The sequence below is a fragment of the Schistocerca serialis genome, chromosome 4 (assembly GCF_023864345.2).
Source record: "Schistocerca serialis cubense isolate TAMUIC-IGC-003099 chromosome 4, iqSchSeri2.2, whole genome shotgun sequence".
In the NCBI taxonomy this organism is placed as follows: Eukaryota; Metazoa; Arthropoda; class Insecta; order Orthoptera; family Acrididae; genus Schistocerca; species Schistocerca serialis.
In genome coordinates, this window is record NC_064641.1 from 848,624,240 (window position 1) to 848,768,418 (window position 144,179).

Consider the following 144,179-nt stretch of genomic DNA (forward strand, 5'->3'; position numbering starts at 1 on the left):
ACAAGATACATTGTTATCCACAATCAGCATGCCAATCAAAGTTTTTAGTGATCTCCCTTCACAAATTAAGTGTTTATCAGATGATGAGCTGTTGTCAAAAAAAGTTCTTACTGCAAGGGTAATTTTAAGCTATAGAGGAGTTCCTGAACCACAATGAATAGTACCCATGTACCTGCAACTCTCAGATATGTTCCCAGCTCTTTATTTCTGATCCATCTGTTTATTAGCATAAATTTATTTATTTTTCTATAATTTGTTCTCTGTGACATTTATGTTTTCTGCAATATATAAAAATTCTTCTTCTGTAATAGAACCTAGGCTGCCAATACTTTAATATGTAACTGATTAGCACTATTTACATAACACCATAAAAATTTGTAAAGCTGACAGTTTCCATATCCTATGATATATTCACAACATAGATCACTGGAAACAGTGCCATTTTTCAGTATTTTGCAGATGTTAATGTGCAAGAAAGACACTTTTTAGAGGTATGTGTAGCATCGCCAGTTCAAAGATGGGACATCAGTCAAGAGAGAAACGACAGTAAGAGTTACACTGAGGGCAGACATTCTACTCTTTGTGCCATTCGCTAAACCAACAGTGTTTGGGGAGTGAGAAGGATTTTTTAGCTGTTAGACTGATAAGGAATAGGAAACTGTTAGATTTCGATATCTTTCCATGGAGTGAAAAAAGGCACTTCAGCAGTTTGGAAGTAGAAGAAGCTACTGGAAGACAAACGGTTGGCAATTTTTCTTCTTGTGCTGCTTATTCGTTGCACCTTTGTGGCATTCATGCTGCGAAGAGCTACATGAATGTAACACTTTTTTCGGAAATATAATTTCTTTTATTCAAGTCACAAATGGAGAGTATTTTAAAAAAAATGATGGATGGTCCCTTCAGGGTCTATAGGAAACGAAACTGTCTGCGTGGAGTGATGGCATGTGTACTTTTGATAAGTATTTGCCATTATTACAAAGGTTAGTTCAACTTGATTTTAACTTTGACTGCGGAGGCACATACTGAACTAAAGGGCATTCAGAAGTATTTTAAATCATTTCAATGTGTCTTGATGTCTTCAGTGTGGTTCAAAGTATTAGCTGCAATAAACATACAAAACGTTTTGCTTTAAGCAAGGAAAGCAACATTAGATGTTGAAAGTGCCAATTTTAGCAGGCTGATGGAAGATTTCTGTAAGTGGAAAATATTTGGGATATTATCAACACAGAAAGTTGAAAGGAGGTAGAAAATATTGGAATATCACCTGATTGAATACACTGAACTGTGGCACAGAGAAACAGAAAGCAAAAGAAAACGCTTTGAAACCTGCGACCAGAAGTAGTTTGAAACCAAATGATTTCAGTGTTACTCTATATACAGTAGTAGGAGACTTTAACTATAATGGATGTTGCAGTAAACAATATTATGGGTGCATTTGGTTTCTTATGGAACTACACAAGCCTAGACGATGTTACATTAACATGGCGTCTTTGCACAGTATAGACGTTAATAAGCAGGATTTGAAAGAAGTTTTGCACTTAAAATAGATTCGTGTAATTAATTTTGGGTCTGAGATACTTGCTCCTCTTGCCTCCTTAATGCTCTTCGTAAGTGCATTTAAAAATGTCTTTGTAATATAAAGTAACAGATGTTGTGATTTTCTGCATTTTACCCATCATTGTTGTCCAAACAGAGGGTCATACAGCTTTTCACAGAAGTTAAGAAAGGTCTGACAGCTACAGTGAGGTAAGAACGGCTTGTTGGATTAATATGATCGCAGTAGTCAGAGTTAGTTCGCTGTTTAGGTTACACTGAGATTATGAGAGTCGCTTCTAAAAAAGCTGGAAAGACAGTATCATTTTGTCACGTATCAAATTAATACAAATTGGGAGCATTAAAAAATTTTCTTAAAAACGGCGTTGTTTAAAAATTTGTTGCATAAAAGTTTTGCGATTTTATAAAAAAAAACGAAGTTTAAAATGAAAATTTGGTGGAGGAGCCTAAGAAAACTTACCGGGCGCCCGAAAATCCTAACGCCAGCTCTGCGTAGAGCCAACAAGCAGCCTGAGCAGCTAAATTTCTGCCATGATAAATCTAAGAACAAATTGCAAAACTTTTGTTAGAAATAACAGCACTGACTGTGAAAAACTTAAAATTACACCGGTGTTCAGCTCTTAACGGATTAATGTGGGATGAAGAAAGCTGTGGCTCTATCATGCAACCTTAAGGAATGATTGACGTAGTCCGCGTCGTAGTGAAAATTATATCCTCGACAACTGGCTGATTCGAGTCTGTAGAGAAGTAGCATTGTGACTGTGCATCTCTGTAGCCTGCTATGTCGGAATATTTTTCATACACACTTATAATTCATACGTCAAAGTATCCAGATCCTACGACCTTCTCCCTCACACTACACGCTTAAAATTCATAGGACGAAATATTCGAATTCTATGACCTCCTTAGTGCACTAGACACATCAAATCAATTATCGCTGACCTTAATTGTATGGAAAATACAAAAATAGCTGCAGGCACACAGCATTTATTCAACGTAACTCTTTTGTTCCCATCTGTGAAAACAGAAAAAAAGCTGGAGTTGTGCTATTATGTTTCGTCATAGGAGCTAAATAATTTTATTTACTCAAACACAGCAGAAACATTCGTACATTAATAAAATGTTGTAGTACTGGTTTACTGAAAAGTAATACCGATGTCGTAGGCCAAAAGTTAGCGCATTCTTTGAATCTAAAGATAGGGCCGCGAGCTTCATAATCGTACAGCATGCACTCTTATTCTAAATAGTAAATAATGATAGGTTTAAAAAGTAACCTGTGTCCCAACTCCTTATCGAAGCGTAAACTCGTCTTGTGTACTCTTACTTACTTACGGCCACAAACAGCAACTTGCATATTAACAGAATAAAAACATATTGCAGCAGGAAATGCACTTTCCCGTACCCTTGTGAAATATGGCTAAACTCTTTTAGGATATAGTACAAACTGTAAAGACACATTGCAAAATTTTCTCATACATTTCATCCATTTCCGAAATTTCTGAACTGCCGACTTCTGAATTACCGACATGTTCTGCTTCATAGCACACGCGGAAGTCTTAAGTTTATTCTGTGATTTTATTTCAGTGGTGTTCGTACTAGTATTGTGCAGGGCAGGATATGGCACATTGCCAGAAAGGTTATCAAGTGCGGACTTTGACATGTCCGGATGTGTCCTCAGACATAAATTTGGGAATTTGGTTCTCGCACTGTTTTTACGGGTGTAAGATCAATTACCTGTAATATGGGTGAAGTGACATCTCGGAAAAGTATACCCGCGCATTAATGGTGATGACGATAGATTGCAGTGCTTGCTTATCTGTATTTTGTATTTAAGTGATCCAACAGTAATCAGTAAATTTCCCAATATTTCAGACTGATTTATCTGTTGAATGACGTGATCCGCTATACGCGCTATACATCCGTTGAGGTTAGGCACGACTTCATTTCTGCCACATATAGTTATAATTCTTAACCTTGGAGATTGAAATTAGTGACATTGCGTTAAAATTATAAGCACAACCATGGCTGGAAGCAATCTGCTACTTTCTGTGCGGTACCTTATCGCGCGCAACGTTATCCCACTAAATGAATGTGCAAACAGACCGATCGTACTATTTCGAGATACCGGAGCAATTTCACCTCATTTTCCTCGCACCATGGCGACAGTCAACAGCTTGGGCGGCGACGATTCCAACAAGTGCGCGAAATCTAAACGATGTGTGACGCTAGAAACATTAAATCCACGCATAAAAGAAATGCAATATGCTGTTAGAGGGCCACTTGTTATTCGTGCATCGGAAATCGAAAAGGAATTGGAAAAGGTAAGTTGACAGCTCACATTTAGCTCCTTGGAGTATACATGTATGCTGCCTGTGTTCTGTTATTCTCTGTAATCGTCACGGATTTGTAGTATAGGCTGACATAACTTCAGTGTGACGTAAATGACATATAAATGGGAAGGAAGTTACATAGGAATTATATAAATCATTGCTCACACTGATGTGGGCGTGCCGAAAATGTTACTCCATGTTTAAAGCTATGAGAGGAAATTTTGCGTAGATACTTACATGAGATACGAAGTTCTATTGTAACTTGAAAGTCGTAGTTTTCTGTAATCATGGAGTATCGTGAAATGATAGGGACACCATCGAGGATTGTTTATGTACACAGATGGAATAAGGCAGGTTAAACGTCACCACCGCGTTAATACAAATGTGATGAAGAGAAGGGAAAAAATCGCGTAGATTTATAGTGGAGTTTTTTTTGGGGGGGGGGGGGGGGGTTGCGTAAAATATACTTTTGTTGATAGATTGTGACAAGCTGTGAGCTTCGTGTTACGGGATTTCTTGTGCTGTAGTTGATGTAAATTTTTGTTTTGAAACTAACATATTAAAGAAGAAAACCGCGTACACACATTTCGTCCTTGTTATGAAGTAGCTGTAGGCTGCTAACAGAAGAAACTTTCGTAACAATTAGCTTGAAATTTAAGATTTTTTGCTTTTAATTCAGCTCTGCTGTACTGAAACATCTTAGCGCATCTTTTTTATACTACACAGTTTAAGTTATAAGTAATGTTTAATGTACAGAGCTCATCTATATCTGACTGTAATCCCCCCTCGCTCCTATCCTCTCCTCACTCCAGGGAACAATATTGCATACCTTCACTTTAAGGAGATATGAAGCCTTTAGAAATGAAAAGTAACCATAATATGTTATGTCAGTGACTGCCAATATCATTTATTCTGTGTTACACAATTTTTCCATACACAGATTCATTGATATGTTTTAAGAAATAATCATAGAGAGATGGCCTATATATGAACATAAATTACTGCGAGGTGTAGCAATCTGTGCCATTGTTGTCATGAGACACAGTGAGAATTAATGTTTAGGATTGATCTGTGCAATTAAAAAAAATCTGTGTAGCCATTTAGTGAACTGATGTTAGTCTGTGTCCAATGCCTCCTTGCTAATCACCTCAGAATATTTTGTTGTCTACTGCATTTACTCTGAAAGCAAGAAATACTGAGTGCCACACCTTGCATTTATCATAGTTGCCGAGCTGATAATGAACTGTTACGTGAAAGTGGTTTTAAAAAATATAATTCACAATTCATATAATAAAATTAAAACTCTACATGGAACAGTTAATAACCAGAATATTACTTATGGAATGTGACATTTACTTTTTAAAAAGAATGGCAACATAATAATAAATTGGAATTCAGTAATGAACAGATGTATTTATCAACCCTGGCAATAGCTAAGAAATGAATAGACAGTTACAGGGATAAACCAATATGCTACATAAAAGAAGCAGTGAGCACATATCTGCAGATCACAACTGTGTGTTCTCAGTGCTCTGCCCAAGACATTCTTAATGTAGTAAATCTCTCAAAAACGAAAACTGACATATAGTTGTTTATAACTGAAATTACTAAAATCTTTATCACATATGCGATTCATCATCATGATGGCATGTATCTCTAGGCAAGAGAGATAATAAGGCAGATATTAATTATTTCAAAGTCTCACAACTGATTTCATCCTTGAGGTCAATAACAAAGATTGTGCCTGCAAGAACAATAATATACCTACCCTGAAATAAGGTACTTAATAGTAAGTCTCAATATGGATTTCAAAAGTGACTCTCAGAATGCTATTTTTCAATTCACAAATCAAATTGTGCAAAATTTAAATGCCAAAACATCAACTGACTTTTTCAGTGATTTGACAAAAGCATTCAGTTTGGCAGTTCAGTATTTTCTTAGAGTAGCTCAGATGACTTTTCGTTAGGTAGAATATACACCTACGGTGTATTACAGGGTGTGATATTGCCCATAATCTTGTTTACAGGGTCGTTTTGGCATTCTTATGATTAAATAGCTAAGTAATAAAAAAAATGGCAAGGTGGAGACATTGAACTACAATCCTACTTCATCACCTAAAAGAATGAGGAAGGGGATTGTCAGTTCCTGATTCAAAGAAACGTTCCAGAATTTGCTTGAAATGGTCAGTGGAACTAATCAAAGCTTAGATTGAGAAGGGCAGGTGGGGAATTAAACACCACTACTGATAAACATAGCTACTCAGGATGTAGCACAATTAGTTTGCACTATTTTACATAAAAATAACTTAAGGTTGTTATGCTTGAAATGGTTAAGTCAAGATTTCTGTTTTCTATAGCCTGCAACATTTGATTTGAGTCACAGCTAAGGCTGCTCACCAATGCATGACTAGAGCTATTAGTAAGAGGACTGATAATGCAGACTCTGCTTTGATCAGGATGCTCTGCTACACCAAAACATCACTATGAACCTAAGTATACCAGCTACAGTGTGATATTGGATCTATGAAATCTTGGTTCTGGTGACACAGATTTATAGCATAGCCCGTGGTCAAGGTTAGATTGAATAGTCATAATTGGAGTTGATAAAGCCAATGAATGAATGAATGAATGAATGTGAGTGCCAAATACAGTTTCTGGTAATGAATTGACCAGTAAACATTACCTATTGCCCCACCCTCCCTGCCCCTCCCCCCGCCCTTGCATTTGTCAGTGTGGCACAGATGTAAGCATTAGACTCTGCTATCAATCAGTTTGTTACCAAAACCAGATTGTCACATTCCAAGCTAACCTAGACCTCAGGCCATGCTACAGATAAGTCTGGCACCACAACCAAAATTTTGGGAGGGGACAGGGAATGGGGAAGGGGAAATCCAATATGTAACAATGTAGTTATGATATGGGTTATATAGTCCATTGACCTGATATCTACATGAACATCATATGTAAATGTTAGCATATGTAATGGACTTTTAAATCATAAAACACAAATTGTAAAGTGAATTCAAAAAAAGTATGTTAGATGATGGACAAATCTCTCGAGTATTTTTGAATATACTATGTACATATATCGTTAATTTATGATAAAAAATGCGAGAGGGATCCACTAGATAACGTTTATCCAAATTCATGAAAGGGTAGATTGCTACTCATCATATAGTGGAGATGTTGAGTTACAGATAGATACAACAAAAAGACTGTAAACTAAGTAAGCACTTGGCCAAAAAGCCATTTTGGCTGAAAGCTTACCTGTTTGACAGTCTTTCTGTTGTGCCTATCTCCAACTCAATATTTGTGCTATAAGGTAAATAACAATCTATCCTTTGACATTATTCCATCCTGGATTTTCCATAGCTTGATTTTTATCCAAATTTCTTAAAAATTTTTGTCGTGATACTGGTACGCTACCTCTTGTTTTGTACTTTCCATCTACATAATTTACAAATTTCATCTGTAATATTGTGTAACATCTTAAATGAAAATTTTTATTCTAAATCTTAACATTGCCATTAGATTTCTCCTTTCATTCTCTCACGCCTAGTGTTCCATAAATCCTAATATGAAGTTTGTGTGTTTCATGCTGAGCTTATGAGCATAACTGATTTTTTGGGAAGAACCATAAAAGATTTATATAAGAGTAATATTACTTGAAAACTGAAATATCTTACTTGTTCATCCAATCTTCAATAGTCGTTATGACCGACAATTTCATTTTTGTGCCTAAAACAAACTGTGAATGATTTGAGTCTCCATTTCTCCAGCACATTATAGTCTTTGACAACAGGAGATTTCAAGTAAAAATTAGAATTTCTTGTTGTCTCTGTTAAAATTGTTGTCTTATCCTGCAAAGACGTCATTCATGTGTCTCGTTCGTCTGCAGCTTTGATAGTAGTGTTTGTCATTGAAATCTTGATTTATACTGTGGCATTTATTTACTTTTATTTAGGTTTGTATATTTATTCTTTTGTGTATTTATTCATTCATTCATAGATAACATGAACTGTATGAATGATGTCAAGCCAAATGCATGTAATGTAGAAAGTTAGATACATAGCAACATACATTGTTGGTTTTACTTGTGCAGCATGTTTCCCTATTTTGTTAAAGGTATCGTAGAACACTGTGTAATTATAGCAGCTAATCATTAGCATTTTTAGCAGTGTAATTTATATTTTGTTTCAGGTAATACATGATAGTATCAAAAAGCTTTTCTGATGGACAAGTTTTTAGGATATGCCTGAAGGCATGTATTTTAAAAATAGTCTTTCATCCCTTGTGGAACTTTGTTCTGTAATTTTATACAGCACTTTTTTCCATTGATATGTATGGTAAGTGGTGGCTGGATCAGTTTGGTTCCATGTCCATGTAGAGATCTCTCTGTTGGGTATTCATAAATGTCTTTCTGTATGTAAACCAGTACTAGTAAAATCTATTCATGGAGAAACTGTCAGTATTACCATAGACTCGATCAATCGGAGCAGGCAGTTCTCCTGCCACTACATGTTATAATCAGTATACGCCTTTTTTCCTTTAAAGATTGTTTGTATATTATATTTACTTGTTCCCTAGACAGATGTGCCATAACTAATTATGGACGGACATAAACAAACTATGTTGTTGTATTCCATGAGCTGCTACACACTGAAGTCATTATTTGAAGTGCATAGCATGGTAAAATTATTCACTATCAAAGACAGTAAGGTGCTTAGTCCTCATCATCTGTAAATCACCATTTATCCCTGGAAGTTTCATTCTAGATAAACATTCTGCAATTTCATCTTTATCTTGCAGAATGTGGTTACTGAGTGACTGCATGCCTATATGAAAACTAATACTGTCGTTTTTTCTTCTTTTTTTCCGGGAAGACTTAATTTTGTTCTTTTCTATACACCTGCAAACAACTAAAAGTTTTTCTTCAGCTTTATCTCTCATTATACTTGGTGATCTGTAATTGACTAGATTGCTGTTGTCAGCGACAGACAGAACCATTCCATCGTGTTTGATTCTGCGGGCAAAATCATAAATATATTTTAAGAACACTGTTGGGCCCAGCACGTTTCCTTGAGGGATTCTGCCCCATCATTCGCAAACCAGCTTTGGAATGGTTTACATTCAAAATCTGACACGCCCAGTGCTCGTGCTGGAATCGTTGACTCTCAGAAAGGTAGCTACAAATCTGTACCAATTGACGTTTTCAGTCATTTGTTCATCATTATCTATTTATGCTTTAAGGTATTATACACTTCATTTTTTAGGCCTTAGATTTTTTGTCTGCATCTTGAACAAAATTGTTTACTATTTGTGTTTGTCAGTGAACTAATTTTCCCATCAAGAAACTGTTCAGTACCCTCATACTAAGAAAAACTTTGGCATATGGTCTGACTTATCTAATGTCTTTCTTAGTGACAGCCTCTCCTAGGTAATGTAGGTTTCATTTGCTTTGTGTAGATTATCTTACATGGGATTTGTTGTTAATTTATTTATTCATTCCTCCAAGTTACATTTAGCTGTGACACAGGATTTGTTATATAAAACAACAAAAATAAAAGGCTGCCCACTGGTGACTGTGTGAACATATGTCTCCTTCTCCTCCCTTTACACAGTGCTTGCAAAAGCATTAAATTGTGCTCACACATTGTAATGTGACAAATTGTTGTTGCTGCACTTTTGTTACTAAATAAGCTTTAATTTTGTAGTACATATTACTTATGAAATACGTTTAAACTGCATTTTAAATAGATATATTTTAGTAATCTTTTTCCTCTCCTTGGACAAATTATTATGCACTTCAGTTTGTTTATGTTTTATTTTTTCCCCTTGGTAAATGTTAATCCAGACTGGCTTTTGTTCTATAATTAGCTATAGAACTATCAGTAAAATACTGACTAATGGCTGCCTTCCATAAGCACGGAGCACAAACTCTACTCAATGATAATAAATAACTGAATAAATAACCACTTGACAAATATTACTGAAGCTGTAATTTGTGAACAACAAAATGGATTCACCTCAGGTTGTTCGTGCACTTTGTATTTTTTTTACTGGGAACATTATAGAAAAACAGAGAATTTAATATATAGAGACCCGTATGACCTTTTTCAACCTTGAGCAGGGTTTTGACCATGTGAGCTGTGATAGCCCTGCAAGATTGTCTGAATGTTGATATTCTTATCTCCTAATAGAGATAATGAAAAGTCTTTACAAAACTACACACATTGTAATAAATACAAGTGGGAATCAAGTGGAAGAAATAATTATTAACAAAGTTATATGACAAAGATTTAGACGGTAGTATTGGCTGAATAGGAAGAGAGATGTTGGAAGACTTCAGAAAAGATGGAAATGCTTTTGTTTGCAACTTGGGAACAGGTAGTAGCCTGATCCTTGAAACAAAAGTCGTGCTGACTTAACTAATAGTTTTTCATGGTACGCACAACAGATCGACAGATGTACTCACTTCGCACAGGAAGGATACCCAGAATATTAAAGAGATCCTTGCATGAACCCTGTCTATTTTTAGCTGTCATTCTTGTGCCTCTTTTCAGTATCCTTATTTTGTGCCTTTGATCCCCAGAAAAGAATCCCATAGTTAAGAAAGAAGCGAACGTAGCAATAATATGTACACACACACACACACACACACACAACCAGGGAGCTCACTGCTCTTCGGTGAGTAAATGCTTGGCGACCACAGGGCCCCAGATCTTCACAGCACTGCTTCTCTTTCAGTGGTGCTTGTCTCCACATCTTCTGTTCTTTTCCACTCTCTTGGGGAGATGTCTCCAGCCTCCATGGGCTCTTGAAGTTCATTTGCGTAGGTTTACTTGTATGTCTCTTCTCTGTTGTACTGCTCTTTCCTTATACTCTCCTTTCCCTGTATCGCTTGTTCCCTGCACTGCTCTTTTCCCGTGTCGCTCGTTCCCCCCTGCACTGCTCTTTTCCCGTGTCGCTCGTTCCCCCCTGCACTGCCCTCTTTCCTTGTTCAGGTTTCCTTGTTCTGCTCTCTTTTGCTTCTGCTTTGGTGTTTGAGACTATCCTTTATTGCTTCCTTTCCCTCTTATCTTTTCTTCTCCTCCCTGTGTGTGCCTGACAGCCACTCATGCATTTAACACGACTTGGCATGTTGGGCCTGCATGTACCCCCTGATACAAGCCAGGCCCAAGGACGGGTGATTGTCTGAGCTGTTACCTTTCTCCTCTGCCTATTGGTCCCTCCGTCTGTCATTAGGAATGTGTGACCTAAGGTGTGACCTTTGGAGGGCCCCTGCTGGAAGGAGCGCAATCACGGGGGACTTCTTCCCAATGACTGATTTTCCTTCTCTTTCTCAGAGTGTTTCCCATTAAAGTGGAATGAGGCTCCTGCCTCAATGTCTCTAACTGTTGCACCTCGATATCTTGTAGTCTCACGTTTAGACAAAAACCAGACTTTTGCTTCTGTAAACTCCTTTGTTATACAAAAAGGCGTAGATGTCATCGCCTGCCCTGTCTCCGCAATGGAACACTTCTTTCTGAAATTGATAGTGCTCTCCAGACCCAGAACCTACTCAAGACCCGAACCCTCCACGAATATCCTATTAAAGTGTAGGCTCACAGGACACTTAACTCGTCCTGCAATGTTGTCTACACCCAGCTGTTGGATAGCTTGATGGAGGATAAAATAACTAATTATGTATTGGATCAGGGCATTACTGCTGTTCATCGAGCTGTGAAGAAGGAAGCTGCCGATTTGGTGCCCACTCTCACATTATTCCTGAATTTCGATCGGTTAACACTTCATACCAAGATAAAGGCAGGCTATGAAGTCATCTCTGTGCGCCCTTACATTCCCAATCAGTTGAGGTGTTATAAATGCCACCAGTTCAGTCATACCAGCATGTCATGTAAAAACGCGGCCAAATGTGTCACTTGTAGCAGGGATGCACATGAGGTTGCCCATCAAGATGAGTGGGCTGTTAAAGAGATATGGGTGAAAGAGAAGGTATCTTTTCCTTTTGCCCAGCCATAAACCGAATGTCCCTTCGTCTGCAAGCTACAGCGCTGTGTTAGCCTCTCCCTGTCCCAAGAAAAACATGGCTACACAAACTTGTGACTTAGTTCAGTTCGATGGTGGCAAAGTCTCCTCGTCTTCAAGCTGACACTCACCCGTCTGCAAGACCAATTTGGGGTGGCCTGCACCAGCTTTCTGGGACTACCGCCCACTCCCCAATCCCTGGTCTGACTGTGGCAGGAAAAGCCGTAGTCGACCCTGTCGATGTTTCCAATGCTTTGGGCCAGTACTTTAGAGGTTTCAAGCTCCACCCACTACCCTCCTTCCTGGGAAACAGGCGGACGAGGCTTGTGCAATCTCTTTTCTCTCTTTGAATTGAGAATGCTACAATACTCCTTTTACTATGAGGGAGCTCGAACGTGCTCTCTCCTCATCCAGGTCTTCTGCTCCTGGGCCTGACAATCCACGTCCTCATGCTGCAGAATCTTCCTCCTGTGGGAAAACGCTTTTTCCTCTATACCTACAACCGTATTTGGACTGACTGTGTATTTGCCATGCTTTGGCGTGAAGCTATTATTGTTCCCCTACCTAAGCCTGGTAAAGATAAATCTCTTTCTTCCAGCTATCGTCCAATTTCCCTTACCAGCAGCATTTGTAAGGTGATGGAACGCATGATCAATGGTCAATTTGTGTGATGGCTGAAGTCACACCATCTTCTCACTAATGCTCAGTGTGGGTTCCGAAAGCACCACTCAGCGGTTGATCATCTCGTCACCCTGTTGACATTCATCATGGATAATTTTCTGCAGAAGCGACAAACAGTGCCCGTTTCCTTTGATTTGGAGAAAGCCTATGATACCTGTTGGCAGACAGGCATTCTACGTACTATGTGTACATGGATCCTTCGCAGTCATCTTCCCACTTTCATCTGGGAATTTTTCACAGACTGAGTTTTCCGGGTATGTGTGGGTTCCTCCTTATCCCACACCTTTTCACAGGAGAATGGGGTGCCTCAGGGCTCCGTACTGTGTTGTCCTGTTCGTCATAGCCATCAACCCCATTATGGACTGCCTTCCAGCTGGCATTTCTGGTTCTCATTTCGTTGACGACTTTGCTATTTATTGCAGCTCCCAGCGGACTTGTCTCTTGCAATACTGTCTTCAGTGTTGTCTGGACCATCTCTATTCGTGGAGTGTCACAAATGGTTTCCACTTTCCTGCTGCCAAATCCATTTGCGTCAACTTCTGGAGGTACGAGGCGTTTATTCCACCGTCCTTGCGACTGGGCCAAAATGCTCTTCCGTTTGTGGATGCAACAAATTTCTTAGTGCTTACGTTTGATAGGAAACTCAGTTGGTCTCCCCATGTGTCCTACCTGGCTGCATGCTGCACCTGGTCCCTGGGGAGCTGACCGGACTGACCTCTGCTCTATCGATTTCTTGTTCACTCCAAGTTGGATTATGGATGCCTTGTCTACTCGTCTGCACGGCCATCTATCTTACGCCGTTGGGGATCCGTCTCGCCTCTGGTGCCTTACTAGCCCAGTTGAGAGTTTCTACGCAGAAGCCGGTGAACTACCACCGTCATACTGGCACGATGTCCTACTCAGTAGGTACGCGTGTCGGCTTTCTTCCATGCCAGGCCACCCAACCTTTGACCCTTTTTTTTTTATGAAATTCGTGACTGCCAGTATGAGATGTACTTTTCTTCTCTGCGGCCTCCTGGCATCCACTTTCGTCACCTGCTTCAGCAGCTGCAGTTCACACTTCCTGCCACTTTCCAAATGGGGGAGAGCCCTTCACCACCTTGGCTTCAGACACAAGTTGATGTTTGTTTTGACATCAGCTCATCCCCGAAGGATTAGACTCCCAAGCCGACCTATCGCTGCAGATTTCTCGAACTTCGCTCACAACTTGCCGATCACATATTTTTTGTACACTGATGGTTCCATGTACACCCAAGGTGTTGGCTGTGCTTTTGTTGTCGGGTATGATAAGTTTCAATACTGGCTTCTCAACCAGTGCACAGTTTGTACAGCAGAGCTTTTTGCCCTCTATCGGGCTGTTCACTATGTCCGGAGGCACCAGCTCACTCGCTGTGTGATCTGCTCTGACTACCTAAGTGCCCTTTTAGAGTCTAGATGATCCCGATCAAGTCCACCCAATCGTTCGATGGCTCCAGGACTGCCTCCATTTGTTCCTGGATGGTGGAGCTCAAGTGATATTCATGTGGGTTCCTGGCCATGTTGGTGTGCCTGGGAATGACGCTGCTGATGCTGCAGCCAAGGCCACAGTCCATCTCGGTTGGCCCACCTCTTACTCTGTTACCTTGTAAGATGTTTGTACTTTTCTCTGTTGGTGTATCACTTAACTTCAGCATAACCATTGGTGCTCCCTTCATGGGAACAAACTCAGAGAAGTCAAACCTCTCCCAACAGCCTGGTAGACTTTTTCCCAGCTGTCTCGCCGTGAGGAAGTCATGTTAGCTCGGTTGCGAATAGGGCACTGCCGCTTTAGTCACCGCCACTTGTTGAGAGGCGACCCTGCACCCAGCTGTCCTTTCTGTAGCCAGCAATTAACAGTCAAACATTTCTGATCCTCTGCCCCTATTTTAGCCACTTACGTCTCAGGATCAGGCTGCTGCCCGCTTTGCCGGACATTTTAGCGGATGATGTGTGAGCTGTGGCTCGCGTTTTAAGTTTTTTAAATAGCAGTAATATGACACAACAGATTTGATTTCTACCTGGTGACTCCGGTGTCGTGTCAACGTCTTTTAGATACTCTTCCATAACATCTTGATGTTTTAGATTTGTTTTTTCTTCCTTTTTGTATTGGACCTCGCAACAGTTTTTTTACCCTTGTGGTCCCAGCATTGTATGGTCCTATACTGGGTGCTTATGACCTTAGATGTTTTGTGCCCTAAAACCCCACCACACACACACACACACACACACACACACACACACACACACGCGCGCGCACAAATTGCTGCACCATCGGAACCTTCTACTGGTACCTCTGTGAAATAGACTGCAAAACTTAATGTACGATTGGCCATGGGCTGGCACGTCTTGTGGCACTGCATGACCACTTGAACTACCTGGGGTATGTGCTGCGTGGTTAATTAAATCAGTGAGTAAATCCATTTTAATTGTACCATTGCTAGTCTTCCCTTTCTTTTTCTGCTGATGAATAGAGAGGAGATAGACTGCTTGTATCCCTTGGTATGAGCCCTAGTTTCCCTTATTTTGCCCTTACCAGAGAGAAACAGTGGAGCATTACCGCTGGTTGGGTGGTCTCCCTGAAAAATTTGTTCTTTAAACTTACTTCCTACCAAGTTTTTTTGAAATTGTCGCCTTATGCTACCTAGGAATTACTGTCTGGCTCACGAAGCATTTATATGCATATGAATTGAAGCAAAAATATCATACTTCTGAATTGCTTTGGGATCATTGTTTAATCTAATTTGGTGGGTATCACACACTCGAGTAGTAATCGAGAATGTCACGTGTTTTCTGTAATCAGTCACTTTTGCAGGTGTGCTACACGTTCTCAGAAGTCTCCTAATGAACTGTAGTTCGTCATTTCTCTTTGCTACAGCTGACCATAGCTTCTAATTCCATTTCATGTCATTTTGCAATGTTACATGTAGATATTTCATTAATATGACTGAGACAAGCATCTTGCTATTAACATTACAGGAAAGTTTCTACCACCCATCCACTTTAGTAAAGAATCACTCACCACTAAAGTGAGCTGTCAGTATTGTCCTGTTAGGAATTCCGTAAATAATCTGTTCTCCTGTGGTCACTTCACGATGACACTTTCCCGTTGACAATGAAGTCACCAACAAACAACCTTCTTACCATCCATCCTATCCATGAGATTGTTAATGTTCACAGTTTACTGGAGCAATCGTATCACACGTATATAGAGCAATTCTAATGTTACTATCATCTATGAACACTCGCCATCCGGAACAGTGTACTGGGCTTTACTACTCAAAAAGTAAGTGTACCTACTGTAACATTCATAAAATACAGAAATCTGATGCCATATTGTTACAAAATGCACAAAGCAAGGAAGAAAGTAGCTGCTGACAAAACTACTAGACGATTTGAACAAATAGTTGCAGTATGTCTCCAGAAATGTGTAATATATAATTGTTATGCGATTATATGATTTAACAGATAGCACTAAATTTCCTGTGCCACCAGAAGATATTTTCTGTTGAAGGTGATGTTGATTTCTACTTACAGACTGTTACACACAACTGAATGTGTGTGTGTTGCATCTGATGGCCTAAAATTAACCTAGATAAACCAGCAGTTGGCACTTAGAGGTGTTGTTATATGGCTCTCTGTATTTGCACAGATGGCAGCAATGCCCATCAGCATTTCTGAAATACAATCTGCTACCCACAAGCATTAAAATTTTTGTGTATGTGCTGGTTAATTTGTTAACAAAATATTCCTCCAGCCATCATCACTGATGACATTGCTTGCAAATCCCCAATGGTGATGTGACATTGTATTCTCTCTTGGTTCTTGTGTATGGAATTCAAGGCATTCACCATCTGATTTTAGTCAGTCGTTTGTTGATACGTGCCTTGTGGATGTTGTAGTTATGTACACTGGTGTCCAAAATTAAAGCAACAAACCGAAATTTTGCAAGGTTGCCTATGTTTTACCACAAAACAGTATAATCAGGTGATAGTAAAGTGCAAACAATAAAAAAAAATTCAGAACGTAAATAACTGCAACATGTGTAACAGTAGACAAAAATGTTCTCATTTTTTCCAACATAACGGACTTACATACACATTCTGACAACTGGTGAATGCATTCAGTATGGAGTGACAACCTCTGGCAGAAATAAAGGCCTAACAAATGATAGAGACTGCTCTGAATCATGTCATCAATCATATGCTGAGGCAATAACATCCATTCTTCTTGCAGAGCTGCTAAGTCTCAGAGAGAGGTTGGTGGATGCTGACGTGATGCAACCCATGTCCCTAGTGCATCCTAGATGTGCTCTGTAAGATTCAGACTGGGAGAGTGAGCACAATGAAGTCAAGCATTATCGTCCAGCAGTACAAAGTCTGGGACCTCAGCACCTCGCAACAACTGCACATAAGGTCCCAAGATCTTGTCATGATACTTGATAGCAGTTAAACCTTGTCTGTTTAACTGCACAATTTCATGAAGAGGTGTTAGTGGTCAACATAATCCATGCCCACACCATTAAGTTTCATCCTCGATATCACTCTCTTTCCACAATGGTTGGGTCCTAGAATCATGTTCCACATTCCATCCAGATGCAAATACATTGAGAATCACTGTCCAGACCAAATCAGAACTCATCTGTTAGAAAACATTGGCCCACTGTTTGACCGTCCAGGTAGCATGTTGACAACTCCACTCCAGACATTCCCTTCTGTGAAAACACATCAGAGGTACACACACGGCAGATCTCCAACAATAAAGGCCACTCTGCCGAAGCCTTCTGTACTCCATTTGCCTTGGTACAGCATGTCCCATGGATGCAGCGCGGTCAGATGCCAGTTGCTGTGCAGTATTACGGGGGGTACCATCATGCCCTTACAGCCAAATAACTGTTCTGTCTTTCTGATGTTACACATGATCAGCCCAGCCTGGTCATTGGGATATAGTTTCAGTCTTTACAAACTGTTGCCACACCAAAAAACAATAGAACGATTCACATTAAGCCACAAGCCCGCATCAGTTTGTGACTGTCCTGCTTCCATTCCTCCCATGGCCCTCCACTGCAGAGAGTGTGGTAGACAGTCTTCTCTGTGTCACACTGCACTGTCTGTCACTGTGTACACATCGATTGTGGACGTGGGACTACTCGGCAAACACTATCCCATTTCATAGGTTTCCTGGTGTCATCTTTGGCGTGGTTGTCCATTGACCAGAATGCCAACCAGTTTGCCTGATTATATAACGAATTAGTTGCAGGAAGGGGGAAAAATAGTTTCTTGCTTTAATTTGGATTGGCCACCAGTCTATTTACCTAGCAATGTTCCTGCCCACCCGGAGTTACAATGACTTAACTATACTTTCTCACGGGAAGTTATGCAGTCTAAGATAAACTGAGTAATCAAACGGACCACAGCACTGGCTTGTTTGACTGGATGGTGGTATGTTTGCAGCAGTTGGCTAATCACGTTGTTGTTCGGTGGATAGTGCGTTATGGTGAAAGATGATGGATAATCTGTCATGATGAGGTTTTCACAATAGAAGCCACATGACATTGCTGAGGTGAAAGCTTAGATGTTTAGCAATCTTTCTGTTGTGCCTGTGTGCAACTCATTGTCTTCTCTATACGGTGCGTAGCAATTTAACATTAAAAGATTACAAACATGGACTGTGCACTCAATCAGCAAACATCTGTAGCTTTCTCGATTCCAAAGATTATGATAACTTTAGATTGGACAACTCAGATAGCCCAAGTGAGGGTAATAAATAAACAGCCTCAAACCAACTTGTGCTGGAAGAGAATGTTTGAATACATTCCAAAACAAAATTTTCATTGTAACTTCTCTCGCATATTTCTCATACTGCCCTCCTCTTGAAATACAGAAATTTCAGCAACTTGCACTTGTTGCATAGGTTGATACTGTTGCACAATCTGTATGGGATGAAACTGCTTTACAGGAGGACACATTAAAACTACTGATTGTGTTAAAAAGCTTTTGAAAACAATTTTATGGGTGTTCTACTGTGCAATATTCTTATTAACCACCACCTTGTGTGACTATTTCATTTCTTTTATTTTTCATGCTCAAAATTGTAGAATGTTCATAATTTTGTCTGTCTGCTTGAAAGCACAACTACTGTATAAAGACTGTGGGGTGCTTTGCAGTTAAGAATTTTCAAATTGTAAGAAACTTCTGTGTTTGTATTATATCCTCTGTTTGTATTATATCCTCTGTTTGCTTATGTGTCTTTAGGGTGTCAAGAAACCATTTACTGAAGTTATTAAAGCTAACATTGGTGACTGCCATGCCATGGGACAGGTGCCTATTACATTTATTAGGCAGGTGAGTTTTGTAACTGTGAGTTAATCATAAGAAAATTTTAAAATGAATCACCATGTGCAGTAATACAGGACATATTGTGTGTGTGTGTGTGTATATATATATGTTGTCCTTTCAGTGAATTATTTATTTCAGGTGCTTTCTCTGGTCTCTTATCCAGTATTATTTGATGATCCTAAGTATCCCAGTGATGTGAAGTGTCGAGCAAAAGAAATTCTGGCTGGTTGCAGAGGTAGCAGTGTTGGTTAGTATTACTTCAAGACTGAATAAATTGGATTGGCTGCTGTAGCCCATGGCATTTTATCCGTTGCAGATTTCTGCTCTGTCTCAACTATTCTATGTTTAAGGGTCATATTCTGATTCTCCGGGAATTGAAATTATCAGGAGACATGTAGCTGAATACATAGAGAGGAGAGATGGTATTCCAAGCTGTTGGGAGAATGTTATTTTGTCAGCTGGTGCCTCTGAAGGCATAAAGGTGACTGAACAGCCTATCTTTTTTGTTAAATTGTTTGAATTGTAACAAATTATAAGTGGAGTTCAGTGTTATTGTTGAACACAGTAGTCATAAATTGGCATACCTTGTTTTACAAATAATTTTTCCCTTAGTTGACAATAGCTAAAGGCAGCAGCAATTTACTTACGTGTTTTGAATAATGTTTCAGTCAGTGATGAAGTTATTGATAGCAGAAGTAAATGGGAAGAGACCTGGTGTCATGATTCCAATTCCTCAGTATCCATTGTACTCTGCTACTCTTTCTGAATTTAACATGGCGCAGGTCAGTATAATTGACTTTTCTTTCACATTCTCTGAATGTCAAGTACTTCTTATGACCTATATCCAGGTTAGTCATGCGAGTAACTGTAAATATTTCAGGTACCATATTACCTTGATGAAGACAAGGGCTGGGGCTTAGATGTAACTGAACTGAAACGGTCCATAGCTGAGGCTAGAAAAGTGTGTAACCCGCGTGCCATTGTGGTTATCAATCCTGGAAATCCAACTGGTAAGACCATTCGAAAATGATACTTTTAGAAATTTTGCAAGCCAGTTTTCATAAATTTACAAATAATAGATATCAGGAAACACTATCACATGGTTAACTTGAAGTGCCTTGACATTTTCGTTAAATTAATTCCAAATATTCATATTGCAGACGTACCTTTTAAGCTAAACCCATGACTCGTCTGTGCAGCCATTTTTATAATATTCAGTTGTGCTGAGGATGGTATATTGTTGGACAGTAACATGCAGAACAGACTGGATTTTGGATTAGTGTAACACAAAGAATGATGGTACAGGTAGTAAGTGGATTTTTAAAACATGCTAGAAGTTTGTATGTTTGCATTGTAATGTTTTGTTGAGCTGTAACTGGAATTCTGAGATGTATTGTTCTTTCCATCATGCATCACTGTAGTGTTTCTGTAACACGTCAGTTTCATTTAATTTAAAATTTGATCAGACAAGAGATAGTTCTGATGCTATGGCAAAACTTCTTTTGAGGTCTCGGTTTTCAGTCCTTATTTAATTCGTATTTGATACAAACATGATCTGGCGAGACAGTGTATTTCACAGAAAGAAAAACACTATTGTTAGATTTTATTAACTTGTTTTGGACCACTATAGATAATTAAATATGTGTAATTACGCACTCGCTAAATGTTTAGCCTGTTCACAACTACAGAAATTTCAGGGATTTAAAAGGTCAGATGCATGACATGGTGTACACAGATCAGATATTGAAGATGCCAAATACCAATTGACGGGCAGTGTACAACCACAGTGTTGTTCTGCTGTAGCCTAATGTGGAGTAAACATTCAGATTGCCCTTAGTAACTGCGCCTCCATTGAAACTGGCTGTTAAAAGTGGTTGTATTCTACACCAAATTTGCAGTTCACACACTTCAGTACATTTAGGCACTGTGTGAACTACTGTTCATTGCCAGTTAGTCTCGTGTGCTGTAATTGTGGTACAGATAAACTGATAGCCACATACTGCTCTGATATTCTGAATATAGTTAGAGTACAGTAACCTAACATGTATATAATTAACCGTACAATGTATACACAGGGCCTTGGAGGCCCTTAAGATCTTACTTTTTAAAATATCCTGTAATCCTTGACTTGATTTCGAACTCCTTTCCAGCAACCTCCCGCTTACCCTTTGACATCCCTCTTGTTGAGTCTGAGCTAAATTTTTTCAGTGTTTTTGTACAATTCAAAATATTTGCAAAATACTGTTAATGCATATGCAGGGCCTCAAAGCCCCCCCTCCCTTACAGTTGAACATGTTCTCCATTCCATATCGACTTCTACACTTGTTTACAAGCAGCAATTAATTCAACAATAATTATGGTAGATGCAGTTATGTTAGCAACAGCGGTAATGCTATTTATAAGAGAAAAAATAAGTCACTTGTATTTGAGAGGTCAGTATATCTTCCAGCATTTTGCAGCCGCATGCTGTATTGTCGCACAGTATCATTGCTCTTTGTTGCTATTGTTACTGTCACAGTTAGTTTAGTTTGTATGTTGCCCCAATGCCAGTATTGTTACCATCTTGAGTTGTTAGTTTTGCGGCACCTGTTGGTTGTGACACGCATTTTTTTTTTTTTTTATTTATCTGGACAAAGTCAGTATGTACAGCTGCAGATAATTTTGAAAGTGTTGTCACTCAGTGGCTTGAAGTAGCCAATTCATGTGAAGAAGTAAGTATTTTTAAAGATAGACGTAGTGAAGAATTAAACTTCATACATACTGATGTGAATGTTCTGGAAGAGCACAGTACTTCAGATAATATTAGTTCATTGGAGGCTGAAATTGAAGTTCCACATCTCCTGCAAGTTCTTGTACACTTGTTCGCATTATCCTAAAGAAGGCAACTGGTCTAGTTTGTGTATTGAAAATCTGTAAACTTAAGGATGTCTGTGACTATTTCATGTCGAAGGAAATACTAGATGAAGTCATAAACTGCACAAATATAAAAGGTAAAAAGTGGTGATTCCTCATGGTAAAACATGGAGAAACATTTCACGCGTTAAAATGAAGGGTTTTCTTGACTTTTACTGTGTGTTGGGGTTGAGAAGAGTTTGGCTGTCCCTTTAAGAGGCTTATTTTTGAATGGAAAGGCAAATCCTACATATAAAGCCATAATCTGAGTAAATAGATTTGACGATAGGTGCAGCTGTGAAGATCAATCTTTAGATAGCAAACTTACATCGATTCACTATAAATGGGAACTGGTTCTCGACAAATGTAGAAACAGGAGGATTCCTAATTTGTTCACAGTTGCTGAACAGCTATTTCATTCTGTGAAAGTGCGACTTTCTCCAGGATACACCAAACCCACAAACTATGGCAGAAAGATATTTTAGTTATGTAATGCTGCAGATGGAATTGTGTACGTGGGAAGCTACTGGCCTCAGCAACCATAGACTGCAATCATATATGTGAGTTGTGTTTGTGTAGGAAAAGCACCTTGATATGTATGAAATGTAAAAACATTGTGGCATTCTTTTTACTTCTTGGTTTGGAAAAACATTGTAAACTTACAGAAATGCAAGATTTTGTGAAAATTTTATAATTATTGTATGTCAGAATACGGCTTACGATTCCTATTTTTGTGAAAAATGAGGATGTTGTAATTAAAGGAACTGAACTTCGTAACTCTTGTAACATGTAGAACAGCAACTTATAAGTGCATTATTGTACACTGTCTCACCGCCACCGCATTAAGGTGACCATCACCAATATTAGACATCAGCATACAATGACCCCCCCCCCCCCCTACACACACACACACACACACACACACACACACACACACACACACACACACACAGAGTAGGTGACAGCACTAGCAGTGGAGGGTATATAAAGTGTGTTGTTGAAGGGGGATGCGGAAAACAGTGCAGTTGTTGTCATAATACAGAAATGATTTATCTGACATCCGGAAGGGCATCATCGTTGGCTTTTGGGCTAAGGGTAGAACGATTTCCGAAACGAGTAAATTTGTAAACTTTTTGTATGATGCTGTGATTAAAGTATACTGTGCTTGGGAAAATGGTGCTATCCAAAACTGGCACCAAGGCTGCTATGGTACACCATGGGCCATAGATGACAGGGGTGAATAACAGCTGCATACATGTGTATGGGGGAATACCAATCAACAGCTTTTCCTCGACAACCATTCAGTTAATGTTGCTGTTTATGGACCTCCGCAGCTGGTGCCTGGTTCAGACACCCATACGACTGCTCTACATCGGTGACAAAGGTGGAATTTGCATGTCAATAACACAATTAGATGTCCATTGACTTTTCAGATTAATAACATTTTATGCTCCATGTGAAAGGTGGCCATTGGCTTGTATAGCATGAAACATCTGAAAGCAGACATCCTTCAACAGGCTGAAGGAGGGATCATTCTTGTTGTTGTTGTTGTTGTTGTTGCTGCTGCTGCTGCTGCTGCTGCTGCTGCTGTTGTTGTTCGGCCTAGACATCCTCTATAACCTCATTCCATTCGTCCCACACCAATAATTTATAAACCTTCTTGCATGTTGGTTTTCCCCCTGCTGCTTCATCCCACTGGGTTTGGCACCATGCAAAAAGCATGACTGTCCCATTTGGGTCATTTATTTTAACGAACTTCATGATTTCAAGATCTTCATACAATCTGTAAAGTTCAAAATTATATCGTGTACACCACCCTCCATCTTCATAAGTCACCTCATAGATATTGATTAACATCTATTGTTCAAAACATCCTATTAGTTTTTCACACTGTTGTCACTGTCCGTCTTTCTGAGCCATATGTTAATACTGGATGTATTAAAATTTTAAAACAAATACTAACAGAGAGATAGAGGGGCTGGCCAGTACTTACCTCAGCTCAGTACAGCCGATAGATACACAAAAAACAGAACCAAAAATTTACGTTCCTGGCTTTAGGAACAAATGTTCCTTCATCAGGGAGGAGAGAGGGGAAAGAAAGGGAAGAAGGGAAAGTAGATTCAGTTACTCACAACCCAAGTTATGAAGCAACAGGGAAAGGAAAACAGGGAGGGTAGCAAGGATGGAGGCATGGTTGTCAGAGGGAAGCCAAAGATATTCTACTGTAAGTACTGTGCCAGCTTCAAACCAAAGAGGATGCATACAGAAGTAAAGAGGTATATAGTATAAAGATAAACACAACTATGTAGGATGAAAAGATGCATGAATGGCTAAAGAGGAAAGGGAAAGAGGAGAAGATTGAAGAGTAAATGGGAATGAGGTTGTTTAACGTAGGTTCAGTCCAGGGGGATGGCGGGATGAAAGGATGTGTTGGAGTGCAATTTCCCATCTCCGCAGTTCAGAGGGACTGGTGTTGGGTGGGAGAAACCAAATGGCACATACAGTGTAGCAGGTTCCTAGGTCCCTAGAATTATGCTGGAGGGCATGCTGTGCTACTGGGTATTGGACATCTCCTAGGCGGACAGTTCGTCTGTGTCCGTTCATGCGCTCAGCCAGTTTAGTTGTCGTCATACTGATGTAAAAGGCTGTGCAGTGCAGGCATGTCAGTTGATAAATGACACGTGTAGTTTCACACGTGGCCCTGCCTTGAATTGTGTATGTTTTACCAGTAGCGGGGCTGGAGTAGGTGGTTGTGGGGGGGATGCATGGGGCAGGTTTTGCAGCGGGGTCGGTTACAGGGGTAGGAACCGCTGGGTAGAGAAGGTAGTCTGGGAATATTGTAGGGTTTAACAAGGATGTTATGGAGGTTAGGGGGGCGACGAAAGGCAACTCTGGGTGGTGTGGGGAGAATGTTGTCAAGGGATGATCTCATTTCAGGGGTTGACTTGAGAAAGTCATATCCCTGGCGGAGTAATTTGTTGATGTTTTCGAGGCCAGGATAATATTGGGTGGCAAGGGGGATGCTTCTGTGTGGTCTTGGGGTAGAAAAATTGTTGTTGGACGGGGAGGAATGTATTGCTCGGGAGATCTGTTTGTGGACAAGGTCTGCAGGATAGTTGTGGGAGAGGAAAGCACTGGTTAGATTATTGGTGTAATTGTTGAGGGATTCGTCACTGGAGCTGATAAGTTTGCCACGAATACCTAGGCTGTAGGGAAGGGAGTGTTTGACGTGGAATGGATGGCAGCTATCAAAGTGAAGGTACTGTTGTTTGTTTGTGGGTTTGATATGGACAGAGGTGTGGATGTGAGCTTCAACAAGATGGTCAACATCCAGGAAGGTGGCTTGGGTTTCGGAGAAGGACCAGGTGAAATTCAGATTCGAAAAGGAGTTGAGGTTATGGAGGAAATTAAGGAGTGTTTCTTCACCATGAGTCCAGACCACAAAGATGTCATCTATAAACCTATACCAGGCCAGGGGAAGCAGCTGTTGGGTTTTCAGGAAAGCCTCCTCCATGCGGCCCATGAAGAGGTTGGCATAGGACGGAGCCATCCTGGTTCCCATGGCCATTCCTCTGATTTGTTTGTAGGTCTGGCCTTCAAAAGTGAAGTAATTATGGGTGAGGATGAAGTTGGTGATAAGGAACGAGGTTTTTGGAAGATCTTCGAGTGGGCGTTGGGAGAGGTAGTGCTCAAGGGCAGAGAGACCATGGGTATGTGGGATGTTTGTGTAAAGGGATGTAGCATCTATGGTGACAAGAAAGGTTTCAGGTGGGAGAGGAGTGGGAATGGATTTGAGGCGTTCTAGGAAGTGGTTTGTGTCTTTGATGTAGGATGGGAGTCTGCGGGTGATAGGTTGGAGGTGTTGGTCTATCAGAGCTGAGATACATTCTGTTGGGGCTTTGAAGCCTGCTACAATGGGATGGCCAGGATGGTTCTCTTTGTGGATTTTGGGTAATGTAGAAGGTAGGGGTACGTGGCTCAGGTGGAGTGAGTAAGTCTATGGAAGCCGTTGTGAGGCCTTGTGAGGGACCTTGGATTTTTAGGATTTTCTGCAGCTCAGTCTGGATCTTTAATGGCACGGGATTCAGGTGGGGTGATGTTGGGGGTTGTCGGGATGTTCTTCAAGAAGGACTGGGAGGCAACACTGGATGTGAGGAATTCCTGAAATGTCTGCAAGGGATGGTTTTGGGGGGAGGGGATGAGGATCCCTTTGAGAAGGCGGTCGGAACTGTTCTAGACAGGGTTCAACACTGGGTCTAGTATTTGGGGGCTGTGTTTGGGTAGTGAAGTGATATTTCCAGTTGAGGTTCCGGGTGAATGAGAGGAGATCTTTAACCAGGGCAGTGTGGTTGAATTTAGGTGTGGGGCTAAAGGTTAAGCCTTTTGATAGAACAGATGTCTCTGGAGGAGAGAGGGATATGGATGAGAGGTTTAGAACTGAATTGGGACTGGTGATATGTGGCATTTGACTGTGGTTATAGTTGAGATTTGGTCTGTGTGGGGTATGTGCTGGGATGGGGAGATTGAGTAGGGTGGCTAGGCTAGGTTTGTTGGCTCTGAGGGGGGGGGGGGGGTTGTTGAAGTTTCTCTTGTGGTTGGTGTTTGTGAGGTATAGGGAGAGGGACCCCACTTCTTAGGTGTTGCACTAGCACTGTGGATAGTTTTTTCAGGTGGTGTGTGGCATGGAACTCAAGTTTGCAGCTGGCTTCTAGGATGATGTTCCTGAGTGTGTTCTCCAAGCAGGGGTTTGAGAGGTGGAGGACTTTTAAGAGAGACAGGAGCTGTTGGGAGTGGTGGTTACATGAAGTAGTGTAGAGATTCAGGGCAAGTTGGGTAAGGGCTAAGGATTGAAGGTTCTGGAAGTCCAGGAGAGACTGGTGGAAGGAAGAATTGCACCCAGAGATGGGAACTTTTAAGGTAAGTCCTTTAGGGGTAATTCCAAAGGTTAAGCAGGACCGGAGGAAAAGTATGTGGGATTGCAGTTTGGCTACGGTGAATGAATGTTTCCGGAATGAATGTAAATAATGTGATATAGGATTAGGGTACATAGTGGGTAACTGGTGGGTAGGGAAATTAAATAACTAAAGTAAAAATAGTATTCATAAGAAGGAATAAAACATGGAGGGAAGGACGAGAAAGAAAGAAATTGTGTTGGTAATGTTCAATACCAAAGGAAGACCACTAAATAAGAAAAATACAGCAAAAGTTGACCAGACCAAGCAAGTATGTCCAGATCTGGGGAAAAGAACACACGTTGCTCAAAAACAGAGATTGCGCGTGCCGCGGAAATGTCCCAAAAAAATTTTCCTGTGGCAGAGAAAGATAGCCAATGGCACAAAAATATCGCCAGCAACACGAAATCGACGGAAATGGATGATACTGGTAGGTGTGAAAGAGATTGTTGGCAGTGATTGTTGGCTGGAAAACAGCAAATAACGAACATTAAAACTATGGAATGTTAAATAAATAAATCAATAAACAAAAAAAGAGAAGTGGACTATAAACGGAACAAGATAATAGGAGGAAGATGAAACTAGCACAGTTGGTGACGAAAATATTTATTTATGTATATCTAAAACACTGAAGAAGAGAAAGTGTTAAGATGACAGATGTAAGTGATAAACAAACAATGAAGGATGTGGACCATATAGGTGATCTAAATGATTAATGGAAAATCTCATATAAAGATGTGAAACAAATACTAACAAAGAGATAGAGGGGCTGGCCAGTACTTACCTCAGCTCAGTACAGCCGATAGATACACAAAAAACAGAACCAAAAATTTACGTTCCTAGCTTTCGGAACAAATGTTCCTTCATCAGGGAGGAGAGAGGGGAAAGAAAGGGAAGAAGGGAAAGTAGATTCAGTTACTCACAACCCAGGTTATGAAGCAACAGGGAAAGGTTCTGTTTTTTGTGTATCTATTGGCTGTACTGAGCTGAGGTAAGTACTGGCCAGCCCCACTCTATCTCTTTGTTAGTATTTGTTTCACATCTTTATATGAGATTTTCCATTAATCATTTAGTATTAAAATTTTATACAGTTCCAGTCCACAATAGCATTTATTTGCTAGGTGGGTGTGCTACTAATTTTCATACTAATATAATTCTGTGATATTCCCAGTTTTCCCAGATGGACGAATTCACTAATAGATTCTATTTGCACCTGGCCAATTTCTGGTGACATTATTCACATGTATTTGGTTTAATTGATGTTCACTTCCAGTCAGATTTCTGTTGCTGCTGTCACCAGTGCCCTATATGTCTCTTCAGCAGCTAGTTCTGTTCTTGCAATAATATCCACACCATCTGCATAGGCCAGTACCTGCATCATTCTACTGTATAGTGTGCCTGTTGTGTTGACTTGAGCTGTCCTTGTTACCTTCTCTAGGACTAGGCTAAGAAGCATACATGGGAGTGCATCCTCTTGCCTCAGTCCAGTTTGTTTCAAATCTTGGTGTTAAATTTCCTTGTATCTGTAGTTCACATTCTATTTTTCCCATAGTCAAACATATGAGATGTATTAAATGTTGCAGTATGCCCAGTCCATTTGTGGCTTCAATAACCTTATTTCTTTTTATGGTGTCATATGTTACTTTCTTTACTCTATTACCTTGTTTTTCCAATATGTGTCTCAGGGTGGATATTTGATCAATAGTTGATTTGCCAGGTGTAAAGCCTGCCTGATTTCCCCCAGTTGCCTTTTCTGTAAAGGGTTTTACATAGACACAAAGCAGAGGAGAATGTTTGATACATGGTGTTCAATAATGTAATTTCCCTATAGTTTGCACATTCCAGGAAGTCCACTATGTCCCCTTTCTTATGAATAGCACACATTACATCATTATTCCAGTCATCTGGGATGACTCTTTGTATCCATGTATCTGAGAGCAGGGTGTGCATGCATCTAACCAGATGCTCTCTACCACATGTAATAAGCTCAGCTGGCAGGTTGTCATTGCCAGATGTCTTACTGTTGGCTTGTTACTTTAGTGCTAAACAAATCTCTTGCTTTGAAGGCATCCCATTTTCCTCTTATTTTGGTTTTCAGTTAGTTCCCATCCTTCAGCATTCGTAGAATATAGTAATTCCTTAAAGTAGTAAGACAATGTAACACTTCTTTCTGTCATGCTATTAGTTCACTATTTTTCCTTCTTCATTGTTTTGTTTTTGGTTAAAATTTGTTTCTAAAGTTATTGAGTGACCTTTCTGTAGAATTTCCTGTTTTCATTGGTATTATTCAGGGATCAGTGTCCTGCAACTGCCTTTGGAAAAAGCTTCACTTGTTTGCTTTCAGAATCTGCTCTTCTGCATGCTTTTTTTCCCATATTCATCTACTAGCATTCTTGTTCTTCTGGCCTGCATTTTTTATTTGCTTCATTCTTCCAGAATGAGATTTTCATTCTGCAGCGGAGTGTGCACTGATATGAAACTTCCTGGCAGATTAAAACTGTGTGCCAGACTGAGACTCGAACTTGTGCTTTTGCTTCATTCTTTGTTCTTGTTGCCTTCTCATACTCTTAATCATACTAATCACTTCCTCTGCAGCAACATCTATTTAATTTCTGACATTATTCCACTGGTAATTTATGTTAAGAGTACAGTTTTGAAGGATTCCTGTCAGTCAATTTTCCAAATTGATAGCTAAGTGTTCAGTCTCCCTTGGGTCCTTAAGATCTGAGATGATATACTTAGTCTTTCCCTTTTAACTTTAGTTGCATTCAAAATTCTCTCTCTAATTTTTACTATGAGGAGATAATGACCAGAGTCCATATTAGCACCTCTGAAATTACAGCTGTCCAGCACATTAGAGCCATGCCTGGACTACGATCCATTTGGTTTGTAGTATTGGTGTGTTGTGACACCCAGGTAATTATAAGGCTATTCTTAAGCTGGAACCACATGCTAGAAACTGTCATGTTAAGTAACGCTGCAAAATTTTGTGCAGAGTTAAGTGTCATTACTCTCTTTATGAAGGCTGTATTTAGCAATGGTAGGGAAGTATCCATATCGCCTATCATTTTTATATCATTTTTTGGACATTGTCAGAGACCTTGCTCCAGTTCCTCATAGAAGGTCTCTTCTTCTGCTGTCTTCCTCTTGGTAGGGGCATGTGCATTTAGGAGACCGGCGTTAAAGAACTTCCTCTTTATTCACTTACAACATATCCTTGGACTTATTGTTTTAAATCCTATAACTGGGTATGCAGTGCTTTGATTAACTATGAATCCCACCCGAAATGTGTTCACTATTGTTGCTCCTGCAGTAAATAGTAGATTGTTGTTTCTGAATGATACCTGTCCAGTTCATCTTCTCTTGCAAGGCCATGTTGTTTGTATATTTTCACTATTCCAATCAGGCTTCCAAGGGCCCCAATTCTATATAATGTCTGTACATTCCATGGTCCATTTCTCATATTCCTTGTTACCTTGTCATGTCTTTGCCTCAGTGTCCATGTGGCTGTATTTCCTTGAGCTTTTGCAATAGGAAATTTTTTTCAGGTATGGATTATTAGCCCATAGCCCAACCTCCTATTCTTCAGAGGACCACTTCTCCCCCTCCTGCCTGTGTTGACTGTGTTTCCGCATAGGGGTTGGGTCCCCATCTTCCAGAGGCTTGCTACGGTTCCTGAATTGAGTAGGGGAGGTTAAGTGGCCTCCACTTGCTTAGTCATATTTTACACGTAACTACCCTGTTGAACAACAGAGGCAGCATTATGTCCAAGGGAATATTTTTGTGGCATTCCCTGGGTGACCTCATTCTGGAAGGCATATTCAATCAACACAAGCATGCATCTCCCTGTTGGAGATCATGTCAAACCTTACACGCAGTTTACGAATTACTTAGGAATATAGGAGAAAACTCCAGATGTTGTGCGCTGCTACATGTTGTGCCATTGGGTGGACCACCTTGTTTTTGCAACAGTGTGGTGGTAGCTGTTCATTCTAGTTGACATCTGGTTGATTGTCATGCCAGTGTAAAACACTATGCAGTGGTTTGCAGCAGAGCGGGTGTGTACGTGCAGTTTGTTTTCCCTTGGCATTATGGCACTTCCTTGCAGGATAATGCTACGTCTTAGCTCATAGTCTACATGCAGGGTTCAAAGAGCGCCAGGATGAGTTTACTGTACTCTCATGGCCATCAAACTCATTGGTGTTAAAACCAATTGAGAATCTGTGGGACCACTTCAATCAGACTGGTACAAGCCATCGATCCTCAACCAAGATACCTAGTGCAGCTGGCCGAGGCACTGGATTTCACACGTCTCCACATCCCTGTTGGTACGTTATAGAACCTCTCTGACTCTCTTCCTGCCCGTCTTACTGCAGTTTGCTCTGCAAAAGGTAGTTATTTATGCAGGTTGTCACATTAAAGTGACTGGACAGTGTCAATATTTGCATATGTGAACTCTTAGAGTTCTCAAAAAAATAATAAAATGTTATTAGAGCCCATCATTTTCTTTCAATATAACACAGGAATAATTCAATATACGACTAAATGTGAAATAAATTAATTAGTCCAAAAATCTGTATACAAAAGAGAAATATTTGAAATAAGGACATGGCCATGCAGACTCTGCATATACACTGATCAGCCAGAACATTATGACCACCTACGTAATAGTTGACATGGATAACAGCGGTGATACATCTTAGCGTGGAAGCAGTAAAGTCTTGGTAGGTCGATGAATGGAGTTGGCACCACATGGGCACGCCCAAGTCACCTAATTCCTGTAAATTCCGAGAGGGGGAGGGAGGAGGGTGGCAGTGAGCTCTGTTGCCACATTGTCACATCCCAGATGTGTTTGATTGTGTTCAGATCTGGGGAGTTAACGGGCCAGCACATCAGTTGTTACTTGCAGCTGTGTTCCTCAAACAACTCAATCAGACTCCTGGCCTTGTGATATGGCACATTATCTTGTTGAAAAAATGCCACTGCCGTTGGGAAACTTAATCATCGTGTAGAGGTATACCTGACCCACAACCATTAGTATACTCCTTGGCCATCATGAGACCTTGCAATAGCTTCACTGGACCCATCGATGCCCATGTGAATGGTCCCTAGAGCATAATGGAGCTGCCGCCAGTTTGTCTCCGTCCAGCAGTATAGGTGCCAAGGAGTTATTCTCCTGTAAGGCAATGGATTCATGCCCTTCCATCGGCTTGATGAACAACGTATCGTGATTCATCAGACCGCAGCACCAATGGTTAGTGCGCAGAGGCCCATAGTTAGGAGTGTTTGGTGCACTGTGTGTTCAGACGCACTTTTACTCTGCCCAGTATTAAAGTTTGATGTTAGTTCCACCACAGTTTGTCGCCTGTCGTCTTCTACCAGTTTGCCCAGCCTATGATATTAGACGTGTATAGTGAGGGGTAGGTGCCCAACCCAATGACATCTGGATGTGGTTTCACCTTGATTTTGCCATGTGTTAGACACTCAGCACAACGCTCCTCTAATACCTTACAAATTGTGCAGGTTACTGAAATACTCATTCCGAGCCTGCGGACCATCAGATCTGCCCTCAGTCGAACACAGATATATTGTGCACCTTCTCCATTCTGCACACAGACAACATGCTCACTGATACTATGTTGAGTGCTTAGAACCCCAGTTGTTTTTTGCACCCTAAGGCAAAACAAAACCAAACTGATACTACATGCTCCGTGCATGTATCTGACTAGCTGTCATTCCTTGCCATGTGACACTGCTATCGCATGGACAGGTTTATATAATAGTAGGTTGGTTGTCATAATGTTGTGGCTGATCAGTGTACATACACGTCTGTTTCGGACACCATGCATCCGGGGGCTAAGCACAGTTATTAGCATGTGGCATATAAATTAAGTCACTGTATCACTCACTCGTTACACTGTCCCGTACTTGCAAAGCTTTCTAGTTTTCCCAGAAGATTTCTGGATTTTGGGGTAGGCTTCTGGTTTTCTGGATGGACATCGTTTTTTTTTTTTTTTTTTTTTTTTTTTTTTTTTTTTTTTTTTTTTTTTTTTTTTTTTTTCGGATTTTCAACTCCCGGGCTTGTTCCCACCCTCTGCATTCTTATCGCATTTCAGTTCTGACTTTTGATAATAGCTGCTATTCTGAGATTCGAGTGTTTGAAATTCGGCTGAAAGTCAACCGATAATATTAATGATAATCCCTTCTTATAGAATATTGCTGCACTTCTGTCATTAACTCTGTGTGTTTGAAACACTGCCGGTGAAAGCCAATCGAATATTCTATCGATAATCATATCTCACTGATTATTGCTGCATACGCTTTGTGCTTCGACTGCATGTTAGCAGGAAAGCTTTTTGTTTATGCTTGCGGTATGTTTTAGTATTCGTGCAACTTTGTGATGAATTTTTGTGCAATTTAGTGTTTTCATGATGGGTTCAACTAAGGATCGATATTATCAGTCTTTCAGGGATGCGTATTCTGCCGAATTTCCATGTATTATGTGATCGCTGAAAGGTGAAACATTCGCATTCTGTTCCATGTCTTTGTGTGATATAAACATTGCTTACAGAGGAAGAACTGAATCAATAAATCATATTAAATCTGTTAAACATGCCTCCAATAAGAAAATGAAGGGTAGCATTAGGAAAATTGATTCGTTTTTTATCACTCCTGGAGTTGACCTTGATGTAATAAGATCAGAATGTTTGTTCACTTCATTTTTAATTGATTAGCTGTTGCTGCTGACCATGCTGGTGCCCTTTTTAAGAAAATTTTCTCTGGTTCAAAAATTGCAATAACATATGGTTGTGGCCGTATAAAGACTTGACATATTTAGAAAGAAATGGCTACAGATTGAAGAAATGAACTCATTAGTTGCATGCAATGTGGACCGTTTACTTTGGCTAGAGATGGGAGCAATGACAGTAATGCTAAGCTTTATCCCTTAGTAGTCGCGCCGGCCGGAGTGGCAGAGCGGTTCTAGGCGCTACAGTCTGGAACCGCGCGACTGCTACGGTTGCAGGTTCGAATCCTGCCTCGGGCATGGATGTGTGTGATATCCTTAGGTTAGTTAGGTTTAAGTAGTTCTAAGTTCTAGGGGACTGATGACCACAGCAGTTAAGTCCCATAGTGCTCAGAGCCATTTGAACCATTAGTCGTCGCCCGTTTTGAGGAAAGCAGGAAAACATAGTTACTTCGGTGCTGCCTGTCCCAGCCTTGGTGGTTGATTCAACGGGAAATAATATTGGGAATTTGTTAATTTCACAGTTCAAGTATTACAAAATACCAACTGAAAATTGTTCAGCATTCTGTTGAGGCAATGCTCCAGTCATGATTGGAAAGAAAATGGGATTGCTGCTGTTTTAAGGGAATCTCAGCCATATTACTTTGTGCTGGGTTGCTCATGTCATTTGATTAACTTGGCTGCTGAGGTAGGTGCAAGCAATTTGCCTGTTAAGATTGATGAAATTTTAGTCAACATTTTCTATTATTTAGAAAAGAGTTGCAAGAGGAAGGAACACCTTAAGAAATTCCAAGAGCTTCACGACAAGAAGATATTAAAACATGTTTGCACAAAATGACCATCTGTAGGGTAGTGCCCACAGAGACTGTTGGAACAGTGGGATCCATTAGTTGGGTTCTTTAAAGATGAGGTGCGTGTTAGTGCTCAGTGTGCATCAAGTAGCTTAACATAGTTTACATTCCCAAAAGCTGAGCCCCGTGGGTCTAAAGACCATGGAAAGAGGAAGGCTATCGAGTCCTCAGAAGTGGTTGCCCCCAAGAGATTTCTATCTGCCTCAAACTCTGACACTCCTGTGTTGAAGAACAATGACACTATTCAAACCTGTTTGTTTCTCTCTTCGGGCTTAAACAAGTTGCACTGTGCTTTCCTGTGTGCTGTCATTTCTGTATTTGAGAATCTCATTTCTGCACTTCAGAGTGCTTCCCCTCAAATTCATAAACTGTTAGAAACTCTGGGATCTATTTCTGTTTTGAAAACAAGAAGCAGCGGTCCATGATAAATGAATGTTTTCCTTCAGAATTTCTGAAGAAAGCTAAGAAAGCTATTCATCTTCTTCTGTCCTCTGCAAACTGCAAATTTTGTAAATGAGTGCAAATAAATGTTCAGTTCAGCTGTTTTGACAGGGTTGTTCATATTGTGGCTTGCAAAATCAAGTGCAGAAAAGCTCATTTTTGTGTAGTGTGTGAACTGTTCCCAATGTTGTGACAACAAATGAACACTCATCAGCAAGCAACTTGAATAAGTACCTAACTCCAGAGTTCGAAAATAGTGATCTTATATTTGTTAATGTTATTTGTAATCTCCTTCCGTGTAGTCTTTTCTCACTACGTTTGAACACCTTGTGATGCATGGTGTACGCTGTACATACGAACAGTGATAATGAAATGTAAAATTACTAATATTTATGATTAACACAGTTTTCAGGCAAACTAGCTAGATCATTTTACTCCTCATAGCCAAAGGAATGTAATAGATAATAAAGTTAAGTTGGTTAAGCTATGGGTCAGTATTTGAGATCTTTAGGTACTGTGCACTTGTTACAAAAATGACTGTATTGAAGCTATAACTTGGGTAAATAAATATTTTCTATTTTGGGGGGGAGGGAGGAGGAACATAACAGCTGGAAGGAATCCACATGCTTTGTTACAACATCAGTGACTGTTTCTTGATCAGACGGTATAGCTGACAATGTGAATGGAAACATGTACCCTATATTCAGTGTGTAGACAGGCATCGCCAGCTGCAAGCACTATGCACTTCCTTAGAAAGATGTTGTCCTGTAACATTACTGTAGTCAGCTAATATGTCAGTGACTATACAAGTTTCGGTTTTGTTCGGAAGGCAGAATTTTACTTATTTTTGCTAGGTGCGGAGACTTGCTGATGCCTTCTTGTAGAGTGTATCTGTGTGTTCAGACCAATTAGGATTTCATCTAAAGTCAAGTATAGCTTAAAGTTGTGAGGGTATGTAGCAGAGATGAACTGCGATGCGCTAGCATGCAATATGTACTCAGTTCTTTTTCATGGTGTCTTTTACTTCCATATACCTAAAAAAATTTGTTTTAAACAATGGAAAGTCCAGGACAGAGTAACAATAACATGAAAAGTATGTATTGCTATCACCACATAGAGGAGGGGTTGAGTTGCAGACAGCCGAAATGAAAGATAACTTTAGAAATATTTTCAGCTTTCGGACTGTCATTCTTCAGAAGCGGAACTCTTCAGTCATTCAAACAACTACAGTTCTCGCACTTCGCACTGTCATGAGAACTAAGACCCTAGTGCCCAGTGACAGAGCCCATGTATGTGCATGTTGCTGCTGTACTTGTTGTTTGAATGTGCGAAAGTTCTATTTCTGAAGCTGAAAATATTTCTAGTGTTCTTTCTCATTGTGGCTATCTGCAGCTCATTGCCTCCTCCATGTACTAAGTAATAATCTATCTGTTCTGTATTGGTAAAATTTTATTTAACTAATTTAAACACTAATGTATGCTATGTATGTTGATTTTTGAACAGTTATGTTGGTAGGATGATAGGCATCAGTCAAGGCATCCTGCTTACATTTTGCTCCATTTACATGAACCTAGCAAGATGGTACACTGACTAGCACACTGGATTTCCTTTTGGGAGGATGACAAACCCACGTCCAACCATCCAGATCTAGACTTTCTGCAATTTCCGTAAATCACTCCAGGCAAATGGCAGGATGGTTCATTTCAAAGGGCATGGCTAATTCCCTTCCTCATCCTTGACAAAATCAGAGCTTGTGTTCCACCTCCAATGACCTAGACGTCAAAGGGATGTTTAGCCTTATCTTCCTTCCTTCTTCCATTTACATGAGAAGGAAAAAAATTCTTTCATCAAGTAAGTTGTTAACTGTCATTCCGTGTGTTGTGTGCTTTCCTAATTAGTTGAGCCTTACAGCTCTTTTTTACTGCTGGATGATATTTTTCCCGTCATCTTTGTTATCCTCCCATTGCATGCGTGTACGTATGCACACGCGCGACCCAAATCTGGACATAACACTGTTAAATACTTGTAGTGTCTCAGAAGTGTGATTCTCGTCTATTCCCAGATTTGATTTAGCAAATTTCATCTTCATTCTGAAGAAATGTGTTTTTTTAGATCCTACATCAAAGCATGGGGCTTTTATTAGTGTTGTTCTGTCAGCTGGAAGCATAGCATCTATTGAAAAAGTTCAGTAACTTTGTGTGTGTGTGTGTGTGTGTGTGTGTGTGTGTGTGTGTGTGTGTGTGTGTGTGTGTTCCCACCAGTTCTGTGGTATGCTGGATACTGAATTCTTTGTGTTGGTATTGTTCTGACTTTCAGATTTTTCAGTGAGTTTCTGTTCGAGCAGTTGTGCCATATCAGTGGGTTCTGTAGGTGTTTTATTTCAGCAAGACACTGTCCACCTGACTTTGAGGTCTCACTACAGTATCTTAATTTAAATTCAGTGTGATGAAGTGCTAATGGAGACACCTTCCATTTTAAGGTCAGTGTTGCATATTATCTCAGAGTGCCATCCCTTCCCTTTGTCCGTTTTACGTTCAGTGCTAGGTATTAATTTGTTGTGAAAATATGCAATAAGTCTTTACAGCCACTGCCGTAAGTGTATCGCTTCCTTCATTTCTTGATTTAGTGTTTCTCCAAGCATTAGCAAATCTGCAACGAACGCCCTTTGCTCTCCATAACTGTCTCCTTAATTCATACTCAGATTTTGCCAGTGTACTCTTATTTTCCTGATGATTTTCATTAGTATAAAGGCATGCTCACATGCAGTAAAATATTGCACACACTCACACTCTGTAGATAGTAACACACTTTAAGGCATAAAGTTCCATTGCTAGAATTGTTTGTGACACAAGAGTGTATTATTGTAATGAGTGAGTAGTGTTAGATGTAAATGTGTACTCATTTAGAGCCAATAAAGAAGCTTCCTAATAGAGTGGGGAAAATAAATGTAACTGATAAACAGTAGGTCAGAAATGTTAAATATGATCAAGTTTAATCTCTCCTTACTGATGTGCTAAATGCTTTGTCAACTAAAGTAATTTCACAGTTAATGAAAACTAATTGTACATGACTACGAATGATTCCTTAAGACTCAACAGAGGTGTGTTGTAAATGCCAAATGCAATAATTACCAGAAAAATTCATTTCCAATTTATTATTTTCAATTAGTGAATTTCCAGTTCATTATTTTCAATTAGTGAATAAGCTGGTTTTAAAGAGATGTTTTATTTCAACCCACAGAACTGTGACAATAAAGTTAGATTCTTAGTGTTCTTCTGTGGAGGTATTTCATACCCCGGCCATAGTTGCAAAGGAATTAAATAAGACTTCTCATGCTTTTAAGTGTAACTCACTCTTGGGATTTAGTGTTACTACGAATGGAAAGAAACAAATGTGGAGCATACACACAAGGAACAACACTCCTCATGGTGGCATGAGATCAGCAGAACTGGAAAGAGTCAAAAACTGCCAAAAGTTTTACTACTATCCTCAGCCCTACATGCAATGCTGTGGCACTATTGCCACTTTCGCACAATAGCAGACAACCGAATAAACTCTGTTCTGTCTGCTAACAAAGACTGGAATGGTTGGTAACAAAGGAAAGTTATTGACCCTCCCACCTTCAGCCATCACCTCACTATCTTTACAAGAAGTGTTCAAGTAATACTTAACCAAGGCTCTGCAATCATCTGTGAAGTGCATTGCAGATGGCAGTGTTGAATGGTGCCACATGGTAGTTTCTTCTCATTCCAATGTGTGTGCTGTAATTAGTCTAATTCCTTCTTCACAGACCATGTGAGAGTGATATGTAGGAGAAATATCTTTAAATTGTTCACTTAGTTCAGGTTCTTGAAACTTTGTAAGCAGGCTTTTGTGGGACAATCAGTGCCTGATCATAAGTGTCTGCCAGTTCAGGTTTTTTAACATGTCTGTGCAGCACTCCTGTGAGTCAAACTAGCATCTGATCATTCATGTTGTTCTTTTTCATACATGTTAAATGTCACCTGTTACTGCTGTTTGGTATGTCTGCCAAACACTTGATCAGTATTCGAATGACTGGACTCGCATTCAGGAGGATGATGGTTCAATCCTGCGTCCAGCCATCCTGATTTAGGTTTTCCGTGATTTCCCTAAATCGTTTCAGGCAAATGCCAGGATGGTTCCTTTGAAAGGGCACGACCAACTTCCTTCCCTAATCTGATGAGACCGATGACCTCGCTGTTTGGTCTCTTCCCCCAAACAACCCAACCCCCAATATTCGAATGTGGGATGTAAATGTGGTTTGCATTGTAGGCTAGCAGCATTTACTCAGTATCCTGCCAATGAACTGAAGTCTGCTGTGTGTCTCACCTACAACTGAGCCTATGTGATCATTCTATTTCATATCCTTTGTTAAACTCAAGTGTGTGTGTGTGTGTGTGTGTGTGTGTGTGTGTGTGTGTGTGTGTGTGTGTGTGTTGACTTACCCCAGTTCTGAAACATTAATATTGTAGTCCTAAGCTACTACTTGTCTGTGTATTATAAAGTGGAAAATTTTAAATTACTGAACATACAAAACAAGTTTTATTAATCTGTGCACTAGTATGAACACGCATGAACATCTGATAAGATATTTGTGCAGCCATGTTCAAATAGTACTTCAGTGTAGATGGTTGCATCATCCGACAAAAGTGCAGGAGGGCAAGCATACAACTCTCCTGTTTTGCCAGGATGACTGAGGAGAATCTGTGAAGCATCCTCGATGCTATTAAAACATTGTTAGAGTTCAGTCATTTTATTCATACGTTTACATCTTGGTGCTTTCCTCACCAGCCTCAGCTGAGCTCATTCAGCTGCTTCTGGCTTTGTGCTGAGACATTAGGTCAATTCAGCTTCTGCACACTGAGGCAGCTGCGTTGGTAGTCCATGTCACACAGATGGTGCCTGGCAAGCTGTGGCTGTTGGGACAGTGCATGTATTTTGTTTTACACTGAGTTGTCAGACTGTACTCTACTCCACTCTGAAGTCTATAGTGACCCTCAATGACCCATCACTAATTTACCCAGTATCTGTAGTCGTGTGTTCGGTTGGTATCCTCCGTACTGCTCTGGTAGGTCTCAATACCCAGAGGTGCACAGGTGATGGATGGAAACAGGAGCCACAAGAGGCCCTCACTTCTGACATCTACGTTGAAGTTAGTGTGACCAGCACTTAGCAACATAGTGGTGCAGAAGGCAGAACATGGCAGGCAGTGAGCAATGTGAAGTTTACGAAGTGTGGGTCAGCATCTTGACAACACCCTGAGCTGGTTAATGGGAGGTGGTGGAACAAATCTTGGACATAGATTAACTACACTGTTCTAATCATTAAATCGAGTGCTAGTACTGTGAATGCTATCGATCCCAGTGATCAGCTCTCAGTGAGAACTGGAAAGGTGGAACATTTATAAGGGATGGGTGTGGTGGGTATGATGTTAGGTTCGGTTCGTAATGACGCAATTTATCCTGCTTATTCTTTGTCAGTGATATTTGTTTTGCACAATCCGTTGCAGGCTGTTAATTGCTGCATCTGGTTTTCACTGTGTGCTCTTGCATAGGAGATAATGTTTCTTGCATCATGTCTTATGCGCTAACAAAAATGTCTTTCTCTTATTTGAAGGTCCAGAATAGCTGCAATGTAACTACATTGCCGTTATTCTGGGCCTTCTTCATAACGATGTCGTTATGGGATTTTACTATGCTGTAGTCCCAAATGAACAAAAAAATATCTCTCTCTGCCCCCCCCCCCCTTTTTTTTGTGTACTTGGAACTTGGCAGCTGGCAATGGTACTCAAATGCGTGTCCAGTTCTGATTCACTTGTGGCATTAATGGTTCACTTCTACTTCAGACTCTTGTCTTAACTCTGCATGACGTGTGGAAATGCGGAAATGGCAGATGATTTTTCAACAAAAAATTTTCGTTACTTTCCCTAAGAGAGCAGAAGGAGTCCAATACATAATGTTTACCAACAAGATGTATGGGATATTGTGCATGAAATAAAAACAGAAAATAGAAATAAACATTTGTTTCATATCATCTTCCCAAGCCTCAAACAGTGAAAATACACAACCACAGTATAATTTAACATTTTTTTCAATCTTTTGTACACTGTTACTTTTTTAACAGAAGTTTCATCATTTCTCCTCTTGGTGAAATTGTTCAGCAAAATATTTGCACAGCAAAACAGTATGCAATTCATGACTGAATCAAGTGTGTGTGTATTTTTACAGTGAAACCCATAAAAAAGATTACTGGGAATGTTGTGGGATGCTACCTTCACAAATACATTTCTCTAATTTGCCTGTTCTAAAAATAAAATTTCCTGGTCTTTCAGAATTTTCTGTAGAGTTAAATAGACATGTGTGTGTGTGTGTGTGTCTCTCTCTCTCTCTCTCTCTCTCTCTCTCTCTCTCTCTCTCTCTTACACACACACACACACACACACACACACTACTACATCATCTGCAGGATATGTCAACTCTGCTCTTTTACCATAATCAAATCATCACCCTGCTTCATTTCATCTGTAGTAAGGAATACCTTACAATATTCACAATGGTTTTTTTTTTTTTTTTTTTTTTTTTTTTTTTTTTTTTTTTTTTTTTAAAAAATAGCTTGGTGTGAGCAGTAACCTGCTATGTAATGCAACAGTGGCCAAGTATTCTCATCTATTGTATCAACATCATTTTCATCTACTGCTACATTTAAAAATTCTGGTATTGATGTTTCTTTTAATCCCTGAATTTCAGTATGAGTAGAAAAAATATCAGTGGTCTTAATAACAACATCCCCAACTACTTTTGACCGATGCACAAGGGAAAACATAGACTGTACCCTTAGGTTTTGTTCAGTTTCAAAAACTTGCCTTAGAGAAACATGATAATTTCCCCCACATAGCAGGTGGCATTTGCCGAACCTGTCTTCTAAACTGTCTGTTTGTACTTTTCCTAACAGCAAATATGATCTGTTTTTCTCAGAAAGCCAGTAGATGTGTCTCTCGAGTAAGTTTTCTTTCATCACTACAATCTTCCCAAGAACATAACCATGAGATGAAACACTGTAAGAAATTCTTGTGTGTGATGGGAATTACTAGTCACAGGTTCTTGGAAAGTATTTCTTAACCTCTGTTCCTTGAGTAATGTTTTTACATTTGCAATATCCCACCAACGATTTATTATTTTTATGAATGTTGCAGTACTTTCCCAGTTGCTAATTGCTTTCTTTGAACCAAATGTGTCCAAAGCAACAACTGTCGTATCATTGAAAATACGCAACACTAACTTGACATTTTGGCGCTCAATTGAGTTAGGAAATAGAGGCTTCAAAGTTAAGGAACTGCCATATTGCAGTAGTTCATCTTTTTCTATCGAGTGCAATTCTTTCAGTTCTCCAACAGATGACAAACCTCCCTTCAAACTGTTTAGTTAAACCAGTTATTGCGGATACACTTCAAAATATGGACAGTGTCCACAAAATAATACAATGGGCGATTCGGAGAAGACTGTACAGGGTGATCGTACTTTATTTTCACATCTGGAGGAGTAGAAAACTTAGCCACTGCTTTCTTATTAATTGCATTATTGTCTGCTACTATACCAACCACCTCAAATTCAACTGCTTCTAATTTAAGAATGACTGCTTTAATGTAAGAGAACAGAACATCACCCTGAATAGTATGAACGGGCAGAACAGATACCACATCCTTGTAAGGTGATACCATGCTCTGAACCATAAAAACATAGGCACTGGTTGCACACAAAAATTTGTCAGTGTTAAAGGCACATCCTACAACATTTCCAGCTTTGTAACCAAGCTGAGACTTCAGATGAATTTCATCCATCAACAGGAGCACAGTTTTATCATCTGAGGATAAAGTACCTACTTTATTTGTGATGTAGCTCATAAACTGATCACCCTGTGGCTCAATGACAGGATTTGTTGAGAGTTTACTACAAAGCCTTGAAAGGGTGTTAGGACTAGGCATAGAAAAACTATCAGTGTTCCTCAAATTTCTAAGCATGTGGGCTAATAGAATGTACAAATCACCACATTGTCATAGAGTTAGTATCATACCTAAATTGAGTTGAACTTCTGCACTTCAAAAATGAAATCTGTTCTTTTACAAATGTAATTTTAGTTTCGTTTCGTGGCAACTTTTCTAATAAATTTTGCAATAACTGGTCAATTAAAGACAATGTTATCTATAGGAGCCTCAGAACTATTACACAGAAGATAAATGTCCTTAAGAACGTCACTTACCACCTGTATGTTGTTTACTTTCATGGGAAATTTCATGTTTCCAATACATTTCACTTCAGTATCATTATTGAAGACACTGAGTAATAAACCACTGCTTATAACTACACGGTAAAAAATTCTTGGGTAAGGATTATCCTTTAGTAACACTAGGCTCACACTGTCAGATTTGTTTATCACTACCCAGTCACTGTGCTTTTCACATTCACTCAACTTTGTTTTCAGTTGTTCTAAACTATCAAACGATATCGCATCAATCATTTTCGCATGTGTGTCCACACTTTCTTGGATAGCAATTTGAAGAGCACGATTTTCTAAACGCCCCCTACGAATTTCTGGGTCCTCTCGTACTGCAGTTTGATGACTCGACAAGTAAGATGGGCATCCAGGCAACTTCGATGGGATAGCATCTGAAAAATTAATAACGAAGTATGAAACTGATTTCACAGCATACAAGTGAAATAAAGATAGTTCTTATGCCACTGTACTTTACTAAGAGCGTGTTTCGTAACTCGCATTACAATCCAACGGTGCTGTCAAGTGTGTACCAGTTTTCGGGTCATACGTGCTGGTACTGCTTAAAATATCATCCTTGTTGAAATGCAGTTCACATATCTAAAACAAGCATACAGTTCTCTTTAAAACATGTAACGAAAATTAATGAGGTATGAGATTATAAATACATTCTTCTGTTTACTGTATTTTGTTCAGCTGGACTACATTTCAAGTAACTATGACACACTAACCAAACAAACATACTGATACTTACAACAGAGTGATTACTTGGTGTCCAGTCTTGTCTGTGAACAGCTGATAACCATTTTCGTCTTAAATTCTCGTCAGATGGAAAATAAAATACACTGACTTTAGGTCCATTATCGTAACTGCTCCTGCAATTCGGCATACAACACCTTCGGGGCATTGTAACTGAGTATAGATCAAATAACCACTCACGATCAGCACAAAGTACAATATGGAAATGCTTCGAATCACGTGTGTCGGTACCTAGCTTCTCAGACCCCTACCCGTGACGTCACAGGCTCCTTAGACTCATGATGTGAGGCCTTGTTCCTAGGTGGCATTGCTCAGACAGCCTTTCCCTAGGGCCAGAATTTCTTTGTTTTTGTGAAAGATCTTATGAGGAGTCACTGAAGGCTTCATGCTTTGCCCTCATGAGAGCCAAAGATGTCTCATTTAACATATCCCTATCTATAGTCTTATACTTGATTTTACAACTATAATGCAGTAGTATCTGTTTCTGTAGGAATTTCTTTACAGTGGCTGTATACCATGTAGTGACCCATCCATCATGAACTGTTGTACTTACGCAGTGCATGGTAAAAGATTCTTTTACAGCTGAGCCACAGTTCTTCTAAAAGCTTGTGCCCAAACGCAAATATCATGAGTTCCTCTTTATCATATTCTCATACTGCAGATGTAAATTTTTGTAATCGTTGTTGCCGCAACTGCCCCTGATCACTGATAACTTTAGAAGTAGATCCTAGGCTTTATAAGATCCACAGCATGTAAGTTTTTTTAAATATAGTTTATATAGCTAACTGATGTATATTAGTATCTTAGTGCCAAGTATGTCATGATACTTGCATTAACATTTTTTATTACAAAATCTGTTTAAAAATCTCCTGTTTGAAATGGGAGATTTTTACATTTTTATTTGGCGTGGTGGTGGTGGTGGTGGTGGTGGTGGTGGTGGTGTCCCATACTCCGAGGAGCGTAGGGGGTGATGCGGGGAACCTGCACCGCCGTACTAGGCAAGGTCCTAGTAGAGGAGTTTTTGAAAGTTGGATGGTCTGTACATTGCGGCGTTTCTACATCGGTTTGCATTCATGAGTAGGGTTCAGATTTGTTTATGATCAATGATTGTTATTCTTCACTGTTAGACTGTCAGTAATAAATAGTAAGCGATATTATTGTGGAGTATGTTGCCAGCTGTCTCGAGAGAGCGAAGTGATATTGCGTAAACTTAATATCAAATCTTGGAGCTGCAAACATGGGGGATGTAGACACCAGCTGTTATTGCATTTGGGCTGGCTTTGCTGTTGTGGAATGAAGAGGAAATATAAATGGGTGAAGGGATGGTATAAGAAGAGCAAAAGACTGACATGTGAAAGTGAGGATAAGTGAGCTAGTTAGGATAAATGAACTAAGTGATTATTGAAACTTTGAGAGTGGACACTAGCTCATTAGATGTACTGTTGCAAGTAGTTACACCTATAATTAAGAAAACTAAATCTTATTTGTGAGATGCTGTTTCTGCAACAAGGAAAGTTCTGCATATGTATTTAGTGCTGACATTGTGGTTACATATGAATCGGAAGTAATTTCTTGCGTTACAAAAGGCTCCTGGTATTAAAAGTATCAAAGTTTTGGCTCCAGTGAATCATAGTGTCCATTTCCATTCTTGTTGCAGTGTCTATAGTTCCTCATTGTATTTAACTTCTTTACGAATTGTAGCTTCTCTGTTTCCAATATATTTCCGTATGTATTTCGACATCTGATTGTATTGCTTGATTTTCTTCTGATGATTGTTATAGCACTCATACAGTTTTATATGCTGTAAGGCTGATAAACCCCTATATATTTCCCATAAGTCTAAAAAGAATCTGCATACTGCAGATTCAGAAGTTATTCCACAATTCAGTTTATGCAACACAGTGAATAGTACAATATAAACAGTTTGACATTCGGACTGAGGTGACAAAGATAATATATTAGCCAGAGACTATACAGTCAAACCAGTTTTTTTTAACAAAAATCTAATTTCAGTATATTGGTCAATATATTACCTATTCTTCAGTCACATCCACAGACATTTAGTAATACTGCACAACATTATTGATAGTTCGGGTAGTGGTCTAAAATGCCTGGGCATTTGTAAGTGTGACAAATGCCCAGGATAAATGGCTCAGCAAATGCCCAAAATTCATAACCCCCCCCCACCGCCCCTACACACACACACACACACACACACACACACACACACACACACACACACACACACACACACACACACACGTGTTTAGTGTGTGTGTGTGTGTGTGTGTGTGTGTGTGTGTGTGTGTAGGGGCCGTATACATTAAAATACTTCCTACAGGCCAGCTGCTTAATATAAACTAAACTTTAAAAAAATCCTTTCAGATTTGAGTGTTTCTCTTCTTTTTTAATTAAGTGCTACCCCAAGAATTGACCTCATTAAAGATACTAACAGTTATGTGTACAGTCCAATTTATTTTGCCTGATAACTCGCCTCTAATTCTCAAGCAGCTTTTTCAACTTGGTTACCCACACGCTAATGAAGTAGTGTTGCAAAAGCACTGCTCATCAGTCTTTAAAATGTTTATCATTTATAATACCCTTTTTCTGTTTGTAAGTTGTATTCTTCACTCTGACACCTATGTGCATCGGAGAGTGAAGAATAGCATCGATAAAAAGAAAAAGGACATTATAAATTATAAGCAGTTGTTAGCAGTATGCGCTGTTCCTTGGTACAGCAGGTTAATTTTTTTTTCTTTTATCTTTAACAAAATCTCTTTTCTTTCCTTTCATTCTTATTTATTAAGGCAATAATGATATACGTAGGTTTACGTGCAAACATTTACTAATTTTTACTGTTGGAAATATTATCCCATCCATTATTTTAATTGCTAAATTATATATTCCAGGATTAAGTACTTCAAGAAGTATTTCTTTTATAAATGTGCAGATTTTAGGCATTTAAAACTGCTTTGTGCAAATTCCAAGGCAAATGTCCATTTATAAATGTCATGCCCACTTGGGCATTTATCCTGCCCACATCACTAGCCTAGGGGGACTCTGTACAAAATATTTATTTCCTTGTTATTTATTTGTTACAGGCCAGGTTCTTTCAAGAGAAAATATTGAAGAAATAATCAAGTTTGCACACCAGGAGGGATTATTTGTTTTTGCTGATGAGGTAAGTTTTACACGTTTCTATTTTAAAGTATCACAATGATGTAAAGTCATTACTCCATACTATTACTTAAAATTACTGTCGGTTATGTGGAAGGGAAAAGCTATGTTGTGTACTGGGGGTTAATGAGGCTTTTATTTCACATCAGTTCATATTAAGAAATATTAATTGGATCAAAGTGTTTTTATTTGTGAGAAAATTTATATTGTCACTGGATACACTACTCTGGAATAATTTGTACTTAAGCTCAGAATATAAAATTGTGGATCAGTTAGGGACATTCTCAGGAATTTTATTGTGAGTGGAAGATCACAGAAATTTACTGGCAATATGGTTTTAATCTTGATAGAAAACAAATTGAGAATACAGTAAGCTTCTCTTTCTCAGTTGGTGAAATCATTAAATGATAAAAATGAAATAAACTATAAGTAACTTTTATTTGTATTTGGATAATGGTAATAATGATTAATCAAAACATTGACAGTAAATTTCATTCATCATCATGGATGTCTATATAAAAAGCAGATTATGTTGTTCTACCATTTCAATTGGAATTGTTTGTGTAGGTGTACCAGGACAACGTATATGCAAAGGGGAGCAAATTTCATTCATTTAAGAAGGTTATGATGCAAATGGGGCCACCTTATTGTGAAATGGAGCTGGCTTCTTTCATGTCTGCATCAAAAGGTAACTCAGGTTTTGTGTAATTTTGGTAGCTCTGGTAATTCTATTACTGAAGCTTTAGTAATTCTGGTGTGAAATCAACAAATATCTAAGTGTAAGTTTATTGTTTAATGGTATTTCTATTATTATGCTGTGTTTTGCTGATTACAGGGTACATGGGTGAGTGTGGTCTTAGAGGAGGTTACTGTGAACTGATTAACCTTGACCCAGAAGTGAAAGCAATGTATTTAAAAAGCATTAGTGCTGCATTATGTCCTACTGTCCTTGGGCAGGTAAAATCTTTGACTATAAATCTGTGAATTCTTCAACTGATACATTTTGATAGTGCTTGTCAATATATAGTAGTGGCTTTGTTGATATTGGATTTATATTTATTATTAAGCAGTTGACTGAAGTATCCTATCACGAAACATCAAAACGTTGACTTTATTTGAATTTGAAATAAGAAAATAGCAGGTGCCTCAAAATACTAAATACATTTTTAATTACAAGTGGGTAAAAAGGCCTAGTAAAAATCCTTCAGTACCACAGGATATAAAAAATTTAACTGTTGAAAGGATAAAATATAAAAATGCAGGAAATGAAGCAGGTAAGGGGAAGGGAATACAAACGTCCAAAGTCTGGAATTCACCAAAAGTGAAATATGGCTAAGCAGGAATGCCTAGAAGATAAATCCAGGGCTATAGAAGCCTGTACAATTAGGGGAAAATCAAAGAGACCTGCATGTCTATCAAGAGCACAAATGGAAAACCAGTACTAAGAAAAGAAGAGAGTTGAAACATGAAGGAATATATTGTGAGCTATAAAAGGGAAATGATCTTGAAGAAAAAGCAGAGGAAGTAGATGAAGATGAAATAGGAGATATGGTATTGTGAGAAGAATGTAACAGAGCATTAAGACTTGTCAGAAAAAAGAAAAAAAAATGCCCCTGGAGTAGACGACATTCCCTCAAAACTACTGATACCCTCGGGAAATCCACAATGACAAACCTATCTTGTATGTAAGGTACGTGAGATATATGAAAGATACTGAGACTCCAAGAATAATATAATACCAATTCCAAAGAAAGCAGAAGTGAAACATGGACGATAAGCAGTTTAGACAAGAACGGAATAGAAGCTTTTAAAATGTGGTGTTATGGAATAATGCTGAAGACTGGATGGGTAGATTGGATAACTAATGAGAAGGTATGAATAGAATTGGCAAGAAACAAAATTTGTGGCATAACTTGACTAAAACAAGGGATCTGTTGATTGACACATTCTGAAAGATAGAGGAGTCACCATTTCAGTAATGAAGGTGAGTGGAGTGGAGGGAGGGATTGTAGAGGGAGACCAAGAGATGAAGACAATAAGTGGGTTCAAATAGATATGGGTAACAGTAGCTATTCAGAGATGAAGAGGTATGCACGAGATAGGCTAATGGAGAACTTCATCAAACCAGTTTTTGGACTGAAGACCACAATGACGAATGGCAGTGTCACTGGATTATTGGTTCCATAACGGTCTTTTACTCTGCTGTTGCTTTTCAGATATTTTTCTTCTGGTTTCTTTTCATGAAGAATTGATGGAATTTGTTATTGTTGTAAATGTCGTAAGAAATCGTGTTACTTGTCATAGAAATGACCTGAAGTGTGTCCGTACGGACTAAAGTTGGAATAGCATGGGCTTAAAACATTTGTGAGGAAAGGAACCTAAAAGTACAGAAATGACTATAAATGAAAAAAAATATAGAGAAAGAGCTTGGATCATTTAATGAGAATGGAAGATAAAATTATTAGTTACCTTCAGGTGGTCTGCCTCCTGGTGCAGACAGTAGAAACACAAAAAAAATTGGCAATAGTTATCATAGCGTCTGGAACCCCATAGATCACACGGTGTGGAAGGTAGGTGCTTATTGCTTGGGAGGGGATGAGAGGCAGGTGACTCAGAACCAAGCTAAAAGGTAACTGCCTTGTATGGGGAGAAAGAGCCAACAAGATTTGGCTTCCTGACTGATCATGAAACATGGGTTTCAGTAAAGTAGTTGGTGATTTATATAAATGTTCATAACATTCTGTACATATTATAGTAAACAACTCTTCAGAGTGTGGATGTTTCACTTCCGTTTCCTTGTAACGAGCAGCGATTCTTTACCCAGTTCAGAGCTTATCTAGCTCCAGAGGACATATGCAATTGTACTGGTAGTTTTTATATTGAATACTGACAATCACCAGTTACATTATTTATGACTCATTGTGGTAAACTGTATTGTTTTAGTTAAGCATTGGTCGTATGTTATGAGTAATTTGATGTCATGTTGAATTATTGTTTACCTGTAGTAACTACATAAAGATGCTTGGTATATGTATTTATTTTATGTGCAGACTGTGATAGACTGCATAGTGAAACCACCTCAGCCAGGAGACTCGTCATACGAGCAGTATGCAGCAGAAAAGAAATGTATCTTAGAATCACTTGCTGTGAGAGCCAAAATGGTTGAGGAAACATTCAACAGTGTAAAAGGGATGTCTTGCAACACAGTACAGGGTGCCATGTATGCATTCCCACAGGTACAACTTTGGTGTACTTTAAATTTATATATCTATTAATAATTCTGTAACTTACTGTCCAGTGATTATATAAGGCTTGTTATGTTGATTACTCTCTTCTCCCTTCGTTTTCCAACTCCCTTGCCTGTTCCGTCACTCTGTGACCTGTTGAAAAATAACTGCATCTGTGCTTGTTCAAAATGGCGTAAAGAAAGAAGCTGCTTAGTGTTAAATCATGATTCATCATATCTGTGCAAAACTATTGACAAGTTCATTTTTTGTATGATATGGTGCCAAACATTATCATACAACTAATGTGTCGGCATAGAGAACAGTGCTAGCTGCTTCTGTTGTTTTTAAGTACTTGACACATGCATAGCTAAGTCATAGGAGACAGGCAGTAGGCAGAAGGACAAAGAGATTAACCAAAACAGCAAGTGACAGATGTAGCACTATGCATCAAATGATAGCACTATGCATCAAATGACTAAAATCGTAGTGTACGTGGGTTGTCATACAGCACAGTAACTGAAAATTTCATTAGCAAATGGTTGTATCAACATGCTGTTGTCAAACAACACACAACAAATTCCTTTGTTCGCACTCACTGACAGCAGCAGATGCCACACTGCCCTTGCCAAACATCAGTGGCCAGAGAAGCTCTTGTCAGCTAGTGTACTATGACTTTTCTCCAGCAATGACGCAGGTAATTTCTGCCATAGCTAGCACACTGTCATACACACTTTCCAGAAGCCACACACTCTTAACTGTCATGCCCCAGTCTTTGCTCCTGCCCAAACAAGGCAACATCTTTGGGCTGCCCCCTCAAAAGCTCAACTCGCTCAGTACCAGCTGGTTTTTATATTGAGCTACTGGCCTCACCAGAGTTTAAAAGTGAAGCTTCATATTACAGTCAGTTGTCTTAGTTTCTGGCAGCTTGATGAGCAATAGATATTCTACTACATTTCCCACCTGTCTCACACACAGCACCCCTTTACTGCCAAGTGTGCCCAAAGAGCAGCTCCTCCCAAACTGTGCTGGCTCCCTTCACTGCCGGACAAGTCTCTTCTTCAGTCTTAATTTCATCTTGTGTAGTAACTCAGATTTATTGCTTTTGTTTTCTTTGGGTAAACACGAGGTACAGACAGTAGCCAGTGAGCCTCCCAACTGCCCCTTGGTATAGTAGCATACACTGAGTTCAACCTAAATATTTGATAGCTTTTTGTTTGGAAGTGTAAGATATTGGTTGTTGGCGCAGCGATATCGTCTGTGGTTGTTTCAGTTAGTATCTGTTCATTTATGTTGTGGTAGCTAGATCCCCAGAAAGTCGTGGTTACTTGTGGTAAAATTCAACCAGTTTGCCCGTGGAGACGTACCAACCAACTTAAGTGTCCTGTTCTGTATACTTTGTTATTATGTTACTTATTTTCTTGTTACATTAAAGAAGGAAATTGTGTTCCTTCACTGAAGATATCCTCATTACCATAATGTGCTGGTCTTTACTTTATTCGTTCGGTATGCTCTACTTGGCTGCAGTTGCAGTTAGTTTGTGATAGTTTGGCAGGATGCATTCTGCTTGCGGCTGTCCCCCACCTACTCACCACCCTCTGCTCACATGCCCCACCATCTATTTATTCCCCCACTCCTGCCCCCTGCCCTCTCCTCATTTAACACCCCCGCCCCCACTCCCAGCTCTGAGTGTGTCCCAGTCAGTCCCTACATATTCTGGTACCACGCACTTGGATCAGTCACTGTTTTGTCATGTGGCGTACTGGAATATCTCCTTTCCAAAGCATCACACAGTGGATATTTCACTGCGCGCTCAGCACTGTTTGTGTCCTTCCCACGCTCTTTTCTGGAATATTTTTTCATTAGTCTCACAGTGCCTGTGCCACAAGTCCCCACTACTACTGTGTCAAAGCCAGATAAGCCCTCCAACCAGCAGACTTCTGTCATTCTTCTGCCCAAATATCCATGAACAGTAGGGCAGTTTCAGAACTACAGAACCGTTGGGCCCAGCTATCCAATGGGGCCACCGGTAGAGCCACAGCCAATCATGCAGGACTTTCCCTTGCCCCCACATATCACACTGCAGCCCATATGCCCCCCCTCCCCCACCACCCCTATCACCCCCACCACCCTTCAACTTGAGGGTGCCACACCTGCACTTTCTTCCATCAAGGCCACTTTCACATGATGATCTATCATGTGTGATGTAGTGAAGTTTGGGATTGTCATTGTCACCTTGACCCAACAAATGCCACCCAAGTCCAGGATGTTATGTCACCTCCCTCCCCCCTCCACCTCCATCTGGCAGCTACACGGAGCTAATGGAGTCCAGTTTTGCACCTTTGAAGGTTAAGTGAGCATGAGATATCTTACCCTCAGGACAGTGCAGTGACATTACACCTCTCTGTTGCAGGCAATTGCTAAACCACATGTACTTCCCCACTGCCACTGCACTAGCCTTTTGTGTGGGTTTAACAGTAGGCAATGCAAATGTTTTGCCTGATAAATTGTTTGAGATTCTAAAATCCTCCCTGCCCACAGCTGTAATACATTCCAGGAGCCACCTATGTGACAGCTATAAACCTGCACCTCCCACTCTACTGCCCACCTGCTTGCACCTGATTTCAATTGCGTCCCACCACTAGCAACTTCCCATCCAGTGTGCAGGCCCTTGACCTCTATCAGATTCTAAAGTACGTGAGTTCCAAGATGACAATGACTGCCAGCATTGCCTCCTTCACTTACCCATCTCTCAGCAGGGTACTGACTACCCTATTCCTGTGTTGCCAGCCCAGGCAAAAGAAGCCACCCACCTCTGCCCCCTCTCACCCCCTCCCTCCCCCTACTTGGCACGGTTTTAGCCACCCTTGTGATAGATTGCTGCGAACTTACTTCAGTTTGCTGGTATCACTAGAGGTTTGATGAGATCGCTACAAATGTTAGATCCCCTTGCTTCTGGTCCCCAAACCCCAACAGCCACCAAAAGTAGTTGCGCCCTGTAACTGTGTCATTTCACAGTGCCTATTCATTCAGAACTTCAACACCAGTCCCTACCTACCCATATTTCCCCGCAACTATTTATAAACCCACACCCCACCTCTCCTCTCCTGATCATCATCATCATCATCATCATCATCATCATCAACTCCTGTGGACCTTCTCAGTCGCAAATGCCTCCGACCCTGTTCTGGGTGCCGATTTTTTTTTTTTTTTTTTTTTTTTTTTTTTTTTTTTTTTTTTTTTTTTTTTTTTTTTTTTTTCGTTTTCCAGCCATTAACATCTACTGGGTGTCATAGCGTTGTGTAGTTTAGTTGACAGTGGCTCCAGCAGGTCCATCCACAGCAGCTACCACTTCACGTCATGTTTTACCATGAAACAGCTTTTGTATTCAGACCCATATGAATATTTCCCCTTCTCCACGACTATCCATTACCCCTTTCCAACCCCATCCTGACTCTCCTTAGAACATTCAGTACAACTCTGTGTATTACATTGTCACCATCTCAGCGCCCCCTGCCCCTTCCGCCCTCTACCCCTCTGCTAAGTGCAATATGGCACAGAATGATTTTGAAGAGCTGCTCACCACTAGCATAATTTGCCTTTTCTAAAGCCATTTGGCCTCAGTTCTTCCCCTTGTGCCCAAGGACGACGGTTCTGGTGTCTGTGTAACACTTACCGTAAGATTAGTGCTTGCACAATTCCTAACTGTTGCCCTGTCCCGCTCCTAAGCACCTACATTGATGCCATCTAACAAGCAACTACCTTCAAGTAGATAGACTGTGCAAAAGTTGATACCCAAATCCTGGTCACCCTCGGAGGATGTCATAAAACAGCCACAATCCTGCCTTTGTCTGTTCGATAACTTTCAGTCGCAGCAATGCTGCACAGATATGGCAGCAATTTTTAGAAGTCATCGTCAGAGGTGCATAAGGTTGTTTTGCCTGTATTTATGACATGTTCTACTTCTCCAGCGACCCCGTGAACACAGCCAACATGTTTGAGAAGACTTTTTCTGTCTACAGAAAGCAGGAGTGATCTCCAACACCACAAAATGTGTTTTTGAGGCAAGGGAGGTTGAATTCCTTAGGCACATAGTCTCTGATGCTGATTTACGCACACTCCCTGGGAAGGTGCAGGCAGTTGAGAATATTCCACATCCTACCACTTTCAAAGGACTTGGGTGTTTCATCGGCATGGTCAGCTTCTTCCGAGACCATTTTAAGGACGCTGCTGCCACTCAAGAATCTATTACTACTGAACTTAGTGGCAACAAACAGATCCCTTATACCCAGGCCATGATAGGGAGCTTTAAAAACCTTAAATTGAACTTCGCCAACAGAGCACATTCGGCCCCACCACCACCACCACAATTGTTGCAGACTCAAACCAAACTGTAATCGGAGCCTTCCTCGAGCAACAAGTGCACAACGTCTGGCAGCTGCTCACTTTCTCTTTGTCAGATCTTTCTGGTGCACAGTGCAACTGAGTTGCCTAAGACTGCAAGCTCCGCACAGACTACAAAGCCATTTGGTATTTGATATTCAGTTAAGGGACGAATCTTTACAATCTTTGTTGCTCACTGCCTCCTCATCACTGGAGTTTGTAGGAAAGATTTTAGATCAGATCCTCTCTCTGCACTCTGTTACTCTGGTAGCTGACTGTGTAGGATGCACACGAGGTTTTTTTTAGATTAGGTGATTCTCCATCCAATCCAGATAGCAAAAGCTGTAGGAAACCCAGAAGTATAACCGTAAGATCAAAAGAAATGCCTCCATAGGTGAGAGTATTAAAATCCTAATGGTAAACTGTCGAAGCATTTGCAACAAAGTGCCAAGAGTGTAAGCGCCCATGAAACACAGTGAAGCTCACATAACACCAGGTGCAGAGAACTGGTTGAAACTTGAAACTGCTAACAGTGAGATTTTTGGGAGAAATTTAAGTGTACATCAAAAGGCTAGGTAAATAGTAGATGGCAATTGCATCTTTCAACACAATTGAGCACCTCTTCATAATGCGTGGCCTATGGCGGAGTGGTTACACGACAATAATGTACCCTGACTTTGTACCAGGCCTCACCGACAAGCATCAATACCTCTCCTCAGTGCAGCACTCTGTCAAGAATGGGCTGCTATTCCCCAAGAAACCTACCAGCACCTGATTGAAAGTACACCTACGAGAATGGAAGATGTCATAAAGGCTAAAGGTGGGCCAACACCATATTGAATTCCAGCATTACTGATGGAGTGCACCATGAACTTAAGTCATTTTCAGCCAGGTGTCCAGATACTTTTGATCACATTGTGTAAGTATTAGTGTCAGTGGTGTTGAGAAATAGCTCAGATCATTAAAATTGAACAATGCTCCAGGGCTCGACGGAATCTATCAGATTCTATACTGAATTTACAGCCAAGTTGGCCCATCTTCTAACTATAATCTATCGTAGATCCCTCGAACAAAAAACTGTGCCCAGTACTTTGAAAAAGGCACAGGTCATACCTATCTACAAGGAGGGTAGTAGAAGTGATCCACAAAACTGCCATCCAATATCCTTGATATTGATTTGTTTTAGAATATATTATGAGCTCAAACATAATGAGGTGACTTCCTCAGTGCTAACCAGCAGGGAGTTTGAAAACATCAATCATGTGAAACCCAACTTTCACTTTTCTCACATGACATACTGAAGGCTTTGGATCAAGGCAATCAGGTAGATGCACTACTTCTTGAGGTCTGAAAAGCATTTGACCCAGTAATGCACCTACACTTATTGTCAAAAGTACTATCATATGGGGCATCAAGTGAAATTTGTGACTGCATTAAGGACTTCTTGGTAGGAAGGAAACGTGTTATCTTGGATGGAGAGCAATCGTCAGATGGAGTAACTTCTGGTTTGCCCCAGGCAGGTGTGTTGGGACCCTTGCTGTTCATGTTCACATATATGTCAATGACCTTGCAGACAATATTGATAGTAACATCAGGCTTTTTGCAAATGATGCAATTGTCTATAATCAAGTACTATCTGAAAGAAGCTGATATTCAGTCAGATCTTGATACGATTTCATTGTGGTGCAGAGATTGGAACTTACTTTAAATGTTCAGAAATGTAAAATTTTGCACTTCACAGAACGAAAAAAAAAAAAAGAAAATACTATCCTATGACTATAATATTGTCACGTAGGAGGAGGTGTAATTAGATGAATGACAAACATTAACTTCACTTAATGAAGGTGAATCACTGTTGGAATTGGCCAACTCGTACAAAATATGTAGGTGTGTAACACTTTGTAGGGATATGAAATGGATTGATAACATAGGTTCAGTGTGGTTACAGCAGGTGTTAGGGTTTTGTTTATTGGTAGAATACTGGAGAAGTGCAGTGAGTCTACAAAGAAGGTTGCTTACAAATCACTTGTGTGACCAGTTCTAGAATATTGCTCAAATGTGTTGGACCCATACCAAATAGGACTAACAGGGGTATTGAAGATACACAGAGAAGGGCAATACAAATAGTCACAGATTTGTTTAATCCATGGGATAGTGTCATAGAGATACTGAAGGAACTGAACTGGAAGACTCTTGAATATAGATGTAAACTATCCTGAGGAAGACCATTAATGAAGTTTCAAAAACCGGTTTTAAATGATTACTCCAAGAATATACAACGTCCTACGTATCGCCCACATAGGGATTTTGAGGATAAGATTAGAATAATTACTGCATGTGCAGAGGCATTCAACCAACCATTCTTCCTGCACTCCAAATGTAAATGGAACAGGAGGTAATCGTAATAACTGGTACAATTGAACATACCCTCTGCCATGGACCTCACAATGGTTTGCAGAGTATAGAGGTACTGTAGATATCACAGCCACATCACTTCAGATCACAGGTGCCAGTTCACCTCCATACTTCGGCACACTTGCTGCTCTAGTACCCATTGTAGTACCAGCTATCTCCTTGCTGCTAATGGCATGGTAGACGAGTTTGGCGTCATCCCAGGCTTCATGCAACAGCTCCAAGATATCATCGCTCATCTGCAATCTCATTGTGAGCACTGCACTTGACTTCGCAGCGTGTGTCTGTGTCAAGCTTTGAACAGTCATCACCGTTTCACTCGCCGTACTTGGGACAATACCTGGTGTTTCAATGTAGGGACAAGACGTTCTCCATTTATCTGAATAGGGTCTAAACTACTGTCCTTCTAAGCCTTCTTGAGCCTGTCTGTCGTGTAGCTACCCTTGACTAGTGAGCACAGCACCACTGAGCTGGAGTTTACTGCGTCTATAACTAGCCTGGTCACAGTGCCACGGACAGTGCCTCCGAAGCTGCTTCCAATGCAATTCCAGTCACAGTGATGTACCCAATGTGCCACTGGCTGACTTTCTCTGAAGCTGCTTCCAATGCTCTACCCACTGATGCCACTCCCAACCAGTCGCCAGTCGACTGCCCAACTGACATGCGTCACATTGCCTCGGATCCCACTCCACTGCCATGCAGCCCATTTTCCACCTCCTGCCTGACACAAGCTGCTGCCCACTCTGTTGAAGCAGTGTTGATATTTTATGCATTCACAGCAGCACACACAGGAACTGGCCGTGCCCATCCTCTCAACAGTGGGAAAAGAACTCATACTAGTGCAGCAATGGAAACCTGTGCTGGCACCTCGTAGCACGAGTTCTGTGACTCACGCCAGCTACCGTATTTACTCGAATCTAAGCCGCACCTGAAAAATGAGACTCGAAAAAGAGGAAAAAAAAAATTTCCCGAATCTAAGCCGCACCTGAAATTTGAGACTCGAAATTCAAGGGGAGAGAGAAGTTTTAGGCCGCACCTCCAAATCGAAACAAAGTTGGTCCATTGTAATATGAGACACAATTTAGGTCGAATGAAAGACGATACAGCTACAGTAGTTTGGTTCGAGTCGTAAGCTTAGCAGTTAAGCTTTACCAGGTAGCCATTACAATGCGTTAGGCGCTCTGTCCGTATTTATACGGGTACCCTTCCTTTTTCACGGGCTCCGTCTGGTTTGAATCGATTGCTTATTTTGCTTTGATCTGATAAGTGCCGTTTTCTTTGTTATGGGTGTTTACGTCACTCTAAGATGAAAATGCATTACTGTACTGTGTAATGCATTGTTTGTCACATTTTGATAGTGCGTGTTTACGGCCTGTCGCAGCTCGCGGCATGACTTGCTTTTGTGCGCACTACCGCCGCTTACAATTAAAAAAAAAAAAAAAAAAAAAAACAAAGAGAGAAATCGTCTCATTAGCGAAACAATGGCAAGAGACTGCTATTTGTTGTTACTTACACTGCTGCTTTCTTTGATAATGATCAAAAAGAACCAAATGCGTATGATAGAACATGTTCTGAACGAGAGTTTTGCGAAAATTTTCCTCCGTTTGAAAATCTTTGCGGCCGCTTCTTTAGTACATCAAATTCTGCACAGAAATTAGTCATCTTACATTTAAAATCTAGTCAGTTGCCGTGCTTCATTTCTGACTGTATCACTATTAGGCATAAGAATAATACGAATATAAACATGACACGACACGTATATTCTTCCGCATTTGCTGTTGTCTCACTCTAGTTTCGTAGTATATTACGCAGACAGGATTTAAATGAGATAGCAGCAAACACGAAAGAATACATGGCAAAATGTTTATATTCGTATTATTCTTATGGTGAAGAGAATACTGCATGTGATTCACATTTCATCAGGTTCCTATTAGCAACCATCTCTTCTCACAGGTAGGAAAAAACTCGGAACGTAGAGTTGGCCATATTGACAAACATCCCGAACAGTCTTGCCAGTCGGATTTTCGTAGTACATTGAAATTCTGCTACATTCGAAGATGAACAATACCGAATTTGTATTTACTTCGTTGGATAATGTATGAAAATGCAGTGGTCGAAACTCGGGGCGGAGAAAAAAAAAGCTCATCTTCTACCTTTTTTTTTTTAAAATTTATTTACTGATGCAGAGGTTCTGGTGCCAGTATTTATCTTTGTGCCCACAAAACATGCTTGTGTAGCGCTACATATATTCGACGGCAGAAGTTAGTTGTGGCGGCACCTATCAACATTTTTCAGAACTTCCGCTTGCTTTGCACTCGATTCTAAGCCGCAGGCGGGTTTTTGGATTACAAAAACCAGAAAAAAAGTGCGGCTTAGATTCGAGTAAATATGGTATTGTGTGTGTTCCTGGCAGCACTGATGTCATGATGATGCACCCGGACAGTTGTCAACATCACACCACACCACCCAACAGCTGCCTTGCCTCACTCAGCTCTTATTGAGATGCTTTCAAAACAGGCATCCTCTACCAAATTCAAGCACCTCTCTGCTCTGTCGGCCTTCTGGAAAGGGGAAACTGTGTGCAAACTTCATTTGTTCACCTCCTTTGACAGCCGCATATGATGTGCTGCACTTGCCATACATTGGCAGCATATAAAAAGCTCATGCCAGCTAGTGCACCCTGCCTTTCTCCAGCACCCAAGCTGGTAACTTCTGCTGCAGGTAGCTTTTTGATCTCCATACTCTTCACAGTTGTGCCCCAGTCTTTTGCTCCTGATCTGATGAGGCACTTAGCTACTGTGCCTCACCAGAGTTTGCTTTATCAGTCAAGCTTCAGATTCAGAATCAGTTGCCATAGTTTCTTGCAGCCTAGTGAACAAAAGATATTCTACCACATCTCCCAAGAGCTGTTCCTGAGTCTCGTTTTCTCTGAAGATTCTCAAGGTTCTTGAAAATTCTGATCCCAAACTCCCAGTTAGTCCCCCAGTATCAGCACAGGATTTCTAAATGTGTGAAGTGAAAACAGGTGAACTACTTTACCAGTCCCACACCAACCACTTTGGTGTACATTCACTGCCATGCATGCCTAGAGATGAATTCTTTCTTGACTGTACTGACACCCTTCACTGCCAGATGAGTCAGTTCTTAAGTCTTAATTTCATCTTGTATAGTAACTGAAGTATCTTATTTTTATTCACTTTAGGTAGGTGCAAGGTATGGACATTAGCCGAAAAGCCTCCAGCCTCCCACCTGCCGCTAGTATAGCAGGTTCTGTACAGAGTGTTCAACTTAGTATTTCATAGCTTTTCTATTGAAATTGTAAGATATTGACTATCAACCCAGCAATATTTTCTGTGGTTGGTTTTAGTTACCACCTGTTCGTGTATATTGTATGTTGTTGTTGTTGTTGTTGTTGTTGTCTTCAGTCCTGAGACTGGTTTGATGCAGCTCTCCATGCTACTCTATCCAGTGCAAGCTTCTTCATCTCCCAGTACCTACTGCAGCATACATCATTCTGAATCTGCTTAGTGTATTCATCAGTTGCTCTCCCTCTAAGATTTTTACCCTCCACGCTGCCCTCCAATACTAAATTGCCGATCCCTTGATGCCTCAAAACATGTCCTACCAACCGATCCCTTCTCCTAGTCAAGTTGTGCCACAAACTTTCTCCTCCCCAGTCCTATTCAGTACTTCCTGATTAGTTATGTGATCTACCCATCTAATCTTCAGCATTCTTCTGTAGCACCACATTTCGAAAGCTTCTATTCTCTTCTTGTCTAAACTGGTTATCGTCCATGTTTCACTTCCGTACATGGCTACACTCCATACAAATACTTTCAGAAACGACTTCCTGACACTTAAATCTATACTCGATGTTAACAAATTTCTCTTCTTCAGAAACAATTTCCTTGCCATTGCCAGTCTACATTTTATATCCTCTCTACTTCGACCATCATCAGTTATTTTACTCCCCAAATAGCAAAACTCCTTTACTACTTTAAGTGTCTCATTTCCTAATCTAATTCCCACATCATCACCCGATTTAATTAAACTACATTCCATTATTTTTGTTTAGCTTTTGTTGATGTTCATCTTATACCCTCCTTTCAAAACACTATCCATTCCATTCAACTGCTCTTCCAAGTCCTTTGCTGTCTCTGACAGAATTACAATGTCATCGGCGAACCTCAAAGTTTTTATTTCTTCTCCATGGATTTTAATACCTACTCCGAATTTTTCTTTGGTTTCCTTCACTGCTTGCTCAATATATGGATTGAATAACATCGGGGAGAGGCTACAACCCTGTCTCACTCCCTTCCCAACCACTGCTTCCCTTCCATACCCCCTTGACTCTTATAACTGCCATCTGGTTTCTGTACAAATTGTAAATAGCCTTTCGCTCCCTGTATGTTCCCCCTGCCACCTTCATAATTTGAAAGAGCGTATTCCAGTTAACATTGTCAAAAGCTTTCTCTCAGTCTACAAATGCTAGAAACGTAGATTTGCCTTTCCTTAATCTAGCTTCTAAGATAAGTCGTAGGGTCAGTATTGCCTCAGGTGTTCCAAAATTTCTACGGAATCCAAACTGATCTTCCCCGAGGTCCGCTTCTACCAGTTTTTCCATTCCTCTGTAAAGAATTTGCCATTGTAAGCTGTAGTAGGTAGATACATAGAAAAAAGCCAGGAGTATTTTCATAAAAATGAACTATGAGTTTAATTTCTGCACCATTAGAGGCATGTCAACCAACTTACATGCCCCCTTCGGTGTACTTTATTATGTTGGTTATTTTTTAATAGAGTGAATAAGGAAATGATGTTCCCTCAAACATAATGGTTCTAAAGAAACGACAATATATAATTTGTAAAAAATCTTCAGTGCTTTGTAAATAGTTTTTCTTCCATGCATGATTTTATATCTGAATAAATTTTAACTTTTTGCTTCTGCTCTCGCATAATACATATAAACATGGTGTATAGAAGCAAGACAAAAATTACTCAGTCGTGATGTAGCATAAGAGTTAAAATGCATGATTATTGCAGTACCTGACTCCATTTCTTGATAGTCATTCGTGGATATCAGAAACATAAAATTCTACAGAACAATTTACTGTGAATCATATAATTGTAGCATGATAATAATGTAATTTGATTTTTTAAATAATGTTGAACACTGTTTCTTCATGATTCAGGGATAAACAATTATGTTAACTGCTGTTTTTTTGTTGGGAAGTGTTACTAGTTCTGTTTTGTTGCATGACCTGTATAACACTTGTTTCAGTTAAAACTTCCAGAAAAAGCAATACAGGCAGCCAAACAAAAGAATTTACCACCAGATGCGTTCTATGCATTTGAGTTATTGGAAAATACAGGAATCTGTATTGTGCCTGGATCTGGATTTGGGCAAAAACCAGGAACTTATCATTTCAGGTATGACACAAATATTCCTAGCATTTGTAAAAGTAATTTATCTGTATCAGATCAGCGTATATTTAGTGAACTACCAAAGATGCAAAAGCAGCAATGTAGTTAGTTGCTCAGCATCCTAATGTATGTTTAAAATTATCGTTACACTAACACAGCACATGGGCAATGTGCGAGTGGACCGTAAAGTGTATAGATAAGCCACTTGCTTTACTTGGTGCAATTTTGCTGAAATGATGGTGGCTGCTGGGACATCCACCGATGTATTAAACATCTTGTAAATTTCCAATATTGCTTGTAATTCACAATCTTAGTTTTCAGTGGTGCTTCTAACACTCAACATGTAATATGCAAAAGTAATTAGTGGAACCTTAATGAAAAGTATTTGCCATCTAGATTATTTTTTTAGCAAATATCACATGTTACTGTTGGAAGTAGTAATGTAAGAAACAATGAGCACTTATAAGATTTCTGTGACTGAGTAATTTGTGTCACGTCCATAGAACAGAATAAAATGGTACAGTCTAGTTATAGTTTTCTGTTTATTGCACCAAGTATAAAGTATCCAGTCCACACAGTAATCCAAAACCTTGGCTGAGTGACAAAAACTTGGCTAAGTAACAGATAGTAACCTACTGATAGCAAAAAAACCCTTATGTTCAGAATGGAGAACAGTAATAGTGCACAGTAAAATCCTAACTAGAGTGCCACATACCTACCACAGTAGTTTGAGTCCTGTTAAGTTATTTAAACATGGCTTCCTGAAAACAGCTTATTTAGTCCATTTGTTAATAAAATAAAATCACAATTCATTCCTGGGCCTCTAATAAACAAAAATGACTCTAACTAGAGTGCACATTAAACACAGTGAACAAGATTATTAAAAAAAAGGGCAAGTAAAATCCATAATCATGGCTATAGCGACTTTGTGTGTCTTAGTATAAATAACCATAGGTGGTAAGATTTTCGTTGCAACCAATAAAAATTCAAAATCCTTTTTATGAAGCTAATTAAAATGCACTGAAACAGTAGAAATTGGACAATGATTGTAAAACATAAAAATGTAAGATAAGTGCCCCAGAGTGAGTGTAAAAATTAGTCATAATGTAAGTATAGTTACTTTTAAGTTGTGGCAACTAAATGGAACTGATAACCTAGGGATAAATTATCCCTTGAAAATAATTGATGCTCATTAAATGACTTAAGGGTGGTAGGACATCAAATGGGCTGACTTGGAGCAGGAGAGGCACCACAGGACATTTTAATTTCCACTGTCTATACTTTCACAAATAAATTCATAAAAATATGTGAGCATGACCAGGAAGTATTCAGGATTCACACTCATAGCAGTGCAACTTCAAAAACATAACGAAATAATTTTTTTTATGTCATTCATTTTTTTCATTAATTAAATAAATTCTAGAGTGTCATACATCTGTAAGTAGGGTTTGCATGGTGTGCAAAATTAATTGGAGAATCTCTCTTATTTATGAAAAAAAGTGTACCTATAGCAATAAATGCAGCCAATAGTAAGTGAAAAAATGATGAAATTTTACATGTAAAAAAATTATTTTGTTATGTTTTTGAACTTCTGCTGCTATGAGTGTGAATCCTGAATCCTTCCCGGTCATGCTGACAGTCTTATGAATTTATTTGTAAAAGGATAAACAGTGGAAATTATAATGTCCTGTGGTGCCTCTCCTCCTCAAAGTTGGCCTGTTCGACATCTTACCTCCCTTAAGCAAAACTTAACATGTATTTGGCAGATAGCATGTACCGGGTGATCAAAAAGTCAGTATAAATTTCAAAACTGAATAAATCATGGAATAATGTAGATAAAGAGATACAAATTGACACACATGCTTGGAATGACATGGGGTTTTATTAGAACCAAAAAAATACAAAAATTCAAAAAATGTCTGACAGATGGCGCTTCATCTGATCAGAATAGCAATAATTAGCATAACAAAGTAAGACAAAGCAAAGATGATGTTCATATATCTAAAAACAAAGATATGGTTATAATAGAGGGAAACATTCCACGTAGGAAATATATATCTAAAAACAAAGATGATGTGACTTACCAAATGAAAGTGCTGGCAGGTCGACAGACACACAAACAAACACAAACATACACACAAAATTCAAGCTTTCGCAACAAACTGTTGCCTCATCAGGAAAGAGGGAAGGAGAGGGGAAGACGAAAGGAAGTGGGTTTTAAAGGAGAGGGTAAGGAGTCATTCCAATCCCGGGAGCGGAAAGACTTACCTTAGGGGGAAAGTATGTGTGGATGGATATGTGCGTGTGTGCGAGTGATACCTGTCCTTTTTTCCCCCTAAGGTAAGTCTTTCCGCTCCCGGGATTGGAATGACTCCTTACCCTCTCCTTTAAAACCCACTTCCTTTCGTCTTCCCCTCTCCTTCCCTCTTTCCTGGTGAGGCAACAGTTTGTTGCGAAAGCTTGAATTTTGTGTGTATGTTTGTGTTTGTTTGTGTGTCTGTCGACCTGCCAGCACTTTCATTTGGTAAGTCACATCATCTTTGTTTTTAGATATAAAAACAAAGATAATTTGACTTACCAAATGAAAGTGCTGGCAGGTCGACAGACACACAAACAACCACAAACATACACACAAAATTCAAGCTTTCGCAACAAACTGTTGCCTCATCAGGAAAGAGGGAAGGAGAGGGAAAGACGAAAGGATGTGGGTTTTAAGGGAGAGGGTAAGGAGTCATTCCAATCCCGGGAGCGGAAAGACTTACCTTAGGGGGAAAAAAGGACGGGTATACACTCTCGCTCGCGCGCGCGCGCGCGCGCGCCCACACACACACACACACACACACACACACACACACACACACACACACATATACAGACACAAGCAGACATATCATATTTAAAAAGGGTCTTTAAATATGTCTGCTTGTGTCTGTATATGTGTGGATGGATGTGTGTGTGTGTGTGTGTGTGTGTGTGTGTGTGTGTGTGTGTGTGCGCGCGCGAGAGTGTATACCCGTCCTTTTTTCCCCCTAAGGTAAGTCTTTCCGCTCCCGGGATTGGAATGACTCCTTACCCTCTCCCTTAAAACCCACATCCTTTCGTCTTTCCCTCTTTCCTGATGAGGCAACAGTTTGTTGCGAAAGCTTGAATTTTGTGTGTATGTTTGTGGTTGTTTGTGTGTCTGTCGACCTGCCAGCACTTTCATTTGGTAAATCAAATCATCTTTGTTTTTAGATATATATTTCCTACGTGGAATGTTTCCCTCTATTATAACCAAAGATGATGTTCTTTTTAGGAAATGCTCAATATGTCCACCATCATTCCTGAACAATAGCTGTAGTCAAGGAATAACGTTGTGAACAGCACTGTAAAGCATGTACGGAGTTACGGTGAGGCATTGGCGTCGGATGTTGTCTTGCAGCATCCCTAGAGATGTCGGTTGATCACGATACACTTGTGACTTCAGGTAACCCCAAAGCCAATAATCGCACGGACTGAGGTCTGGGGACCTGGGAGGCTAAGCATGATGAAAGTGGCGGCTGAGCACACGCTCATCACCAAACGACGTGCGCAAGAGATCTTTCACGCATCTAGCAATACCTTCGCCCTCCCCCCCCCCCCACGCCCCCCCCCCCCCAATAAAACCCCATGTCATTCCAAGCACCTGTGTCAATTTCTACCTATCTATCTACATTATTCAGTGGTTTACTAAGTTTTAAAATTTACACTGACTTTTTGATCACCCGGTAGTTTCTTTTAAAATAGAAAATTATACATGTAGCAGCATGATAGCTATGAAACAGCCGCAGCTGTTAGTGGTTTTCATGTAGTTATTGGATGCATTCTACATGCATTAGAATTATGAAGTGACAAACAAATCAAGATTGTCATGCATTACTGAAAGCTTGATGATAAAATGCTGTACACTTCACACTATGATTCAATTAGAATGGTCATGTAGAATCTAAGAAATGAATTCTCTACTATAATATGGCAGAATAGAAAGATTCACATAAAAGTAATTAAACAACCTGGAGCAAACACAAAATTGAACAGGTGGTTTTGGCCAGCTTAAGATTGTCTTAAATACTAATTGTTAAGTACAAGTTTAGGGTCAAAATTTTAGTATGAAGTTCACCACATTCGTGAAAGATACTAACTAGATGGGTGGCATCCATCAGGGACCCCCTCCCCCCCCCCCCCTCTGTGGAAGGATGTAAAACTGTTTCTACTACCCTCATTTATGTAAAACAAAACTCATCATCATTCCTAACCTGTGCAGTCAGTGGTCAGCGATGAAGACGAGAGTGGATGCGTGGTAGTGAACTTTATTTGTTGTTTGCTGATCTGAAGGAGATGAGATGTGCAAGACAGTGGCGCACTATGAGAGTGCGGCCTGTCTGCTAACAGATATCATTTAAAAGCATGTCGTCAAAAGATCATGTGTAAGGAGCGGGGATGGAGCTCGCAATAATGTGTATTTATACGTGCCAAGATTGTGTACACTTTTCAGTTTGGCAAAATTTGCCTCTTCAGACTATGTTCCGTGTCTGCTCATACAATCGTGAATTCTCGATATTTCCTGAGACTCTTGTCATGTACACTGGCCAGAACTGTTTCGCATGGAATTATGATGTCCTGTTTTCCAATGTCATCTAAGTGTACTGAAACACACATTTCTCCTTTAATGCTTCTGGGTCAGCAGATGATTCTTTTTCCATATACTTTGAGGCCATGTGACACTGAATGGATTAACCAGAAAAATAGTTCCTGCAGCCTCTTGGATTTTGTCTGTTATGCTGAAAACTTTCCCATTCCATCAAAAATGGTTTCAGAGGTGTGCGCTAACAAGCGATTTGGTGCAGCACCAGTAATAGGTCTTCTGCGCTAAGCTACTCATTCCTTGAAAGTGAGGCAGGAAGTCATTACCAAAAAAAAAAAAATAAAAAAATAAAAAAATAAAATAAAATCATGTCTTTTTCCTAAGCACCTCTACATCAGAATAATATTTTCCTTCATTGATCTCTCAATCAACTTAGCATGTTCCCAAAAGGCTAGTAATTGCCATTCCCCAATCCACTAATGTGACAGCAAGACAGCTTTAATGATGCCTGCTTATTACGTGACCAGGGAGTCAGTTGTAAAACTAAAAAGCTCACATGAGTGCCCATGCATATTAAAATCTTGACCAACCTCCCTTTGACAGTTGCCACCTCAGTTAACCTTAAATAACTGTCGGAATTAACGGGTTTTATCGGAAGCTTGGAGAGGCAGCTACACTAGCCCGTGTTCCCTTTTGTTACCTTCATGCCCTAGAAATCTTCTGCAGCCTCTACTTTGCCTGTTCAGCAAAAAGATTACAGTCGACACTTGGAGTGACTGATCTCTCTACTTTGGGATCAGCAGGAGCCGCAATTACTAATGGCCATATGTCTGTGCTGCTTGCAATGCCTATAATTTGTCTCCAGAGTGAATACATGATAGGGATCATTCCCATGAGAAGAAAATGGGGAAAAGATGCGTAGCCCTCTCTCTCTGCACAGCAAGCTGCTCCAGCCTCTTGTAAAGCTGAGGGTTTTGTAGATTTTATTTCTGCTGACTTGTGTTTTTATTCCCTTGATAAACACACTCGCAACTCTGGTCTCTACCTTCTCAAGGAGCACTTCATTCCTCCTCTTGTCTAACACTCGGACGTAGGGATAACACGAAACTGAGCCAACGTGCTCGGCAAAACTCTTAAAATCTTTCCTGGTTGTTCACTGACAGAGGTGGACATCTTGCCCCAGTAGGAAATATCACTTATTTTCTGGTAGAATTTTATTCAGCTAACCACCTGTGCTAGTCAATCAAAAGTGCTGGTGTCATGCAGTGATTCTACAAAATCTACATAGGATCTTGCATATCTAGTTAACTTCAGGTGTGCGACATGCAACAGGAACCTGTTGGCCCAAGAACACATTTAGCCAAAATCACAATATTCTACAAAAGTGTAGTAACATTTTCAGACATCTTCCCAACATGACTCTTAACGACTTCTTACTGGCCCTAGTTAGCTTGTGATGTCTAGCTCGTGCCAAATATTGCCTCAGAAATGCCTAAAATTTATGTCAGTAGGTCTTGGTCAGGGCCATCGGGCATGTGGGCATGTAAAGGGGCTCATTAAAATAAACGAAGGAGTTTGAAACTATTCTTATCCTGAAGGAATAGAATTGGGCACATCCAAGTGAGAATGCTAGACCCATTAGTCAAGATGGTTAGCTGAGTTGTTAGTTTTTGAAGTTGGAACAATGTCTGGATAAATATAGAGAGACAGGAGATGGTACACATCATGTATAGTTACAGGACAGAACCAGTGTGTCCTTTCTTGGACAAATGTGCCAGCTGTGTTATTCAGCCAACATGTGATTTTTCTCCCACGCTCCTTGTTGACTGCTCAAAAAGTGAGGCATAGGGGCTTGTGATTCAGTGAACAACTTCTGCTGAGGTGACAGTCTTCCTCGGCACATAGGCTACAATGAATTTTGTTAAATGACCTGCACAGTGCATTACTTTTGAAAAGCTAACATTTGGGGGCAATATCACACTACAAGAGAGCTGCAAAAATGTATATTAAGCTCTGATGAGAGATAATACCCACATAGTAATAAATGAGCTACTGTTTCTTGTAATATCTGTAAAGAGTTCATAATCTTCATACTACGATTGTAATGTTAATTGGTGGTCTCTTTCTCTCTAAGGCATGTCTCCTATGTCAGTCCCTCTTAATGTCAGCATCTCCATGTGTTCATATTTTTTGTAACATTATTTTTTGATGTGATGTAATATTGTCGTATGGTTTGGTGAATTATTGGCAATTTTTCTGGTATAATATCCAACCAGTCACTTAAACTTATTCACATGAATGCAGGATTATTAACGTACAGTATTAGAGGAATATTATATCTTGAATGTAGACCCTAGTGTCTAGCTGAATGTTGTGCAAGATCAGTGTTCGTGTAATGCCTCCATCTATGTATGTAAATAGTGTCAAATTCAAAAAGCACCTTGTTTCAAGTTATGCCTAGGGACCAGAAAAATTTTGCATTTTGTGACAAGTATGAAATGCTGCAAATTCTGCCCAAAATGCAAAATTACTTAAGACACTATTTTGTTACGAATTGTATCCATATGGACTATTTTATCAGAGATAACTTAAAGTAGTTAATTTTCTGCATATAACCATCAAAAATTTAACCAGTTTTAAGTTATAGTTCAGTTGTACTTCATCTGGTGAAATCCAATTTGGAAAGATAATCTACTTAAGAACTTGTTTGCAAAATGAAGTGTATGAATGCAATGGTATATCAATTAGCTCAATGATCTGGCACCATGTCAACTCTGGACAGTTGAATGGTCTGAGATATATGCTGCATAACGCAATATAGTAGTTTTCAGGTGTGGGACCTAGCATTTTACAATAAAGAAAAGAGTACTTTTTTGTTAGCTAAAGCTCAAAAGATGGTATAATGCGGACACTTTTAACATTGCAAATTAGCTGGAAGATGCTTTGATGTGTGGCTGCATCGAATACTGCTAGAGGTCAGGCTGAACTACATTGTTGACAATACTCTGCTAACCTCAACAAGTCATTGCTCGGTAGCTGTCCCCGAATGTCATGTGTTGTGTGTTGCTCATTGTTTTCTTTTATTATTTTGAAATAAAGGAGGTGACCGACTAATCCTTGCCCATCATGGATTTAAATTATCAGTCTTACAACACCAGAAGAGATCGACAATCCCTGTAACAGCATGTCAGTTCTGCTGTATGCTGCTGCCCTGTTGAAGGGTGGCAGCACTTGTTTGCCTGCACCACTCCTCTCCCATCTGGTGATCAAAATTCTAGTTTGTTTACGCTCACGACCATGTGCCACTACAACCTGTAGTGCCCACATTCTACACTGTGGCAACTGGAAAACTAAATTTTTTAACTGTGCCGAAATCCTTTTCCTATCGTAAAAATAGTTATTGTATGTTTGGTTCTACTTCTATGCTAAGTACCTTGTCATTCAATCTGTAGCATTGTCATGCAAGAAACACACAGCTATGAATGTCCATGAGAGGTCAAAATTCATACTCTGCAGATATTGTAATCATCGAATTGCACGGGAAAAGACAAGTAATGTCCAGGAACAGGCAGGGAAAAACCTGCTGCTTTCCAACAGGACAATCATTCCTGAAAGCTTAAATACTGCCAAATGAAGAAAACGAAGGGTGTTTCACAACAAAAAGATACTGAAGTTTTTGCAAAAGCAAATAATCAAGTCAAAAAGTTCCCAATCAGCACTATTTTTAACAGTCAATTGCCAAGAACTAGGGCTTTGTTTGCCCTCACTCATGTAGCATGACAACCTTTTACATTAGAGCATCTAATAATTTACAAACAAAAAGAAAAAAATAGATGCGAATTTTGCCAAAAGTAGACACTACATTTTCTGGTCCCTTCTAAACAAATCACAAATGATTCACATCATCTTACGACAGTGTCAAATCGCACTAAAGATAACATTATAAAAATATATAGGTAGAGAGATGCTGACCTTAGTAGATACTGACATATAGGGTGTGGCTTTATAGAGAGAGATTGTTTGATGCTGTCATCGCATTTCATTAATGACAATTGGTAGATAAAAATTGATGTAAAACTATTGTAATTTAATCTAAATATTTTTAAACTGCGCTTTGAAATGAGAGTATTTGCTGGAAATAGTGGTTCATGGAACTAACTACGCACGGTGTTTGTTGCCAGTCAATAAGCAACTATGAAGAAGACTGGATTTAGAAGAGACTTCATTGTATTGATCATTGTCTTGTGAACACACTGCTGTGTATGTCTTTGAAACCATTTATAGAACACAAAAAACATAAGTTGCTTTGTCATGTTTGTTGTTAATAATGTCATATATTGGCTTATACATTGAAAATGTCTGGTACGTGTATTCTTGTGTGTTCACTATGCTAGGAAGCACTGACACATTGGACACTGGGATTAAAAAATGTGAGCCTCTGTATGTTGACTGTTACAAATGATTAGAAATGTAGTGGATTTACTGATGCAAACAGCTATTAAATAAGTAGCATAATAGTACATGTGAAATCAATACTTCCCATATGCCCTTGGAAGTGACAGGCCTGGAACTGGAGTGAGATTTGTGAAAGTGGCTACAGATAATTAAGAGATAGCATTTTGCCAGAAATTTACTTCTTGTGCAAGTATTAGTTAATTAAAATGAAAAAGTAAAGATGGTAACAGCCACTTTTATTAATGCTATTTATTAGGAACGAGTAGCACCATTATCAGTTGTGAAATGACCCGGTCATTGTTGTATGTCTGTTCACATTTGCAATTATGTTTAGCTTATACTATATCTGAGGTGAATGGCTGTTTTTTGTTGTGGTGATAGTTCCTTGTGGTGGTAGTAGAATCTAGTTTTGTTACGTATAAATGAAATCTTTTAATTTTCTAGCAATTTCATTTTGTGAAATATGAACACAATTAATAATGTTAAGAAATGGTGCAGGACTTCCAGTGTAGTACAAAAATAGGTCAGCTCTTATCTTTAAAAAATTACATTCTTCTAATTCATTGCTAAGCCCAAGTAAAGTGAAGAACTTCTTTTTCTTTCATCACTACCACAAGGAACTTCCACTGCGATGGAAAAAAGAAATCAATGCTGTAGGTACACCATCTGATAAAGTGTGTCCAGACACCGCTGTATCATCCAGAAATGACACCTAATATAATTGCATAGATAAAAAATATCTACTCGCCACCTGGCAGCAGGAGAACCCACGTAAAAAGAAATTTGCAAGCTTTCGGAGCCAATAGATCCTCCTCCTGCCAGCGAAGTTGAAGGGGGAGGAAGAGTGGTACCTCAAGATGCCTACTTTTGCAATCATTCCCAGTATAAAGCTTCCTGCATGCACCTTTCCACTACCACCTGTTCCAACACTAGCACTGGTAAATCCTAAAATATCAAGAACAGAGAAACGTCAAGAACCACATGTAGGTCATGAACAAACAGTTTTTTTATGTATGTTCATACACCAGTAAACTGACTGAGAGAATGAACCAGCACAAAAAACTGCTCCTACCAGACCATATAGGCTATATAGGTCCTCTTGCCTGATCCTAGTTTCTGAACTGCAATACTTCCTTACATCTGACATCGTTCTCAACTTAACCTCTTTTGGCACACCACCATCCGCTCCCCCTGTTACGCCCCCTCTCTCCCCCCGCCCCCCCCCCCCCCCCCCGCCCCCACCCCTTTCTCTCTCTTAACCTTTTGTTTATTCATCTGTGGACTGAAGCAGAAATAGTACTGACCAATGTCATTAGTAGCTGCCTAAAGCAGAAGACTTACATTATTACCCTTCACATTTACCACAATTTTTGTAAAATATAATGACACTACAGTGTTCATCTGCCAGTGTGAAAGGTATCACAAAAATAGCTAAGTATGAAAGCCTTGCGATTCACACATTTATATAAGCTGACCGACAGTACTTCATGTGTCAGACAGATAAATTCAGCTTGAAAACTTGGGCCTAAAAACTTTATGTAAACTTTCACTTTGCTCTTTGTATCTATTGGATCAAAACTTGCGTATGTCATGACATACTGAACAATGCAAAATCTAGGATGGGGTAATGACAGTATGAAGTGGATAGATTGCTACTCATCATGTAGTGGTGGTGCTGAGTGACAGACCGACACAGAAAAAGTAAAATAAGACAAAAGAAAACTGGCGCGTATCCACACGTTTTTCGCATGAAATTTTAATATCATTGTCATGATACCACATTTCCTCTAGTTTCTCCATTACGTCTTGTTTAATGGTTATTGTAAATGTCCTTACCTTCTGTTTCACAATAGCCCATAAATTTTCAGTTGGCTTCATATCAGGGCTATTCCCTGGCCAGGACAACACTTTCAGTTGCTTTTCTTCCAAGTACTTGGACACACTTTCGGCAGCATGTCGCATGTCAATGGTACTAACATCTAACATTTTTCCTGAATGTAAGAATTGGTCAACAGTTATGGCTCATAATTTCATATATTTATAATCTTCTCACGACTGTATTTCCTCCCCAAGTTTACAGAAAGCTTCCCTGCAGCAGTGCAGGAAACCAGTTATGTAAAAAAAGAGTATACATATACGTGGAACATGGGCACTTCCATATTCTAATTGTAAGGACGTGCTATCCTTTAATTTCAAAATTTAATCACTAAATGTGCCCTGCAGGTATCCCTTTAATGCACTTACTGTACTGTTATGTGCACTGCAGTTTATCTGCACTTACCAAATTAGTAAACAAAATATATTGTTCTCATTCATCAGCAATGAATTTGAACTTCGATTCTTTCCAGTGTGAACTTCTGAAACCCAGTGTTTTTAGTGCAACTCCTCTTCAGTTATACAGGTTTTATTGAGCAATTAAGTGCAAATAAATCACTCAGTATAACAGATACTAACTCTTCTTAAACTAAACTGAATCAAAGACTTCGGGAGATTGATACCTCGTATCCATTAAAGTACTCAGCAGATTTATTGAAATACTCAAATGTTAGAGCTAGAGAATGCTCTCAGGGTACCTCTGTTGGGGTCCACTCGAATACAAACCACTCTCGTGATGGATGTGCATGCAATCAGTCCGCTCACAAAACATATGTGCCCATTGGAATGGAGAACTGATAAGTGGCAGTAGAGAATAAGAGAGTCCAAATCAGTGGCCATAAAATAGCTATGTATCACAAAGTTGTCATAAACAAGTCCACAGGAGTGCATGTATTACATATTGGTGAGCTGAGACAAGTGAGGCCAGACAGTACACAGCAGTCATTAAATTTGCCATTCTCGTTTACCCATGCGACCTGGTGCCAGCATATGTATTGCTTTGTGCTGCACATAGTGACCTTGCTGAACGTGTGCGTGATTGTATCTGTTGAGCCATCAGTACGTCTGGTGGGATCACAGGTGTTTCCTCACTAATATTACAGTTAAATGATTGGTTGAATAAAAACCACTAGAGGCAGAAAAGCATTTTGTCTGTACTTATTGCCTGAGGATGTCCAAATTTTGGAAACTTTTATTTTTATTTATTTATTTTGTTTTATAAAGCTTACCTGCTGTATTATTCACAGCAAATTTGTCTTACTGCGAACATTAAATTGCCAACATGATCAATTATTTTCTTCAGTCAGTGCACGTGTTACAAAGAATGCAGCCTTAAGGTGTAAATTTTGGCTCCTGCACATATGAGAAAAAGTGTTGGTGTTCCAGTTGCTATGCGTTTGACAGATTATCATTTTTTACTGTTCACTGTTCCTACTTGAGATTACATATTGTCATTTGGAGATAGTGAGTGGAGCCTGGAGGCTAGAAAATGGAATGTCAAGTGGAGAAATCAGAACACTTCCAGCATATTCTTATGTTTCAGCTCAGTAGAGGGATGATGGCAGCAGAGGCAGTTGGAAACATTTGCACTGTGTATGGAAGTAATGCCATTGGACAGAGCGCCGCAAGGAAATGGTTTTCTCATTTTAAGGATGATTGTTTTGACATTACTCTCCGTGTTCAGGAAAACCTTCAGGGTTTGATGAAGATCATTTAAATGCATTAATCCACAATGATCCATATTTATGTACTCAAGAACTGGCAGATGTGATGAACTGCGATCATTCCACCATCATGCTGTATTTGCATGCAGTGAGGAAGTTTCAAAACTTGGGTGTATGTGTACAGCATGCTCTAAGCCAAAATCACAAAAATCAACAGATGGCCAAATGTAAATCTCTGCTTGCTAGTCATCAATTGGTCGTGAACAACATTGACCAGTCCTAACCTGTATGAGTACTGGTGACAAGAAATGGTGTCTTCATGTTAAATAAGAAAAAGAAATGAATGGTTGACTCCCAAACAAGGCAGCACTCCCCGTACAAAAATGTGCGTGGTTCCACAAAACATAATGTTATACAGCCGGTGGAATAGTGAGGAAATAACCTTGTTTCACAAAGCGGAGCTGGGCGGAATAAAGCCGAACGGGTGAATGCAAACTGCTGGTTGTTTGTGATTGATTGGGTACACTTGGGTATACTTCACTACTAATTATAACAATGCTGATCATTATCAGCATTGTTATAATTCGTAGTGAAGTATATAGTGTCAGACTAACAGAGTGGAAATAAACAAATAACAGGCAAGAAAGATTACATATTATCTTCTCAGTGTACCCAAGAAAATGAAATTTTACAGAAAATTTTTGGCCAGATCGCTACCTAGAAAGGGCAAATTGTATAGTCCCTGGCTAGCAGCCACTTCGGTCTATTCTGGGAGTAGCACGGAAAACGCTTTGTACAAACACGTAATAACGCCTATTTGGAGAATAATCACAGGATAACTAAATTGGTGATTCTGTCAGGGTTAGTAGAGTTAACCGGAGAATGAGTTTTGTCAGTGGTAGGAATAGTTACAGAATTAATGATAATATTGTTTGTTAGAATGAGGAAGGCCCCCCCATGAACCATGGACCTTGCCGTTGGTGGGGAGGCTTGCGTGCCTCAGCAATACAGATGGCCGTACCGTAGGTGCAACCACAACGGAGGGGTATCTGTTGAGAGGCCAGACAAACATGTGGTTCCTGAAGAGGGGCAGCAGCCTTTTCAGTAGTTGCAGGGGCAACAGTCTGGATGATTGACTGATCTGGCCTTGTAACAATAACCAAAACGGCCTTGCTGTGCTGGTACTGCGAACGGCTGAAAGCAAGGGGAAACTACAGCCGTAATTTTTCCCGAGGACATGCAGCTTTACTGTATGATTAAATGATGATGGCGTCCTCTTGGGTAAAATATTCCGGAGGTAAAATAGTCCCCCATTCGGATCTCCGGGCGGGGACTACTCAAGAGGACGTCGTTATCAGGAGAAAGAAAACTGGCATTCTACGGATCGGAGCGTGGAATGTCGGATCCCTTAACCGGGCAGGTAGGTTAGAAAATTTAAGAAGGGAAATGGATAGGTTAAAGTTAGATATAGTGGGAGTTAGTGAAGTTCGGTGGCAGGAGGAACAAGACTTTTGGTCAGGTGATTACAGTGTTATAAATACAAAATCAAATAGGGGTAATGCAGGAGTAGGTTTAATAATGAATAAAAAATAGGAGTGCGGGTTAGCTACTACAAACAGCATAGTGAACGCATTATTGTGGCCAAGATAGACACAAGGCCCATGCCTACTACAGTAGTACAAGTTTATATGCCAACTAGCTCTGCAGATGATGAAGAAATTGATGAAATGTATGACGAGATAAAAGAAATTATTCAGGTAGTGAAGGGAGACGAAAATTTAATAGTCATAGGTGACTGGAATTCGTCGGTAGGAAAAGGGAGAGAAGGAAATATAGTAGGTGAATATGGATTGGGGGGAAGAAATGAAAGAGGAAGCCGCCTTGTAGAATTTTGCACAGAGCATAACTTAATCATAGCTAACACTTGGTTCAAGAATCATGAAAGAAGGTTGTATACCTGGAAGAATCCTGGAGATACTAAAAGGTATCAGATAGATTACATAATGGTAAGACAGAGATTTAGGAACCAGGTTTTAAATTGTAAGACATTTCCAGGGGCAGATGTGGATTCTGACCACAATCTAGTGGTTATGAACTGCAGATTGAAACTGAAGAAACTGCAAAAAGGCGGGAATTTAAGGAGATGGGACCTAACTAAACTGAAAGAACCAGAGGTTGTAGAGAGTTTCAGGGAGAGCATAAGGGAACAATCGACAGGAATGGGGGAAAGAAATACAGTAGAAGAAGAATGGGTAGCTCTGAGGGATGAAGTAGTGAAGGCAGCAGAGGATCAAGTAGGTAAAAAGACGAGGGCTAATAGAAATCCTTGGGTAACAGAAGAAATATTGAATTTAATTGATGAAAGGAGAAAATATAAAAATGCAGTAAATGAAGCAGGGAAAAAGGAATACAAACGTCTCAAAAATAAGATTGACAGGAAGTGCAAAAATGGCTAAGCAGGGGATGGCTAGAGTACAAATGTAAGGATGTAGAGGCTTGTCTCACTAGGGGTAAGATAGATACTGCCTACAGGAAAATTAAAGAGACCTTTGGAGATAAGAGAACCACTTGTATGAATATTAAGAGCTCAGATGGCAACCCAGTTCTAAGCAAAGAAGGGAAGGCAGAAAGGTGGAAGGAGTATATAGAGGGTTTATACAAGGGCGATGTACTTGAGGACAATATTATGGAAATGGAAGAGGATGTAGATGAAGATGAAATGGGAGATACGATACTGCGTGAAGAGTTTGACAGAGCACTGAAAGACCTGAGTCGAAACAAGGCCCCGGGAGTAGACAACATTCCATTAGAACTACTGATGGCCTTGGGAGAGCCAATCATGACAAAACTCTACCATCTGGTGCGCAAGATGTATGAGACAGGCGAAATACCTACAGACTTCAAGAAGAATATAATAATTCCAATCCCAAAGAAAGCAGGTGTTGACAGATGTGAAAATTACTGAACTATCAGTTTAATAAGTCACAGCTGCAAAATACTAACGCGTATTCTTTACAGACGAATGGAAAAACTGGTAGAAGCGGACCTCGGGGAGGATCAGTTTGGATTCCGTAGAAATGTTGGAACACGTGAGGCAATACTAACCTTACGACTTATCTTAGAAGAAAGATTAAGAAAAGGCAAACCTACGTTTCTAGCATTTGTAGACTTAGAGAAAGCTTTTGACAACGTTAACTGGAATACTCTCTTTCAAATTCTGAAGGTGTCAGGGGTAAAATACAGGGAGCGAAAGGCTATTTACAATTTGTACAGAAACCAGATGGCAGTTGTAAGAGTCAAGGGACATGAAAGGGAAGCAGTGGTTGGGAAAGGAGTGAGACAGGGTTGTAGCCTCTCCCCAATGTTATTCAATCTGTATATTGAGCAAGCAGTAAAGGAAACAAAAGAAAAATTCGGAGTAGGTATTAAAATTCATGGAGAAGGAGTAAAAACTTTGAGGTTTGCCGATGACATTGTAATTCTGCCAGAGACAGCAAAGGACTTGGAAGAGCGGTTGAATGGAATGGACAGTGTCTTGAAAGGAGGATATAAGATGAACATCAACAAAAGCAAAATGAGGATAATGGAATGTAGTCAAATTAAATCGGGTTATGCTGAGGGGATTAGATTAGGAAATGACACTTAAAGTAGTAAAGGAGTTTTGCTATTTAGGGAGTAAAATAACTGATGATGGTCGAAGTAGAGAGGATATAAAATGTAGACTGGCAATGGCAAGGAAATCGTTTCTGAAGAAGAGAAATTTGTTAACATCGAGTATAGATTTAAGTGTCAGGAAGTCGTTTCTGAAAGTATTTGTGTGGAGTGTAGCCATGTATGGAAGTGAAACATGGGCGATAACCAGTTTGGACAAGAAGAGAATAGAAGCTTTCGAAATGTGGTGCTACAGAAGAATGCTGAAGATAAGGTGGGTAGATCACGTAACTAATGAGGAGGTATTGAATAGGATTGGGGAGAAGAGAAGTTTGTGGCACAACTTGACTAGAAGAAGGGATCGGTTGGTAGGACATGTTTTGAGGCATCAAGGGATCACAAATTTAGCATTGGAGGGCAGCGTGGAGGGTAAAAATCGTAGAGGGAGACCAAGAGATCAATACACTAAGCAGATTCAGAAGGATGTAGGTTGCAGTAGGTACTGGGAGATATAGAAGCTTGCACAGGATAGAGTAGCATGGAGAGTTGCATCAAACCAGTCTCAGGACTGAAGACCACAACAACAATGAGGAAGGAGAATAAACAGAGACATCACGAAAGAAAGAAAGAAAATGGGCAGGATGTCAAACCGGCCGACTGGGAGCAGGAGAGGCACCACGAGACATTTTAATTTCCACTATCCTGAATATAGCTTGATGGCATACATTACAAAATATACACATTTGAGTTCCACAGTGTGAAATACAGTGACGTGCAGTAGAAGAATGTTGTGTGAAGAGATGTGGCACTGCACTTTGTCACACATAAGACCAAATAACGCTTCTTACATTTCCTCGAAGTTGTATGTTTTGTGCTTCAGACATCTTGAGAAAGATGTGCACTACAAAATGAACAAATTTTTGAGAAGTCCTTTTTCTTTCTTTTCCTTTTTTTCTTTTTTTTTATGTCCTACCTCAAACGCTTCAGGGAGGTGGGCAGAGGGGGGGATGCCACCCTGTAGTATTGCCCTGGTTCAAAATATCGTAGATCCAGAGCTGTTACCAAGTGAATTAAAATACAGTCACATAATTATTTACAGATTTCATTTTATTTCCACCTTTCTGGCAGTCAAGCATTAATTGCCTTTCAGAACAATGAAGTTATTTTTGTCGCTTTCCTAAAGAAATTAGACTTTTATTTATCTTTTCCGCTGAGGCAGCCAATTTATTTGAAACAAAGTGTTTGATTCCACACTGTTGGCCTAGTTTCAACTGTTTGCCACATTTCAAGTGCACGTTTTCGTCTTCTAACATGTATGGCATTGTGCCATAATAAAGAAACAAACATGAGGTGATATAGTACCTGGTTCTCCAAGAAAATTTATATCCCTAAAACCCTCACTGAAAAGCTTAACATAGAGGCCTACTTCGTTGGGAGTCTGGGTATACGAATGTGCACTTTAAGGTGAATTTTTCATTTCAGTATGGTTCCAAGAAATTCAGACGCCCTTGTGGTATCCTCTGATGTCTTGTTTCTTTTATGACATAATTTTAGATTGTTTAATGTTTCACATATAGGAACATACAGGGCTTCCTATGTCATTGTAGCTGTGCAAGTGCGGTGATGTCTTTTATCTCGCAGCTATCTGGCAACTGCTGGAACAAACCTGTTCCTAACAGATTGTGGGAAAATATTACGAATTGTGGTTTGAAAAGTGTTACTTTCGAATGTAAAATTTCCTTCCACGCAAGATGAAGTATGTGCAAGAATGTATGATGAATTTCTCAAGTCACAGTGTGTATGACTCTCATTTAAAAGTCAACTCTTTGGTGACAAGCCATTCAGTAGAATTTCAAGTGCAGAAGTTCAGAGATTTATGTCAGTGTTAAACATTTTACTGGCACATTTGTGTATGTATCTTAAAAGTGTAAAACACACAAAAAAAGATAAACATTATATGTGAAAGATTAGCTTCTTTTAGCTTATTAATCTTAGAGACAAATATTATATGTGAAAGCTTTGCTTTTCTTGTAGCAACTCTATGTATAATTAATTTAAACCATTAACTTTTCCTGTTCATGTGTTTGCACTACTTATGTGATGTTGCTATTGACTGACTGCATCACTTGTCCTGTGCTCTGAATATCTGCTGTTATTGGCTGGCAAGATCACATGAAATGAGCTATGACTGGCTTACAAAAGCGAACCACAATCTAGATTTCAGTGCTTCTGAAAGTAACATGTGGTGTTCAGTGAAGTGTGACTTTATACTTTCATAATATGAAAATATGCAGTGTACATGTTGCTGCACATCAAAGAACATTCCAAAACATGTTTTTTTCCCCTGTGTTTCGTTTTCTAAAGTGCCGGGAAATAATAAGTTGCTGTATAAAACCATAATGAATCAAATGATAGACAAAAGTATACTGTTAATTAAAGGTGAAAAAGTGTATTTTCACCTGGGAGAAAGTGTATTTTTAACTGGGAGATCTGGGAAAAACCTGGGAATTTTTTTTTCCTTGTCCACATATACACCCTGAAGTTGTTTTTGTTATTGATTGTAAAAATCAGTTTCAGCTGATCTGTGAACTGTATACAGTTTTCGTTTGGACTTTGTCTCCTTTTCCGTGATTAAGAATGGAGTTACATGTTGTGGTGTTAAAATGTACAACAAATAAGATCTTGCTAACATAAAGCAAGAAATTTGGAATCTCAACCAATCCAAAAGAAAATTAAAAACATACGTCCGTAGCCACTCCTCCTACAAATTCTCTGAATGGCCTATTAGTTACATGCCAAGTAGCAATGGTTATAGTAAAGCTGTATGACAAATAATATTGTTCTGTAAATAGGCATCTGTATTGAGAGATGTAAGAAAGAAAAATTGGAAAATACCATTGTAATAAAGTAATTAGCTAGTAAAAGCAGGTAAACAGCAGTTACACAGTAAAACAGAGGTGGTAGTAACCTTTTTCAAAATAGCAGCTTTCTTATTAATTTATTCGATTAAATTTATGGCATAATCAAGAATAGCAATAAGTGGTATAATGCTAGTTTATTGTAAATACAGTACACACACAAAGTTTCTATGAGGTCTTTGTCTTTCAATAATGTGTACATTAACTTGTTGCATATCCCTGAAGATTCTCATTGATGGAATCAGTGGAACGTGCTTAATGAATGAAATACAGCTTTAAGCATTTGACAATTTCTATCAGACTATTTAATTCAGTTGCACCTGTCTGGCTGAATTTGCAGCTTATTGCATGAAATTCATTCTCTCTCTCTCTCTCTCTCTCTCTCTCTCTCTCTCTCTCTCTCTCTCTCTCTCTGTGGGTGGGTGGGTGGGTGGGTGGGTGTGTGGGTGTGCGCACCCACCTCAGAAATTGTTGAAAGGATAACTAAGGCTTTCTCTTTTCCAGAACTACTATTTTGCCACAGCCTGATAAACTGAAGAACATGATGGACAAATTCAAGGCCTTCCACGAGAAGTTCCTGCAGAAATATGAATAATGTGTAAATATAAGGAAACTTGAAAACACTCTATTATCAGAGTTATTTCAAGTGATGAGTGTGTCGTGATGCTCTCTTTCTTTGTGGTGGAAAAGTCTTAAACACATTTGTTCAAACTAGCTCTATATAAAGAAGGAAAAAAATTGGTGTACTTCCTAATGAACAGTGCATTTTGTGTCCATTTTGTCACTGCTTCAGGCAATATTCTTCTTTCATTTTGTGCACATTCCCATGCTGAATAAATTCCTTGGATAATGTATCAAACAGAATTTTGAGAGTAGTTACAGAAAGTATACACAACAGTAAACAAGAAAGATAGGATCCAGAGTATGAAACTTTACAATAGGGTAAGAATTGGAAGCACATTTTTGAGTATTGTTCACAGAAGTTCAAAAAGATGCACTCAAAATTGACAGCATTATCTTGAATTCTAATTTATCTTTAACAATATACTTTTTGCATTAAGTCAAATGTTAAGTTTCATAATGTGCAACACGTCAGTGAAGAACAGTCTAGAATTGCTCTGTTGTTAAATTTGTGTAATATGCATATAGATAGCAGAATAATTGTAACTTGTTACAGTGTCCCTTAGTCATTTCAAATTATTGTGAAGATTATATACAATCAAGTCAGAGAATTTTCCCGGCAAAGGAAAAATTTTTGAGTGATGTAGTTTTTAATATTTTGCTTTACATTTTTTAGATGTGACTTTTTCCTAGCTGATACTGTGAACAGTATTATTGGTGTATTTTCTTTTCTCATCCTTCAAGCTTCCTGTTTTTGTATGAGACTGTTAGTCATATACCCATTCTATTGAATCGCTTGGAAGTGGGTTTTATTGACTGCTTGTAAATGTTGTAGATATTCTACTGTCTGTGAATAAATAACTAATACTCAAAGATTTATTTGTTTAAATTGTACATTCAGAATGAAAAAATTAGTATGTTGGGACCGTGTGTGTGTGTGTGTGTGTGTCCTACATACCCTGCTCTGTAGTTCCTACTTTAATACACTAAGATGACTTAATCCACATACTTCCATACATACCACGCTACAGCCCACATTCTGTGACAACTGGAAGACTACATCGCTGTGTTTACTTAGTGAAGTATAGTCGTCTATCTTCTGTAACTCATTAGTTCGCCCTGGATTTTCTGTCATTTCATATCAATTTTCATGATTCAATCACTCGTTCATAAAATTTCTCCTACCTGTCTACACTCATCTCAAGTGTAATAATTGTTTCTTTTCTTTTGGAATAGATTTGATTTGTTGGTGCTGTACGTTACTATGTCAAACACAGCCTGGCACCGAGCAAAAATGATAAATTACTGCACCACTACTATATGAAGAGAGCTGGCAGCTGATATACCTATTCCTCCAATGCAGAATAATAATAATAATAATAATAATAATAATAATAATAATAATAATAATGTGGATGTTGGCAATCTTGAATGTCAGTGCTGAAAAGATTTCGGGGGAAAGATAAATTGTTAAAGGATGGGGAAGTCTTCTAGTTTTTAAGATCCATCAAAACCTAAGTTCATATTAAACATATAAGCTGTTGAAAAACATATTTCAGTTCAATAAAATCTTCAACCATAGCAAGGGTGACATGATGGGAAAGCTTAACTAAATTTTCATGTCTTGCTCATTACAAAGTAGAGCTGATCAGTAGATTTGGTTCACCAGAGAAGAAAAGTTTCCAATTAGTGTGTTTCCTCTATCTCGAGTACTGTTGTAGGAGGTCATGATCAAGTTGGAGGCCAGAGCAAAAGGAACAGACAATACAGTCATTTGAACAGAGCAAAACCAGCCAACAGATGCCGAGTTACTTCATTGTATATGAATAAATAAAGATAAAAGTGGTATCTGCTCATTTGTTTAAAAGGGTGAGCATCCTTTAAAACTGGATGTTGTGGCACACAGTACAATTTGCATCATCATTTAAGACTGATTATGCCTTTCAGCATTCAGTCTGGAGCATAGTCCCCCTTATAAAATTCCTCCATGATCCGCTATTCAGTGCTAACATTGGTGCCTCTTCTGATGTTAAGCCTATTACTTCAAAATCATTCTTAACCGAATCCAGGTACCTTCTCCTTGGTCTACCCCGACTCCTCCTCCCCTCTACTGCTGAACCCATGTCTCTTGGGTAACCTTGCTTCTCCCATGCGTGTAACATGACCCCACCATCTAAGCCTGTTCGCCCTGACTGCTACATCTAGAGAGTTCATTCCCAGTTTTTCGTTGATTTCCTCATTGTGCACACCCTCCTGCCATTGTTCCCATCTACTAGTACCTGCAATCATCCTAGCTACTTTCATATCCGTAACCTCAACCTTATTGATAAGGTAACCTGAATCCACCCAGCTTTCGCTCCCATACAACAAAGTTGGTCGAAAGGTTGAACGGTGCACAGATAACTTAGTCTTGGCACGGACTTACTTCTTGCAGAAGAGAGTAGATCGTAGCTTAGCGCTCACTGCATTAGCTTTGCTACACCTCGCTTCCAGTTCTTTCACTATGTTGCCATCCTGTGAGAATATGCATCCTAAGTACTTGAAACCGTCCACCTGTTCTAACTTTGTTCCTCCTATTTGGCACTCAATCCGTTTATATTTCTTTTCCACTGACATTACTTTCGTTTGGAGATACTAATCTTCATACCATAGTCCTTACATTTCTGATCTAGCTCTGAAATATTACTTTGCAAACTTTCAATCGAATCTGCCATCACAACTAAGTCATCCGCATATGCAAGACTGCTTATTGTGTGTTTACATATCTTAATCTCACCCAGCCAGTCTATTGTTTTCAACAGATGATCCATAAATAATATGAACAACAGTGGAGACAGGTTGCAGCCTTGTCTTACCCCTGACACTACTCTGAACCATGGACTCAATTTACCATCAACTCTAACTGCTGCCTGACTATCTATGTAAAGACCTTTAATTGCTTGCAAAAGTTTGCCTCGTATTCCATAATCACCTAGCACAGACAATAACTTCCTCCTAGAAACCCGGTCATATGCCTTTTCTAGATTTATAAAACATAGATACAATTCCCTGTTTCACTCGTAACACTTCTCCATTATTTGCCGTGAGCTAAAGATCTAGTCCTGACAACCTCTTAAGAGGCCTAAACCCACACTGATTTTCATCCAATTTGTCCTCAACTAATACTCGCACTATCCTTTCAGCAATACCTGAGAAGATTTTACCCACAAAGCTGATCAAAGAGATACCTCTGTAGTTGTTACAATCTTTTCTGTTTCCATGTTTAAAGATTGGTGTGATTACTGCTTTCGTCCAGTCTGATGGAACCTGTCCCGACTCCCACACCATTTCAATTATCCTGTGTAGCCATTTAAGACCTGACATTCCACTGTATTTGATGAGTTCCGACTTAATTTCATCCACCCCAGCCACTTTATTGCACTGCAATCTATTGACCATTTTCTCCACTTCCTCAAATGTGATCCTATTTCCATCATCATTCCTGTCCCATTGTACATCGAAATATGAAACATTACTGATCGTATTTTCACCTACATTGAGCAACTCTTCAAGATATTCCCTCCATCTGCCCAAGGCATCAACAGGATCCACCAGCAGTACAATTTGCAAAGAATACTAATTATTCATAAATATCTCCAGAGTTTCAGAAGACACTGTGAAAACTAAAAGATGTCCAGAAAATACCCACACATCAGTGGATAGAGCATCTCTCAATGTTTTCAGCTCACATTACGTGTGAGGCACAGACTATGAAACAGCAAACATCAGTACTTGGATGTTGTATGTTGAAGTCGCTGCTCATGTGCCTAGGTAGATAAAACGTCAGCACGAACTAATCTGATGCAGTAATGTGGAGTGGACGATTTGACTGCATGTTATGAATTGCCTCATCCTTATTTATGCACTCTGCAACTATGCCAAGGGGATATTACAAATCAGAACTTGGAGAGATACTCTATCTGCAGAAAGATTTCATTTTTCTGTATGTCTTGTTTTCATGCAGTTGTGTTCTGTAACGTCGAAAGTACTTATGAATACCTGTAATTCTGTGTCAATTAAGATGAAATAAGTTGTGTTTAAATAGAGGACGCAGGGGAAAGTATTTGACTTAAATGTATGAGAGAAGGAAAGTAGCTACTCATCAAATAGCAGAGATGCTGAATCGTGATAGACACAATAAAGAGATTCACACAATCATAGCTTTCGGCCATTAAGGCCTTTGTCAGCAGTAGACACACATACATGCGCGCACGTGTGCTTGTGTGCGCGCGCTCAAGCGCAGGCACAGGCGCAACTTGCACACATGTCTGCAGTCTCAGAGAGTTGAAACTACACTGCGAGCAGCAGCGCCAGTGCATAATGGGAGTGGCGATTGGGTGGGGGTTAGGAGGAGGCTGGGGAGGGGAGGGGGAGGGATAGTGTGGTGGGAGTGGCGGGCAGTGAAGTGTTGCAGTTTGGATGGAGGGTAGAAGACAAGGTGCGGAGGGGGAGGGGGGGGGGAGTAAGTAACGGAAACGAGAGAAGTAAAAATATAAGAAATTAAAAGACTGGGTGTGGCGGTGAACGGTGAAATGACTGCTGTGTAGTGCTGGCATGGAAACAGGGAGGGGGCTGGATGGGTGAGGACAGTGACTAACGACGGTTGAGGCCAGGAGGGTTACGGGAACGTAGGATGTATTGCAGGGAAAGTTCCCACCTGCGCAATTCAGAAAAGCTGGTGTTGGCGGGAAGGATCCATATGGCACAGGCTGTGAACCAGTCTTTGAGATGAGAGGTATCATGTTTGGCAGCGTGTTCAGCTACAGGGTGGTCCACTTGCTTTTTGACCACAATTTGTCGGTGGCCATTCATGCGGACAGACAGCTTGTTGGTTGTCATACCTACATAAAATGCAGCACAGTGATTGCAGCTTAGCTTGTAGATCACATGACTGGTTTCACAGGTAGCCCTGCCTTTGATGTGATAGGGAATGTTAGTAACCGGACTGGAGTAGGTGGTGGTAGGAGGATGTATAGTACGGGTATTGCATCTAGGTCTGTTACAGGGGTATGAGCCATGAGGCAAGGGATTGGGAGCAGGGGTTTTCACACGTGTTTGGGTGTATTTTTGTATAATTTTTTGGACATAATTCTACTTTCTTACATATTGTTTCGCATTTTTTGCACCACCATGGATCCTTGCTCCTTCCATCTGCGTCAATACAGAAAAGTTTCCTTATCCCTAGCGAGATCCTAGTGCCACATACTGTTACTGCGTTGTTGCTTGGCTCACGAAATCCCCCCTAATGGCCTTACCATCAAATTACCCATCTCTGGTTGCCACTCCTCCTTCCACAATGACCTCCACTTGTTCAGATTCTGCCAATCCTTAGCCCTCACCAACATAGTCCTGCAAAAACCATATCAACCAAGCCCAATCCTCCTTGCAGCATCTTCTCTCCATCTGCAAAATTCTCATGCTATGTAATCCGCCGAAATTCCTGGAACCCATAAGACGCATTGAAACTCTTGCCCTGCAGGAACTTGAGCAACATGCACAACGCCACCTCAAAAAGCTCTCCATCCTGGTCACTTCCTACTCCCGCCTAGGTGTACCACTGCCCACCACTTCTACAACCACCTCCAAACCTCGCCCACGCCCCCTCATAGCTGACAGACCTTGTGTCGCTGACCTACTACACTTACCCCACCGTCCGAAACTCCCTCCCACCACCACACAGAAATCAAAACCTAAACAGACCCGCAACACAATCATGAACCTTTCCTCCAGAAGCCTTAGTCCCACAGAAATATGTCCTTTCCAAAGGCCTCACCTTTTGCCCCACTCCAAAGTTCAATCATGCAGGACTAGTTAAAGACCTTCTCCCGGTCCCTACAGTGGAAACACTTTTTCGCCACCATCCCGACCAATCAGACTCAACCAAAGACCTACATTGAACCTTGCCTAACTCAGTTCACTCCATCCAACTGTGATCCACCCCCACTGCCTCCAAACAACCCCCTGTTAACTTTCCAGAATTTCTTATCCTTGAACCTTGCCTCACCATCATTCCCCAAATCCCTCACCATGCATACTAACCTTACATCTGCAGAAAGAACAGCAGTCCACCATCTACAAACTGATCCCAATCTTGTAATCCTACCTGCAGACAAGGGCTCCACCACTGTAGTTTTGAACCGCAAGGATTATGTGGCAGAAGGACTCCATCAGCTGTCAGATACTTCCACCTACAAACCATGCCACAGTGATCCCAATCCAGCAGAATCTCCTGTCACTACCCAAATCCTTAGACCCATCCCAGAACCTCTCCCCAGAGTCCATCTCTCTACTTACCCCTACCACTCCCGTACTCCCACCTTCTACATGATTCCTGAAGTCCATAAACCCAACCACCCAGGACACCCCATTGTGGCCGGTTACTGTGCCCCCACTGAGAGAATCTCGGCTCTCGTAGACCAACACCTTCAACCTAATACCCGGAACCTATCCTCCTATATAAAAGATACCAACCATTTCCTCGACCGACTCTCCACAGTTCCTTTCCCTTTACCACACGGTGCCCTGCTCGTCACTATTGATTACACCTCCCTGTACACTAACATTCCTAATGCCTATGGCCATACTGCTATCGAACACTACCTTTCCAGACACCCTATGGATTCCAAACCAACAGCCTCCTCTATAGTCTCCATGACCAACTATATCCTCACCCACAATTACTTCTCCTTTGAAGGCATTACCTACAAACAAATCCACGGTACAGCTATGGGCAACCGCATGGCACCATACTATGCTAACCTATTCATGGGCCATCTAGAGGAATCCTTCCTAAAAACCAAGATTCCTAAACCCCTCACCTGGTTCAGATTCATTGATGACATCTTTGCTATCTGGATTGAAGGTGAGGACACCTTATTCACATTCCTCCAGAACTTCAACAACTTCTCCCCCATTTGCTTCACCTGGTCCTACTCAACCCAACAAGCCACCTTCCTAGATGTTGACCTCCACCTCAGAGATGGCTACATCAGTACCTCCATCCATATCAAACCTACTAACCACCAGCAATACCTCCACTGCAACAGCTGCCACTCGTTTCATATCAAGAAGTCCCTTCCTTACAGCCTAGCCACCTTTGGTCGTCACATCTGCAGTGATGAGCAGTCCCTCTCTAAATATACCGAGGGTCTCATTGAAGCCTTCACTGACCGTAATTATCTTCCCATCCTTGTATAAAAACAAATCTCCCGTGCCTTATCTTTCCAGTCTCCCACCACCTCCCAAAGTCCTACAATCCGGCCACAGAGCAGCATTCCCCTCGTAACTTAGTACCATCCGGGACTGGAGCAACTGAATCACATTCTCCCCCAGGGTTTCGATTACCTCTCATCGTGCCCTGAAATGAGAAATGTCCTACCCACTATCCTTCCCACCCCTCCTACCGTGGTATTCCGCCATCCACCGAACTTACACAATATACTCGTTCATCCTTACACAACCCCTGCTCCCAATTCCTTATCTCATGGCTCATACCCCTGTGATAGACCTAGATGCAAGACCTGTTCTATACAACCTCCTACACCACCACCACCTACTGCAGTCCGGTTACTAACATTACCTATCACATCAAAGGCAGGGCTACCTGTGAAACCACTCGTGATCTACAAGCTAAGCCGCAATCACTGTGCTGCATTTTATGTAGGCATGACAACCAACAAGCTGTCTGTCCACATGAACGGCCACCAACAAACTGTGGCCAAAAAACAAGTGGCCACCCTGTTGCTGAACACACTGCCAAACATGATACCCCTCATCTCAATGACTGCTTCACAGCCTGTGCCATATGGATCCTTCCCACCAACACCAGCTTTTCTGAATTGCGCAGGTGGGAACTTTCCCTGCAATACATCCTATGTTCTCGAAACCCTCCTGGCCTCAACCTTCGTTAGTCACTGTCCTCACGCATCCAGCCCCCTCCCTGTTCCCATTCCAGCACTACACAGCTGTCATTTCACCATTCACCGCCACACCCAGTCTTTTAATTTCTTATATTTTCATCTTTATTCTTATTTTTATTTCTCTCGTTTCCATTACTTACTCCCCCCCCCCTCCCCCTCCGCACCTTCTCTTCTACCCCCCGTCCAAACTGCAACACTTCACTGTCCGCCACTCCCACCATACTCTCTCTCCCCCCTCCCCACCCCAGCCTCCTCCTTGCCCCCACCCAGTCGCCATTCCCATTATGCACTGGTGCTGCTGCTCGCAGTGTAGTTTCAGCTCTCTGAGACTGCAGACGTGTGTGCAAGTTGCACTTGCGCGTGTGTGTGTGTGTGTGTGTGTGTGTGTGTGTGTGTGTGTGTGTGTGTGTGTGTGTGACAGGAAACTGTTTTCTCGTGCCGTTGAAATACTGAATAATTGGCATTGGTTAGTGGTATGGGAATACAGTAAACTGAGGAAACTGCTGCACTAAAGAGTTAATCGTGAGGACATGTCTCTAATCGAAAACATTCGTTGATCTGTACATTGGTAAAAGATGCAGATTACTACTGTACTGAAAAGCAGTAAAAGTGTATCATTCTGTCATTTAGAGTAAGGAAAGTCATCATTTTGGTGGGAAACTAGAAATTCTGAAAAAGGGAAATTTAAAGGCTTAACTTAGATGCAGTTAGTGAAGAAATCGGAACTTGTACAGAAAGGTTTAAGTGTTCATTTCTCCCATACGCAGTTAGATAGTAGAACTGTAGAGAAATAGTATGAAGATGTCGAAGAACACTCTGCCAGGCACTTAAATGTGAATTGTAGAGGACTGATGCAGATGTAAATGGAAAAGTGTAATGGACAGAAGGTAAGGGTATCTGATCACATGAATATAGAGTAATGCCAGTGGCATCAGAAACTAATGTGGGAGTAGAAATCGTGATGAGTAGGAAGATTACAAATAGTTAAGCAATAAAACACTAAAGTTCAGTGTAGATGTGAGTGTGACAGGTAGGTATGGCAAAGTGTGTCTGATAAATCTAAAGGTAATTCAGTATCTAAAGAGAGACAAAAATAATCATGGTGGTTGAATAATGTAAGAGAGGAAGAAATAGAAGGCAGAATTATGGGAGACTATGGGCATGACAGTAGGAATGAGACAGGAGAAAGACTTCACAAGATAGTTCTAGAATAATTTTAGCTAATAATAGCAAATGCATTGTTTGAAGATCACAAGAGGAGGAGATATGCTTGGAAATGGGCAGGAGGCACACAGGTGGATACTATCTAGATTACACCATTATTGAAACTGTTTCTAAGATATAAAATCAGATTTAAGTTGTACCTAGAAGTGGGTACAGGTACAGATCATAGTGAGGAAGAACATGCTGAAGTTTAACAAAACTGTTGGGAAGAATCTGTGCACATTAAAGTGGGACATTCAAGTAGTGTGGAATGAACAAGTGCATTAGTTCTTCTGGGGCTGTAAGTACTGTGATAATGAATACTACAGCAGCTAGTTTCGTTGATGAGAAATGGATATATCTAGAAAAGGTAAATAACTGGAGCTGGACCAACTAATGTAGGTATAACAAGAGGCAAGTGTGAAAAAAAAAATGTGGGTGACAGAAGAAACAGACCATAGAAAGAAGGAAGAGGAAGGAACACAGCAATATGTCATCTACAAATGAAATAAATAGCAACTGAAATGAAATGGCTGCAGTGAAAATATGAAAAAAATTGCAGAAGAAATGGGGTCATTTCCTTATCAGCTCATCTAGTCTCACTGCTTGACTGTCATGGATTTTGATTAAATTTTATGTAAACATTTGAAGCGTTCCCAAATAATGTTGGTAAACTTTGTTACTTAAAGCAATATTGGCCAAGATACATTTATGAGCCAAAACATTGCCACCACCTGCTTAACAGCTCGTTTGTCTTTGGAACGTAATATATCACTGATTCTGCTTACCAGGTGATTGCTGGTAGGTTTGCGGAGGTATGTGGCATTAGATGTCTACTCACATGTCAGGTAATTTGTATAAATAATGGCCACAGATTTGTGTATGCAGTGATGGTACCTGATAGCGACCCAGATGGGTTCCATAGGGTTTACATCAGGTGAATGTGGTCACTGAGACATCAACGTGAGTTCACTATAATTGTCCTCAAACTACTGTTGTGCAGTTCTGGCTTCAAGACATGGACAGTTACACTGCTGAAAGATGACATTGCCGCTGGGGAGACATAACGCATGAAGGGATGCAAGTGGTTCTCAGCTGTGTCTTAGAATACTACCACAGGTCCCATGCATGCACTGAAGAAAGTCTCCCATAGCACAATACTGCTCCCACCAGCCTCCATCTGTGGCACGCTGCATGTTTTAAGCCGCCATTCACCTCAGTGACAGCCTTTGTGGAGACGACCGTCGACCTAGTGTAGCAAAAATGTTATTCACCCGAAGAGCTAACATGTTTCCGTTGATCGACAGTTGAATCCTGATGGTCCCATGCCTGCTGCAATCATAATTGATGATTTTGTTGGGCCATCATGTGAACGTGCAGGGGTGGCCTGCTGTGGAGCTCCATATTCAACGAAGTACGATGAATGGTGTGTTCCGAAACACTTGTGCGTACACCAGCATTGTGCTGCTTTACAAATCAGGCAAGCCACTTAGCACCTAGTGGTAGTTTCACTGTCTAACTTTTTCAGTAGATGCTCACAACAGTAGTACATGAACTATCGACTAGTTTCGCTGTTTTTTAAATACTCATTCACAAGCTTTACATAATAATAATCTGCCCTTTGTCAAAGTCACTTATCCCAATAGATTCCCACATTTGCAGACCTTATCTGCAGTAGGTTGATCCCCCATCCGTGTCTGCTACACTTGCACAATTTCATTATAGCATCACTTGTCCACACCACCATCACCCAGCATCCAACATCGCAGTTGGTATGGTCATAATGTTTTGGCTTATCAGTGTATAGACAACTTGTTTGACTCCATGCCCGACTTCGTGCAGACGGAGCATGAATCTCTGATGACTTTGAGCTGTTATATCTCGGGCAATATTTTGTTGAAGTTATGTTTGGCAACTGTAAATGTTCTCTCAAGAATAATAATGAAAAGAATTTTACAAGCCATAATTCAGCCAGAAAATTTTGGGCAAAACCACGTGAAAAAAATTTCAAGGTATGGCTTCTTGTATCTTAGAGACTAAAGGTACGACAAACGTAAAACTTGGCATGTAATAACCTAACAACACGAGGTTCTCAAGTACAATAATTTCGTGGATTACCACTTTCCAATGCTGAATAAGTTAAGTGCAAAGTGGAAGAGTTTGTAAAGACTAAAAATGTGCTATTTCTTGACCTGGTTTTGCAAAAACCTTTGTTCTATAAAACTCTCACTAGGAAGACCTTGGTTTTAACTGCGTAAAAAGGTGTATAAGGTAATCCAATGCTCACAGTGGTAGATAATTCAAGTCAAAGTTCCGCACAAACATCGGGGTATGAAAAAATTTAAACTTTGGATTCTTATATCTCAAAGAGAAAATACATGCTAAACATGAAACTTATTACACAATAGTTTGATAGCATGGGGATGTGGAATACAAAATTTTATTCATTTACTACTTTCCAGTAATCTGAAAATTCTTCAAAAGATGACAACTGCTGTGAGTATTCAACACTTCTTTTAAAAACACCACTTTCCATTAAAGCTTCGAAACTAATCTCATTCAAAACCCTCAGCACAATGGGTAAAATTTCCAACATGACTATCAATGCTACATAAACTGAGGCAAACTAGCTGGAAAAATTGTGTTGTGAATAACATTTTAACCTAGACTTCTTATATCTCGTTAATTGAAGGCATGGTAAACATGAAACACTGGACACAACAAATAAGCAGCATAAGGTTTCACAATATATAATATCATTCTTGTACACTTTCTAAATTTCCACAAAACTTCATTTTTATAAAAGTTACAAAATTAGATCACATTCAGTGTACTTTTAGAAAATCAGGTCTCCATAACTGATTTCAGAGTAATCATAATTGGAAAGAGTATGTTTTCAAGCATTCAGAAAATCACGTTTGATTTTCCAGTGTGCGCTAACAGTTTCCAAAAATGACAGACGACATTGAGGGAAAGTACTGTGATAACAGTCTACATTGCAGCAACCTGTTGTCTGTATTTCTTTGGATGTGAATTTTATTTTCAAATTGACAAGTAATAACTCACTATATTGTATTGGTTCATGGTGACACTGTCACTACAGTTTCAAGAAGATAAACCAGCAGCAGTGCTGCAGGGGTCATGCCCAATAGCCATGCAATACCAGCTGTGGGTTGGTTTCTTTATCCAGGTTCCCAAGCCTCTAATTTGGTTTCTTAATTTAGGTTCTAAAGCCTTGTGGTGGTATTTGTCTGCTTACAAAGCCATTTGCTAAGTACCTTATCTCCAATTCTCAAATCTGTAGGAGTATCTCACATAGGTGACAAGCAATAAGTAATATCAATTCTAATTTTAACTTTCTCAACATCGTAACATTATTGACTTATCAATGGAACAAAATGATGCACTGATAAAATTTATGCATCCTCAAGACCCATCTCATTCATTTTATTGTTTCAAAATAGTGAGTGTTTTTGGGTACCAGAACCAACACCTCATTTCCATGCTCTCTGATCCTTCAATATCCTCGTCTGGCTGACAGTATAGATTTCCTGAAAGTGAACAGCAGAAAGTGGCCCAAAAATTTCCAAGAATATAAACTGCAGTGTTCAGAAGTTTAATATTAAAATTGATGTTAATTTTCGTTTGCCACCTGTCTGAGATACACCTGCTGATTTGAGAGTTGGAGATAGGTACTTAGCAAATGGCTTTACAAGCAGACAGACACCACCACATGTCTTTATAACGTAATTAAGAAACCAAATTAGTGGCTTGGGAACAGAGATAAGGAAACCCCATCCATGGCTGGTATTACATAGCTATTAGGTGGGAACCCGATGGTGATTGGGTTGTTGGTTCATGTTCTTGAATTGGTAGTGACAGTGTCACCATGGATCAGTGCAATATATTGACATACAACTTATTAATTTAAAAATAAAGTCCACATCCAACGAAACATGATCAACAGTCTGCTGCAATGTAGCCTGTTGCTGTGGTACATTCCCTCAAGGTTATTTGTCATTTTCAGGGTCCATTAGCGCATTTTGACTATTTTACAAACTCTTCAACTTTGCACTTAATTTATTCAGTATAAAAAAGTGGTACATAAATGAAACATTATGTTTGAGATCCTTGGGTTATTCGGTTACCACTTGTCTAGTTTAGACCGATAACTTTGCTGTTTGATCCCTTCCCCCCGAATCAACCAACATTCCTAGTTTAACAATAAAAACAATCAATTTTTGACAAAATAATTTAATTGGATCAATAAGAAAACTTACTCGCCAAGCAACAGCAGAACACACACATAAGAGGGTTGCAATCAGACAAGCTTTTGGAGCCAGTGGCTCCTTTTTCAGGCAGAAGGGTTGAAGGGGAAGGAAGAGGGGTGAAGAAAAAGGACTGCAGAGATCTAGGGAAAGGGATAGATTTCAGGAAAGTCATCTGGAACTGCAGGTCACAGAAGACTTACTGCAAAGAGATGAAAAGGAACGACTGATTGTTGGGGACTGCATCAGATGAGATTTGAAAACCTGAGAGCTTAGAGGTGGAAGAGGATAATATGCAAGACAGAGGTTATTGCTTAAACATCATGCATGAGTTAATAAGAGTGAAAAGCTAAGTGCATTGTACGTAATAGAGGTAGGAGGGGGTAGTGAAGAATAGACAGGTAACACAATGAAAGATGTAGAAAACTAAAACAGAGTGAAGAAAACAGTAGTTACCATGAAGAAATGCTGAGATGGAAGAAATTAACGTAAATTAGGCCAGGTGGGTGGCGAGAACCAAGGATGTTTTGTAGCGCTAGTTCCCACCTGCGGAGTTCTGAGAAACTGGTGTCTGGGGGAAGAATCCAGATGGTGTGTGTGGTGAAACAGGGACTGAGGTCATGATTATCATGTTGTAGAGCATGCTCTGCAACAGGATTTTGCATTTTGCCGGTATACACCATCTGCCTGTGGCCATTCATCCTAATTGATAACTTGGTGGTAGTCATGTCGATGTAAAAGGCTGAACAGTGTTTACATAACAGCTAGTATATGATGTGTCACTTCAGAAGTGGCTGTCCCTTTGATAGTATATGTTTTGCCAGTTACAGGACTGCTATAGATGGTGGTAGGAGGGTGCACAGGGCAAATCTTGCAGCAGGGACAGTCACAGGGGCAGGAGCCATAGGGTAGGGAGATGGGTGCTCACGTGAGCTCCTGAGGCCCACCGCATGGCGTCCATGGAGACGAGACACTCGCCAGAGCTTAAGTCAAGTCTTAGTGGTGACTTAGTACCTATGTACCACATTTTTAAAATGTTACTACACCTATTCAGGCTGGTTTAGTTGCATTTGTAGACCATGCCCTCGTAGACATATTATAGAATCAGGTTTATCTTCTGAAGAAGGCTCAATTACTTGGGCTGAAACCTAGGTAAAGGTTGGTTTCATTACCGCAATCAAGGCTGATAGTTTCTTATATACCAAATGGCTTTACTTAAACTTAATGCCATTCCAACCAATTTCAACATCATCCAAGTATATGCGTCATCATCAGGTTCAACTGGAGATGAAATTGAGGTATTCTACAAGAAACTTAAACAGCTGCTTAGATTGGTAAAAGAACATGAGATAAGCTTAATAAAAAAATTTACTCTAAAATTGGAGAAGGAAGATTCAAGGAACTAGTTTGTCAATATGGACTAGGAATATGAAATGATTGGGCAAATGGCTTTATCAATTTTGTCAAGAGGAAAAGATGAAGGTAACAAACACTTGGTTTAAGTTACCTAGACGTCTGTACACAGGGAGAGCTCCACCTAATCACCCTGACAATATAGTACAGACTAAAATAGATTACATTCTGATCAATGAGCACTTTGGAACCTCAGTAACAAACATATGTGCCTATCTGGGAGCCAATCTTCCCTCAGACCAAGTCCAACTAGTAGCAAAGATAAAAATAAAAATTATAAAAGACAAGAGACATACACGAAAGTGAAAAATACAGGGTGATTCATGAAGATGTGCAAATATTTTAATACGTTATTCAACAAGTAAAACTAAAGAAAGAAGTTCATATAAACTTAGATCCGTAAATATTTAGTTATGGAGCTATGGCTAATAAGAGATTTTGCCTGAAATTTAGCAACTTTGCTAATATGAAGCCATCAAAAAACTGTACGAAGTTAAAGTAAAGCACGATTTCCATTTATTTTGTTGTTATTGATCTGGTGAATCTAATAAAACATGTCACAGACATGTATCTGCAGTGGTTTTCCAGAACATCCAGAGAACCAAAGAAGTAATTTCGTAAAATTTTTAATTTATTAATTAGTTGGCCCAATTTGTTTTTTAAGTTCCAGATAATTGCATGAAGTTTTCAACAGAAGTTGTAAAGAATTTAATTTTGGCAAAAAATTGAAAGGAATCCCTATTTCATAAATAATCTACAAACTACAAGAGTTACTATGTGGTACCACTTAAATACACTGTTGTTATTATGTTCTTTCATTGAACAATACAGAAAACTAACTCGTTTCACGGTTAGGAAATAACTGAAACAATGGTTGCCAACAATGACATAAATGTTTCTACATTATTAATGGAAAGTAAACAAATTAACTTGTATAATAATCTCTGTTTCTCTGGATGTTCTCGAAAACTAGTGCAGATACACATCTGGGACGTGTTTTGTTAGATTCATCATACCAACAACAACAAAATAAATGGAAATTGTGCTTTACTTTAACCTCTTACAGTTCTGTGATGGATTCATATTAGCGAAAAATCTTTTACTAGCCATAACTCCATAGCTTAAACATTTGCGCACCTATGTTTATATGAACTTTTTTCTTTAGTTTTACTTGTAGAATAACACACTAAAATATTTGCCTATCTTCGTGAATCACCCTGTAGAAAACAACTGACTTAAAGATAAAGGTATTAAAAACAGAGTAACCACAAAAATCAGGGAAAAAGTTGCAGGTCAGTCAAACCACAACTAGAAGACAGAATAGACATAAATGGCGTATGGCAGGAAGTGGGAAAAATTATGACAAATGTTGCGGTGAGTGAAATAGGTTACAAGTAGGAAACACGAAAGAAAAGTTGGATGACAGATGAAATTTTGGCATTATTTGAAATACTAAGAAAATATAAAAATGAAAGAAACCTGGACAAATGTAGGGACACACAGAAAGTCACAAGAAAGGAGATAACAGCAGTGAAAAATAACTGGCTGAAACAACAATGTGAAGAGTTGGAACAACAGCAGCAAATACATGACTACTTCAGCCCTCACAAGAAGATAAAGGAAATGGCTAGCATATATCATAAAAAAAAATATCAAATATAGAAAATGACCAAGGAGAAATAGCACGGACAATCAGCAAAAGAAAACTATCTGGGAGGACTATATTGACAACTTATATGCATGAACCATGGACCTTGTCGTTGGTGGGGAGGCTTGCGTGCCTCAGCCATACAGATAGCCGTACCGTAGGTACAACCACAACGGAGGGGTATCTGTTGAGAGGCCAGACAAACGTGTGGTTCCTGAAGAGGGGCAGCAGCCTTTTCAGTAGTTGCAAGGGCAACAGTCTGGATGATTGACTGATCTGGCCTTGTAACAATAACCAAAACGGCCTTGCTGTGCTGGTACTGCGAACGGCTGAAAGCAAGGGGAAACTACGGCCGTAATTTTTCCCGAGGGCATGCAGCTTTACTGTATGATTAAATGATGATGGCGTCCTCTTGGGTAAAATATTCCGGAGGTAAAATAGTCCCCCATTCGGATCTCCGGGCGGGGACTACTCAAGAGGATGTCGTTATCAGGAGAAAGAAAACTGGCGTTCTACGGATCGGAGCGTGGAATGTCAGATCCCTTAATCGGGCAGGTAGGTTAGAAAATTTAAAAAGGGAAATGGATAGGTTAAAGTTAGATATTGTAGGAATTAGTGAAGTTCGGTGGCAGGAGGAACAAGACTTTTGGTCAGGTGACTACAGGGTTATAAACACAAAGTCAAATAGGGGTAATGCAGGAGTAGGTTTAATAATGAATAGGAAAATAGGAATGCGGGTAAGCTACTACAAACAGCATAGTGAACGCATAATTGTGGCCAAGATAGATACGAAGCCCACACTTACTACAGTAGTACAAGTTTATATGCCAACTAGCTCTGCAGATGACGAAGAAATTGAAGAAATGTATGATGAAATAAAAGAAATTATTCAGATAGTGAAGGGAGACGAAAATTTAATAGTCATGGGTGACTGGAATTCGAGTGTAGGAAAAGGGAGAGAAGGAAACATAGTAGGTGAATATGGATTGGGGCTAAGAAATGAAAGAGGAAGCCGCCTGATAGAATTTTGCACAGAGCACAACTTAATCATAGCTAACACTTGGTTTAAGAATCATGATAGAAGGTTGTATACATGGAAGAACCCTGGAGATACTAAAAGGTATCAGATAGATTATATAATGGTAAGACAGAGATTTAGGAACCAGGTTTTAAATTGTAAGACATTTCCAGGGGCAGATGTGGACTCTGACCACAATCTATTGGTTATGACCTGCAGATTAAAACTGAAGAAACTGCAAAAAGGTGGGAATTTAAGGAGATGGGACCTGTATAAACTGAAAGAACCAGAGGTTGTACAGAGTTTCAGGGAGAGCATAAGGGAACAATTGAAAGGAATGGGGGAAAGAAATACAGTAGAAGAAGAATGGGTAGCTCTGAGGGATGAAGTAGTGAAGGCAGCAGACGATCAAGTAGGTAAAAAGACGAGGGCTAGTAGAAATCCTTGGGTACCAGAAGAAATATTGAATTTAATTGATGAAAGGAGAAAATATAAAAATGCAGTAAATGAAGCAGGCAAAAAGGAATACAAACGTCTCAAAAATGAGATCGACAGGAAGTGCAAAATGGCTAAGCAGGGATGGCTAGAGGACAAATGTAGGGATGTAGAGGCTTGTCTCACTAGGGGTAAGATAGATACTGCCTACAGGAAAATTAAAGAGACCTTTGGAGATAAGAGAACCACATGTATGAACATCAAGAGCTCAGATGGAAACCCAGTTCTAAGCAAAGAAGGGAAAGCAGAAAGGTGGAAGGAGTATATAGAGAGTCTATACAAGGGCGATGTACTTGAGGACAATATTATGGAAATGGAAGAGGATGTAGATGAAGATGAAATGGGAGATACGATACTGCGTGAAGAGTTTGACAGAGCACTGAAGGACCTGAGTCGAAACAAGGCCCCCGGAGTAGACAACATTCCATTGGAACTACTGACGGCGTTGGGAGAGCCAGTTCTGACAAAACTCTACCATCTGGTGAGCAAGATGTATGAAACAGGCGAAATACCCTCAGACTTCAAGAAGAATATAATTATTCCAATCCCAAAGAAAGCAGGTGTTGACAGATGTGAAAATTACCGAACAATCAGTTTAATAAGCCACAGCTGCAAAGTACTAACACGAATTCTTTACAGACGAACGGAAAAACTAGTAGAAGCCAACCTCGGGGAAGATCAGTTTGGATTCCGTAGAAATACTGGAACACGTGAGGCAATACTGACTTTACGACTTATCTTAGAAGAAAGATTAAGGAAAGGCAAACCTACGTTTCTAGCATTTGTAGACTTAGAGAAAGCTTTTGATAATGTTGACTGGAATACTCTCTTTCAAATTCTAAAGGTGTCAGGGGTAAAATACAGGGAGCGAAAGGCTATTTACAACTTGTACAGAAACCAGATGGCAGTTATAAGAGTCGAGGGACATGAAAGGGAAGCAGTGGTTGGGAAGGGAGTAAGACAGGGTTGTAGCCTCTCCCCGATGTTATTCAATCTCTATATTGAGCAAGCAGTAAAGGAAACAAAAGAAAAATTTGGAGTAGGTATTAAAATCCATGGAGAAGAAATAAAAACTTTGAGGTTTGCCGATGACATTGTAATTCTGTCAGAGACAGCAAAGGACTTGGAAGAGCAGTTGAACGGAATGGATGGTGTCTTGAAGGGAGGATATAAGATGAACATCAACGAAAGCAAAACGAGGATAATGGAATGTAGTCGAGTTAAGTTGGGTGATGCTGATGGTATTAGATTAGGAAATGAGACACTTAAAGTAGTAAAGGAGTTTTGCTATTTGGGGAGCAAAATAACTGATGATGGACGAAGTAGAGAGGATATAAAATGTAGACTGGCAATGGCAAGGAAAGCGTTTCTGAAGAAGAGAAATTTGTTAACATCGAGTATAGATTTAAGTGTCAGGAAGTTATTTCTGAAAGTATTTGTATGGAGTGTAGCCATGTATGGAAGTGAAACATGGACGGTAAATAGTTTGGACAAGAAGAGAATAGAAGCTTTTGAAATGTGGTGCTACAGAAGAATGCTGAAGATTAGATGGGTAGATCACATAACTAATGAGGAAGTATTGAATAGGATTGGGGAGAAGAGAAGTTTGTGGCACAACTTGACCAGAAGAAGGGATCGGTTGGTAGGACATGTTCTGAGGCATCAAGGGATCACCAATTTAGTATTGGAGGGCAGCGTGGAGGGTAAAAATCATAGGGGGAGACCAAGAGATGAATACACTAAGCAGATTCAGAAGGATGTAGGTTGCAGTAGGTACTGGGAGATGAAGAAGCTTGCACAGGATAGAGTAGCATGGAGAGCTGCATCAAACCAGTCTCAGGACTGAAGACCACAACAACAACATATGCAGATGAAAGACCTGAAATAGAAAATAAAGGAATTGAAGTAAGTAACAAGTCAAGTACAGATTTAGAAATAGCTGCTAATCAAATTTTCACTGACATTAATGAATGATTTAAAACTAATACATTGTCATTAAACTTTGCGAAGACCCACTATATGCCATTCAGAACCTGTAAGAGACTTTCTTCCAGCATGTATATAACATATGAAGACATGCAGATCGAAGAGGTTGAGAGTGTTAATTTTCTGGGGTTACAACTTGATGATAAATTCAGTTGGGAAGGTCATACCACAGAATTGCTTAGGTGCCTAAACAACTCTGTATTTGCAGTGAGAATGATGTCAGATGTAGGAGATATAAATATTAAAAAAAACTTGCATACTTTGCTTACTTTCATTCTATTATGTCATATGGGATTATATTCTGGGGTAACTCATCAAACCAAGCAAAAGTTTTTAGGGTGAAAAAACATGTGATAAGAATCATTTGTGATGTAAATTCAAGAACATCATGTAGAAACCTGTTCGAGGAACTTTGTATTCTAACCACTGCTTCTCAGTACATTTATTCCTTAATGAAATTTGTTGCAAGTAATATATCTCTATTTACAACCAACAGCTCAATACATAGTACCAATACTAAAAATAAGAACAATCTACATAAAGACCTAAAATCACTTAACCTTGGTCCAAAAAGGGGTCCAATATTCAGGAACACACATTTTCAATAAATTGCTAGCAACCATTAAAAACTTGGTTTCAGATAAAGCACAGTTTAAACAGAGCTTGAAAGACTTTTTGGTAGGCCACTCCTTCTACTCTATAGATGAATATCTTAACAGAGACTGCTAAGCCAGCTTAAGTAAAAATGTCTGTTAGATTTCAGTTTTGACAGCACTTGGTCACATCAGTCAAGATTAGGTATTTTGTATATGATAAATTTATTAATAGTGCATAAGAATGTTTCATTCCGACAGTGTGTTAATTCTGTAAATATTGTAATCACCTATTTTGACAATTTCCTGAAAAAGATCAGGGTAGTAAGTATTATATTCAGATGTTTTATGTTATACTTTCTGACATGTTCCACACCCATGAGAATCATCTCATTTTTTTGGGTCTCTGGAATGAAAACTGAATCTAATCTAATAGAGTCTCTCAGGTGCTGCGATCAAAATTGTCGAAATCAGAAGAGCAACAAGAATGGCAAAAGTTAGGAATGCAGTTGGTCCAGATCAAATACCAGTTGAAATGCTGAAACTATTAGATGATAACAGTATCTCAGTTCCCCCCAAGAGTAATTTAATCATATTTATAATACGGGTAAATTTCCTGACAAATGGTTGATGTCATACTTCATCCCTTTGCCCAAGAAAAGCGTTGCAATGAAATGCGGAGATTACAGACTAATAAGCCATACTCTAAAGATATTTCTCAAGATCATTCAATATAGAATCACTACAAAGTATGAAAGAGATATGGGATCTTCTCAGTTTGGATTTAGATGGGGTTTACATATGAGGGGACCAGTGGTCGCAATTCAAGTATGGGTTCAGAAGTACTATGATCAGAGGAAAGATGTAATGCTGTGCTTCCTAGATTATGAAAAAGCAATTGATAGAGTGGAACAGTATAAACTTGAACAAATTTTGTGAAAACCTGACACAGACAGAAAAGATATTTGCTGCACAGAAAATCTCTGTTGGAATCAAACAATTGGCAGTCAAGTGGCAGAAGCACAGAGATTCTGTAGAGGAGTTGGACAGGGATGTGTGCTGTCACCATTCCTCTTTAGCCTGTAATCAGAACACATGTTCCAGGAGATGCTTGAAGACTGTGAGATAGGTATCAAAGTAAATGGGGTATGGATTAACAACATACGATATGCAGATGACACGGTCTTCATTGCTGATACCCTGAATGACCTACAAGACCTTCCTACTAGAGTTGGAGGACACAGTACGAATGTGGGTCTCAGTATTAGCACTAAAAAGATAAAATTTATGATAGTCACTTGCAGTTCAAATTAACATTAAAATGTAGAACTAATGCATAACACTCACCCCATAGAAAGGAAGAATAGATTCAACTACTTAGGGGTGTAGTTATGCAAAAACTGGTCGTCCGACATGGAAATCAGATTTAGAACAGAGAAGGCCTACAGTGCATCCATGAAATTGAACAAAGTGTTTACAAGCACTGACTTTGATCTTAATCTCAGAATTAGCTTTACAAAGAGCATGTACGGCTTGGAAAGTTGGATGTTGAAAGTAATCCCTATGGACAAGTTAGAAGCATTCGAGATTATATCAAAGAATCCTTAAATCCCTGGAACAGCAAGGAGAACAAATCTTGAGAATAGTAAAAAGAGACTGAGAGCTGCTAACCACAATCAAATGTAAGAAAACAGCTTACTTAGGTCATGTGATACGAAATGGAAGGTATCACTTTCTTCAATTGATAATCGAGGAGAAGACTGAAGGCAAGAGAGGGATTGAAGACATGTGGAAAAACGGGCTAACCCTCAAATGTACAAACTTAGAGATAAGTGCTGCCATGCCATCTGTTGCTGGGTATGGGAACTATCAAAATTGACATCGGTCTCACCCCAAAATATCACATTAGGATGTAATACGACAGAGAGAATGTCTTGCATTTCACTAGATATGATTTCTGTAACGACAAAAATGGGCTAACCTTCCGCTACACTCCAGCTTCCCTCTAAGGGAAAGAAATTGAGTAGCTGAGTAGCAGGATAACCAACACTGTACCGAATGATAAACATTAACTGTAATTTGGAAATGTTTGGAGGGAAGAGGTACATTATAATGGAATTAACAAAAGGGTAAACACAAAATATAATCTTTATGTAATATGTAATATTAATCACTTTATCAACCAAGATGAGAGTGTATGAAGCGTTAAGTGGGTACATTCAGTATGGAATAGAAATAGTAAACATGGCGAATGTAGAAATGGGAAATATTGACGAAAGTGTGAAAATCAGTGGAAGCTATCAAAAGTGGAATCATAATCCACAGAACTGGCACAAAGAAGTTGAGAAGAAGACACTAAACAGCGGTAAAGAGCACAGTAATTATAAGGGTGTAGTGAAAAGAGCAAAATCATAAGGTTCAAATTGTGCCTATGTGAGAAAATGCTCCATTATTGTACCTGCAGGTCCACAGGAGAAGTTGTTTCATAATTTCAGGAATCTAAGTAACACTGATCAAAATTCTTATTCATTTGGATATGGGTTTATGAATCCTGTCGAGCAGAGTTTACTGATAATCCAGAGAGGAGTAGGGGCAGACAAGTAATGTCTATAATGTTGCTGTAGGTGAAGTAAACATTCGGATTTGTAAGAAAGCTTGAGTGGCAATATTTGGTATAAGCAATGGATGCCTATCCCATGTGAATCAATAAAAGAAAGTGTCTGGAACTCCCGAAATAAGTTCCTGTGTTTCATTAGGCAACAAAACACTAGACATACATTCATAATGATAGATTTATGTGCAAAATGACATTAAAAGTTAAATATTTTATGTAAGGTGTATAAGTGGGGCAGAAGTGACAGTCTCTAAATAAATGAAGTGAGGAAGACCAGGAACTTGGATGACCTCATATAAATAGTTTTCCTATGCAGTAAAGTCACTACAGGAAAAAGAATCCCAACATGACATATTTGTGTCCAGATCTAAACATAACAAGATGTACAGTCTTTTTCAAGATAAGTGAAGAGACAGCAATAAGGGACCTCTTAGACATATCATGTACTGTAAAATACACTGAAGAGCCAAAGAAATTGGTACAGCTGCCTGATATCATGTGGGTCCCCTGTGAGCGTGCAAAAGTGCCTCAACACGATGTGGCATGGACTCGGCTAATGGTTGGAGTAGTTTTGGAGGGAATTAACACCATGAATCCTGCAGGGCTGTCCGTGAATCCATAGGAGTATGAGGGGGTGAAGATCTCTTCTGAACAGCACATTTCAAGGCATCCCAGATATGTTCAATAATGTTCATGTCTGGGGCGTTTGGTGGGCAGCGGAAGTGTTTAAACTCAAAAAAGTGTTCCTGGAACCACTCTGTAGCAAATCTGTACCTGTGTGGTGTTGCAATACCCTGCTGGAATTTCCCAAGTCCATCGGAATGCACAATGAAAATAAATGGATGCAGGTGATCAAACAGGATGCTTACGTACATGTCACCTGTCAGTCATATCTAGACATATCAGGGGTCCCCTATCACTCCAACCGCACATGCCCCAAACCATTATAGAGCCTCCAACAGCTTGAACAGTCCCTGCTGACATGCAGGGTCCGTGGATTCATTATGTTGTTTCCATACCCATGCACATCCATCCACTTGATACAAATTGAACGAGACTCATCTGTGCAGGCAACATGTTTTCAGTCATCAACAGTCCAATGTTGGTGTTGATGGGCCCAGGCGAGGCATAAAGGTTTGTCTTGTGCAATCATCAAGGGTACATGAGTGGGCCTTCGGCTCCAAAAGCCCATATCGATGATGTTTCATTGAATGGTTCTCACGCTGACACTTGTTGAGGGCCCAAAATTAGAATCTGCATCAATTTGTATAAGGGTTGCACTTCTGTCATGTTTAACATTTCTCTTCAGTTGTCATTGATCCAATTCTTGCAGGATCTTTTTCTGGCCACAGCGATCTTGGAGATTTGATGTTTTACCAAATTCCTGGTATTCACAATATACTTGTGAAATGATAGTATTTGAAAATCACCACTTTATCACTACCTTGGAGATGCTACATCCCAGCATTCATGTGCCGACTATAACACCATGTTCAAACTCATTTAAATCTTGGTAATCTGCAATTGTAGCAACAGTAACCATTCTAACAACTGTGCCAGACACTTGTCTTATATAGGCATTGCCGACTGCAGCACTTTATTCTGTCTCTTAACATATCTCTGTATTTGAATACGCATGTCTATACCAGTTTCTTTGGTGATTCAGTGTATTTTATCAGTTTTGCAATATTGGCTTTGCAATACCATGTAGTGACATCTGTCAAGTTTGTTATCATTTTTAAGATGAAAATTTCATATGAGAAAAACAGTTAGAAAGTGAAAGAACTAGAAGCAAAAGCGAACTACCATGTTAAATAGGCTAGTACTGCCTATGAAAATCTGAAAACGGACTCAGAAAATTCAGAAACTAATAATTATGTTGTGGTCATTGCTTTCATCAATGGACGCATTGTTTTTCGACGTCAGACTATGATAGTGGCCATTGGGTCAGTCTACTTGAGCCATACTTGATGTGTTATCACCAATTTTCCCTTTTACATCACTTTTTACTACATTTAATGGTAATTTTTGGTTGTGGAAGTTTGATAATGTACAAAACAAACCTTCACATATTACTGCTCTTCTCTGTTGACTATTATTTTTCATGTTACTTTCGAATATAAAGGATATGACATGGTCAGAAATATTAACTGGTTTGTACTGTATGGATTTCTGTTAAAAAAAAAAAAAAAAAAAAAAAAAAAAAGAATAAAATAGTTTGATATATTTTTTACAGCCTCATTTACAAAACTCCATTTTTCTGCATTTCTAAATACTGCATGTTAGCCCATTTTTCTGCATGTCTTCAGTTGATAGGAGGAGGATGTCATGGCTCTGCAACATCAGACATTGAACAGGAATAATAAATGCAGTGGACATAATCAGTACTGGAAGAGATAGAGAAGACTGGGCAAATGTGATCACAAACATCGATTAGTGGATATGCAGAAGATGAAGAAGAAGAAAAAGCAGAACTTAAGTACAAGCTTAATGAGGTTTCTTCAAAATTGTTGGTTGCATTAGGAGGTGAGTCTGTCAGTCTTAAGGGGCTGTCACTTCCTTGATGGACTGACAAGTGTCTCTCTGCAATTGGAGTTACACAAGTGGCTCTGTTAAGATTCAAATGCTGACCAACTGCAGTAACCTTATAACCCTTCATACTTTGAGAATGAAGGTGATACCCAGTAGTATTAGGCAGAGCAAATACAGACTATGGCAGTTTTATGGATTAAAAATACATAAGCAGTTCCAATAAAGTATGGGGAGCGATCAGTAGAATAATTCAGAATTTCCGGTACACAGAGGAGGTCACTCATATTTGCTATACGTATATGAGGCAGTTAGTTGGGTGCACTGTATCCTATATCAGTCTCACAAATAGGAATTCTGAGGCAGAGTTTTAAACTTCAAATGAGCCTTCATGTGCAAATGCTTCCTTAAATATTGGTTTGAGTAAATATAACTATTTTGAGAAAGAAAATAGCATACTCAAAGAGTCCACTTAAAGTGTACTCATGTTCACAATAGCCATTTATAGTATGTGAACCATATATGAAGCCTTCCCTCCATGAGCCATGAACCTTGCCATCGGTGGGGAGGCTTGCGTGCCTCAGCGATACAGATAGCCACACTGTAGGTGCAACCACAACGGAGGGGTACCTGTTGGGAGGCCAGACAAACGTGTGGTTCCTGAAGAGGGGCAGCAGCCTTTGTAACATCAACAAAAGTGGTCTTGCTGTGCTGGTATTGCGAATGGCTGAAAACAAGGGGGAAACTACAGCGATAATTTTTCCTGAGAACACTCAGCTTTTCTGTGTGGTTAAATGATAATGGTGTCCTCTTGGGTAAAATATTCCAGAAGTAAAATAGTCCTCCATTCAGATCTCCAGGTGGGGACTATTCAGGAGGATGTTGTTATCAGGAGAAATAAAACTGGCATCCTACAGATTGGAGTGTGGAAAGTCAGATCCCTTAATCAGGCAGGTAGGTTAGAAAATGTAAAAAAGAAATGGATAGGTTAAAGTTAGATACAGTGGGAATTAGTGAAGTTTGGTGGCAGGAGGAACAAGACGTCTGGTAAGGTGGTAACAAGGTTATAAATACAAAATCAAATAAAGGCAATGCAGGAGTAGGTGTAATAATGAATAAAAAACTAGGAACACATATAAGCTACTACAAACAGCATAGTGAACACATTATTGTAGCTAAGATAGACACGTAGCCCACACCTACCACAGTAGTACAAGTTCATATGCCAACTAGCTCCGCAGATGATGAAGAGATTGAAGAAATGTATGATGTGATAAAAGAAATTATTCAGAGAGTTACGGCAGATGAACATTTAATGGTCGTGGGGGACTGGAATTCGACAGTAGGAAAGTGAAGAGAAGGGAAATTAGTTGGTGAATATGGGCTGGGGGTAAGGAATGAAAGAGGAAGCTGCCTGGTAGAATTTTGCACAGAGCATAACTTAGTCATCGCTAACACTTGGTTTAAAAATCATGAAAGGACGTTGTATATGTGGTAGAGGTCAGGAGACGCTAGAAGGTTTCAGATAGATTATTTAATGGTAACACAGCGATTTAGGAGCCAGGTTTTAAATTGTAAGACATTTGCAGGGGCAGATGTGGACTCTGACCACAATTTATTGGTTATGAACCGTAGACTAAAACTGAAGACACTGCAAAAAGGTAGGAATTTAAGGAGATGGAACTCAGATAAACTGAAAGAACCAGAGACTGTAAAGAGTTTCAGAGAGAGCATTGTGGAACAATTGACAAGAATGGTGGAAAGAGATACAGTAGAAGGAGACTGGGTAGCTTTGAGAGATGAAATAGTGAAGGCAGCAGAGGATCAAGTAGGTAACAAGATGTGGAATATTAGACATCCATGGGTAACAGAAGATATACACTCCTGGAAATTGAAATAAGAACACCGTGAATTCATTGTCCCAGGAAGGGGAAACTTTATTGACACATTCCTGGGGTCAGATACATCACATGATCACACTGACAGAACCACAGGCACATAGACACAGGCAACAGAGCATGCACAATGTCGGCACTAGTACAGTGTATATCCACCTTTCGCAGCAATGCAGGCTGCTATTCTCCCATGGAGACGATCGTAGAGATGCTGGATGTAGTCCTGTGGAACGGCTTGCCATGCCATTTCCACCTGGCGCCTCAGTTGGACCAGCGTTCGTGCTGGACGTGCAGACCGCGTGAGACGACGCTTCATCCAGTCCCAAACATGCTCAATGGGGGACAGATCCGGAGATCTTGCTGGCCAGGGTAATTGACTTACACCTTCTAGAGCACGTTGGATGGCACGGGATACATGCAGACGTGCATTGTCCTGTTGGAACAGCAAGTTCCCTTGCCGGTCTAGGAATGGTAGAACGATGGGTTCGATGACGGTTTGGATGTACCATGCACTATTCAGTGTCCCCTCGACGATCACCAGTGGTGTACGGCCTGTGTAGGAGATCGCTCCCCACACCATGATGCCGGGTGTTGGCCCTGTGTGCCTCGGTCGTATGCAGTCCTGATTGATGCGCTCACCTGCATGGCGCCAAACACGCATACGACCATCATTGGCACCAAGGCAGAAGCGACTCTCATCGCTGAAGACGACACGTCTCCATTCGTCCCTCCATTCACGCCTGTCGCGACACCACTGGAGGCGGGCTGCACGATGTTGGGGCGTGAGCGAAAGACGGCCTAACGGTGTGCGGGACCGTAGCCCAGCTTCATGGAGACGGTTGCGAATGGTCCTCGCCGATACCCCAGGAGCAACAGTGTCCCTAATTTGCTGGGAAGTGGCGGTGCGGTCCCCTACGGCACTGCGTAGGATCCTACGGTCTTGGCGTGCATCCGTGCGTCGCTGCAGTCCGGTCCCAGGTCGACGGGCACGTGCACCTTCCGCCGACCACTGGCGACAACATCGATGTACTGTGGAGACCTCACGCCCCACGTGTTGAGCAATTCGGCGGTACGTCCACCCGGCCTCCCGCATGCCCACTATACGCCCTCGCTCAAAGTCCGTCAACTGCACATACGGTTCACGTCCACGCTGTCGCGGCATGCTACCAGTGTTAAAGACTGCGATGGAGCTCCGTATGCCACGGCAAACTGGCTGACACTGACGGCGGCGGTGCACAAATGCTGCGCAGCTAGCGCCATTCGACGGCCAACACCGCGGTTCGTGGTGTGTCCGCTGTGCCGTGCATGTGATCATTGCTTGTACAGCCCTCTCGCAGTGTCCGGAGCAAGTATGGTGGGTCTGACACACCGGTGTCAATGTGTTCTTTTTTCCATTTCCAGGAGTGTATTTAATTTAATTGATGAAAGGAGAAAATATAAAAATGCAGTACATGAAGCAGGCAAAAAGGAATACAAACGTCTCAAAAATGTTATCAACAGAAAGTGCAAAATGGCTAAGCAGGGATGGGTAGAGGACAAATGTAAGGATGTAGAAGCATGTTTTACTAGGGGTAAGATTGGTGGGGCCTATAGGATAATTAAAGAGACCTTTGGAGAAAAGAGAACAACCTGTTTGAATATCGAGAGCTCAGATGGAAAACCAGTGCTAAGCAAAGAAGGGAAAGCACGAAGTTGGAAGGAGTATACAGAAAGTCTATACAAGGGCAGTGTGCTTGAGGGCAGTATTATAGAAATGGAAGAGGACGTAGATGAAGATGAAATGGGAGATATGATACTGTATGAAGAATTTGACAGAGCACTGAAAGACCTAAGTTGAAACAAGGTCCTGGGAGTAGACACCATTCCATTAGAACCTCTGATAACCTTGGGAGAACCAGTCACAACGGAACTCTTCCATCTGGTGAGGAAGATGTATGAGACAGGAAAAATACCCTCAGACTTCAAGAAGAATATAATACTTCCAATGCCAAAGAAAGCAGGTGCTGACAGGTATGTAAATTATTGAACTATCAGTTTAATAAGTCACAGTTGCAAAATACTAAAATGAATTCTTTACAAAAGAACAGAAAAACTGGTAGAAGCCAACCTCGGGGAAGATCAGCTTGGATTCCGTAGAAATGTTGGGATATGCAAGACAATACTGACCCTATGACTTATCTTAGAAGAAAGGTTAAGGAAATGCAAACCTAAATTTCTAGCATTTGTAGATTTAGAGAAAACTTTTGACATTGTTGACTGGAATACTCTTTTTCAAATTCTGAAGGTGGAAGGGGTAAAATACAGGGAGCAAAAGGCTATTTACAATTTGTACAGAAACCAGATGGCAGTTGTAAGAGTCGAGGGGCATGAAAATGAAGCAGTGGTTGAGAAGGGAATGAGACAGGGTTGTAACCTATCTCCAATGTTATTCAGTCTGTATATTGAGCAAGCAGTAAAGGAAACAAAAGAAAAATGTGAAGTAGGAATTAAAATCCCTGAAGAAGAAATAAAAACTTTGAGGTTTGCCAACAACATCGTATTTCTGTAAGAGACAGCAAAGGACCTGGAAGAGCAGTTGAATGGAATGAACAGTGGCTTGAAAGGAGGATATAAGATGAACATCAACAAAAGCAGAATGAGGATAATGAAATATAGTCAAATTAAATCAGGTGATACTGAGGAAATTAGATTAGAAAATGAGACACTTAAAGTAGTAAATGAGTTTTGCTATTTGGGAAGCAAAGTAACTAATGATTGTCGAAGTAGAGAGGATATAAAATGTAGACTGGCTATGGCAAGGAAATTTGTTAACATCGAGTATAGATTTAAGTGTCAGGAAGTCATTTCAGAAAGTATTTTTATGGAGTGTAGCCACATATGGAAGTGAAACATGGTTGGTAACTAGTTTAGACAAGAAGAGAACAGAAGCTCTCAAAATGTGGCGCAACAGAAGAATGCTGAAGATTAGATGGATAGATCATGTAACTAATGAGGAGGTGCTGAATAGAATTGGGAAGAAGGGGAATTTGTGGCACAACTTGACGGGAAGAAGGGATCATTTGGTAGGACATGTTGTGAGGCATCAAGGGATCACCAGTTTAGTACTGGAGGGAAGCATGGAGGGTAAAAATCATAGAGAGAGACTGAGAGATGTATACACTAAGCAGATTCAGAAGGATGTAGATTGCAGTAGTTATTCAGAGATGAAGAGGCTTGCACAGGATAGAGTAGCATTGAGAGCTGCATCAAACCTGTCTCTGGACTGAAATTTACACAGACCACTATCAGTGGTTTATATACTGCCAAAATCAGTGTACACATAATACAAATATTATAACAATGAAAACAATCAATTATTGATAAAATTATTTAATTGAATAGAGAAAAAATCCACTCAGTGGTGGCAGAACATACATATAAAAGACTGTTGCAATTTGCAAGCTTTCGGACGCAGTGGCTCATTCTTCTGGCAGAGGGGTTGAAGGGGAAGGAAGTAGGGTGAAGAAAAAGGACTGGTCTAGGAAAAGGGGTAGATTATGGGAAAGTCACCCAGAACTGTGGGTAAGAGGAGATTTACCATATGGGATGAGAAGGAAATATTACAAATATTAGAATCATGCAGAATTTACAATCTGATGAATTGAAGCACAGAGTTCAAGAAGGGGGCTTGTCCACTATTTTACAGTATTGACATGTATTCTTGCATGAAAATCTTTCTGCTGCTTGATGGGAACAGTATTGTTTGTGCTTTCATTTGTTTGTAGCGGTGACAAAATGGCCAACAGTAGCAGCGATAGTGATGATCAACATTCTGAATTCAGAAAAAAAAAGAAAAAAAAGAGAGACCTGAAATTTGTGAAAGAAATATTTTGAAATTGAAGAAAGTAAGTGGTGAAGAACATGAAAATTAGAAAGGAGAATTTGTTCCAGCAAGACACACTAGTGTTGACTGTGGGTAAACATAATAGGATGCTCATTCATAACAAACATGTAGCATTATATATGTATGATTAATTACTGAAATTTACAAAAAATTATCTAAGTTCCCTCTTAGTGCCTTACATACCAAAGATCAGAAAACCACAGGATAATAATTTCCAACATCAACAAATGTCAGCCAACTATTACTATAACATGAGTAGTAAGCCATTGAATGAACATATTACCAGCTATAACAGAAAAATGGAGTATGATGACTGAAAAGACTGTGTCGGCTTTTCCAGGAAGGTGTGTGCTTGCCATCAGATGGTTGAGGAAAACACAACCAACAGCACAAGGTTCTGGAGGATACCAATGTTTTAACAGAGTAGTTTATTTGTTCATTTCCATACAGGATTGCCATTAAGGGAAAACCAGTAGAAGAAAGATGTATCTATCGTGCGACTTACCAGTTACAAAGTCATGGGAACTGTTGGTGCAGAAATATGATCTAGAAATGTACTTGATTAATCAAGATACAAATCCAGTGGAACTGATAAAAATGTATTCAGCCCCACAGTGAAATACCAATATTTGTACACCTATATCAAAAATAATTTAGTTTCAGCTATGGGTTTGGTCATCCTACAGTGGATATATGTTGGATTTGTGAACAACCTAAATCTAAAACGAACAGTGAAACAAACATAGCTTCAAAGATACAATCAGAAAAGGAACTTAAAACATAAGAAGTTAAGAGGAAAAGCATTTTATGATTGTATGAAAAGACGTGAGGAACTAATTCAAAGGGGTGAGAACGGAACAGCATAAATGATTACTTTTGATTATAAGTAGAACAATGCAGTTCCACGTATATTATTCTATTTCACCAACCTTGGTTTTTCATTTTTGGGCTATACAGGTTCTCTGACAATAATGTTTCATATATGTGTATGATTAGACAACTACTAGGGAAGGCTCAGATGAAGTTGTTTCTCTGCTAATGAGTTATATGGAAAATCACGTAGCTGGTACTATGAGAAAACAGTATGTTTTCTCAGATGCTTGTATGGTTGTTCAATTTTGATACACTCTGGTGCACAGCAGTTGCTTTTCTGTAGTACACCCTATGTTTCATTCAAATGGTCATTCACACATGGCGTGTGATCGAGACCCCTCTGCAGCAGAACTAAAAGAAAGAAAACAAGGTACTGTGTATAACACTTAACACTGGTATGAAATATTACGTACTAGTCTGAGCAAAGTTGGTGTTCTAAATGTGTCCTCAAAGTGGTTTTTGATTTTGCTAACCTTTTTTTTCTAAAAAAAAAAAAAAAAAAAAAAAAAAAAACAAAAAAAAAAAAAAAAAAAACGTTATAGTGAAAGGGAATAAATGGGCTGTGACCTCATGTAAAATATTTAATTTCTCAGCAACATCAAAATGTGCAATGGTATCTCCTCATTGCAGTGGCCTATTTACAACTGTAAAACCTGGGAGGCATCCCACTGTGTCAGGTGTGCTCCCAGCCTACATTGTCCTAGTACCTATAAAAGCTGCCATGGCCAATGAGGTTGCTAAAATGTTTGATTTGATGCCCTTAAAAAACCAGGATTATTTCAAGATCATTTCTGAGCGATTTTTTTGACAAAAAACAACCAGTACCGCAAGATTCAGAAACTGGAGCATGGAATATGGACTGATTTCAGATTTTCTAGCAATATCCATTTGATTACTACTGTAATGAATCTAATTTTGTTCACTTGAGTGTGTCAATGTATAGAGAGATTAAATATACAAGGCGGAATCCAAAATTTTCAGGACTGGTACTGCCATCTGGAAAGTAGGAGTAGTAGATCTTTGCACCTCTAGGTGACGAGAGCTGAATGTCTGATGAGTCAATGTGCAAAGTGGCATTCAGCTGGGAGGACACGTTGCGTGTCCACAGTGATTTCTGTAATACTCTGAGTTTGGTGTGTGGCGATTTTATGATGGATCTGTGAACATAACAGCGTGTGTGTATCAAATTCTGTGTGAATTTTGGGAAAAGTGCTACAGAGACCCTTGCAATGATTCAACAAGTGTTCGAGGGATAGAGCATGAGCTGAACACATGTGTTTGAGTGGCATGCTTGGTTCAGGGCCGGCCACACAGACGTCGAAGATGATGCTCATACTGGAAGGCCCATTAGCCGCATAAAGCGAGACATTGTTGCCAAACTTCAACAATTACTTCGTGCGGATTGACGTTGAATGATTCAAGACTTTGCGGATGAAGTGGGTATTGGTTATGGAACATGTCAACGAATGTTGACTGATGAATTGGGCATGCATTGTGTCACCACAAAATTTGTTTCAAGGATCTTGACTGCTGATCAGAAGGCACATTGTGTTGAAGTGTGCACAGACCTTCTTCAGACCGCATCTAATGATCCAACCTTCTTGTCACAGGTTATCACCAGTGACGAGAGCTGGATTTACGGTTATGACCCAGAGACAAAGCAACAATTGTCCCAGTGGAAGAGCCCAGGCTCTCCTAGATCCAAAAAAGCGAGACAAGTGAAGAGCAAAGTGAGGAGCATGATCATCGTTTTCTTTGATGCCAAGGGAACTGTGCACAAAAAATTCATCCAACCCAACCAAACAGTGAATTCCATGTACTACTGTGACGTTTTACGACGGCTCCATGAAAACGTGTGGCGACGACGGCCCGAACTTTGGCATCAAGGGAACTGGCTGCTGCATCATGACAACACGCCCTGTCACACATCCTTGCTCACCAGGACCTTTTGGCAAAAAACAACATGGCGGTTCTACCCCACCCACCGTACTCACCAGATCTGACACCTTACTACTTCTCGCTATTCCCAAAACTGAAACTGAAGCCAGAATGATTGCTGATAGACTAGCCCCCTTCCTGAACTCAATTCTTCAATTGTAAGAGTGGTAAATGAGGAATAATTTTAGTTTGTCTTTAAATGTTTGAGTATTTTCAATTTTCTACCTTATATCCATTGGAAACCTGTTACTGAGTTTTGCACCAGAATATGATATTCCATTTTGAACTCTAGAGAAGGATGCATTGTATATGCGGAAATTGTTTCTACTCTTAATATTATGACTGTGAATGGCTAAGTTTCTCCTAAATTTGCTCTTGTTATTAACCACAAGTATGATTAGGGGGTACATGTAGTAAGTTACAGTCCCTACATACCAGTAGAATTTTCAGTATGATGTTTGGTTATCAACTTACACAATATTCTTATTGCACACATCTGTAGAATAGATACTTTTTTCATGTTAGATGCAATGCCCTAGAAGATCAGATGGATTTTGGTGAAAATATGCAAACAATGCCAGCAGTCCTATCTGCATGTCAGCACAGCGAGAGAGTTTTCAGAGAGCAAACAGGCGGGACTGAGCCATTGTACTTCTTCCAACTGTATTTGTTCTGGCATAACCACAAGCACCAGAATGAAGAGGAAGAACTCAAAACCAGAGAAGGCAGTGAGGTGATGTCAGCCAGTAGTCCGCTGACAAGGACCGTACCCTGACAGGAGCAAACTCTGCAAGATGTGAATATAAGTGCCACTCCCGCCAGCCTCAGCCGGACATTAGTGGACAGGATTCGCAGAGTATTAGCACAGCCTAGCACAGAGTGGTACAGGAACAGTTATTAGTGATCCATATCCATTGCTTGTTTGGACATTGTCTATAGTGAAGAATACTACTGTTTTCATGCTGCCCATCGCTTGTGACATTTGTTGTAAATACAAGTTAAGTATTGTCATTCTTCTTATTTGTAATAAAAGCTACTAATGTTATTTGCTTGAATTGTTGTATAGCATTCTGAGAATGCAGCATCCCTTTGGTACCCTATAAGAGATGAGTGGGCAAGACCCCACATTTTCTGGAGTTTTTGTAAGATCAAGGGTTAAGCTGTTGGCTGTGAACCTTTTGCAAGGCTCTTCCATTATTGTCTTGACCATGTCTACTATATATGTTTTGAGCTTGTGTCATGAGCAAACATAGCAGATTTTAAAGAGTACTCTAACGTCCTGCATAAATCATTTATGTAGAGGAAGAGCACCTTACCCTGTGCTACACTCCAAATTTAATTGTATTCCTATCATATTATTAGTTTGTGGGACTTTTCTATTTTTAACATATGACTCCATCAACACAAGGAGAAGGCCTTTACTGCCATACCATGTTAGTTCCACTAGAGAAATTTTATGATTTACACCAGGTCTGCCCAAGATTTGCACTTCCAGCAATGCTGCTGAGTCTGCCCAGTGGTCTAGCTTCCCCTACTGCTTCATTCCCTGCCACTGCAGTATTTGAAGTAGGTGAGAAAGTGAGACTGCTGTATGTCGAAGGTTGACCAAGTGGGAAACAAGAAGACACACTTGCAACACAGAGTGATTACCGCCAAGAGGTGAATATTGCAGCATACTTTTATAAGGAGGATTTTATCACTAGTGTTTATTTTCGACTTTTTGTCCTTCTGCCAAAGCAATAATTTTATTACTTAACATGTTGACTGTCATGAGGCTGCCAGCAGCCACAGCAGAACATCACGCCTGATGCTGTGAGCCCACAGGTGGCCACGAGCTCCACTCTGTTTAGTACAGTAAATCTTTGGATTATGTTTTTGTAATACAACCAGTCACATACAGGTTGTTGATGAAATGTATATTGTGCATTAACATGGTCTGTAAATGTGATGTTGGTTTGGCAATGTATTATCAGTTCAACCTTGGTTGCAGTTGTAACTTCTTACAGTTCTACATGCTGGAAATTTCTTGCAGCCCATTTTCATCACAATTACTAACACCGTCATTGTCGTTATCATTGCTGTCACTATCATTTGTGTCCATGGACATGTTACAGTGAAACACCGAAATCTGGAGAATGTTGACTTTCACCAGTGAATATCAACATTCACATAGTCGCTTAGTGTATGTCCGAAATATTTGCTAAATACCCTTATTTCCGACTTACACCGGTAAATGTTGACATTTACCATGCACTAATGGTGAATGTTGAACATTTTGGAGATTTATATTTTCTTCTCTGTAATTCAGTCACTATAAAATGTCACAAGGCTGATGTAACTTTTTTGCCTCTCTTTCCAAAAGGAATGACCAAGAATTTAAAATACACAGTACATTCTACATGAGAAAAAAAATAATAGTTATAAAAAAATTACTTACTTATGTGATTCAAATCTTATTTATTGCAACAACTTAAACTATTATGACACTTTGAATTGCACAAGAGTTCCTTGCTTTTACAACTGCATTTATTTGTGGAACACTTCCTTTTGCAATGACAGTGGGTATAGCCTTGGCCCCCGCTTCTTGAATTAGCTTCCGCTGCTTCTCTCAGCAACATTTCTTGAAAAGAAATTTCATCTATGAAAGTAACTTTTCTTTACAAATTATAAACTGTTTATGTGTGTAAAGCTGCTTGAGGGTACCATTTTTATTTGCCAGTTTATAGAAGTCAGAGTCTTCTATTCCAACAACAACCACTAACACATTTCGGCTATCTGTATGACCACGGTCGACATCAGGGACTTGTATTTGTACACTATCACCAATTTGAGCCGGAGGAAATTGTTTCTGTGAGGTTCATGACATCTTTGTTGCTTGCAGTAGAAAATTTTCTTCCACGGCCGCTGTTTTTGTAGAAATCAACTCATGTTTTTCATACAGAATTTGATGTGAAGACATTGTAGGTTGTAGCTCCTCTTCAGTATTTTTCTTTGGAATATGGTTTTCGGTATGACCACTGCTCAAATTTTTTTATAAGCATTAACAGTTTCTTCAAGCTGTTCTTCAGTTTCAGAAGTATTTGCAATTTCTTTGAGTTGTTCTTCAGTTTCAATGTTTACGATTTGTTCGCCAAGCAAAAAAGACGATGCTATGCCTCTTTTTGCGTTAATGCCAAACATGGCTTCATAAGGACTTTGGCGTATTCCTTCATGGTATGTAGTGTTCTGGGCAAATTCAACAAAGGATAAACCATCTGACCATTTATTTGTATAATTATCCTTCATCCATGCTGTTAGCATATTCTGTTTATACTGATTGGCCCTTTCAATTGAGCCTTGTGTTTGACTGTGACAAGGCTTTCCATGAACTATTTTAACATCTTTCCACACAGCACATATTTCAGAAATGACTTTATTACTAAATTCTCTACCATTATCCGATTGGAATATTGCTGGTGCACCAAATGTAAAAAATATTGAAAGAACGTGATGCACTACTTCTTCAGCTCTTTTAGTTTTCAAAGGTCATAGCAGGACAAACTTAGTTAAATGATCTTGATAAACCATTATGAACTTACATTCGCCATCTCTGTTTGACTGCAGATCTATCAGATCAACTTGACATCTTGAGTTTAATTCTGAACTAACCATTGGCTTGACAACAATACCTTTCTTAGGTACACTGTGTTTCATTTGATGCTGTTTGCATAAATTTAAATACAACATTACAACTTCATATGTAATATTTTTGTATTTAACTTGCAACTCTTTAAGCATACTTGTTCTTCCTCCGTGGCCTATTCTGATGTGAGTTTCATCTAGTATACTGTACAATTCTTCATTGGTAACATAATACTGTATGTTCGTTTCCCCCAGTTTTAATGGTACAACTAACTTCTCTTCACCATTAATTTTTAAAACATCAAAACATTTTAATCGTCTGTAATCCAAAGGTATGTTGCATTTAATTTTAGCAGAAACCACTTCAGAAAGTATTTTAGAATACTTTTCCTGAGAAAATAAAAACAATTTTCTTCTCATTTACCCCCAATTAATGCAATTAACTTTTCATGAAAAAGATGATGATTTACTGCAGTATACATTTAGTATAAATTAGGGTATTGGAAAAAAAATTAAGAAAACATTGCTCGCATTATCGAAGCTTGCAAAAGACTGACAAAGCTGATTGACTCCGAGCAGAACAAAGGATTTGACAGGAGAGAGCCAGTCGCTTGTTTTTTTGACTCTTCGGTTTTGGACCTCCACCAGAGCATATCTGTGATTGTCGACACACAACGGAGAGGGTCCGAATGTACAACAATGTAATGAAATATTCGATCTTTCACTGACATATTTGGTATCTGTTGACATTCACCGGTGAAAGTCGACGTTCTCCAATTTCGGTCATTCATGGTAACAGATACATCTTCATCAGAGAACTCCAATAATGCTGGACCACAGATATCAAAATCCAATTCATCCAACATCCTCAGTAATTCTTCATCATTGAATGCACACATATTTCAGTGTTTCCAATGTTGTGGCATACCTCTAGTTGATGGTGCAGGATCCATTTAAGCTGAAATAATTTATGCTAATATCCATATATATTATAAAAATGGCTGTATGTGTGGTTATGTGTTCCACATTTCCTCCTAAGCAATTGGAATGATTTGAACTAAACTTGGTGCACATATCCCTTATTGTCAGGCAACAACTGCTATTGGGGCAAGAACCTTCTAGCTATCATAAACACTGAGATGTGTGAAAAACTGCTGCATTGTGCATGATGTTTACATTTATTATATCTTTGCTACTAATTCTATTAGCAACAATTTTGTAGACGGAATCCACATATGCTGCTGACTGTACCTACACAAATATATCATTTTGCAACACACAGTTCAAGAGATATGGTGTCATGAACATTGAGATGCATGAAAAAATGCTGCATCGTGTATGAAGTTTCAATACATTTATTCTTTACTACTAAGACATTCCTACAGTTCAGTAAGCTTAGAAAACCTCTGACACCTGGCAGCTCTTGACAGCCTTCAACTGTGAATCACAAATGGTTGTAGATGAAACCAGCAACCACTTATAGAGCTATGAAGAGGAATTACTATGAAGACATTTACAAATGGCATTGTAGACACACTAAGCAGTTGTACACAGCATACAGAAACTGCTTAGGGTTACCTCACACTGAGTCTACTGCAGGAGTACATATAAGGTACTTTTTTGACATCACACCATAAACACAAATCTTTTTTTCCTTTTTTTCATTTCTAACAGAAAATTGGCAAAATGAGTATCTAGGCAATGCCAGGTTTGTTGGCTAATTGCATGGTAAAGCATGTCTCACTGTTCATACCAAAGTATAAGTTAGCAGTCAACTTTATAATAAATGTAGAGCAACGTTAAATTTTGTAACAATTGGTAATAAAAATTTGGTTCCAGGTAACATTGCAAGAAAGACATTATACTCGATTTCCTGTACATCAGTTTCAACACAATCAAGAAATACAAATTAATGCACAGTGTTGCACTATGCAAGGTGGGCAGAAACAGTCTGAAAAGTTTGTAAGAGTGTTGCACACTTTGACTCAGGTTCGTTTCTTGCTACTGTCCCATGTCCAATTTTTGTATTGCTCTCTTGTTTGGTTTTAGTAAATCAAACAAATATCATGTATGGTGATACCATCTCTGCTTCAATTTGCATGTGCAGTGCTGTGCTTGGTTAACTTAAATGATAATTAACTCTGAAATGGCGCAACATATTGAATTATTTCTTGACCTTTATTTCTCTGTACAACTTACACTGCAACAGCCTTACAAGCTTTTCAAACTAATTTTGACCACCCTGTATACTGTTCTAAGGAGAGTGGAGCACATGTCCATCATTGGGCACATGGCATCAAGCATGAGGCTCTGCTGAGTCTTTCAGTGATTTTGTGGCAGTCAACATGTTAAATTAAGTACATCAGATAGTGTCAAAACCTTGAGCAGAAGCACACATTGTTTTTACTGAACAAACATGTTACATACAGACATTTAACATTATTTTGTGACAGCTGTACATTTATACAAGTTTCAAATTTGCAATATATGTTATATCTGGAACTATGGTTTGTGATATAGCAAATTTGTGAAATTACGCAAATTGAAATATGTTAAACATGTAAGTTGATGGGACTTTGTTAGTTTCATAACAAAACAATAAAAAGTTGCACATATGTTGAGTCAAAGATTGAAATAACTTAAGGTATTAGTCTGTGCAGTGAGAATATTGGGCTAAAATTTTATAAAGTCTTATAGATTCCTGGACTGAATTATTGGGTGCTTGAGATACGTGCCACACTATAAGTCAATCAGTTCAAGTTGAAGCTAAAGAGGTACATACTAGCCAAAAGCAATAACGGTATTACAAATAAATCAAAATCGGCCTTTAGTCATGCAAAGTTTTGGAATCTCTTTGAGAACTCTTGATGAAGTATAAGTGCATCACATATCATTCTGTGAGACCATGACACTGGTGTGTTCTATTATACTGGTTGTTACAATAGGCCTATTTTGGCATAGTTGCCATCTTCAGTCTTATCTGTGGAAAGTACATAGTTTGGTAAAATATTCCAAATTTTGAGGTAGGTAATTAAACTATTACAGAATTATGGTCTGTTACGTACATCAGGTGGTCTTGATATCCATATGACATCGATGTCTCAGTTGCAGTCACACTATTATGAAAGTTTACTCCTTTGATGTTGGTGGAGCTCTAGGAGGTGTTAAACTTCTACTGGAGCAGCTATTTATGAAACTGTTGAATTATGAGACTTTATTTTGTTGTGACATCACTTTATAGCTGTATTGAACCATTGACAGTTGAGTCAGTGATATTGTATAGCTACAAGCTGTTTCATCTATGGTATTCTGTAGGTAGTAACTTCGTTCTTACCAACTCTAGTATGTTGCTAATAAGATCCATGTTTGTGTGGTCCTACACTCATATGTAATTTAATCCTATTGTTTTTTTTAATTGCTTTTGCTAGATAGTGTCATGGTGTGCAAGCTTTATAACAATTTCCCAATGTTGTTTTATTATTAAGCTTTCAGTTGTTATTTCTTGATTTCATGGTAACATGATCTCTGATAAGTCTGGGAGGATAATTTCAATAAAATTGAAATGTTTTTGTCTCATATCAAACTGTTCATTTAGAATTGAGAGAGTATGGGGGTAAAGCTGTATGGGAGAATAGGCAATAAGCCATGTAGTTCCTTCCAGACCACTGGAGGTGCTAGGGTCAAACGAAGCTGGAATTGACCAATGAGAGCTGTCCAGTGGTGTTGTTGATATTCTATCATCTTGCTCTGTACTGAATCTATGGTTACAGTCACCTTGTGTCATATTTACATACTACTGATCTTCATTATAAACAGATTTTTTACTTTAAATTTCATAAAGTTCACTGTAGAACTGAAGAGATTTTCTGCTGAAAAATTGTCCACAATTAATCCTAAGGTAACACATTTAATTTTTAGTAAATAATCTTGTAGACTATAAATGAAATGTATTCTCTTCTATCACGAATTAAGCTGTGTTGTTTCCATTTTTGTTTATTTAAATAACTTTGATATGACAGTACTAGTTTTATTTAATGAAGAATTTTACGTTTTTACAATGTTTTTTTTTTTTTTTTTTCAAAATATTTAACACAACCAATTGACAATTAAATACTCCTGTAAATTCCCTGGCTGTCCATCTGGATATTATGTGAGTTCAATGAAGAAAGTTAGCAACAGGCATTTCTGCAGGTTTCCAAAACAACCTCAAGAGTTGCTTCTGAAGTGGAAAAGTGTTTGTAAACTGTCACCTGATGTGAACTGTGCTACTTATTTTGTTTGTGAAGATCATTTTTTTGAAGAAGATTTTATGAATAAAACTTAGGCATATGCTAAACAGGGGTGTGTTTCCAAAACTTGTGGCATGTGTCCCTTGTGAAATTGCTAATATCTGTTTGCTGATAAAGTTTCCAGAGGAAATAACATTTTGCAAAACCCATTTTTCTGAACCATATATTTTAAGAAATGTGTACCCCTTTTGATTTACAAGTATGTGAGAGATTGGAAACACACATCATAGTAAAAGACGTAATGTTCTTAAAGACAAAATTAATAAAAGGTTTAGAGCTATATGATAGTTAAAAGAAAATTTTTATTGTGTGCTTGAGAAGCAAAAAGTAAGTTTTGTTTTCATTTCACTTTTTTACCCACCTTTCCTATTTTTGGTGCTTAATATTGACGTCTTCTTTTTGTGTGGAAGCATTTACAATTATAAGATGTAGGAACATTTTTTAAGAAATTATTGGCCAGTAGTGCAAGTTTCCTGGACAATTACTCAGAAATTACAGTCCTGAAACACAGTTGTAACAAATTTTAGAAATCTTCATTAATTAACACTGTGATAAAGATTTCTTAATTGAACCTCTTTAACTGCCAAATATTCTCTTAATAATAGGTGTTTTTTCTTGATTGACCCTGCAGCTTGTAAGATAGCAAAGTATGACATTATTCAGGAATGAAACTTCCTGGCCGATTCAAACTGTGTTCCAGGCCGAGACTCGAACTCGGGACCTTTGCCTTTTGCAGGCAAGTGCTCTACCAACTGAGCTACCCAAGCACGACTCACGCCCCATCCTCAAAGCTTTACTTCTGCCAGTACGTCTCCTACCTTCCAAACTTAACAGAAGCTCTTCTGCGAACCTTGCAGAACTAGCACTCCTGAAAGAAAGGAAATTGCGAAGACATGGCTTAGCCACAGCCTGGGGGATGTTTCTAGAACGAGATTTTCACTCTGCAGCGGAGTGTGCGCTGATATGAAACTTACTGGCAGATTAAAACTGTGTGCCAGGCCGAGACTTGAACTTGGGTGGCCTGGCCTGGCCTGGCCTGGCCTGCCGGGAAGTTTCATATCAGCATACACTCTGCTGCAGAGTGAAAATCTCATTCTGGATTATTCAGGAATATTTGTAGTCCAATTTAGCTGCTACAATTTTTATTTAGCTTGTGACAGTTACTTAGACTATATGCTTGTTTTGACTTACTGTCAAGTGTCACTTCTAGTTCTTATGATGCGCAAAATGTCCTGGAGCTGTTATATGTTGATAGAAATCAATATAAGTGCATAAGTTTGCAATTGTATTTTTGGTGTTTGCGTCTGAGAGTAGCTGCTCAAAAACATTACAGGAGCAGCAACTGTTGGACACAAAAGTCGAAAATAGACTTGTAAACTGACGCACTTATACTGATTTCTGTCAACATATAAAAGCTCCAGGATGTTTTCTGTGTCATAAGAACTAGATGTGACATGCAAAATAAGCCTGTAGTGTAAATAAGTGATGCAAAATAAAATTGTAGCAGCTAAATTAGACTACAAGTATTCCTGAATAATAGGTTTGTCACTGCTGTATTGCATATCGCAATGTGCTGTTGCTGTGTTTAGATTATTTCGTTATGATGCTAACCAAATTAACATGGGAGTTGAATATTCATTAGTGGTCCTTTTTGTGCAATTTGTAAAATCTCAACAGCTCGTTCTATATTGTCTGCTGTGTGATTGTCACGTCTTCAAGTGGTCATGGGGGATTTTCTTGACATGAGCCAATCATCTTCACAATCAATGTCTATGAAATGTAAACAGAATGAGGCTAATGATTCAAAGACCCTTCCAGTGGCACCGTGGTTCCTTGTGGTTTCACATGCTGAAGACCTTCAGTCCTTCTCAATGGTAAATCCATCTATTATTCAGAAAGGTGTTGTTGCAGTTGCTGGCCCTGTGAAATCCTGTTCTCGTTTATGGAATGACACTTTGTTTTTGGAGACTACTTCTGATTCTCAAGCACAGCTGCTTCACTTCTCCATGGCTATCCTGTTCATGTCGAGGCTCATAGAACTCTGAATTATTCCCATGGTGTTATACACACTAGGCTGCTCGATGGTCTGACCGATGCTGAAATCCAATCATATCTCCCCGATCAGGGTGACATTGCTGTCCGTCAGGTGGTTAAAAAAAAAAAAAAAAAAAAATATGGTTCAAATGGGTCTAAGCACTATGGGACTTAACAGCTGAGGTCATGAGTCCCCTATAACTTAGAACTACTTAAACCTAACTAACCTAAGGACAACACACATCCATGCCCGAGGCAGGACTCGAACCTGCAACCGTAGCGGTCGCGCAGTTCCAGACTGAAGCGCCTAGAACCGCTTGGCCACCATGGCCGGCCCATCAGGTGGTGAAAAAGGCAGATGCCTCCTTAATGCCCAAACACACTCTTTTTCTCACCTTTGATGAGTGGTACTTCCATCCAAGATCAAAGCAGGCTATGATGGTATTACAGTCCGACTGTACATTCAGAAACTGATGAGCTGCTACCAGTGTCACTGTTTCAGTCACTCTGGAATGTCTTGTCGACACCCGGCTAAATGTGTAAACTGTGGTAGTGATGCACACGAGGGCGATTATCTGCCTCCTTCTCCCCACTGAAAACATTCCTTGCCCGGTCGCTCGCAAGTTATTCTACCATCTGGCCCTTATAGTACTGTTCTTGCTACTTCTCGCTCCATGAAGGACATGGCCATGCAGACAAGCGACCTCAAATTCAGCTCTGAGGTTGCGAAATTGACCAGTGTCAAGGTAGCATCGCCATCTCCTCGTCGAGCTGTGCAACAAACCATCAAACTCTCACCTCAAGTGATGAAGTCACCAGCCACACAATCGACACACCAGAAAGGACAGAAAGAGTACTCCCGTGAAGACTTCCTACATCCTTCCAGCTAACCAACACCTGAGTCTTCCTCTGCTAATTGGAAAGGCTCGAGGAAGTCCAACAAAGGCAAATGGTCTTCTCCTTTGCTGGCTCGAAGATCTTCATTGACAGTGTCGCCACGATATACCTTCACCTTGTAGGCCTCCATGTCGCCAGTGTGCACCACCAACCTTTTCTCTGCGTTGGGCTCCGCAGGCCAACAACGCAAGAAAGTCGACGCTTCTGTGGACCTCATGGAGCAGGATCCTCCTGCCTCCTTTGGTGCCAAGTAGCAGCGAGTCTTTGCAGCCCGGCACTCGGCAGCTGCAAGGTGATATCCCTTCAATTTTTCTTCATCATGACTCTCCTCCAATGGAACGTTTGCAGCCTTTGGTCCCACAAAAAAGGATTTACGACTGCTTTTAGAATCACAGCATCCCCTTGTACTCTGCCTTCACGAAACAAAATTGCATCCTCACGACCACTCTGAGCTTTTGTGTTTCTTCCCTGTCTGTTTTGACCTTCCCCCTGAGGTTGGCATTCCATCTCATGGAGGAGCCATGCTTCTCATGTGGGATGACGTTCATAGTCAACCCATTTCCTTGACTACCCGTCTTCAAGCTGCGTTTTCCTTCCTCACCTGACGTTTTCCCTTTGTACCATTTACATCCCTCCGCCATTTGATGTCACCAGGACAGACCACCTCCAGCTTATTGGGCATATACCTCACCCACTTCTGCTGCTCGGTGACTTTAATGCGCCCCATCCCCTTTGGGGTTCTCCCAGAACCTGTCAGAGAGGTGCCCTGTTGGCTGATCTTCTTAATCAACTTAACGTCTTCTGTCTTAACACAGGAGCACCCACATTCCTTTCCAACTCCTCGCACACACATTCCCAATTCGACCAATCTTTCTGCGCTGCCCAGCTTGCTCATTGTATCGAGTGGTCCATTTTTTCTGACACCTACTCGAGTGACCATTTCCCATGTGTTATCCGTTTGCTAAGTCCTACCCCACCTGCGTGCACACCCAAATGGTAGCTTACTAAGTCTGACTGGAGGCTTTACTCCTCCCTGGTGACCTTCGAAAAACAAGATTTCCCCAGTTGTGATGACCAGGTGGGATATCTTAAAAACATTATCCTTACCGCTGCAGAACGCTCCATTCCTCACGTTTCCCCTTTACCACGCCGTGTCCCAGTCCCTTGGTGGACTGAGACATGCCGCATTTGTAAGCATCATCCTACAGTGGGAAACCGCACTCATTATAAACAGATGCACGCACAGTGTCGTCGCATTCTACGGGATAGCGAAAAATCTAGTTGGATTTCTTTCACTAGTTCTTTTAACAGTTCCACCCCCCTCCTCTGTCACGTGGGTCAACCTCCGACGGCTCTCTGAGACCAAGATCCATTCCCCAATTTCAAGCCTGACAGTAGCAGACGATGTCATTGTGGTCGTATTGCTATCTCCAACACCTTGGGCCGCCATTTTGCGGAAATTTCGAGCTCTTCCCAGTATCATCCTGCCTTCCTCCATCGGAAAGAAGCGGAGGAGGCTCAGGCGATATCCTTCTCTTCTCAGAATCGTGAGTGCTGTAATGCCGCCTTTAGTATGAGAGAGCTCCATCATGCTCTCAATTCGTCCTGATCCTCCGCTCCAAGGCTGGATGCTCTTCGCATTCAGATGTTGTATCACCTTTCTCTTGCGGGCAAGCACTTTTGCTTAATATGTACAACCACATCTGGACAGAGGGCACGTTTCCCAGACTCTGGCGTGAAGCCACTGTCCTACCCATTTCTAAGCCCTGTAAGGACAAACACCTTCCTTCTAGCTGCCGCCCCATCTCTTTCACCAGCTGTATTTGCGAGGTGATGGAACGTATGATTCATCCCAGGCTGATATAATGGCTCGAGTTTCGCAATTTACTAACCACTGCACAGTGTGGATTTCGAGCACGCCGTTCTGCAGTTGACCATCTTGTCACTTTATCCACCCGTTTCATGAATGTTTTTCTATGGAAATCCCAGACTGTGGCCACGTTTTTCGATTTGGAAGAAACCTGTGACACCTGCTGGAGGACAGGTATTGTCCATACTCTCCACATGTGGGATTCCCGTAGCCTCTTGCCCCCATTTCCTTGAGGAATTTTTAAAAGACCGAGTTTTCAAGGTGTGTCTGGGTTCTGCCTTGTCACACACCAATATCCAGGAAAACGGTGTGCGTTAGTGTTCCGCCCAGAGCATTGTCCTCTTTGCTGTCAACATTAACCCTATAGTGGCCTCTCTCCCGCCAGGCATCTCAGGCTCCCTTTTTTTTTTTTGTCGGTTTTGCCACCTGTTGAGTTCTCCACGGAACTGAGCAGCATCTTCAGCGATGTCTTGATCGTCTTTACTGATGGAGCATCGACAGTGGCTTTCGTTTTCCACTGACAAAACAGTTTGTATAAATTTCTGATGTGGTAACTGGTTTCTCCCACCATCTTTACATCTTGGGCCTGTTGCTCTTCCATTCTTTGAAACTACGAAATTCCTGGGGTTAATGCTCGTTAGGAAGCTCTCGTGGTCCTTCCATGTGTCTTACCTGTCAGCCCACGATACGTGGTCCCTCAGTGTCCTACGTGTCCTCAATGGCACTTCCTGGGGTGCAGATCGAACCACCCTCCTCCGTTTGTACCGGTTCCTTGTCCGTTCGAAACTAGACTATTGGCGTTTCATTTATGCATATGCACGTCCGTCCCTTTTACGCCGTCTGTACACTGTCCACCATTGTGGCATCCATTTGGCCACTGGCGCCTTTTGCATCAGCCCAGTCGAGAATCTGTATGCTGAAGCTGCTGAACTAACACTGTCATACTGCCGTGACTTACTCCTCAGCGAGTATGCATGCCGTTTGTCTGCCATACGTGGCCACCCATCCTGTGCCTCCTTCTTCAATGACTCCTTTGATCGCCAGTATGGGGTGCGCCCCTCTTCTCTGTTACCTCCTGGAGTCTGCTTTTGGCTGTTGCTCCGGCAGCTTAACTTCAGACTACCCGCAACTTTCCCATTGGGTATGAACACTTCACCAGCTTCGCTTCATGTGGCGGCCCATGTTCATATTGGCCTTCATGGGCTTCCTAAAGACACTACTCCAGCCTCGCTCTATCGTCTTCAATTTCACGACCTTTGCATGGAACTTCGCTATAGTACTTTTGTGTACACTGATGGCTCTCGGACTTACCGTGCTGTTGGGTGTGCCTTCATAATTGGCGCTGATGTTTTTTGGTATCGGCTTCCAGCACACTGCTCAGTATCTATACCAGAGCTCTTCACCCTGTATCAGGCCACAGAGAACATCTGGCGACACAGGCTTTTCAGATGTGTGCTTTGCTCAGACTATGGTTCCAGGAAAACTATGACTTGCTCACTCCTGAGCCACTGTGACGTTTATGCGGGTTCCTGGTCATGTCGGTCTGCCAGGAAACGAAGCTGCCGACACTGCTGCCGAGGTTGCCGTCCTCTTACCTAGACCCACTAGCTCCTATATTCCCTCCGAAGATCTGTGTTGTCGTCTGTCAGGAGATGGTGTCCACTTGGCGTCGCCATTGGTCCTCACTTCATGGAAATAAGCTCCAAATTATTAAGCCTCTCCTACCAGCTTGGACGACCTCCTCTCAGCATTCATGCCGTAAGGTGGTCATTTTAACCAGGCTGCCTATTGGGCTCTGCCTTTTTAGCCATCGCCTTGTTAAGTGGCGCTCCCCCCCCCCCCCCTCACCCCCCCCCCCCACTTTGTGTACATTGCACCCAAGTTTTAACTTCCACCATTTCCTGACGGAATGCCCATTTTTTAACTGTTTATGTTCCGGCTTGGATTTGCTGTCTGAGTTATCGAACGTTCTGGCAGTTGACCACATTTTACTTTTCATCCATCCTAACAATATGCTGAGGGCCTTTTAATTCTTAGTTTTGGGCCTCCGTTTCTCTATGGCGTATTTTATGGATCTTTCTGCATGTCCCTGTTTTTAGCTGTCTTCTCTTACGTCAATTGGGATTGACATGTAGTCATGTCTTCGTGTTCTATAGTTTTGACTTGGGTGCGTATGACCCCATTTTTTTGCGCCCAATCCCCTTACTGTAGACACTACTCACAATGGCATCTAGACCATGTTGTAAATTACCCCTCCACTCACGTACTCGACTGCTTTCCTTTACACCATTTACTACAGTTTCATTTGCCCTGTTAAAAAAAAAAGCTTTGTAAATTCACAGGTGTTTCAAAAAATGGTTCAAATGGCTCTGAGCACTAACTGCTGTGTTCATCAGTCCCCTAGAACTTAGAACTACTTAAACCTAACTAACCTAAGGACATCACACACATCCATGCCCAAGGCAGGATTCGAACCTGCGACCGTAGCGGTCGCGCAGTTCCAGACTGTAGCGCCTAGAACCGCTCGGCCACCCCGGCCGGCCAGGTGTTTCACTTACCTGCTTAATCGCACTTGTATATCTTACCTGACTGTGGTGTTAGACCCGTTAAAGATAGCATTATTTTGTTCAGCCACTCCCATGGAACGTTTCACCAAAGTTTATTGAGTAATTTATTTTCTTCTCATAATAATTGTTGTAATTTTTTATATAGCTCATTATTTAATGTGTCACTTGTCCTGTATAAGTTCAGTAATTGTAATTAATGTTTTCACTGAAATAATTCTTCTTCTTTTCAGTCAAAAGCCAAACATTAAGAGCTGTCATCTTTGGAAACAATCTGAGATACTCTGTAATGCACTAATTTAAAATCTTTGATGTTACAAAATTCCACTGCCACACATATTTATCTTTGTACCTGATGATGGTGGAACAGCTGAAAAACAGTGTGCAAAACAATAAATATTGTAGAATGTTTTATAAAAGTAGACAGGAACATGTCCCAACAAAAGTTAACCAAGTCTAAAGGTACCTTAATACTAATACAATACAATCTGACAAAACTAGTGCACCTGCTGAGCATAACAGACTGGGACAAATTATTTCTAAGAGGTGGTTCCAATGCCCAGCTTGTTATGAACCTGTTACAACAAGAACAAAAATGAGCTATGGAATATACTACATTACAGAGCAATATGTAAGAGACGGATTGTGCATAGCACTGAACAAACTTACTGGACAACAGTAATACAGCATAAACAATAAGTTGAGCACTTGTTCACGATTGCTTAAATAATTCTGTTTCTTTGGTGGTCGATCCATGTGGCCTCTATAAGGGGGTCTGTGAACTATGGATGCATGCGCACACCAGCGTGCTCAGAAATCGTGTGCATCATGAGTGAAGTTATGAGTCATGGAAAAGACCATTGATGGCACTGACTTCAATTTCATTGTTCGATGACAGCAGCTACTGCAGCACATGGCAGGCAGGCAGTGGTGAGCAGGGGCAGAAGTGATGAGGGGTAGGGTTGGCACACCTTCCCCCAAATCGTGAGAGGCCTTAGGGCAGGACTAGGGATGACATCTCCAAAGCAACATCCTTGTTGAGGTCAATGGTCAGCACTGGAGGCTCAGTGGGGGCATCGAAGATGACAGCCACACAGGACCCACCAACAGCAGCTGCAGTGTCAAGTGCAGTGGAGCCTGCACTGGCAATAGTAATTGTGGAGTGGGAGTGGAGGCAGGAACCCGAGATAGCGATCTGCCAGGGAGTGATACCTTCTGTGGCACGAACTGGACTTCCTGCGACACAGGAACAGGCATTGTGGGAGACGGTGGGTCCTCCAGAATAGCCGTCGCCATGCACGGCTGCAGTTGGTCGAAGTGATGGGATGTCCGCCCATCAGGAGTGTGGATAATGCACAGGTGCCGGCCCTGGCGACGCTTGATGGCAGCAGGAACCCAGTTCAGCTGGCGGCTGAAACCACAAGTCCAAACAAGAGCACCCCGCCAGAATTGTCACGGAGCCAGTGACATTGGTGGATGCAGCAGGTGAAGGAGGGTCTGTGGTTGGCATCCATGTAGCAGCTCTGTCAGGCTCTTGCCCCCACCAGAGTGAAACAGTGCGAACTCAAACAACAGTCCTAAGTAGCTTCAGTGGATCTGCCAGATACAGACTTCCATATCTGTGTTTTAAACACCTGAACCATGTGTTCGGCCTCGCCATTGGATTGACAATGTAATGAGGGAGCTGTGAGATGGCGAATACCACTAGCCTGACAGAAAGATGTAGATTCTCAAGAAACAAACTGGGTCCATTATTGGTAACCATGCTATGCAGAAGTCTATCAATTGCAAAAATCTTGACAGGCCCAAAGTAGTGACAGCAGACCTAGGGACACTTGAAATAGACATCCACTACAATGAGCCAATGCTGATTTAGGGAGGGCCTAGCAAAATCGGCATACAGACGCTCCCACAAGTGCTGTGGCGTCAGCCAGGGCGAAAAGACACCCATGGGGCCACTTGTTGCTGATCACAATGAGTGGAAATGGCGATAAACCATGTAATGTGCCCATGTCTGCCTGGCCAGTATACATGCCGGCAGGCCGAAGCTTTGGTGCAAGAGGTCCCCCAGTGACTGACATGCAGAATACACAGAACGTTATGATCTAAGGAAGGAGGAATCTCTACCCACGGAGCAGCGTCCTCTGTGGGTAACAAAAAACCCCTTTCAAACACAGAAAGGCCCTACTGGAGGGAAAAGTAATTATTCAAGGGATCCAAAGCACTGCCCGAGGATTTTTCTGGCCAAATATGCTGTACAAAAGACAGGACCCAATTAAGTACAGGATCCGCAGCAATGGCCAATGTTATCGTGACATTAGTGATGGGAAAACCTTCAACTGCGTTCTGGTCCTCAGTACCCAAATAGAAACAAAACAACTCATCCTTATCGAATGCTGGGTCCAGCCCAATTGGAAGGTGAGATAAGTCACCAGTTGACATGTTGCATCATCGGCTGGTAATGGATCTGATAATGGTAACAGGAGAGGAAGAGAGCACACTGCTGCAAACGATGTGCTGCCTTGTCTGGCATGGAAACCGAAGGATTAAAAAGAGCAAGCAACAGCTTGTGATCTGTGATTAAACGGAACTTAGAACCATACAAGAAGTTGTGAAATTTCTTGAGGGCGAACACAATTGCTAAAGCCTAGTCTTCAGTTTGAGAACACCGCTCCTGAGTGAGAGTTAGTCTTAAAAGCATAAGCAATGGATTTTTCAGAGCCATATGCGTATTTGTGCGCTAATGATGAGAGGCATCTGAAGCCGACGCAAACCGCTGACCTAGCTGAAAAGTGCCAGAAACGAGGCAGATTGAAGCAAAGCAAACACTCGATCACAAGCTAGGGACCAGAAAAAAGGCACATTTTTACGCAAACGCGTGTGCATTGGCTGTGCAACAGTGAATGATTTCAGTAAAAATTTACGGTGATGCTCAGCTTTACCTAGAAATGCCTGCAGTTCCTTAAAGGATGTTGGCTACGGCATAGCCACAATTGCATCAACATGGTGATGCAATGGCTTGACCCGTGTGCTAGATAGGTCAAAACCTAGGTACTCAATTGACGGCTGAAAAAATTGAGATTTGGCAAGATTGTGTTGGATATTGCCCACTCATCACTTATAGGGTGCCTAAAGGATGCTGCTTTCTCGGAATACTACACAACAATTCAAGCAAATAACATTAGTAGTTTTATTTCTTTGAAGCATTTGACAATACCTAACTTTGGAGTTACATTGGTGTCATAAGTAACATGCAAACAGTAATAGTCATCGCTATAGACAAAATTCCTGCAAGTTGACACACGTTAACGTCAACGTCCATGATATGATGCCAATATGAGCGACCGAGGCTGGCAGGAATGGTGCTTTTATTCATTTCTTGCAGGTGGCGCTCCTGGTGTGGCGCGGTCCAATTCTGCGCACCATTGGCCGATATTTCCTCGCCGCCTTTTCTGGTGCTCTGTTCTTCGTCTTCATTCCGGCGCTTCTGGTTACGCCAGAACATTCCTGCCCTCCCAAAGCGACGGAGCGTCGTCGTGTATGGAGTGTGACCACGGCGGGGGCTGCAAGAGTGTGTACGCCTCGATGGGCCGGAAGCTGTGGCTGCAGGGGACGTCAAGCTTTCGGCTGTACCCCGCCATCTGACTTGCGCTCTGGTGGAAACATACCCTGGAAAACGATCAGAAGGGTACACGTCCACCTCCTGCTGCCATTAACCATGTGAAGAAGGCGGTAACTGCTGTGGTGTCGGCAGGTCCAGCTCCACAAGAGGAGGCAGAGAAGGTGAAGGCTCCGTCTCCATGGGGTTGTTCCGCGGTGTTGGGATGACACCGTCTGGCGGCTGCTGTGGCCGCGCTGAGCTCTGGACCCGTGAATCTGGGGCAAGAGAGACAGAAAGATCATCGTGTACATGACAGAGGCGAAGCTGATTTTGATGGCAGCGCTGCAAACCATCTGGACCTGAAATTAGATGCATGCAAGCGCCAAGTCGACGGACAATCTCGCCTCGCACCCTTCGTCTGCTGCCACTAAAAACCCTGTCAAAGACAATATCATGCAGCGCAAAGCGATAGTTGCGACCTTCCGTCGGCGCCGGATGTTGAGGGGGGTGGAGCAGGTCGAGAAGTGTCCGATGGCGGCGGCCGTGAAGCAATTCCGCCGGCGATGGTCCATCTCGTGAGTTCGAACGATAGGAGGCGAGAAACACTTGCAATGCTTGATCGCTGGTGTGTGCGGAGCGAAGTTTGGCCATCTGATGCCTGAATGTTCGGACAAAACGTTCCGCTTCGCCGTTTAACTGTGGATGGAACGGTGCACTAGTTAGATGCTGTATGCCATTGCGTTCACATAATGTTTCAAACTCATTTGACGTGATCTGAAGTCCGTTGTCTGACATTATAACTTCAGGTAAGCGTCCTAGGCAAAAGATCGATGGCAACACCTGAATTGTGCTACTTGACGTTGTCGAGTTCATTGGCACAGCAAAACGAAACTTGGTTTTTGAGTCAAGCAGTATCAACCAACGAGTGTTCCAAAAAGGACCCGCAGAGTCTATGTGCACATGTTGCCATGGCGATTATGGTTTAGGTCAGGGAGAGAATTTTTGTGGCTGAGCGGACTGATTTTCCGCACATGTGTGACACTGTCACGTCATCTCTTCTATTTGGGCGTTCGTACCCCGCCAAGTACAATGTCGACGCGCCAACTGCTTCGTACGAACAGTCCCCCAGTCTCCTTGTTGAAGTAACTGCAACACTTCTTTTCGCAAAGCTTAAGGGATCAACACACGTGACTGGCCACTGTCATTCTGAACAAGAATCACACCTTTCAGTACAGCAAGGCTGTGCCGACGTGCAAAGTATCAGCGCAGTACAGAGTTATTTATGCTATTCACTGAGTGAGGCCAAGATGTGCGAACGTACTGGAGCAAAATGTTCAAATCTGGATCAGCGTCCGAGACCTGAGCAATTTTCTTGCGCTTCAGCGGAAAAGACTGAAGCAATTCAGAATCCTGAGCATCGATGTGACAACAAAGTGCAGCAAAGCGTCAAAGTACGTATCAGGGCCCATTGGAAGATGTGAAGTGCGTCCACATTACCATGTCCTGCCGTCGTACGATGCACGATCTCGTACTGGTATTGAGACAACAACAAAGCCCATCTTTGCAATTTTTGCGAAGTTCGTACAGGACAAGGACTGCAAAGGCTTGTGATCCGTTACCAAGTAGAATTTTCTGCCGTACAAATAGTGGTGGACTTGCGTCACACCATACGCAATAGCCAAACCCTCTTTCTAAATCTGGGAATAGTTACACTGAGCTTTGGACAATTTTGATGCGAAAGCGATAGACCTGTCTTTATCACCAATTCTTTGCGAAAGAAATGCAGCGATTCCGTAAGAGGAAGCGTCAACTTGCAATACATCTGGTTTGTCAGGATCAAATTCAGCTAAGCATCGATCACTGACCAATGCATCTTTAAATTTTTGAAAAGCTATTTGGCACTCAGCTGTCTAAACAAAGGGGACATTCTTGCGACGCAAGCGATGCAATGGAGTCGCGATATGAGCAGCATTCGGTACGAACAGAATATGATAGTTCATTTTCCCTAAGAGTGACTGCAATTCTGTAATATTTTGAGGAACTGGCAAGTCTCGTATGGCTAACAAATGCGACTGAAGCGGATGTACACCTTAACTGTTTATGACATGATCAAGATACTGCAACTCAGGGTTTAAAAATCCCACTGGTACAGTCTACACTTTAGTCTTGCATCAAATAAAACACGAAACAAAGCACGTTCTTCAGGTGTACGACCCTTTACGACAATATCGTCCAAATAGTTTGAACCTGTGCAGTCAGCTGTTCCAAATGTCGTTGCAAAATAGCGGGCACGGAAGCACTGCCAAAAGGCAAACGCAAATATTTAAACAAGCAAATATGAGTGTTTATTACACACACTTCTTGAGATTCTTCATCAAGTTGTATTTGAAGATATGCTTTGTGCAAATCAGTTTTTTTTAAAGTAGCGTCTATCGCCTAATCTGTCCATGAGGTCCTCTGGGCATGGCAATGGATAAGTATCAATGACAGTTTGTGTGTTGACTGTTGACTTAAAAGTGAACACAGAGGCGAATGCGACCTGGAGGTTCGGGGAGCAAAACCAGTGGACTTGCCCGTTGACTAGATGATAAGGGCGCAATAGCTCCGCTATCTTGCAATTCTTTCAACTTCAGCAGCTACTTTGTCCCGAAAGGCAATGGGAACAGTCCTCGCCCGGCACAATTTCGGCTGAGCATTGTCTTTCAGCGTAATATGCGTAACAAAATTGTTAGCTTTGCCTAAATCTTCAGAAAAGAGTTCCGGGATTTTTTTTAGCAAGCTAGCTACATTGTCTTTTGCGTTGAATGCAGACACTGACAACATATTGTCCTGAATGTTAAAGCCAAACAAATCAAAAGAATCAAGACCAAATACAGTATGTTCTCACACTCGCAGGATTGTAGCACTGAAAAAGTCACTGTTCGCGTATGCGAGCGATACATGGCAGGCAAAGTACATGTTCTGAGAACAGGAATGTCGTTCGCATTATAAGCCGTCAGTTGCGTGCTAGTTTTAGACAGGTGTGGGGAATCTAACAGTTCACGTGTGTGACGATTTAGCAATGTGACAGAGGCACCCGTGTCCAGCAGAAATTCCACACGTTTCCCCCAAATAAGTAAATTAACAAAAAGTTTGTTTGACTGACGTATCACTGACGAAACTGTATGCTTGTTTGTTGCAGGTATGGAATGCATTGCGTTAATGGCATGGGCCTGTTGACTAGATTTTTGTGAGTGGGCCGAATTCTTATGTTTGTTCCGTTGCAAACATATGGATTGCACATGTCCTTTTCTACCACAAGCGTAACACTGAGCATGTCAGGAGGGGCAGTCTTGGCGTTTGTGCCATGAATAACAGCGAGGGCAAGACTTAATTCTGTTCGCCTGTGTAATTGCCCGTTTAGCGAACTGCTTACGCGGCGAGGAAGGTTGTCTACTCAGCTTGGCCAGTGCAACCGCCAGTGCGGAATGGGCGATCACAACTAAAGGACTCAACCTGGCAAATAGCTGGCTGCTCAAATGTATGAGCCGACAAGGCACCAGAATCGTACCGATCTAGTATTTGCACTACCTGCTGAAATGATGGATTGGTCTGTTTCAAAATTTGTTCTCTGATTTCGACATCAGGTACTTTGTACACGATCGCATCACGCAACATAATATCTGGATATAAAGCACCACAAGCACATTTGAATTTGAATTTCCTTGTCATGCCCTGTAAATCTGTTACCCACCCACGATAAGTTTGTTCTGACCCTGTTTTACAGTGAAAGAATTGATATCTACACTACTGGCCATTAAAATTGCAACACCAAGAAGAAATGCAGATGATAAACTGGTATTCATTGGATAAATATATTATACTAGAACTGACATGTGATTACATTTTCACAAAATTTGGGTGCATAGATCCTGAGAAATCAGTAGCCAGAACAACCACCTCTGGCCGTAACAACGGCCTTGATACGCCTGGGCATTGAGTCAAACAGAGCTCGGATGGTGTGTACAGGTACAGCTGCCCATGCAGCTTCAACACGATAACACAGTTCATCAAGACTAGTGACTGTCGTATTGTGATGAGCCAGTTGCTCGGCCACCATTGACGAGACGTTTTCAATTTGTGAGAGATCTGGAGAATGTGCTAGCCAGGGCAGCAGTCGAACATTTTCTGTATCCAGAAAGGCCCGTACAGGACCTGCAACATGCGGTCGTGCGTTATCCTGCTGAAATGTAAGGTTTTGCAGGGATCGAATGAAGGGTAGAGCCACGGGTCGTAACACATCTGAAATGTAGCGTCCACTGTTCAAAGTGCCGTCAATGCGAACAAGAGGTGACCGAGATGTGTAACCAATGGCACCCCATACCATCACGCAGAGTGATACGCCAGTATGACGATGACGAATACACGCTTCCAATGTGCGTTCACCGCGATGCCGCCAAATATGGATGCAACCTTCATGATGCTGTAAACAGAACCTGGATTCATCCGCATTCGTGCACCCAGGTTAGTCGTTGACTACACCGTCGCAGGTGCTCATGTCTGTGATGCAGCGTCAAAGGTAACCGCAGCCATGGTCTCCGAGCTCATAGTCTGTGTTGCTGCTAAAGTCGTCGAACTGTTCGTGGAGATGGTTGTTGTCTTGGCAAACATCCCCATGTGTTGACTCAGGGATCGAGACGTGGCTGCACGATCCGTTACAGCCATGCGGATAAGATGCCTGTCATCTCGACTGCTAGCAATATGAGGCCGTTGGGATCCAGCACGGCGTTCCGTATTACCCCGCTGAACCCACCGATTCCGTATTCTGCTAACAGTCATTGGATCTCGACCAACGCGAGCACCAATGTCGGGATACTTTAAACCGCAATCGCGATAGGCTACAATCCGACCTTTATCAAAGTCGGAAACGTGATGGTACGCAATTCTCCTCCTTACACGAGGCATCACAACAACGTTTCATCAGGCAACGCCGGTCAACTGCTGTTTGTGTATGAGAAATCGGTTGGAAACTTTCCTCGTGTCAGCACGTTGTAGGTGTCGCCACCGGCGCCAACCTTTGTGAATGCTCTGAAAAGCTAATCATTTGCACATCGCAGCATCTTCTTCCTGTCGGTTAAATTTCGCGTCTGTAGCACGTCATCTTCGTGGTGTAGCAATTTTAATGGCCAGTAGTGTAGCTGCTACCACATTCATTTGTTGTTCATAATAGTTTGTTAGTGAGTCTATAACACTGTCATACGCAAGTTCACTTGGAGTGGCGTTAGGAAAGAGTTTTTGAATTAATGTGAACACTGCACTAGATATGGAAGTTTCACAGTACCAGGCACATTGTGGGTGATGACATGGGCGTCAAACTGAGACAAGGACCCGAGCCATTCCTCTTCTTGGTCGCAAAACTGTCCGAAAGCTGTAGTAGACGGTGCTTGTTCCGGCAGGCACACAGCGTTGGCCAGTAGCTGCTGCACCGTGTTGAGCAGGGTGGAGATTTATTGAGTCCGGAACTGAAACATCTGCATTAGCTGTGTGGCATCTAAAACTTGCGGCTCCTGCGCCTGAGCAGGTGGCGAGACAGGATTGGTGGGCATGTTGGAAGGCACAAATGCAACAGAGAGACCAAAATATGCACAAAGAAAGTTTCTGCAACACCCACATGCAAACAATTATTAGTAAAAACGACAAGAAACTGTTAGCACAATATGCGCCCCTGCAAAGTAATGACATAATGCGCCAGCACAATATACACGAAATGCTGTGGCCGTTGGGCACTTAGTTTGTTTGTAACATCTTGTCACCAGTTGTTGTATCTTGCCCACTCGTCACTGATAGGGTGCCTGAAGGATGCTGCATTCTCGCCATGATATACAACGACTAAAGCAAATAACATTAGTAGTTTTATTTCTATAAAGCAAATGGCAATACTTAACTTTGGAGTTATATTGGTGTCACAATTAACATGCAAACAGTAATAGTGATTGCTATAGATAAAGTTCCTGCAAGTTGACACACGCCACTTATAACTAACGTCTGCGATACGGTGCTGATCTGAGCGGCGCTTTAATTCACTTCTTGCAGGGGGTGCTCCTGTTGTGGCACTGTCCAATTCCGCGCACCATTGGCCGACGTTTCCTCACAGCCGTCTCTTGTTTTCCATTCTTCATCTTCGTTCCAGCGCTTGTGGTTACGCCAGAACAGATTGCACTGGAGACCTCCAGACTGCAAAACAGAAGACAACGATTGGAGATTGCTAAGCTTTTTTTGGTGGAAGAATAAAAAAAAAAAAAAGAAACACGATATCACTAAGGGAATTGATGAGCCCAGGTAAAGAAGCTGTCAGCTGTTTAAAAAAATGCTGAATATTTGTGGGTGCACTAGCGACGCCAAAAGACAAGCGTTTATATTGGTGAAGGTAGAAAGGTGTATTGGCAATGACAAGGCGACTAACAGCTTCATCCAAGTATCTTAAATGCTCTGATCATCTCAGGAACGTCAACAAAATTGTGCATGCTAATTGAAGACTGACTGTCCGAGAGATTACAGAAAAAAATGTAATATTTCAGTTGGATCATGTCATCAAATGCTAACACAGCTTCTTGGAATGTATCGTGTTGCCACCAAGTTCATCCTACGGTTCATAAATCAAGATCAAAAAGACCTTCACGTTGCAGTCTGCGAAGAACATTTGGATCATGAAAATGAGAACGAGATGTTTGTTAAGAGAATCATAACTGGTGATGAGACATGGGTCTGTGGTCATGATGTTGAGACCAAGGTTCAGTCTTTGCAATGGGTCAGGAAGGGTTCTCCAAGACCAAAAAAAGCTCGTCAGACCAGGTCAAATGTCGAAGCCATGCTGATAGTTGCCGGCCGCGGTGGCCTAGCGGTTCTAGGCGCTCCAGTCCGGAACCGTGCTGCTGCAACGGTCTCAGGTTCGAATCCTGCTTCGGGCATGGATGTGTGTGATGTCCTTAGGTTTAACTAGTTCTAAGTCTAGGGGACTGATGACCTCAGATGTTGAGTCCCATAGTGCTCAGAGCCATTTAAACCATGCTCATAGTTACCTTTGTCTTCGAAGGATTACTCCATCATAAACTCGTGTCACAGGGACAAACTGTTAATTGATGGTACTATTGGGATGTGTTGTGATGCCTATGGGAAAATATGAGAAGAAAATGGCCTGAAATGTGGCGAGATAATTCATGGCTCTTTCATCACAATAACACACCCACACATTCATCCCTGTTGATGCGTGACTATTGCACAAAAAATGAAATCAAAACCCATTTTACTCTTTTTATTGTCAATGTCAGAACTTAATGATGTTTTAATCTCGGAACCCAGTCCATCCATTTTTTCAACATATTTAGTAACATGAGACTGGTTCCTGTTTCATATTAGAAACAGTAACAGATATATATTTAGCATAGGCTTCCACTATGCTCAGTTAATTTTCTATTCCATAACTAGCAGACACTGCATCAGGTAAACCACTATGATTAGCTTCGAAACTAAAATTACCAATCATGGAATCATTTTCATCATTTATATTCCCCAAATCTACCCCCAGTGTCTCATTTACAACCTCCTGATTTTTATTTTCTGCCAAGTTGCAAAGTTTCTTGGCATATGCACGCACACAACAAAGTAGAACACAACTTTTTTTTCTTGTGTTGCTGGCATGGCGAGATGGTTCAGTATGTCCCCTCACCAGGCTCTGTCCCCATCGGTCCCATTGGTGGGTCCACACTCCAGCCATGGATACCAACTGCTACGAAGCCTGGCTGCTGCAGTAGCATGTCGCCTCTTGATATTCATATGTGCCAGCGTTGTCGGCCACCTTGTCCCATCAGTTGTTCTCGCTGCATTCCACCTCACTACTAACATTGCACTCGAGTTCTTTGGGTGTGTGTCTTTCACTTACCCGGCTTCACTTTACACTTCTCCTTTCTTAAAGTTCCTACACATCCCAACTTTCCGATTATACACTCCTGGAAATGGAAAAAAGAACACATTGACACCGGTGTGTCAGACCCACCATACTTGCTCCGGACACTGCGAGAGGGCTGTACAAGCAATGATCACACGCACGGCACAGCGGACACACCAGGAACCGCGGTGTTGGGCGTCGAATGGCGCTAGCTGCGCAGCATTTGTGCACCGCCGCCGTCAGTGTCAGCCAGTTTGCCGTGGCATACGGAGCTCCATCGCAGTCTTTAACACTGGTAGCATGCCGCGACAGCGTGGACGTGAACCGTATGAGCAGTTGACGGACTTTGAGCGAGGGCGTATAGTGGGCATGCGGGAGGCCTGATGGACGTACAGCCGAATTGCTCAACACGTGGGGCGTGAGGTCTCCACAGTACATCGATGTTGTCGCCCGTGGTCGGCGGAAGGTGCACGTGCCCGTCGATCTGGGACCGGACCGCAGCGACGCACGGATGCACGCCAAGACCGTAGGATCCCACGCAGTGCCGTAGGGGACCGCACCGCCACTTCCCAGCAAATTAGGGACACTGTTGCTCCTGGGGTATCGGCGAGGACCATTCGCAACCGTCTCCATGAAGCTGGGCTACGGTCCCGCACACCGTTAGGCCGTCTTCCGCTCACGCCCCAACATCGTGCAGCCCGCCTCCAGTGGTGTCGCGACAGGCGTGAATGGAGGGACGAATGGAGACGTGTCGTCTTCAACGATGAGAGTCGCTTCTGCCTTGGTG

General features: G+C 40.5%; 1 protein-coding gene and 1 non-coding gene across 2 annotated transcripts; one reads left to right on the forward strand and one right to left on the reverse strand.

Annotated features, from left to right (window-relative positions):
* Positions 1-3,135: 3,135 nt before the first annotated feature.
* Positions 3,136-83,153, forward strand: LOC126473480 (alanine aminotransferase 1-like). Its single transcript, XM_050100555.1, has 12 exons — positions 3,136-3,875; positions 18,862-18,951; positions 19,084-19,192; positions 19,296-19,426; positions 19,614-19,727; positions 19,826-19,955; positions 46,976-47,055; positions 47,619-47,739; positions 47,887-48,008; positions 50,102-50,287; positions 62,349-62,497; positions 82,162-83,153. The coding sequence occupies exons 1-12, from the start codon at positions 3,576-3,578 to the stop codon at positions 82,250-82,252; spliced, it is 1,623 nt and encodes a 540-aa protein (XP_049956512.1). The 5' UTR covers positions 3,136-3,575; the 3' UTR covers positions 82,253-83,153.
* Positions 83,154-125,194: 42,041 nt separating this feature from the next.
* On the reverse strand, positions 125,195-125,269 carry Trnal-caa (transfer RNA leucine (anticodon CAA)). Its single transcript has one exon. It is a non-coding gene; the product is annotated as a tRNA-Leu (tRNA).
* Positions 125,270-144,179: the final 18,910 nt, after the last annotated feature.

Excerpts from the sequence above, each read along its gene's own strand:
- LOC126473480 (XM_050100555.1), top strand. The coding sequence starts at position 3,576 with ATGGCTGGAAGCAATCTGCTACTTTCTGTGCGGTACCTTATCGCGCGC. Across the intron at positions 3,876-18,861 it reads TCGAAAAGGAATTGGAAAAG|GGTGTCAAGAAACCATTTAC; the intron begins GTAAGTTGACAG and ends ATGTGTCTTTAG. Across the intron at positions 47,740-47,886 it reads TTTCATGTCTGCATCAAAAG|GGTACATGGGTGAGTGTGGT; the intron begins GTAACTCAGGTT and ends TGCTGATTACAG.